The sequence below is a fragment of the Notamacropus eugenii genome, chromosome 1 (genome assembly GCF_028372415.1).
Source record: "Notamacropus eugenii isolate mMacEug1 chromosome 1, mMacEug1.pri_v2, whole genome shotgun sequence".
Classification (NCBI taxonomy): Eukaryota; Metazoa; Chordata; class Mammalia; order Diprotodontia; family Macropodidae; genus Notamacropus; species Notamacropus eugenii.
Genome location: NC_092872.1, coordinates 393,451,239 through 393,595,417, shown reverse-complemented (window position 1 = coordinate 393,595,417; position 144,179 = coordinate 393,451,239). Strand labels below are relative to the sequence as shown.

Sequence of the window (144,179 nt, the reverse complement as noted above, 5' to 3'; positions counted from 1 at the left end):
CTTTGATCTCAGTTTTCTGTGTCTAGCTGTCTCTCTGTTTTTGTGTCTGTCTCTGTGTGTCTCTCTCTCCTCTCTTTGTATTGTTTCTGTGTCTATCTCTCTGCCCAATTCTCTTTCAAGGTAATGTATTCTTCATTACTATTGATGCCCCTCATTTTGGGGGGTCAGTATGGGCCATGAGTATTTTACTTGGGCCTCCTCTCCTGTCCACAAATAGGACTGTGGGAGTCCCAAGGCAGGTGGGTAGCTCTCACTCTCTTGGTTCCAAAGGTGTTTAAACAGACAGTTCAGTCTTCAGAACATCAAGGCTTCTGTTATCAGAGACAGCAGCATGAGATCCTCTGACTTTTCTAGTAAGAGGCCCAGAGGCAGCACCTATAGATTGGCAGTTTCAGAAAAAAGCCCAGTCTGAGCCTCGGCTTTAACTTGTAAACAGGGGCTTTGAAAGAGCAAAGTTGTGAGTTTGTCTCCACTAAAGCAAACTTACTTTGCTGTTTGCTTTAGGCACTTTGGTGATGTATCTGTGGAGCAGAAATGGATTTCCTGTCGGATTCTGCACACTCTCCGTTAACTGCACAGAGCACAGCTGCCACAAGTCTTTGCAAAACGCACAAGGATGTGTCAGGGTCAGAGCCCCTGGATCAAAAGGGCATGTCCCTTCTTTCTACCCTCCCCTCCTGGCAGATCAGCCAGCCCGTGAAAATGTTAAGATTCTATTTGTATGCAGACAAGGAAATCCTGAGGTGCATCGGACTGAAATCTCCTGTCAAGCGTCAGTCTATTAGGTAATAAAAAAATAAATCTATTTGTTCTTGGGAAAGTAAGTCACAGCCCATCTGTAGAATGGGACAGTTCAGCTTTTTAATTAACTTGGGGAAAAGAGCAGGGTCTCCCCTTTGGGAGGAAAGGACACACAATCCTAGCTTCATAATGCAAGCATCTTGTGAGAAGGAATGGTTTCATTTTTCCATTCCCAGCACCTAGGACAGTGCTTGGCACAGCTTGATTGATATGGTTGATAAAAGCCTGGCTCTCCCTTTCTTTCCATTGAATACACGTGAGCGAAAGAAAAGCAGAGCCTACATGTAATCTAGGATCGTTGAAGTTTTCTGAGGACTGTTTATGCGTCATCTCTGCAACATTTCCAATTAAAAGCAAAAATTCCACCTTGGTGTCACAGCGGCAAGGGCGGGTCGCTCACCTCTGCTTGTTAGCGCTCAAGTCTCTTAAATTGGCAAATGAAAAGAATCAACTGCCTTTGCTACCTCCACCAGTATAAACAAAGAAATAAAATACAATATAAAATTTTAACTATCTTCCCCGTCCTACCTGCAAATGTGAAATTCCCCCGTGCTTCAATAAAGGAAAAATATATCCAACGAAGTCTAACAAATGCACCATCTGTTCCAACCTGGAGACCAAAAGAGGCCAACTTTTCAGTGAGGCAACACTGCCCTCTTGTGGCAGAAGTCAAACAGTGCTATAGCTCCCGAAAAAAAATACATGAGAAGGTGATTGCTTGGAAAACAAAGGCAGTTTTCATAAATATGAATCAGTTGTACAAATGGGGCTACGAAGAAAGCTTAAGTTTAAAAAAAAGAAGCATAAAAATGACAATAAAGTCATCCATCAAAGCAAAAAACATGTTGCTCCCTAGGTTCTGGGCTACACTCAGAGGCAAAGCTTTCATTTGTTACTGAGAGAAAACCAAAAGAAAAATATAATTAGGTAGATTGGCTAGATGCTGAGGTGGTACAACTTGTGGGTTTAATTATTACATCAGTCATTTCCCTGCCGTGAAGACTTTACCTGACTTCCCAGTTCACTGTTTTCCTTTCCTTTGTGGCTTCGGCTAGATTTCATATTTCCCATCACACGTGCTAAACTGTTTGACATTATCATTTTTTATGGCTATCTCCAGCTGTAATATGAACCATTCAAGCTAACATTAGTTGACCAGTCTTTGAGACTTTCTTTGTCTATGTTTTCCTCTGTCATATTTTGCGTGCAGAACTGCGGGTGGAAAGGCAACGTCCTTCAGTTGCCACCCTGCACAGGGAATCTTCTTTCTCCAGGTATACCTATGAAACATGTCATCCTTCACACAAATATTGGACTTTTGATTTCATTGTTATAAAGATCCTCTGGTGAGGAAACACCTTCTATCAGTTCAGACTAGTTTCTGCTCCACAACTTTTAATCTTGGAGAGTTGGCTGGGGTACGGAGAGGGCAAGTAATATGCCTAGGGTCACAGAGTCAATTTGTGTCAAAGGCACAAATTTAACTCATGTCTCCTGACCATGAAGCCACCTTTCTATCCACTGCTCCACACAGCCAGTCTGCCAAATGAGGCAATAATAGTAGGAGATGAGAACTCTTTGATAACTTTAGAGGGAATTAGTGTAATTATATCTATTTGGCCAGTATGTGCCACTTTGAATTAGGTCACTGAACTCCAACCTGCTGCCATTTGACTCAGAATAAATTCTTCCCTCATCGACCACAAAGAGCCACAATCATTCACCTTCCCCTCTATACAAGTACAGTGCCCCAGCCGATAAGGGTGAATGGTGATGTGATGGCTACTAACTGGAAGGTTTCCTCCTGTTGTACTTCTCGAATTTCTGTGATATTTTCTTCACACCAGGATGACCAGACCTTCCTATATATTCTAAATGTGGTCTCACTAGGGCTGCCAGGAAACATGCCCTGTGACCTTCTTTGCTTCAAGCCTGTCAAACCCTTGGCAGATGGTTTTAACTTTCAGTCCCCAGCCGCCCTTCAGCCTCATTCCCTTTCTCAATTTGAATTCCCATCTTTTTTTTTCAGTCTCAGATTCCCATCAGGATCCTTGGCCCTTGCTTCCTCATTACCTTTTCATGGTTTGTTTCTTAACATGGCAGAAACACATTAGCTTCATTCCCAAATGATTTACGTTGATCTACAATGGTTTCTATCTCCCCATTTTTTTATCAATTCCAAACTTAGCCACTTTGGACTTTGTTCCTCTGGGTCATTTTCTCCTGAAGAAAATAAGAAAAGATCCTGTGGGGTGAAGGCTACATTCTGAAACTACAGTCCTCTGGGGATGCTCAGTCTGTTCCCCACATTCCTTTATGTTTCCCATAGGGTATGTTAGAAGAGACTTGTAACTTCTTGATTCCACTGCCTGGCTGAGCTTTGAATCTATTTTTGCCAGTTCTACCTATTCTCAAATCATTTGTAGAATGAAAAATGTATATTTTGGTAGTAGAAAATCAGGTCATTTACTTCACAGCTCACCCATAATATAGGCATGCCACACTCACAAGTTGACTGGGTTCCAAAGGATGCCTTACTATCTTCCAAGTAAGGTATTATTTTCATGAAAAGATGTGAATTCTCCTTGATCTAGGTTCTCATTCCTAGTAGTGAGGATCCCAAAGTTGCCATGCCTTAATTATAGAGTTCACATACTTGAGTTGACCCTTGAGTTTGACCTCTAAAAAGAAGCAGAGATCCACCAAAATACAGACACACTCTTAAGAAGAGCCCAGCACAAAAACAGCCCCAAAGTCCCTTCAAGGAGGGGCTTAGTCTAGGCTACTATATCCACCTCATTCAGTTGTAGAGCTTAACCAAGCACTAACCCTTTCAACCTAGATACTGAAGGTGAAAATGAAATGAGTAAACCAAGAAGAATTCAGAATACCATGAGGGAATACTTTGAGACGAACCCAGGGAGTAAACTCTGAAGAAGAAAGTGACCTCAAAACAAGTCCAGCAAAGGTCTAAGAGAAAAAATGACATGGCAACATGGACTGCAAGATTACCTAGAAGAACTAGAACAAGAGTACAGAATGGAAAAAGCAATGGGCAAAAAAAAAAAAAAATGGCAAGAAAAATTGACACCTCAGAACAGATGGTAGAAAATCTCATTAAGAATTAAATACCCTGAAAATTATACAGAAAACAATGACTCGAGAAAAAATATTAAAACAAAACTAAGATATAGACACAGAGGAGAAACAAAAGCAGACACACTAATCCTAAAGATAAAGAGAGACTCAGTCACAGAAATATTAGACTGCACAGACACCTAGAGAGAGGACTTTATATCCATGTAGGGAAACCACGTTGGGAGGGGGGAAGGGGGGCGACAAACAAACAAAGCCTCAAAGATAGAGGAAGGAAAGGAATTTGGTGCTTCAATTACAGAAGGGAATGGAGGAAATGGAGACACAATCCTCAACTGAACTTCAAGAGGCCTACAGGTGATGGTATTTGCACAGCCCCAAAGGCAAGTAGGATAATATATTCACATGCACTGACTTCTCTTAGAATTCTCTTAACTAATACCATGACCAACATAGATGTATAGGTCCCAAGGGGAGATTAAGACTGGGGTTCTTTTGACAGCTTTCACTCCAGAGAGTGAAAGACAACTGATTATCAAGAAGCTCAGACATGAGCTGGTTCTTCATCTTTCATAGTGCTAAGTAAAAGTTGTCATGTAGCTCATCAATAGATAGCCTTGAATGCTTATAGGGGAATGAAGGACCCCAAATTTCTGATGTTTCAAGAAGAAATTCTAAGTAGAGGTAAAATGAGTCATAAAGGGTTATTATTATTGCCTAGCATAGCCAGTGGCATATAACAGACACTTAATAAATACTGACTGATTAAAGAGAGCTTTTCAAAGAAATCCCAGTCCATCATGTTAGGGATTGTAATCCAAATGACAAATGGGTTACATGTATGTTTTATTTTGATTCTTCAAGTATCAGAGATTTCATTGATACAAGTACTTCCATCACAGACACTAATGCTGACTCTTCCACACCTAACAGTCCTCTTAAATTTCTGTAACTAGAAAAAAAAAATCATAATCTGCTGACCAACCCTAAAGCAGTAAGCCTCTCCTTGCTTAACTAATCTGGTACCCAAATAAGACATACAGCATATTGCTTGTACCATGCTTGAAATTCTTCAAGCTTAGCTTGTCAAAGCGTAATTCCACTGGCAAGAACAGAGGGTCTTCTCCATGCCAAAAGAAGGTATCAGAATAGAACTTTAGAAGGTTATACATATATGTATGTATATACATATGTGTATATATGTGTGTATACATATGTATATGTGTATATATATACACAGATGCAGTTGTGTCTATACATAGATATATTAAATTTGCATCACAATTTAAATATAATTTTACTTTTAAAAGATTCTTGATTTTATCAACATGGTACTTCCTCCACTAACACAGAAAAAAAAAATCTGTGTTTCATTTAAATTCAATTCAGCAAACACAGAATCAGAGCTAAAAGAATCCTCTGAGGTCATCTCATTGAACCTAACCAAGAAGCTCCCTCTATAAATACTCTCCATCCATTAGTCATCCAGCTTTGTCTAGAAAAGTCCTGAAGGAAGGGGGAAACTATTGCTCCCTGGATAATTCCATTTTTCATTTGAATCACTTTAATTGTTAGTATGTGCTTCATAAATGTCTGTCTCCTAGAAGGAAGGCCTTGTGATAGGATTGGGACACAATAACAAAAGGAGGAGGAGGAGGAAAAGGAGAAGAAAAGGGAAAAAAAAGCCTTACCCTCAACAAGCTTTCATTCTACTGGTAGGATACAACATATGCAAATATTATATACAAGATGCTCTACTCCAAGGCTTCATATTGAGGAAATGACTCAGTTCTCTAAGGTTATTCTAGCAGCTCAAATTCTAGCAATATAACATTCTGGAAAGGTTTGGAGCCCATTGTCACCAATAGACTACTTCTGCTTTCTTAGAACCAGCCCAGTTTAGTATAGCGATGTTCATCATTAGTAGGCTAGCCACTCAGTGATTAATTTATTCATGGCAACAAATGAAGTAGAAAAATGCATACAGACTCTTGCCATTTCTGCAGCAGTGGTGGAAAATTGACAGCAAAGCAGGCAGAGAATCACAGTTTTGAGACCATCTATCAACATTGGCTTAGCCATTGGTACTCTAAATATGAAATCATTGTCCAGTGACCAACCAATCTATTACAAAATCTTAATGATATTAGAATTGGTATTCCTGATAGAAATGAGACCAACATACAAAAGTCGTGGCTCAAAGAACAACTAATATCTTCTCTTTGTAGAGGTAACAAAGTCAATGGCACAGTTGGTTTAATCATTTTTCCAAAGTCATATAGAAATATTCCATTGGAAATTTGGCCATCTCCCACTGTAGCGTTCATGATAAACATTTGCAAGAGGAGTACAATAAAGATAAGCACCAGTATCTATTGCAGATAAAGTAGAGGTAGAGAATACTCTATGAAGTACTTAATATCCTTCCAATTGTATTAACATATTCATTGATATTCAGCAACTTCAGTACAAAAGCGGACTTAGCAAGCATCATGAAAAGCACAGTGGTAAAGATGGTTCAGAAGGAAACAAGGAAGGCCAAACGCTTAAGGCTTAAGCCTTTATGTCATGAATATTTTCTTCAAAAATATAGAAGATACTGAATGAGCACCAAATGCTATCACAAACAAACCAAAGAAAATTTTTGTGAGACACAACTAGTTTTAGATGGCATAATAATTTTGTACTCAGCTGTCTAATTATAATAAAACTATTGAATTATTAAATAAAATGTTAATTAATGCTAAATTAGAAAAATAAAATTGGTAAAATATGGTACCCAACTGAATCAACTCCAAATTGTCTTTAAACAACTTGACTTGAAAAAAGAGTTAATTTTTAAAATAGATGAAATACAGCCTATTGCCATTTTCTTTTGAAAAGAAGTTTAACCAATAGAAATTGATCACCACAATAAGAAGTATCAGAAGGACTTAAAATTTCCTTAATTATTTTGTCAATGAGAGAAATTTGACAGCCAAAGGAAACACTGACTGGAGACTATAAATTCTCTTGTAAAATCTTATGAAGAAAGATATTGACTGAATATAAATATTATCTCTTCATAAAATAGAGAGAAATAAGAGAATGAAAAACATGCAGAACTATAGGTAAAAGTCCATCTAAGCCATATCATCCCAAGGATGAAACTGATGGAGGATAAATAAGCAAACAACCTGGAAAACATTTATAAAGATTCTGTACTAAACTTTTTTCCTCTATCATTTACAATGTAGCTAGTATACTTTGGGGCAGTTAGGTGGTACAGTGTATTAGATCATTGAACTTGCAATCAGGAAGACCGGAGTTCAGATTTGACCTCAAATACTTACTAACTGGACCTGGACAAGTCACTTAACCCTGTTTGCCTCAGTTTTCTCATCTGTAAAATAAGCTAGAGAAGGAAATAGCAGACTACTCTAGTATCTTTGCCAAGAAAATCCCACACAGGGTCAGAAAAAGTCAGATATGACTGAAACCACTAAACAACAACAACCACACTTTGGATTCTAACATCAGTGACCCCAGTGTGCCACTTTAGAAAGAACAAAACAGCATTAAAGAGAATAATAGGTTGACAGAAAAGTTGACTTAACTAGTCCAAATATACAATTAAATAAAGCTCCGTGCTGGAGACAATAATATTGAGACCATTGAGAGATTGAATCTCACAGTATCTCAAAGAAGGAAGGACAGAAAATTCTTTTGTAAAATTATGGGTTTCATTAATATCAAAGTGAGACGAGTAAAAGGACTATTCATAATTACCAACTCATATTCCTACTTTCAGTCTCTTTAAAATATTGAAAATAATTTATACATATATCAAGGAAGCCTAGATAAAGGTATGAAAAAGGAATAAGCAGACATTACCAAATAACATTGAACAGCAGACTATATCCTTACAGTCACACAATTTCCTGAAAGACAGAGAATATAAACTCTCCTTCTCTTAATTGGTTACTGTTGACCATACCTCTTCCTAGGTGTTCTCTCTTCCCTTGGCTTCGTTGTTCTCTTTCCACTTGTCTGACCACTCCATTTCAATGTTCCTTGCTGGATTACCATTCATCTTCATTCCCCTAAGGGTAGATTTCTTCCATAGCTTCCTCTTTTCTCTATGTATTCTTTCCTTCTCATGCTTATCTCCTAAACATCTAACTTACATGTTTAAGAGATCAATGATCTCTTAAAAATGTACTTTATTTAGTAAAGCAAAATGCCAATTTAAAGGCTCTCTTGCAACAAAGTATCTGTCATGCAACTGTCAAAATAATAAAAAGATTCCCTTAAAAAAGCTAGAGAGAATTTTGTTTAACAAATTTCTAATTATTACTATCAAGTGAGGCATAAAAACAGAGAGATAAGCTTGCCAAATATATTTGCTGCTATTGTGGAGAATGTCCAGCACAGAATCAACATCAAAGAAGAATTTTCTAGAGATGGTAGGATCCATGAGCTGTATCAGAACAATGTCATCCATTAACAGGAGCATCAATTCTCAGCATTTTTCACTGTCTCCTAAATGAAATCCTTAATTACTCAAAAGTGATGGGGGCAAGGTTTGGCATGGGATGGGCAAGAGCAGTAAACAAGTGTATGAAGAATGCTTATTATCCAGACTATGACATGCAATTTTCTAGACAAAGATCATTACCGTCATTTTAAACAGATAAGAGGATAGATTATGAACTGGGCCCATAAATAAACAGGAACAGAATAAGTTGTACTACTTTTGAGAAATTGTGCAATGTTTTTAATAATACTTTTCGCCCTGAAACAAAGACCTCTACCTTTGACATTAATATTTTTCCAATAATGCCGTTTGGCTGTGAGTCATTCCACATTCTAAAGAATTAAAGTTTGCAAAATGAAATGTACACTGTAGAAAGTAACAACAATATTGTAAGATGATCAGCTATGAATGACTTAGCTATCCTCAGCAATAATATGATCCAAGACATCTATGAAGAACTTATGATGAAAAATGCTATCCTTCCCCAGAACCAATGGGTTCCAAATACAGATTGAAGCATACTTTTTCTACTTTCTCTATTTTTCTTCAGGGTTTTTTTGTCTTTATTTTCTTTTATAATATGGCTATTATGGAAAAGATTTGCATGTCTATACCTATATCAACCTATATCAAATTGCTTGCCTTCTCAACGAAGAGGGGTGGAGAGAGAGGAAGGGAGAGAATGTGGAACTCAAACTTTTAAAAACAAATGTTAAAAATTGTTTTTATGTGTAATTGGGAGAAAATAAAATACTAAATAAAAACAAAGAAACTAAGACAATTTTTTTTTTAAATTAAAGAACTAAAGTTGTGAGTTACCCAAATAGTTCGTTCATTTGTATCAATCAATAGCAAACATTTATTAAGTATCTAGAATGTTTCAGGCACTGTGTTAAGCACTGAAAATTCACAAAGAGGCAAAAGACAATCCTTGACCTCAAAGAGCTATCCACACAATGTCTAGAGAATTAAAGGAAAATCCTCTATAGGTACAACTCCTGTGGAGAATTTGTAGAAGTATATAGATGAGTCACACATTATAACAAGGCAAAGAGGGCTGTGCTCTGAACTATTGGAGAGAATACACATAGATGAAATTATATAAATTTGAGGAGGAAGATGATGAATGATCAGAAGCTTCATAGTAGATTGGTACCTGAAGTGATGAATACTGGAATATTAAATCAAAGCAGAAGCAGTAGCTATGGGATAAACATTGATTTATTGCCCACATTTCAATTTACCCAATACAAACTCTTAAAAGGATTCTTGTACCCCAGAAGTGTCAGCCACCAAATTAGATTCAAGTTGAATTTGGAAATATTTAACAAAATAAATAAAAATATAGACTATAATGCAACACTCATCTGGTTAACTATGGGGGCAAAACTGTGATGGGAGGGAAGAAAGGCTCAAGCAGAGGCAATATACAAAGTAAAAGAATAAGAAGAAACTATGGGATTGCAGGTCATGGTGAGGACGAACAACTTTAAAAGTAATGAAGAAAAGGTAAAGATTAAACTATAGGAGGTTATAATTACGGAGGAGAATTTCAGAGTTCAAGATTATAGAGGAGGCATAGTCTAAGGTATAAATAGACCTGTGGGTAGCTAAGGTAGATCAACAATAAAGGGCATCAAAGAAAAGTCAGCGTGTTCTAGAAGGTGCTAACAAGAATAATCAAGTCCCCAAACATGAGGAACAAGGTTAGGTTGGAGAAATAGACTGGATACCTTGACAAAGGAGACAGTATGACCTGAAAGCTGATCAGAAGTAAGGATCTCAAGAAACTTTGGCACATGGAGTGCATTTCAAATAAAAAGAGGCTGCTCAGTCACATTGGTATGTGACAGTAGAGAACAGTAAGTATAACAGTCCATCTTCACCCAGGGTGTCAAGGGGAATGAAAGAAGAAAGAATCATAAGTGGAAATTGTAGCCATTCTCTACCAGAGAAAACTTGGCTTCCATGAAAGAATTAAAGAAAGAGAACTAGGACAATGAATAATTTGTTGATATAAAAATGAGTGTTCTAGAGGGCACAAAAGCCTAGGAGGGCAGAGAATAACAACTGGGGAGACAGAAAGATGAGATGGATCAGGATGAGAATGTGGAATTAGGTAGTGGGATTTTCAGAGTTTGTTGGCAGACAAACTCTGAATTGTAGGGGTAGGAGAAGTGATGTCAATATTTACTGGCTAGAAAGGAAATATGAGTTTATAAGCTATTTAGTAAATAAGGACAGGGTCCATAATGATGGCAGCCAAGAGAGTCAAGTGATAAATGGAAGTCTGGAAGTTCATAGCCACATCATGCTTCTCTCTGTGTCTCTCTATACATATATTATATGTATATAAATATATATATGTATGTGTAAATATATATACACATATACACATACATGTATATATACATACATATATTTGTGTGTACATATATATACATATATATATATCCCCTACAATCCCTGTAATAGGGTAGGTCAGTCCATCAATAAATATTCATTCAGGGCCTACTATGTTCCAGAGGCTACACTAAAAACGGGGTGAGCTGTAGCCAAGGAAAGGAAAATATTGTTAGTAATAATAGCAATAATAACAAATGCTCTCTTTCCAATAGTAGCAATCTGTATTTGGACCCTTGAGGGAAGGAAAGGAGAAAAAAATAAGCATTTATGTAACACTTACTAGGTGTCAGGCTACTGTGCTAAGCACTTTTTTACAACTATTACTTCATTTCATCTCCACAACAGCTCTATAAGGTAGGTGTATTATAATCCACATTTTTACAGTTGAGGAAAATGAGGCACAGAAGTTAAGTGACTTGCCCAGAGTCACATAACTAGAAAGTAAGTCCCAATTTGAACTCAGGTCTTTTTGACTCCAGGCCCAGTATCCTCTGGGCCAATAGCTGCCATGGTAGTGAAGGAGTACAAAGCAGGTGTTTATTTCTAGGTGATCATATACATGTGATCATGTAAAGCACATAGTAATAGAGAACTGAGTAGCTAGTGCTTTTTATTGATAGCAGATCAACTAGGCCATCTGAGGATAAAGCTTCTTATACTACTCCCTGAAGAGGGATCAAGCTTAGGTCCCTACTCTTCTGGTTTTACAATTTAGTGAGCTTGCTCTAGAATGGTCCATCACCAGACCCAGGTTTGAAATCTTTTTATCTTTTACTTGACTAACACAGGCTCTCAAGACCCATGGTCATTACTAAACTATGACTAGTCAAGAGAAGGATTTAATGATGAAGTTTCATTGAGTTATAACAATCTAAGACAAAATACTAAACCTTTTTCAAGGGGAAACCACAAAATATTAGAAATATAAAATAAAAATATCAAAATAAATAAAGCAATAAGATGCTGCTCAGAGGTTCTCTTGTCTCTATTGGTCATTCCCCCAAATAATTAAAAAATTCATTTAATTCACAAATTCTACAGGAGTTACAGTCCTTTTGTAACAACTTGCCAATTTGAGTTATCATCTGTAAATGGAAAAATAGGTTCTGCCCAAATTTAAAAATCATTTAAAAGTCATTCAAAACCATTAAGAATCAGATTTCAGATAAGCAAGATTAGCCATCCTCCCTATCTGTCTGTCTGTCTGTCTGTCTCTCTCTCTCTCTCTCTCTCACACACACACACACACACACACACACACATACAATATACATAGACTATAAATTAATATATATATTCATTCATGGTGCTTTTCACAAATTCAGGTAATGTTCTATTTGTATCACTAAGGAATCCCTTATAAAGAATGACCCCAGGACCCTGGAAAAGGCTGAGGGGCCCATCTGAAGATAGACCAGATTCCTCACATGACACATAGCATAGATATTCTTCAACAGTCGTACAAATAGTCAGGCAAGAGGCACACATAATACATTTCAATAGCTCTATGAGCTAACCTGTATAAGTATGCTCTCCAACAGTGCAAGATTCTTTTTATGGGATTATGGATAGATTCCTTTTATGCTCTCAGGTTTGATGCAAGCTATGCAATGTCACCCACAACTAGGAGGGACTAAAGGATATCAACATCTACAGAGAATCTCTCTTCTATTTGAATTGGGCACTGGACAATAATGAACATTATTGCTGAGTATTGTCTCTCTGCTTTATGTTTTGCTTGATGTTAATCAGAGGATCAAAATTATCCCTATTCTTGCATATATCAAGGAATTGAGTATGGTCTACAGATTGGTGTATATGAGAGAAACATTGTTGGAGAAGAGCTTTGAAAAGTTTCATTTTGCTCTAAAATCAAATGCCTTTTTTATAATCAACAAAAAATAGGTATGGTTGGCTCTTATGTTTTTGTATCTTTTAGTATAAAGATGTCATCTACAGTAGAATATCATTTGCTGAAGACTTCTAAATCTATTCTCTGAATTTTATCAAAGAATCCCTTGATATATGTATCAAATATTTACTCTCAAAGATTTTGTAAAGGTTTAAAAGGAGACACCTGGGTTAGTATTTATTGATAACCTCACAGTTACCTTTTAGATAGTAATAACATCCTGAGATTCAACCCCACAGCATCCTCAGACCTAGGTAACCTGAAACACAGAGATTTTCTGTGAATACTTGGCATGGTCCAGTTGCCCTTCTAATCTTTGTTTTCCTTAGTACCATTTATCCTTTCTCATAACCACATCAGGGACAGTAATATTTAAGTCCAAATGTGCTAGCACCATTTTTCATCTGTTTGTTATCTCCTTTGTGGTTCATTCTTAAATACTCTTAGGATGATATGGCTTAACTTGTTGGGCTTGGGATTTCTGTTTAGCTTTAGAGACAATTGGGGTTAAATGATTTACCTAGGATCATATAGCTAATAAGAGCCACATTTGAACTCAGGTCCTCCTGACTTCAGTGCTCTATCCACTACACCACCTAGCTGTCTCTCCTGCAACTGTTTTTTGAGGTAGCTAGGTGACTTATTGGATAGAGCACTGGCCCTGAAGTAAGGAGGATCTTTCAAATCCTGCTTTAGATACTTACTAGCTATGTAACCCAAGCAAGTAATTTAACCTCTGCCTTAATCCACTGAAGATAGAAACAGGAAAACCACTCCAGTATCTTTGCAAGTAAACCCCATAGAAAGTAGGGTCTATGGGGTCATAAGGAGTCGGACACAATTGAATTAAAACAACTTTGTTTTTCTAATGTGGTCAAAAATTATATCAAGACTTTTCTTCCCAAATGCAAATGATCCTTTAAAAAGATAAGTGGTATCTTTACCATTTATATTTATTTAAAAAAAAAAAAAGGTCCTAAGAAACCAGAGATTCTTCTAGGTGAGAGCAAAAATTGGAATGTAATTGTTCCTTTTATGATACCACTGCCAAGAACAAGCCTTTCACTCCCGTTACTAGCTATCTGGAGATACAATTTTTTTTAAAGTTCATATTCAGGATCCTGGTTACTCATAGAAACAGGATTTTTAATCTAGAAACACCCCTGAAATCATGTACTGGTTACATTTAAGAAGGCAGCACTTGCTCTTGAAGCAGAGGACCTGGGTTCAAATTCTGCATCTATTACCTCTGTGACCTTGAGCAACTTACTTAAGCTCCTTGGCTTCAGTTTCTTCATCTGTAAAATAAGGAAGGTTGGGCTAGATGGTTTCTGAGATCTTTTGCGCAGTTCTACTGAATCTATAATCCTTCTCAACTTAAGCCTGGAAAGATTACATGACTGATTCCTGAACAGTACATAGGACAAGGCCTGAGATGATATCTTAACTTGGTATTCTCTCTACTCACCACCATTCTATGGTAAGTATTTAATATATGTTTGTCGAATTTAAATAAACTTCTCATGGTGGGTTAGATATATCCAGAATATGAAGTTTTATCCTCCCTTTTTCTTGGGAATAATATCAGAATAATTTCCTTTGAATGAAATAAATAATTGCAACAGTGATTACTCTGCCTCACCCTGCCATGAGACCAGGTGTGTTATGTTCCTACCCTTTCTCCAGAATTCTCTGATACTGTTAGGGGGTTAGACATGGGAATCTCTTCTCTTTGCCATTGACTAAATGTGTTGAAATTGGGAACCATTTGCATTCCCAGTGTTGGGGACTCCCAGTACCAAGGTTCCATTTAACCATTTAACTGTAAGATTAGAATTTGCAGAGTAATATTTACTTCAGAGCAAACACAACATTTACCCCAACATCTAGGGGAATAATGCCCTTCATGCCCTTCAGTTTAAGAAGTTGGTTAAAACCTCTAGCCTGGAATCCTCAGCTCCACATTCCCTAGGGTTCAAAATTCCTATCCAGAATTCTACTGCCTGCACCTAGAAATGCAAAAGACAAACAAAACAAGACCCAAACTCATTTCTTGTGGTCACAGGGCAAAAGGAAAAGGATAGCCCTTCCCCTCTCAGCTTACTTCATAATGCCTCTGTTCTGGGTGATTGAGACCATCACCCCTAAATACCACTAGAAAAAGAGTGACTATACCTTAGGTGGATAGATTTAAAGATGGAGTCAATTCTACCCAAGTAGCCAATGAGAAAAGGCTACTTTCACTCAAATTTTCTTCTCCCAGAAGTAGGTGTCTGGTTTCTCTCACATAAGTCAGTCTGTCTATCTTAGGTGGTTTGCTCATGTACCAAAGTTTCCATTACACAATAAACCATTGAGGTTCAATTTACTTTCTTAGTGAGTTGCTGGAAGCATTACTTTGAGTTTATGATTAAATACAAAACAAAAATTGGAGATGGAAATGTTTTGTTTTGTTTTGTTTTCATAAATAACTCCCCTAATTCTGGTCCTTTGGATGGGTTAGCTTAGATCTTTGCATATAGGAAATATCTTGCCTTTCCACCTGTAAAATAATGTGGAGTGTCCCACACAAACATCTATCCAAGGAGGAGCTTACTCTATAAATTAGGTCATTTGAAATGGAACCATACCTTGCAGGGCTTTTATGCAGTTTCTACACTAGCTACCCATGTCTCTACCAGCAGAACCAGGCAATTATTTTAGCTCCATGTGTTTGAATTAAAGAAACCTGATGGGAGAACACCCTACTACCCTTAGAGGTCTGCTGCCTCTGAAGCTCAGCAATGCATAAAGGACCATGGAGATTGTATCATTGGCACATAACAGAATAAAATTTCTACTGGAAACCAAAATGCCTTTATGCTTCGGTGACTTCTAAAATGGCCCAGAAATTCACTCTAAATGACTCACTTCTGAAAATGTCAGATTTTTATTGAACTCTAGGGAGCCAAACTTTCTGGGTAATAGGAGCTAGCTATCACTCCATGGATTGGTGTCTACAAGTCCAATAAGGAGGCTGAACAACTTTTTGACAGGTTTTAGTTCATCAGTTGTCAGACAAGGAGGGAGCCTGATGTTATTGGGACCAATCTCTATTTCTTAGAATGTATGAAAAAAAAGAATGCATGGAGTCAACTTTCTCTCCATTCTCCTCAGGAAAAAAAAATGTACACAGTAACTTTCTGAGGGACTAGTTGTACTGTAACCTTGTACTTATTAATGACTAGTGTTCCAGTCAGGTTGCTTTTCATTGTTTCTCCTTCATTTCTTGCAATGCATTCATAGGCTACTTGCCTTGTGGACATTTCTGTATGTGCCAACTGATATCTGCCAGCTTTGGCTAATAGTAACAATAAAGATTTTATCTGACCTGAATCTTAAAACTGGGAACTGCAGGTTTTTCCATGATGGGCTGAAGTTCATATAAGCAGGATCTTCCTAACAATTATCACCATCCAGGAATGTCATGTGATGCCACCAAAAGATAATAAATTTCCACATTACCAAGGACATTTCTTTAAACCCCCTCCTCATTCTCCCAATATGACTCACATACTCTAAATTTACCTGCCTTTATATGAGCCTTCACCCCATTTTCTTCCCCTTTAATCTTTCACTAAGGTAAACTTTCATTACTTTAGAATCCCTTTCCTTTTTCCTGTTACCTACCTTCCTAACATGGCTCCAACCTAGCTTTCAAAGGTTATTATATGTTACTCCCCTTCTTGTACTCTGAAACTGGCATTCTTCTGGGCCCTCGTGTGTCACATTCTATCCCATCTTTGTGCCTTTCTTTACACAAGCTCTTCCTCATGCCTGAAATGTTCTCCCTTCTCACTTCTACCTCTTATAATCCCTAACTTCCTTCAAAGTTCAGCTTAAATACCATCTCCTATATGAAGCCTTTCCCAACTTCCTTAGCTGCTAAGGTTCCCCCTTTCAAATTACTTTCTATAGATTTTGCATATATCTGCATATGTACATGCTGTCCCCCTCATTAATATTAAGGCTCTTTGATGGAAAGGATGGTGTCATATTTGTTGTTTGTATCACTTGAGCCTGCATAGCGCCTGAAACATAGTAAGTACCTAACAAATGCTTATTGAATTGAACCTGATCCATTATAAATGTTTGGTATATAACCTCACTGATCCCAGAGTCAACAATTATTCTACTTCACTCTTTTCTATTCTCTATGTCATGTCTTTCCACAACTGTTTCAAATCTTTTCCTCTCATCAAATCCCCTTCCATGACTCTACCTCCCAATACTTATAACAAACAATTTAACCTTTGATTTCTCTGAAAAGACAGGAGTCATTTTTTAGAGAAGGTAGTCACAGTATCTCACTTAGAGTGGAGGGAACCTTCCAGCATTAAGTCCAGTCTTCTTTTGTACATCCAGGTCACTCCCACTAACTGTGGGTATTGCCCATGACGTAGTCCTGAGGTCTCCTTTTTGTCCCTCAATACTTTCTCCAGTGGGTTAAGCTTTTATTTCTATGAAGATGATTTCTAAATCTATATACTCAACTCTAGTCTTTATTTTAAGCTCTAGTTCTGTTTTACCAAATATCTTTCGAACATTCCAAATTGAATATCTCATAGACATTTCAAACTCAACATTCCCATAAAAGTTCTAATTTCCTTTCCACTAAAACTCTCCCCATTTCCCAACTTTTCTGTTATTACAGAGGACACCATTATCCAGTCACCTAGCCTCTCAACCTAAGTGTCTCTCCCTAGTCCAAAACATCTTTTCTCAACTACCAAAGTGATTTATCTCAAAGCATAGGTTTCACTGTTTTGACATCCCTCTACCCCAATAAATACACTCAGTAAACTCCATAATAATGTTCTAGAACAAATTTTAAAAAGACAACTTTCTATTTAACATTCAAAGCTCTTTATGACCTGAGCCCTTCTTATCTTTACAATTTTCTAACACTTTACTCCCTTCCATGTATACTAGGATCTAACTTCTTTGGGTTACTCACTGCTAAAAAACAGCACTATATAACTCAACTCCATACATTTGCAGTGTTTATAACCCTTCCCTGGGATTCTCTCCTTCCCCAACTCCTAGCTTCCTTCAAAACTCATCTCAAATCCCACCTTCCCTGGTCGTCTCTCCCCAACATGCTCCCAATCCTTTCCCTCTGATATTACCTTCCATTGATATTGTATATATCTTAAATATACATAGTTATTTATATACTGTCTTCCTCATTAGAATGTGAGCTTCTAAAAAGGAACTGTGTTTTTGTCTTTCTTGGTATCCCAAGTGTTTAACACAATGCCTGACAAATGGAAGTCATTGAAAAATGCCTGTTGACAAATTGACTTTTCCAGGGCTTTGCCTTCTTCTCTATTATGCATGTTCAGTCCCTCCTAATTTTTTGAATTCTTGCCATCTACATACAAGGATGGTCATGTCTCTTCAACCTGTTAAAAAAAAGGTCAATCTCTCATTGCTCTTTCTATCTCAAGTAGGTATCATTCCAATTATTTCTTCTTCTTCACTGCTAAAGTTCTTGAAAAAAAGTAGCCTTTACTCCATTCATCCAGGTCTTTACCACCTGCTCTCTTCTCTTTCAATATAACTTTCACTCTCACCATCCTACTAAAAATCTCTGAAAAAGCACCAGTAACTTTCAATTGACAAATCCAATCCCTTTAAAAATAATATTTTGTTCTATCACCGTAATTTCTAAGTATGTTTCTCTCCCAAACCAGAAGCCTATCTCTTGTAGCAAAGAATTTAAAACAAAGGAAAAACAAGTAAACTAACACATTAAAAGCAAGTTTGACAGTATATTCAGTGTTATACTCTCATTATCCCTCATCTTTACAAAGAAAAGATCTTTAGGGTCAAGTTTGAATTTTATAATTAATTAACTACACAACATTTAGTTTAATTTTTCATAATTTTATAGGATACAATGTGATATCCTTATTCTCCTTGATCTCCTTGATATAGCATTTCATACTGTTAACCACCTCCCCTTTCTCTCCTCTCTTAATTTAGGACTTATCATATCCTTGTGATTCCACCTATCTAATATCCCTCTATATCCTTCACTGGCTCTTTATTCTTTTTCCAGTCCCATAGATGTGGTTGTTCCCCAACTTTCTGTCCTTGGCTCTTTTCTTTACACTTACTCCCTAAGCACTCTCAATGATGTTCATGATTTTGGCTGTTATCCAAACCCTAGACTCTTCCTTGAGCTCTGGACCTGCACCAACAACCCCTATGAGACATTTTTACTGGAATAGGCCACCTTCTCTGCAAATTTAATAGTCCAAAACAAAGCTCATCATGTTTCTTCCTGAATCTTCTATTATTCCTGATGATTATTTCTGATTGTAACCCTATCATTTACCCAATATTATCAACTTCATCCCTGTCATATCTCTTGAATCCATTCCTTATTTTCTATTCCTTTGCTACCAATATAGTAAAAGCCCTCATTTACATACATTTGGACTATTGAAATAGTTTCCTGACTGGTCTTCCATTTCCACTTTGTTTTCCCTTTAGTTCATCTTTTATACCACTTTTGAAATATACTTTTATACATAGATCTTTTTTTAAATTAATTTTTCAATTTTAATATTTATTTTAATTCTTTTAAAAATAGTTCCATGATGCTCAGTGAAGTGAGCAGAACCAGAAGAACATTGTACACAGTAGCAGCCACAGTGTTCGATAACTAGCTTTGGTAGATTTACCTCTTTTTAGCAATGCAATGATCGGAGACAACTCCAAAAGACTCATGATGGAAAATGCTGTCCACATCCAGAAAAAGAACTATGGAGTATGAATACAGATCCAAGCATATTATTTGTTCTCTCTCTCTCTCTCTTTCTCTCTCTTTCTCTCTCTCTTTCTGTTTCTTCTTTCTTTGGTTCTAATTCTTCTTTACATATTACATGTTATCTTGAGGTGGAGGAGGGGAGAGATAGGAAAAAAATTTGGAACTCATAATGTTATGGAAGTGAATGTTGAAAAAATTAAAATAAATAAATATTTCCAAATTATCTCCCTCCTTCCAATTCCTCTGCCCTTGTAACAGCAAGCACCCTGGAATACACAGGAGGGCCTGCTGCACAGGTTCCTGGATCTGCTTTTCTAAAAGGAAAGTAACTTTTGAGCAGTCAACAATCTTCTTTAATCACAAATACTAACACAGAAAATACAAACAGAGGAAATAAAGACCAACAGACAGGGCTTCAAACTGTCTGACCATAAGCAATACATACATCGCAAATCAACAGGCAGATCCAACTGTCTAACCATTACATACATACATACATAGTTACCAGAGAGAGAAGCACCAACATCTGAGTTTTCAAAGTGGGGGCTCCTTAAGAGCTATCCAAAGTCTCATCTGGCACATGAACTTTCTTCCAAACTCCCAAAATAAAACCTCACTTCAGAGTATATATACACTTTTCAGAGCCAGAGGGCATCCTCATTAATTAACAAAAGGTGTGGGCCTTTCTACAAAACAAGCTTCCCCTAATCAAGCTTCCCTTAATGGGCTTTGTCTGAGGTCTATGGACAGGGGAAGATCTTTAACTGGAATTACACACACCGATTAGGAAGGCAAGTATTATAATATCAATTATACATGTGAAATCACTTTCTCCACAAACCTAATAGCACCTCTTTTCTATTAAAAAAAAAAAATCTTCAGTGGATTTTTATTACTTATGAAGTAAACTTTAAACTTTCTAGCCTGGAATTCAGTTCCACAATCTGACATCAAAATCAGCTACGTTGTCTCCTGAAAGTCCCTTGCCTTTTCCCACTTCTATGGCTTTGGTCATATTCTGCCCTATGCCTGTGAAATCCTTTAAAGAGACCTCCTTTAAAAATGTACTTCATTTCAATCTCCTTCCTAAAATCTTCCCTGACCCTCTGTCAACAACCTTCAGGCCTCACATATCACTTTGTTTTCTGCTACTCTACTATTGTTGTGATATACTTACTCCAATATATTAGGGATCTTCTATTTTTTGGTATTATTACTACTTTGGACTTATATCAAAATCTTTTCTAGTCTTAGTAGACAATCTCTGAAAATTATTATGGCTTGAAAGAAAAAGAATTACCCAGTGATGGACTTAAAATGCAGAATAAAAACATATAATTTTATTTGCTATAAAATGTATATGTATTATGAGGGTTTTCTTTTTTTTTCTTTTAAAAATTGTTCAATTGGAGGGGAGTAATTTGAGGGAGAGATAATAAGTGCTTATAAAAATAAATATTTTTAAAGAGGGAAAAAGTCATCCAATAGCCAAACTTCTCATGATAAACCTTTATCAATTTCACTAGGTAGGTCCTCATATTACACATCAAACCAATTCAAAGTCTTTCTAATATGATAGGAACTTCCATAGCCTAAATCATTCTCACCCTACAGTAAGATAAGAATAATATATGCCCACATGTATCATAATTATCTGTATTTATATTAGCCCACTACTAAACATTAAGCACCATGACAGCAGAGATATCTGACTACCTACCTAGGTGATGTAGTGTAGAGAATGAGGGACTTGGAATCAGAAAGACCTAAGTTCATTTGAATCCTACCCAGACACTTATTACCTATGTGACTTTAAACAAGTCACTTAACCTCTCACAGCTTCAGTTTTAGCATCAATAAAATGAAGATAATTAACATACCTACCCCCACAGGGTAGTTGTAAGATTCAAATAAGATAATATATGTAAAGCATATTGTAAACCTTAAAGCACTGTGTAATTGTTATTATTACTACAAAATATTGTTTCTCCCCGTATTCTTATTGCAGTGATCTGACACAGTAGGCTCTTAATAAACACTAATTGAATAAATGAAGTTGTTAAATAAATAATTTTGCAAAAGGATAATAGGATCATAGATTTAGAATTGGGAGGAAATGTAAAGGTCACATAGTTCAATTCCTTCACTTCACAGCTAGATTCATGCTTCAGGTAGAGAGACTTAGATGACCACTTAGTCCCTTCTAAGTATTCCTTTTAATGGAAAAGATAATTAAATGCTGTTTTTGGGATTAGGGCTAGACTTACACCAATTCAAATTTATTTCAATTCTACAAACAGTCCTTGTCCCTGGAAAGTCCTGGGGAAGTTGACTTATTCATCTTTGGAATGCTTGTCCTGGATCCAGTTGTCTTGATTGGTGACTGCAGATTAAATTATTATCTCTAACCAGCCCCAGGTAAGATCATGTTCCATCTTCACATTATGTGTTCCCTGACTATCATGCAATCTGATTTCCAAAAGTATTTCAAGTGGTCACAGAATCTCAGAGTTAAAAGGCATTAGAAGCAACCCACACATGAACAAGAATGTTTTAAAACATTCCTGACAAGTGGTTCCCCCAACCTTTGCTCAAAGATCTCCACTGAGGGCAAACTTGCTCCCTCCTACCCATTTTACTTTTGAATAGATCAAATTGTTAGAATGTGTTTTGTTTTGTTTTAAGTTATATCAAGGCTAAATTTATTCCCTGAAACTTCTATCCATACCTCTTGTTCTGACCTTAAGGGGCAAGCGGAACAAGTCTGAACCCTATTCTACTAGATAATATTTCATTTCAACAAAATTTATTTATCAAGCTCTTATTATGTGAAACATCTAGAAAGTCTACCCTCACCTCAAGGTCTTCTCTTTACTAAACAGCTTTAGCTCCTTCAAAACGATCCTCATATAGCATAATCTCAAGGACCTTCACTATCCTGGTTGCCCATTCTTCTAAACTCTCCAGCTAATTAACTATTTTCAACTGAATAGGAGTGGAGGGTATGTATTTCAGTCAATTCTACCAGGCAACCACATATACCATGTGATAAGAGAGACCAATGAAGGCATCCTTTCTCAAAATATCTTCAGCACTAGCCTGCCACAGCATCTGAAATTCTACTATGAGAAATTCACTTACTGTACTTGGTTTAAAGCATTATTTAGGGAATATTCCTGTTAAAAATCATACCTCTGGAAAGGATCACCTATTGAGCTATTAGAGCTCATTACCACATTTGTCTTAACTTGATTATAAGAGAAACCCAGTAGGATTACAGAAAGGGGTAGTACATCAGTTTTGATAGAGGAAAAGATAAAGAAAAAAAGACACAGGGCATGCGGCCTCTCTTGGTAGTCCTAGACAAGTCATTTAACCTCTAGGTGCCCGATTTTTATCATTTGATAAAGAATATGTTGAAATCAATTCCCTTTACAATCCTTTCCAATTCTAAATCTATGATTCTATAAAAGTAGAGTAGCAAAACGTAGAGAACAGGTGATGTTGAAAGGGGAAGGTGCAAAAGAAACATAATAGGCAGGGCTTACTGGAATATCTGCAATATGTATACATATATACATACATGTATATATAGATAATTGTTATGTAAATATAGGTTATTATACAAAGTAGCATGGCTAATCTTGGTATACAGTTCATCCCCTTTGTATACTGGTCTACCTACCCCTGCTGATTTCCTCTGTAACAGATCAAAATTTCTTATTAAAAATGTTTTAGTTTTACTTAATTTTTTTCCTAGTATCTATTTACAATCTCCCTCCACCTCTCATCTTGTGAGGGATAAACACCCATGTGAAATGTTGTAATTATGCCTGAAAAATATCTTTGCTCACCTTCCCATATAGTTATACTCTCTAGTATATTTCTTGAGCTATGTTTTCATAGTATTTCTTTCCTTTCTGTGAAATGTTGGGTTATTTGTTTTTTTAACCTAGGAGCACCAGGTTATAAAGAAAGTATAGGATTTTACCTGGCAGATATGCCAGTGGTAGACTGCTCTATAATCTGAAAATAGAACAATTGATGACTGACATGTGCTGTAAAATTAATTTTGGATTTTTTTTCTTTTTTAAAAAAAAGTCTCAGCCTCACAAAAACATAGTTAGTCTTTGACCATTCATTTTATGTGATGTCCTTTGGAATAACTTGCCCAACCAGCATCCTGTCAATGTCCATGATAAAGTATGTGTAATTGTTAGTGATGGAACAAATTGCTTGTCTACATTAAAAAAAAAAAAATTCCCTTGTTCAAGGATATTTTGAACCACTGCCCAATAGATAAAATAATCAAATGACATAAGCAAACAGTTCTCAAAACATGTGCAAACTTTCAACAACCATAAGAAAGATTGCTCCAAATCACTAATGATAAAAATGCAATCAACACAACTGTGAGTTTTCACCTCGCAACTAGAAAGTTAGCAAAGATGACCAAAGAAGTGAACAACAATGTTGGAGGAATTATGGAAAGATACACATACACTGTGGCCCAACCATTTTAAAAAGCTTTTTGGAATTACACTAGGAAAGTGGTTAATATCCTTACCCTTTGACCTAAAGATTCCACTCAGGAATATGCCCCAAGAGAATCAAAGATAGATAGGAAGGAAGGAAGGAAGGAAGGAAGGAAGGAAGGAAGGAAGGAAGGAAGGAAGGAAGGAAGGAAGGAAGGAAGGAAGGAAAGAAGGAAGGAAGGAATATTGTTACTCCAGAGGAAATGACTAATATAAAGACTACAGAGAAGCATGGAAAGACTTATATGAAGGGATGCAAAATATAGTCAGCAGAAGCAGGAAAAAAATATACATGGATTATAACAACATAAATGAAAAGAAAGATGACAATAAAAATTAGAGATAAGATAATTCACCTCCCTCTCTGCTTTGCAAAAGTAGGGACTCTGGGTATGGAATATTAAATATACTTTTGGACTTGTTTGGTTGATTGACTAGTTTTGCTGAACTTCATTTTTTGTTGTTTCTGACTTTTTTTTTCTTTCTATAAAGAGATGGCTCTCCAGTTGAGGGAGGGCGGGCACGTTAGGAAATAATTTAAGAACAAAAGGTATCCACAAAAGTTATTTTAAGAAAGAAGTTCAAAATGGGCGAAGAGATGCATACTTCTCTTTTGCTGGAGATGATGAGGCTAAAAACAACAGAATAGTCTAAAACTGTCTGAATTCCTCCCCAGGGGCTTACCTGATCTGTCCTCGGGAGCTGTCCCTAGACCTGCCTCTTAACTATGCCAGTCTTTAGAGCAGATGTGTCAAAAACGAACCCTGTGGGACCTAAAGCATTCCTGAGAGCAGTGGGAACCTGATTGAACTGTAATTGGGAAGTACTTCACAAAATAAATAAAAACAACAAAACATAGCTAATATTTTATTTTAAAGCTAAGTCAATATGCAGCTTGTCAGGAATTCTTTTGAACAGTTCAGTGGCCCCCGTTCCTATCTGAGTTTAACACTACTGTCCCAGAGAATAACCCTATTACTCATCCAACAGCACTAGTATCTTCAGTGCTTAATAGCATACTGCTGAGTTGCTGTCCTTATCCTCCACCTCACACTTTACCCTCCTTTCTGATCCCCGTTGTCTCGGGTAAACTCTATATTCTTTCTTCCTCTGCCTCCCAAATTTCTGGTGCAAACTTCAATACTTTGGCTTTAACCGCAGAGGGCAAGATAATGTCACTTCCAGAACCATCCAACCACTCAAAAATTATGGCTCTGAGCTTGGAGCTGAGCTCCACCTCTTGCCAGCTGCCAGCTAATTAATACCTTGCTGGTGGAACTGCCTCACTGAGGTAGTAATTGAACAGGCAGATGCACCCGGTCAGGGAGCTCAGAGGGGAGTCCTTTCACTTTGCCTGATAATGGAAGGCAGAAAGTGAGACTAAAGGAAATATTTCAAATGCCCTCTCTGCTCCCTGAAGTTAGAGGTGTTGCCTCTAACTAGCTGGGGGAAAAAAAGAAAGAAAAAAAAACTAAGTTATAAAGGGGATTTTTAAAAAAGGATTTGAATCCTAATTTCTCTTCTAGACAGAGGGAACATGGCAGGAGAGGGGAAAGCACTGAACTTGGAGTCAGGAAGAACCTAAGTAGCCATATGACTTTGGGCAAGATGCTTTAACAACTCCAAGTCTCAGTTTCCTGATATGTAAAATGGAGATAATAATACCTGTATCCAATGTCATGAGACTATAATGAGAAATCAAATGAAATAATGGCTCTGAAGCACTTTCAAACCCTTAAAGCACCATACAGATGTCAATTACTTTTATTAAAAGTCATAATTTATGATAACATTTAATACATATAATTGTAATACACCAATATCATTAATAACAATTCTAGAATGATGCAGTTTCTTTACCTGGCAAAGCTGCACAATGCTATTTTGTGTTTGTTACTGTTGTGTAGTTTTCTTTCTTTTTGCTATATGTACTCTTCTCAGCTAGACTATAAATTCCTGGGGTAAGGAGATAACTGCGCATCACCACTTCCACCATCTCCCCTCTTAAGTGCTGTCCAATGAGAAGTTATTCAATAAACATTTGTTCATTGATTCACTGATTAGCAAGAATTGCTACTAGAGTTTATTTGGAGATAGGGATGGAAGGAGAGTATTTCTTGGGTTTCTGTCACCAATGATAGAGCAATGTTAAAAGGTGTTTTCAGGACCTTATACATTTGGATCTAATTTTCTCCCTTGGAAACAGGGAGCAAGTTTTCAGGGAAGCTTTGATATCATGAATTCCTGGTAAGTAGAACAGAAACATCCAAAATGCCCTTTTGTAGTTTGGTTGTGTTTGCTAATTTTAGAAAACAGAAACAAAATTCAATAGAAGAATGTAAAAGATTTAAGACATGATGTCACCAGCAGCCTGTATCTTCTTACTAGAAAGTGAAAACCATAAAATGTGCCTGGGAAAAATATTTTTAAAATCTTCTACAAACGTATGCCATAAGTGGATCACAGGTTTAGATTTGGAAGAGACCTATAGGTGATTATTCAAACCATATTTCCCCCATTTTATAGGTAAGCTTTCATCATAGACACTTCACACTGGAAACCTCCATAACCAATCAGTTGCCAAATTTTGTCATTCCTACATTTGTAACCTTTGTAACATTTCTCCTATATGCACTATCATCAACCTGGTACAGACCCTTATACATCTCACCTGGGCAATTTCAGTAAGGTTCTTGTGAGTCTCTCTGTACGCTCTCAGTCATAGTGAGAATAAGCTTTGTTATCTCAATTAAACAGTAGGAATGTTTGTCAATTTAGCAAACTGACTCCATTTTGTTTTTAAGCCTCTATCTTGTGATTGAGCTGTTTCAAGTAAGTTGTTTTTCTATAGGTTGTTTTTCAATAATAAGACAAGCACTTTTATGATATGATATGACATGACATGACATGCTATGATATATGTGATATATGATATGATATGATATGATTGATATGGTAAGCAGTATTGTGCATCCTTAAATAACTGATCAACATATGTAGACACCCTGACAGGACAGACCACCAGTAGAAAATATAAATAACTTTATCAGTAACTTATGTAATAAACTACCAATCAAATTATATGGTGAACAAATTTGGAATGCTAACAGTGTTCTTAGAGTTAAAAATTATTTTAAAAAAAACTATCAGAGGCCCCAAGCTTCAGCCTCCTCATGGAACAGGTTCCTACATTGCCAACACTTGAAAAATGAGCATCCTCAAGTTCCCTTGAGGACAGTACAGATAGATGGAGACTTGCCAGATGGCCATCTAAGAGGGACATACATATCTTCTGCCTGGACACAGTCATAATGACAACATCATCATGAACATTAGTTTGAAAGATGGCTCTAGTCTAAGACTCAGGTTGGTGATTTGTTCATAGAGGGGAATATTGTCTTTCTTTCCCTCTCCCTCTCCCTCTCCCTCTCTCTCTCCCTCTTCCTCTCCCTCTCTCTCTTTCTTCCTTTCTTTCCTGCTTTTCCCAAACTTAAACATAATGCACTCTGAAGCCCATACTTTGCACAATAGGTCCCTGCCCAAGCTCCACTTAAGGGCTGTTTTCCAGACCCTCCTGGCTTAAGAGTTATTATCAATAGTAACTGTTGCTCTTTCCCTCCCAGCTTGATTTACTTATTTTTTTCTTTGGCTTATTAAAGGGGCCATTCCCTGACTACTTCTTAAAGAGCCCTATTCAATGAATGGGTGTTACCTCACTCTCAGTGACTACCTGAATAGGCCTTAGCATAAAGAGGCCAAGGTCTCCCATTGCATCCTGGGCTGTCTCCAGTCGTCCTGATAAATATCTAGCCTCTGGATCCAGATGGCTCAGGAGGAGAAGTGAGGCTGGTGACCTTGCACAACCCTCCCTCACTCAAAACAAAATCAAGTGCATGTCATGTCATCCATCATTTCTCTGATGTCATAGTCTTCTTCGAAAACTAGGGACAAACACAACAGCCGCAACATCATGTTGTAGGCACTTAGAAGAACCTAGCTCATAATAGGCACTTAATAAATATTTGTTGATTTGATTAAAACTCAGAAAGTTTGGATGACTTCGACTTGCCCAGGGAGAAATAGGAAGAAAAAAAAAAGCAGGATCTGAATCCAGGTCTTGCCCCAAATCCAACATTCTTTTCACTATATCACTGAAGGCAATAGTCCAAAAACTGTTCTGTGAAGGTACTGTTTATCAGGAGTTGCTCATGATCAGCTTTCAGATCCCATGTTCTTTGACCCTTAAATGTTACCTTTAAGAAATCAGTCTAAAAACTTTAATTCTCCATGCACAAATGAGCAGTTCATGTTTTTAAGTAGATCGTTGCACCTGGCTAATTGGAGTTGTTAGATGGATAAATAGATTAGAAAGCAGCAATTCTAGTGCATGCTATACTAGTCAGACATAATTAACAGAAGAAAGAGCAACTTTTTCCTGGCTTCTACTGAATACCCAAAGGACTGATTTCTTGGAACGTCTTCAATTGCTAAATTATGAGTAGTACTCCCTGCCACATGGGAAGGCATCTGAAGAGGCTAGTGGTTATTAAAAGGTATAGATTCTGCTATTTTGTTAAGATGTTTATAATCTTCAGATTATCTCAAAATGAGCAAAATATTCTGGAAGCACCTAAAAGAAAAATACCCAAGGGAAGGTAACTAGGAATGAGGTCATACTAACTTCTAATGAAGCCTGCTGGTAAGAGGAACCCCAAAGCCTAGCCCTCCCAAGCTCTAGAAAAGCCAGAGATCTAAAGGATCTAAAATCTACTAATACCCAGAAGACCTGAAGATTTAGAATCCAAAGGCTTCAGATAACAACAAAGTTTCAAAAGAAAGCTTTTACTTCTTAATGTTACCTACCTAAGGTCAAGGACAGCTAGGGGACCCAGTGGATAAATTGCAGAGTCTGGAATCTAGAAGACTCCTGAGTTCAAATCTAGCCTCAGAACTTTATTAGCTGTGTGACCCTAGGCAGGTCAGATGCCCCTGTTTGCCTCAGCTTCCGTAAAATGAGCTGGAGAAGGAAATGGTAAACTACTTCAGTATCTTTGCCAACAAAACTCCAAATGGGGTGATGAAGAGTCAGACCTGACTTAAACAACTCAAAAACAAAAAACTTGGGGTCAAGATACTGGTGAACCCACCCATCTTTCTAACTTGCTTGAAAGTTCTATGATACTCTCTAAGAAAAAGAAGTTGTTTTCTCATTCTTTTTTTTAATTACTTCAAACCCATGGAGATAGAAAATTTTTCAGATTTACCTGGTATAGACATGAGTAACCAGCGTGAGACAGCTGCATAATGTCTTAGGTAGAGTGGTGGATAGAGTATTGGGTCTGGAATCATGAAGACCTGAGTTCAAATCCATCATCGGATGTGACTAGCTGTGTGACCTTAGGCCAGTCGTTTAACCTCTACCTCAATTTCCCCAACTGTAAAACAGAAAAAATAATAGTACCTACCTCCCAAGGTTATTGTAAGGACAAAATGAGATCATATCTATAAAGCCCTTGGCACATAGTAGCTACAATATAAATGCTAGTGTTCCTACTCATGATCTGTCTCTATTCCAGATCACATTACTTATATTGTTTGTTACATAAAAGGATAGATGTGGTTTGTGTAAAATACTCAACAATATGGTACTGCTGGAATGTGACAAAGCCTCTAATTCAGATCTGGGAAACCTGGATTCAGATACCCAGCTCTGGTACTTACTACCTGTTTGAACTTCAGCAGGGCATTTTCAAAGTTTCTTTGACTCATTTATTATTTGATAAGCATTTATTAAGCATCTACTATGTGCCAGGTACTGTTTTGGGAGCCAGTGATACAAAGATAAACAAAAATTAAAAATAAGAGAGCCCTTGCCCTCAAGGAATTTATATTCCAGCTCTAAATCTTTTCTGTCTTGTATTATAAAGGCAAAGGTTATGTTAATTTAGAGCTCAATCAATCAATAATAAACATTGATTTAGCACCTTCTACATACCAGACACTGTGCTAAGTGCTGGAGATACCAAAAGAAGCAAGATTGTTCCTAGCCTCAAATAGTTTATGACTAATTAGGGAAACAACATGCAAATAATTATCCACAAAGCAAGCTATCTAAACACAGGATAAATAGTAAATAACACAGGGGAGACGCTGAAATTCAGAAGGATTGGAGAAGACTTCCTGAAGAAGGTAGGATTTTAGTTGAGACTTGTTGGAAGCCAGGGAAATCAATAATCAGAGAGAAGGGAGTGTAACTGGCACAGATCAATTTGCTGATCTCTGAGTAGTGATGTGGAGGAAAGAGTGTCAGGTTAGAAGACAATGAACAAGGGTTCTAATTCCAATTTTAATACAAACTAGCTGTCTCTAGGCCTTGTTTTCTTCATCTGTACAATGCCAGGTTTGGACTAAGATTCCAACTCTAACTTTACCATGTTTGGGGGTCATATAGAGCCAGTAACTAAGGACCTACCTACCTTCCTGTTGCACATAATATTTCCATTAAAGTTGCAAGAGCTTTATGCCTACAAGTGATCCTGAATCTCTGCTTCAGGAATCAGAAGCCTTGGCAACATGTGTATATATTCAGATGTTACATGGTACCTTTGCTTGTACTTTTCACCTTTGCATGTGTAGGATATAAATTATTCAACCTTGATTTTTCATTTCACGAAAATTACTAATTTGGATTATGGTCACATTCAGGATTAGTTTGCCTAGCTGTCAAGGGTTTACTAAGCAGCCCATGTTTGCTGAGATGAGGCATGTATAAATTAGACAGTGAGGCTTTGCTTATAGTTGAAAACTAACAGAATAATTTGTGCAATAAAGAGTCTGAATAGCTAGTAGGTTTATAGTGTTTCTCTGGTGTAATTAGGAGGGGTATTGTTGTGTAATGAAGAAAATTAATTAGAACTAAATGCTTAGGGAGTATGGCTGGGTAACTGAAGGCAAATTTGCAGCCTAATTGTTTTTGGCATCTGTAGTCATTTTATACCATTTTTAGGGAGGTTAGCTAATGGATATTTAACCTGTCTCAGTGTTTCCTTTTTCTTGAATATAAACTACATGGACTCTGGCCCTCCCTCTGTTATCAAATACAGTAAATGATGTTAGATAATGGGCAGCTAGGTGGTGCAGGGAGTTCAAACTCAGACCTGAGTTCAAACTCAGCCTCAAACACTTAATAGCTTTGTGACCCTGGGCAAATCACTTAACTTCTGTTTGCTTCAGTTTCCTCCTCTGTAAAATGGAGCTAACAATGGCATCTGCCTCCCAGGGCTGTTGTGAAAATCAAATGAGATGATAATTGTAAAGAGCTTAGTACAATGCCTGGTACATAAGAAATGCTATGTAAATGTTAGCTTTTATTATTAGTCACTATTTTGCATATTTGATAATGCTACTGATTAAATTGTAGAAGAGAGTCATGTATGAGGCAGGAGACTAGATTAGATGCTCTGAATTTCAACTTCTCTAAATTCCTTTGAAATTTGGAGTCTCTGATTCTTTGAAATTATATTCCACATGCACATTTCTTCACTTATTCAGAGGTATGTTAGCCTTAAACTTCAACCTATAAACACTAGAGTATCTGGAGACTACAAAATACAATTACCCAAAAACATATGAGGAAATGCATAACAAACTCTTGAATAGTCAGAGAATTGCTTATTTATTTGTGAATTGTTTTATTCTTTAAATTAAATTTTTGCTACAATTATATAGCTACGATTTCCAACTTGCTGGTTCTCTCATCTCTGCCTCATCAACACCTTGTGCTACTGAGTAAAGGAGAAGAGTTGAAATTTTAGTGAGTTCCTTCTTTAGTTATTCATAGTGCAGTGATGGTCAAAGCCTTTAAAGGAGAGAAAATGAAATCAAAGGAAGACAATTAGATTGAATTCTCACAGGATGGCTAAAGTATCAGACATTCTGATTTAGGGAATGTTACCATATTTAAACCCATATTTTTCAAAGACATATGCCGTGCAAAAGCACTTTCTTAAGTTATGTCTACTCAATAACTGTAATTCAAATCCAATAAAATACAATTGTATGCTAAATTATTTAGAACATAATGACTTCTATTTATAAATTCAGAAGGTACTTTAAGATCTCAGTCATTGCTATGAGTATCTATTATATGTAATTGTGCCAGTTAATGGAAAATTATACTGAATGAACCATCAGGTAGCAGGACATTTTCTTAAGTTACATGATATCTCTTCCTAAGATGCCTGACCTAGAGAAAAATGGAGAAGGGAAAGAATTTTGCAGTAGTCCCACAGTCAGTCATTTGTTGGGAAATGGGAAAGTGGGAGACAATTCCTAGTACCTCTTGCTTTTGACATTACCTTTATCTGTTCTGAATGTCTTCTACCTGCTTAGTAATTTCATTTTGTCTCCCATATTACAAAGTCTACAATTTGAGAGCAGGATCAACTTCTCTTCCTCTTAGAACAGTGCCTGTCACATGGTAAGTGATTAATCAATGTTGATTGGCTGGTCCATTCTAAATAAGCCCCTTTGACCTATTCTTCTGATCATCTTCTGTCTCTCTTTTGTAAGTGGACTTGATTTCTGAAAAGAGCCAAAAATATGATAAAGCCAAATAAAGTGAATGATTAATTTGGATAAAAGTTTTTCATTAAAATGACATAACTATAAAGTAATAAGATCAGTTTATTATATGCTTTTTAAACTGTTTCTGAAGGAGATTCACAATAACTTCCAAAAATATTTGAACAGAAGCATCATTATTAAAGTAAGCATTTAATTTCCCAAAGTGACTACTTTAAAAGGCTTAACAATTATTTGGATATAAAAACACAGTTCTAATTATTAAAAAAATATTGCTTCATAGCTAAAACTTATCAACCCATAAGCTATACAGTGCACCAAGGATCAGGTATACAATTGGATAAAATGATCACATTAATGTTGACAGTCATGCTAAATTAAACAAAAAAGACAAAAAGAAAGTTATGGATAAATGGAAGGCTGGATTACTAGTATTCTTTGGAGGCAAGTATACAAGAGTCAGTAGGGCTGGCTTTATAATGTATCTAAAGAGTGATTTCATGGTAGTCTTCATCATCTCCCTAGTTAACTTAGGGTTTACTGACTAGATTTCTTCCTCAAAGACCAAGCCTTAAACCCAACTCACTCTGGATCTCATGGATTGGACAATAGGTACCTGCCCAAGCACCACTTAGTGGTTATTTTTTGGGCACTCCTGGCTCAGAGAGAATGTAAATAGTAACTATTTCTCTTTTGACCAACAACCTTGAGGGTCTTCCCCTCCCGGTTTGATTCCTCCCATTAAAAGGATCATTTCTTGCTTCACTTCTTAAAGAGGCCTATTCACTGAACGGGCATTGCCTCACTCAAAGTGAGAACTTAAAAAGACTTTAGCTTAAAAAGGTCAGTGTCTCCCACTGAATCCTGGGCCATCTCCAGTTGTCCTGATCAATATCAGGCCACTGGACCCAGATGGCTCTGCAGGAAAAAATGATGCTGGTGACTTTGCAAAGCCCTCCTTCACTCAAATCAAAGTCAATTACAAGTTTAGCTGAAAGGAATATAGAAAGGCCCAGAAATTCCAATAGTGTAATGGCAAGGTGGACAGCAAGGTGCAGGAATTCTTATGGCATACCAGCAGGTTGTGATATTGCCAAGTGGTCTAGCAAGCATAGCAGCAAGATAAATGATAAAGCCTAGAGGTGTTCATCTCACTGTGGTTGGTAACTCATAGCTCGTGTAAGTGGTATAAATAACCATATCGATCTTCCCACACTTGCCTCTTGGGGTGTGAATTGTCTGGTTGATAAAAGCAAGGAGAAATGAAGTAGGGAAATTACCCCAATGATGGTTCTTCCTATTTAGATGGAATGTAGTCACATTGGGATTGACAAGGGGAGGGATGGAGAGAAGGGGAAGAGTCTTTACTTCAAGAAGTCTTAATTGCCACTTAAAATAAGAAGCAACGGAAAAAATAGCAAGTTTACAGACAGCTTGGTAAGAGACCAACCCAGATCAGTGCAAAGGTATTTAGAGATGAAACTGCAAGGAAGTCAATGAACTGCCTCAAGATGGAAAAGGTCTACAAAGGTTGCCACAAGCTCTTTTGTCATTCAGTAACAACGGAACTGCAATGTGCTAAATGAGGAAGTGGAAACGACACTAAAGAGAACAAAGGTAGATCAAAAACATATAAAGGAATTCCTAGCCAGAGGGAATGCAATTTTCAGGTTAGTAAGTATACAATCTACAATGTATTTAAATAGGGTAGGATACCAAAGTCTTGGGAAAAAAAATCAGACCCTCTTACAAAAACAGGATGATTGAGAAGATGCTGAAAACTATCTGCCTAGTTTCTTATTATATAAGGGTATTCTCATGTATTCTTGATGAAAGCATGAAATAAGAACAGAGTACTGTTTGTATGTAAATATTAACACTCTATAGAACAATACATACAATAATAAAACTTCCAGAAAGGTACAGGTACATAAGATCTCTCAGGGTAACACAGGGAGACATATGCTCACCTGTTTCCCACTGTCATGGAAGAGAGGCAGTGCAGAGTCCAAAAAGAAGGAGAGGTGTGGGGCATTACAGATGGGAGGGACTTCAAGATGATCCTATTTGTAAAAGTCATTTTGCATTGTAGAGCCTCCTAAATGATAAATAAATAATCAAAAAGTTTGATCTAATAATCCACTCAGGAAAAGTCAAGTAGATGAAGAATATTTATTGTCCAAACTATGATATGCAGTAGATAAGTGTGTGTGTGGACATGTATTGTGGACATAAAGAACTACACACACACATACACATTCGCAACACATATTTGTTGTTGTTCTTTTTGAGTTATTCAGTGGTGTCTGATTCTTCATGTCCCTGTGGACCATATCAGATCACTGCTGTTCATGGGGTTTTCTTCACAAAAATACTGAAGTAGTTTGCTATTTCCATATATACACATATATATGTATGTTTATGTGCATCCTTATAAACAGACACACACACTGACAGACCCAAAAGGTCTCAAGTGTCTTACCAGACACAAAGGTCTTTTTTCTTATTCTGGATGATTCTGCAAGTTGTAGTACATAAGAATTTGGAAATATTTAATTTGCAGATCACAACAGAGCAATGGAGAGGCGTGTGGTGGACATAATAGGTTTCAACATATAATTAACAAAGAACTGGGCAGGAGAAGTGGTATAAAAGACATTGTCTAAAAAATAATGCCCAAAGTAAAAAAAGTTAATTTATTTATGTATCAGAAGCAAGGGATAATTGTATTCCATTGGTATACACACAATTTTAAGAGATTTACAGCAGAATTCCTTAACCTGGAGTCTCTGAAGTTTTTCCCCTTCCAAACTATTTCGATAACCACATTTCAGCACAATTGAATTCCTTTGTAATCCTATGCATTTTATTTTGTGCATTTTAAAGCATTATTGTGAGAAGGGGTCCATAAACTTCACTACACTGCAAAAGGGGACCATGACCCAAGAAAGGTTAACAACCTCCAATTGAGTCAAGTTCTCCATGATGCTACACCTTAAAATGTTCAGTGAGATGAGAATACCAATTTATGCAAGTAGTAAAGCAAATTGGAATCTAGCACCTTATGAATCACAGTCAGTTGTGCTATAAACATTTGTTTCATCTGAGTATTAATTTTATTTTTCCAGTTTGTTTTGTCTCCCAGCTATAGCCTAAATTATGTGAAGATAAAGAGTATCATGTGCCTTTGGCTATTTGTGTTTACTACAATTCCTCACAGTCAGTAGGGCTTAGTAAATGTTAATTTATTGTTAATTGACTGACCCCTCATTCACACAAAATTACAGGCTGGGGTGGGTGGATGGGAGATATTTCAGGTTTAAAAATATCAAATGTTTTCATCTAAAGTGGAATATAAATTTAGGCAGAAATTAATTAAGTGAATACACTCATCTCTCCTAAACAAGGTTAACAAGGAGCTGGTTGTTAACATTATTGTTGATGTAGGATAGAAGTTAGATTCTTCATTTTATTCCCTGGCAATTCATAACATTTGTTACAGAATATATTACAGTATACAACTTAAATGCATTTGTATTTGCTATTAAAAAATGAATAGTGCTTTTGGTTTCCAGACTGAATGAAGCATATAATGGGGATTTCCTGTGACATGGTACCATTAAACATCTAGTATCATCATTCAGTTGTATACTTATTTCTGTTGAAAATTTGGAATGGGTCACTGACTTTCCTCAACTACAACACTAACTAATAGGTTTCTCTCATTCAAATAAAAAGCAAATAACAAATTGATTTATTTAATTTCCTGCAGTTTTACCACTTCAAGTATAATAAAAACAGGGATAAGGAGAAGAGCTTTGATTTCATTGGTCTAAGGAACTTCTACCAGTGCTAGTCATCTACTTTCTCTGAAACTTATAGTCGTAGAGAGTTTCCTAAATACGAGAGGTTAAGTTACTTACCCAGGATTGAACAGCAAGTAGATGTGAAAGGCAAGATTTAAACCTAGATATTTTTGGCTTGTTAAGTCAGATCTCTATCCTCTATATAGCACTGTCCCTCTAAAATATTCAAAATCCTATTGATCAAAAAATGTGTGCATCAAGTACAAGTGAAGTGGAATAAAAGGCAAAGCCTACCATACAATTGGATGAAGTCAAGTGAAATAATTTGTGAAACATTCAAAAGTCTCCCTGACCAAAAATGTCTCCCACACTGATACCTGAAATTTCCAGTAACAATCTGAAAATGCTAAAATATGAGAGCCAGCTCCAGTGTATTAAGGGAAATATCTGTCAGAGGCATTTAGGATTAGGGTTAGAGTTGGAGCCTTCCCAATCATTGAAAGTCTTACAAAAATTACAGAATCACAGGATTCCTATGAAGAAGACATCTCAAGGGCTATCTAATCCAAGTTATTCTTGAACAAGTATATTTGCTACACATTTGTCTGATGATCTAGGCTTTAAGGACTCCAGAGAGAACCCATTATTTCTCTCCTATTCCACTTTGGAATAAATCTAGTTATTAGAAAATTTTTCCTAATATCAATCCCAAATTTGCTTATTTGCAGTTTCCACCCATTATTCCCCATAACAGGGTAGGTCTAAACCCTCTTCCAAATGATAACTTTTGTAAATATCTGAAACAGTTATCACTTCCTTCCCCCACTTCCACCTAGATTTTCTCTTCTCCAAATTAAATGTCCTCAATTCCTTCAGCTGATGTTCACATGGAGTTTTTTAATTTTATATCATTCCAAACTTAAATACTTAATAAAATGAGCAATTCTATGTACAAAATAGAATAGAAAAAGGGTATTATATGTGAAGCCATGAATATTATGCACAGCTTGCCTTTTGTTTTGATGATAAATATGATAAATTCAATATGCAATTTTTCAAATATTCCTTCTTATATGTGGTTGTTTGTTTTTTTGGCTTTCTTTCCAATCTCTTCTGTAAAATTTTAAAATATACTAATGAGTCCTTTTAGTCCATTTTCATTTTTATTTTTTGCTGCCCTTTCATTAAACTTTCCTACTATCTCAACTCTCCCCATCCCCTTTTGTAAAAAATAATAATAATAAATCCTCATAATAAATATGCATGATCAAGAAAAGCCAAATTCAGAAATGTATGTCTCTTTCTGAGACATATGATAAGTTGCATCACTTCATTATCAGCAAACTGGAATTGTAGTCATCACTGAACTGAGAGTTTTCCGAAGTTTTTCAAGGTTATTTGTATTTACAATGTTGCTGTTTTTGTATAAGGTGTTCTCCTGGCTGCTATCACTTTACTCTGCATCCATTCATACAAGTCCCATTTTCCTCTGATACCCTTCAACTCATCATTTCTTTTAGTGCAATAATATTCCATCACATTCACGTACCATAATTTTTTTGCCATTCCTCAGGATGGGGAATGCCCCCTACTCCTTGCTTTTCAGTTCTTAGCTATTTTTTTGAAGTTGCTATAAATATTTTTGTACATAGGGATCCTTTGCTTGTTCCTTGATCTTTTTGTAGCGATTAGTAGTAGTAGTAGTGTTATCACTAGGTTAAAGGGTACGTATGTACAATTAGTGACTTTTAGGGCATAATTCCAATTTGCTTTCCAGAAAGACTGTACCAATTCACAGCTATACCAACAGTGCATCAGCTCTGGTCTTTTCATCAGAAATGTTTGGAAATTCTCTCATTAAATGTCCATTTTCCTCCCAAAAAATTTTACTCAGTTTTGCTGGATAGGTGATTCTTGGTTGTAATCTTAGCTCCTTTGCCCTTCAGATTATCAGGATCTTTTTCTGCTGTTTGCTCATTGTACCATTTTCACAGGATTCTTCCTGGTTTACTTGTTCAGTTGTTTTTCAGTCATGTCTGATTCTGTTACTCTTTTGGGCTTTTCTTGGCAAAAATACTCCAGCGGTTTGGCATTTCTTTTTCCAAATCATTTTACAAATGAGGAAACTGAGGCAAACAGGGTAAAGTGTCACATTTGCCTCAGATTCGCAAGCAAGTCACAAAGTCCTGAGTGAACATAACACAGGACAGGTAAGTTTTGATGAGAGGAAGAGAGAAAGAAGGGATCTTAGCTTGGACAAAATGGGGACAACTACAAGATAGATGATGATTCATGCTTCCCCACTCTTGGTAGACAGGTAATGAATGGATCAACAGTGCAAAATGATAGAGATGGTCAATGTACTGATTGTTTTGCTTGATTATACTTTTTTGCTATAATGGAGGTGGAGTTTTGTAGCTGCTGTTACTATTATTTTATTTTGTTCTTTGTCAGGGGAAATGGGTGGGGGAAATTGGATAGATAGTAATAGTGTTATTAAAAACAGTCAATGAAACATATTAAAATACATAGAAGATAGTTGAGAAGGTGACACAGAGAAGTATGGCAGTATTGATACTACATAAAAAAATCTTACATAATAGAGATTTACTAATTCATATACAACCTCTTTTTTCCATTATTTGAATATGGAAATATTCATGTTTGCTGATGTTTGTTAAACCAGGATTTTTTTTTTTTTAATAAAAAGAAAAGTGAAAATTAAAGAAATGAAAGATCAGGACCAACAGGATACCATAATGGGTAGCCTTTTACATCTAGCATGGGAATTATGAGAACTTATATAGGAAAGGAGAGACACCAAAAAAATATTGTAATGTCTAGTGTTATAAAGGATAGCAGAAACCATCTAATCCTACACCAACATATGAGGAAACAAAGTCCTAGAAAGGATTACGAACTTGTCGCTTAAATGACAAAACACACGTAAAATACTTTGCAAACTTTAAACGATGTTGTTGTGATCATTATTATCCCAGTTCACCCAGGCAGTCAATCAACAAGCTATGAAGCTCCTAATATATTTTAAAATGCAACTGTCTCTACTTTGAAAGGACTTTCATTCTGTTGGCAGCTAGGTAGAGCAGTGGATAGAGCACTGTACCTGGAATCAGAAGAGAACTGAATTCAAATACAGCCTGAGAAATTTATTACTAGCGTGACCCTGGGTAATCACTTAACCTCTTTCTGCCTAGTTTTGTCATCTGTAAAATTGGGACAAATAGCACCTATCTCCCAGTGTTGTTTTGAGAATGAGATATTTGTAAAGTGCTTTGCAAACCTTAAACTACCATATAAAACACTCACCACTATTATTTTTTTGGAAGGGAGAAGCATGTGTGCAGGTATAAGTAAGACCAAAGAAATTTTTTTTGGAGGGGGAAGCACTAATAGCTTGGAAAATCAGAAAAGGCCTCTTGTAAAAAGGGGCATATAAAGTAAGTTTTGAAGGAAAATAGAATTTTTCAAGAGGTAGAAGTGAGGAAATAATGCTTTCCAAACATAAAGGACAGCCTGCATGCAAAGGCACAGGGGTTGAAGATGGAATGTTGCATGAGAAGAACAGCAAGACAGCCACTTTTTCTGGGCCATAGAGTATATGGAATATGTTGCACACTAAATATATGAAGGAGCATGATGTATACTAAGTTTGGAAGAGTTAGGCTGAAACCAGATTGTGAAAAATTTTAAATGCCAAATAGAGAAGTTTCTATTTGATTATGAATATAAAAGGGGACTGAAATAAGGTGGTGGTCAGGTGGGTGCAGAGGAGAAAGTTTTGAGATGTTGTGGAGGTTAGTTTGACAAGACTGGGCAATTGATTAATTGGGGTGGAGGGAGTAAAGGAGAATGAGGGTCAAATATCATTTTGAGTTCGTGAATCTGCATGACTGAAAAGATGGTGTTTGCCTTGATACATATCAGGAAGCTAAGAAGAGAGGTGGATTTGAGGGAAAAGATAATGGGTTCATTTTTGAACAAGGTAAATGTGGGATGTCTATGGGACATTCAATTTCAAATGTCCAATTTGTTGGACCAAATGTCCAAGTTGTTGATAAGAGACTATAGCTGAGCAGGCAATGGTTGGCGGTCATATACTTAGAGATGACAACTGAGCCCACAACTCAATTGAGGTCACCATAAGAGCCTACAGAAAGAAGAGAGATAAGAAAGCATTGGGGTACCCAATTAGGAACTGTGACATGGATGATGATCCAGCAAAGAATATTACAAATTGGTCGGTAAGGTAGGATTAACAACAAGAAGGTGGTATCATGAAATAACCCGGCAGAACCAAGCATCAATGAAAGAGACTATTGACCTGTGATTTGTGGACCCTCAGGGATTCTGTGGATCAAGTTCAAGAAATCTACGAGTTTAAAATATGGGGTTTTTTGGTTTGTTTTTACTAATCTCTAACTGAACTTTAGCATTTCTTTCATTCAAAACACTAAGAAAGGACTCATGGACTTCATCAGACTGCCCAAAGAAAACAAAAAGTTAAACAACTCCTGATCTAAGAGGACAGGACAGTTAGCAGTACCTAACAGTATATGTAACTGTTGATGTTAAGAATTTGGATATAATTTTAGGATAAAATTTAAGAAATTACTTTTAGATTTGGTAAACGAGCCTAAGAGCTGGTTTTCTGTCTTCAGTATCCACAGTGCCCCTTCCATTACACCCAAAGGTATGCTGACAAATGTTTAACCACCTGTTCTTTCAAAACACAGGACACATTTCTAATCTGCACAATAAGCATTTTCTCCATCACTTTCTTAAGGTTAGACAATCAACAAAGGAATAAATCAAGCCCTGATTAATACCATTTGCTGATTTTTGAGGTGTAAGTGTACACTCTGAAAACTTAACAATTGACTCTCATGAGCAAGTTCTAGCTCTGACTCCAGAATATCCCTGATCACACTATATTTCTCAGGAAAAGGGACATGCTAAAAACAGGCCAAAGGGGCAGTGATGTCAAATTTCTTCTGCTTCACAACTTTTCCCTGATCAAACTGGCCTTCTGTGCAAGAATATATTTTAATGTGGTCTGTTGCATGTAAAATAAAATAGAGACTTTATCTTGGGACCCATTTCTAATCTGAGTAGGTGAGCATGAAGTTAAAAGGCTTCTGAATTTTCTTCTGCTCTGGGATGCTTAGGATGCTTCTCCTCTGAGAAGGTGAAGTCTTCAGCTCACTTAAACATGGGTTCTTAAATGAGTGTCATCCTTATTTGCTCAGACTGTCTTGAGTGCCAGTGGGCCTGTTGCTCCATGCTGCACTGTTAGGTCCAAAGCCTGAGGCTCCTGTTGACTTTTCAAAGAGTTTCTTGATTGGTTTAGTTCCATGGGATTCTGATAAAGATGAAAAATGAGCCCAAGGTTATTTGGGAACATTTCATATTTAAGAGACCTTCAAGCACTTCACAAATAGAAAGTGTTATATAAATACTGAATAATAACACTGTGATAAGTTTCAATCCCCACCCTGATTTTCATCATGAAAAATTCTATTAGAAATAGATGCATCCATATCTCAAAAGCTGGAAAATGGAGGTTAAGATCTCAGTAGTTTGGAAGTGGTGAAATAATTTTACTTAGTAAAAGAATGGTCCATTTGGGATGCAAAATATATTTTTCCAAGTTTTCAATTTTGTGATGCCAACACTCAACCTAATGCACGGTACTTTTCCATTATTATGAATCCCCCACATTACTAGTCTCCCACTTATTATCAAAGATCTGTGGTCATTTTTTAAAAATTGTTCAGATAAGGGATATCTAAATAAGAAGGGGAATATTTGACGTTTAAGATAATACAAGTGGTCTTTTCTCTACCTTTGTCAAAGAGAGTGAAAACCAAATTACCAAAACCTCACATTTAACAACTAAAAAGTCTTTTCAATTACCATCTGTCATCATCCTTTAATGACTTCTGTGCTAACCCTTACCCTTCATCCTGGTTCAGAATTGCCCTTCAAGATCTATTCTACATTAGTGAGCAAAATAGCCTATATTTCATTGCAGACCTTCCAGCTGAAAAAAAAAATCAACTTTATAAAGCAGTTTGGAATGTAGATAAAGAAGCCAGACAAAAATGTAATAAACAATGTTTTGGATTACATTTTGGACATTTAGAAACACTCTGAGCTCAATTTTATAAGGCATTTGCATTTATAATGAAAAAAAGTATCTCTGAGCTTCCTGTCCTCAGGTTAACAGACCCCTTTTATGTTGTAAATTCTTTGGAGGAGCAATTACTAATGATATACAGATTCATTATTTCTCTAGTACAGTATCATGATATTTCTCCATATACCTAATTTTTTCTTGTCTGAAATGTAGCATTTCAGGGGATTTTCTTAATTGCTTTTGAAGCTCTTTCAAGATAATCAGCTACTTTCTGAAGCATGATAAAAGACATTTGACAATATTATCAGACTGACTTTGAATCAAACACTAATTTTGTTCCTAATAAAGGATACCTGAGGACAATATATACCCCTTAAGATAGTATTTTCTTTCTAACTAGATTTTAGTCTTTATTTATTTGCCAGTACCTATCGCAGTCAACAAGAGAATTACCAGTTACCAAATGGATCACTTTTTTTTTTTTCCAATTTCCCACCAGTTTCGTGACTCTTTGGAAGATTAATATGTACAAAGGCAATTTCTCTAGCATTCAAAGAAATCCTTAACACCCAATAAAACGAACCTAGGGAGAAAAACCAAAATGTTGATAACTTCATAATATTTCTATTCCACTTAAGATCTATGTTTACTTTAACACTTACATGAAGAGAGCTTGTTCTATTTTGTCAATTTAAAGAGACTACTTGGGTTTTGAGATTTTAGCTGCTATTTTACTTTGGTGAATTACCTTTTAGCTCAACTGTAAACTTTCCTTAAATTTGGTTAATACCTGTTTTGATGCCTTGATTATCCTTACATTTTCTTTTATACATATTTCTTCCATATATGTGAGACAGAATTTTGCTTTAATTTTAGTGTCATTTAGCATTAACTAAGCACCCTAATGAACTATCAAATATAAATTTATGATTATGCTAAAATTTAGATTTTACCTCACAAAGTGGAAACCACATAAAGAACCTAGCTTTTGTCTTATTGTGCTTTCACATTAGCAGGGGAACACTGATAGCTATTGGCAAAAGAATGACAAATTAATATCTACTTTATTAGGTCAATGTCAGTGTGACCTCTGTCTATCTAGAATTGCTCTTGGCATCTGTATTACTTTTGAATACTTGAACTTGAAGAACTAGGGATAAGAAGACTAGAGAGGATTGACTGAAGCTTTAATAACTTTCACAAATATAGTGCTCAAAAATTATAGGAACCTAAAACCACATAAAAAATATAGTTATTTGTTTCCTCATCCATCAGTTGAATGGAGTCTAAAATAAGCTTAAAAAATATTAGGCTTCCTCAATCTGTAAATACATTCCAGGGAAGATATGCTCAATACCTCTAAAATCATGAAGGGTACATATATACTTGTTTGTCAAATTCTATAATACTAAAACTAGGGGAAAACTCAGGACCTTAAAGAGGTGGTTTTACAACAAATAAAATGAGATGCTATCTCAAATTGTATTATAAAGCAGCAATTATCAAAACCACTTGGTACAGGCTAAGAAATAGAGGAGTAGATCAGTGGAATAGGTTAGGTACACAAGACACAGTAGCCAATGAATATAGCAGTCTACGTTTGATAAGCTCAAGGATCCCAGCTTCTGGGATAAGAATTCATTGTGACAAAAACTGCTGGGAAACCTGGGCATAGATGAATGCCTGACACAGTACACAAGAATAAAGTCCAAATGCATACATGATCTAAGTATAGAGATTGATACTATAAACAAATTAGGGGAGCAAGGGATAGGGTATTTGTCAGATTTATGGATAATGAAGAAATTTTTGACCATACAATAGAGAATATTATGAATTGCAAAATGGATAATTTTAATTACATTAAATTGAAAAGTTTTTGCACAAACATAATGCAACCAAGATTAGGAGGGAAGCAGAAAACTGGGAAAGAATTTTTGCAACTAGTGTCTGTGATAAAGGCCTCATTTCTAAAATATATAGAGAACTGAGTCAAATGTACAAGAATACAAGTCATTCCTCAACTGATAAATGGTCGAAGGATATAAACAGGCAGTTTTCAGAGGAAGAAATTGAAGCTATCTATAGCCATATAAAACATGCTCTAAATCACTATTGATTAGAGATACAAATCAAAACAACTATGAGGTACCAGCCTATCAGACTGGCTAACATGACAAAACAGGAAGATGATAAATGTCGGAGAAAATGTGGGAGAGTTGGAACACTAATTCATTGTTGGTAGAGCTCTGAGCTGATCTACCCATTCTGGAGAGCAATTTGGAACTACGCCCATAGAGCTAAAAATGTGCAAATCCTTTGACCGAGCAAGATCGCTTCTAGGACTATATCCCAAAGAGATCATAAAAATGGGAAAGGGTCCCCTGTGTACAAAAATATTTATGGCAGCTCTCTTTGTGGTGACCAAGAACTGGAAATTGAGTGACTGAACAAGTTGAGGTATATGAATGTAATGGAATACTATTGTGCTATAAGAAATGAACAGGAAGACTTCAGAGAGGCCTGGAAGAACTCATATGAACTGATGCTGAGTGAAAGGGGCAGAACTAGGAGAACTTTGTACACAGTAACAACCATAGTGTGTGAGGAATTTTTCTGATAGACTTAGCCCTTCATAGCAATGCAAGGACCTAAAAAATTCCCAATGGACTCTTGAGGCAAAATGCCTTCCACATCCAGAGAAAGAATTATGGAATTGGATCACCGAATGAACCAAACTATTTTCTCTTGTGTTATGTTTTGTTTTTTTCATGGTTTCTCCCATTCATTTTAATTCTTCTACGCAACATGACTAACGTGAATATGTATTTAGTAAGAATGTATATGTAGAACCCATATAAGATTGCATATGGTCTTGGGAAGGGAGGGGAGGAGGGGGAGAAAATCTAAGATTTATGGAAGTGATTGTAGAAAACTGAAAACAAATAAAAAATAATAAATAAAGGAGATGCTACTTTTACACAATAGCTTATAAACTTAACATAGTACAAGCAACATAACACATAAATTGGAAGTTCTTTGACAAAGTCCTGGATAACAGATCTGTAAAAGGATCCCTGATTTGGAGCTGGAAGAAAACTGAGATGCCATGTAATCCAACACCTTCATTTTACATATAAGAAAACTGAGACCCAGGTGGGCTGTTGCCTAGGATCACAGAGTTAGTAAGTCAATGAAATGATATCTGAACCCAGGTCTTCCTTTCTCAAAGTCCAGCATTTTATGCACTACAGTATACTGCATCTAGTTTATTAAAAGAAATTCAGACGCAAATAAAAACAACCTTGAGAGTTTACTTCATACCCAGCAAAATTGGCAAAAATCTGTGAGTGCTGCAGGAAGACTACGTTCTTAAGAAAACTAGGAATTCGTCCAACCACTCTGAAAAACAATTTGTAATTATACTTAAAAAAAAAGATTAACTACAATGTTTATATCCCTTGACCCAGAGATCTCACTTCTAGGCATATACACCGAGGAAGTCAAAGGTAGAAAGGTTCCATATACACCAAATTATTCATAGCAACCACTTCTTCCCCACCCCCTACTTTTCTTTTTTTTTTTTTTTTTTTGGTGTTGTGGCAAGGAATTGTAAACACAGAAGATGCTTATAAATTAGGGAACTGCTAAACAAATCATGGTACATGAATGAAATGTAATATTACTGTGCCATAAAAAATGATGAATATGAAGAATTCCTCCTAAGCCTGGGAAGAGTTATATGAACTAATGGAGACTGGAGTAATCTTAACAAGAAAAACAATATGCTGTATAGAGTGACAGTGAATGGAAAAAACAAAAACTGAATGCTGTATAATTATAATGACTGAAACAGTTCCCAGAGAAAACATATCCCTTCCCTTCTTTGCACAGATAGCAGCAGTCTATAGATATGGCAACATTATTATGTCACAATCAATGTGTTGCTCAGTTTCGCTAAATGTCGCCTCTAGCACCTTCATCCCTTTTTTTAAGTTTACTTTCCTTTCTTTGTTAAAAGGAATGGGTTGGTGGATAGAGGAGATTCAGAAAGGATGATAATATAAAAGCAAAAGTTAGCAATATTTTTAAAGGAAATTAGGAAAATTTGGAGGATTCTTAACATTTTGAGGTTGTCATTTTGGGGAGCAACCATGGACTCCCCAATAAAACATTTTTTGAGATATCAAACATAGAATCCTGGGTTAAATGCAACATGTTTTCATTTCTTGTGACCAGAGGTTTTCATAAAATTCTCTACCTTGTCTAGCCTTGCCTTCTGTATTAAGACATGACATTTATGATGGGAAATGATTTGAGTATGAATGTATCTAAAGATAAAAATCACCATTTTCCATAGAAAATACATGTAAAGACGTATAGAACTATTGTTAGAATGCAAAATGATCCCAGCAAAGTTTTAGTAGCCCATATTCAAGTATTATGGATTACAATAAACTAATATCATCTGAAGGGAATTTTTTTCAATTTGATGCCCTCTTATATTACCTAAGGGTATAAGTTATTGTTATATATTATACATGTATTATCTTTATATATCATGTTATATATTATATACTATATCATATATTATCTTTATAACCTAAGGGAAAAAATAGTACTAATAAATTGTATATATTAAGGAGGATTCAACTGTGGGAAACAAGACAAGGCTATAAACAGAATGAGCACTCAAGTGACTGATTTTCTAGCTAGCTCTTCTGAAGATGCTAATCCAGTTTTAAATGCAGTCATTCACACATTTTTATGAATGTAAAACTGAATTTGTCTAACTCCTCTAACTGCATGCTTTCTACTTGCTGCTGAGTTTGTCACCTGATGCAAGGCTGCTGGAGGACTGGGGTGTGACTTCCATCTTTGCCAGAAGTCAACTTCTATCTCTTCCTGCAAGCCTGACCACTGAAGGTGATGTAGAGTCTCCAGTTCAAAGAGGAACAGCTATCCCTTTGATCTGAAGCCTTCCATTTCCTGCTGCATTTGTCCCTTGGGAGAAGAGAATAAGGAAAAGTCAGAGGGGAGCTAGACTTTCATCTCCTGCTTCATGATCTCTTGCCTAATATCCAGTCTTCAAAAGTAAGAGCAGTGGTGAAATGGGTCCTCCCATTTGACCATGAGCCTTCCATCTTGTGATGCACTTGCTTCTTGTCTTTTCTCCAATCACCTATGGGAAGAGCAGTAGTGCCTTCCATTTGATGATGAACATTCCCACACCTACATATCCCAGTGATTCTGAAGTCCTGCAGATCATTCAAACCCCATTCACCATCCCCCACTACATTATTCCTTATTCCTACGTGCAAACTCTCCTACCCTAAAGTCTTAAACAAACCACCACTACCCTCTTCTGTTGTCCCCTCTGGAATGCTTCTTCCTTCATCCTAATCTTTTCCACTCCCACTCCTATCTTCTAGCAATCACCAAAATCTGGCTCCCCTAATGATACTACATCCCTGGCCAACCTTTCCAGGACTGATATACCATCACTCATTCTCCTAGGTTCATTGCTTGAGGCAGGGCAGTTAGAATACTGTTTAATTTTAAAAATTTGAATGAAATGTTAAAAAAAAAAAAACCTTTCATATATGCATGTGTACATATGTACTTAAACTGTGAGGTGGTGAGTAGGTCAACCTTGGAATCAGGAAGACCTGGGTTCAAATCCTGCCTATGTTGCATTATGACTTTGTGGTCATTTGTAAGTCTCTTCTCCCCAGGTAACTCTCTAAAACTTAAGTTAGACAAAGTTGCCTATACCAATGAAATCATTTAATCTATTGCCAAATCCTGTCAATTCTACCTTTGCAGCATCTCTTACACACCTTCTTCTCTCCTCTGATACTGCCACCATCCTGATTTAGGTTATCACCTCATACTTCGAATATTGCAATAGCTTTCTAGTTGGTCTCCCAGATTCATCTTTCTTCACTGTAGTCCATCCTCCACTCATGGATCAAATTGATCTTCCTAAAAAATAACTTTGACCATGTCACCCATGTACTAAATATTATCTCCAGGATAAAAATCTCATTTGGCTTTTAAAGGAAGACCTTTATAATCTTGCCTCCTCCCATTTCCAGTCCTCTTACACCTTACTTCTCTCCACTTAGCAATCCAGTAACAATGGCCTCCTTTGCTGTTGCTCACACAAGATATCCCATCCTAACTACAGTAAATTTTTGATGACTGTGCCCCATGCCTGGGACTCTCTCCCATTTGATCTCTACCTCCTAGCCAGCTTTCCCTGGCTTCCCTGAAGTCTCACTTTCTGATAAAGCCTTTCCTTGTCTTCAATTTTAATGCCTTGTGTCATAAATTATCTCTAATTAATCTTGTATCATGTTTGTATAGAGCATGGTGGAGGGATGCTCTAGGATAAGAAGGCAGCCAAGCCTCCACAGTGGCAAACTTGATATGAAGGTAGAACCTATATATGGAATACAAAGTATGTATCTTGTTATCTGCAGTAAAAAGGACATTAGACACAAATTAGTACAACATCCTCATTTACTGATGAGGAAACTTAAGCCCAGGGAATTGAAGTGACCAACCCAAGGTTAAACAGGTAATAAGAGAATCTGTATTCAAATCCAGTTCTTCTGACTCCAGATCCAGGACTAATTTCACTACACCCCACAGTCCTATTCAAGAATACATGGAACCACAGAAGAATGAAAAATCATTAAGCACAAAGAAATTAAGAACTCTCATGCCAGCAATATAGATTTATTCTTCATGACTAGTCAAAAAGCTTACAAGGTTTCATTATCAGACTAAAACAATGTTAAAGTACAGCCACAGATTCAAAACATCATTTAGAGACATGGAGTGAAAAAAGACAGTTACAAAAACACACAAAGGAACCCATTAATGTGGGTGCTCACTGTATTTTGCTACAAATGTAGGAAGCATCGAGCTACAGAGGTTTCAAGATACATAACATTCTGAAAATATATCTTAAGCATAAAAACTGCACTGAAGTTGCAAAAATAAGGTTTTACTTTTTTTTTAAACATTTGATCTGAGCTCAAAGCAATGAAAATAATGAACGCCAATGATTTTCACATCAGTTTAACTCACATTAGAACAATAACTGTAAAAATGATTTTTTTTTCCTTTTTTGGTGATGAGGAACTGATTAAACTCAGCTGCACAAACTCAGAAGTTGCAGAGGTCAACAGCATGGACAATGCATTGCATCCAAAAGAAAGTCTGCAGTGGACCTGCTTTATCCTGGCCACAAATATTTTAAGAATCATAATTTACCATTCTCCAACAAGAAGTTAAGCCAGTAGAAACAAAATGATAAAAGGAAAGATTATTATTTCAATCAGGGCTCTTTTGCCACTTAGTTCCTTTAGGTAACAGTTTCACTAGTGCAAGAGCAATATCATTTACCTGAAAGATCATTAAGTGTCACAATTGAAGAACACTCATACAAAACTATTTCCTTTTTTCTTTAAAAAGTGCCACATACTGTACTTTTTGTACTAAAAAAAATATAAACTAATGAAAAACCGTTTGTCTCCATCTCTTGTCAATGAGAAAAGGCCAAAGTGATTCTTTTATACCAACTCGAAATGGCGTTCGTTGGCCAATGCCCAGGGTCTCTAATTTGGAACAGTCAAGTTGAGCATTTCTTGGACGTGGAGCTCCTAAGACTGGGCTGTCAGTAATCTTTTTGGAAAAAAAGAAAAAAAAATTAATAGGCAAAACCAGAGACTCTTCTCTTTTTCTATCATTTTCTTTTACAACACATGTGCTTGTCTACAAAAGAATATCCTGCAATTTATGGTATTTTTAATAATCTCTATCACCTGGAGGTTCTAACAAGAAGAAATGTAGGAGTTTATTAATAAAAAAAAAAAAAAAAAGGTAAACCTCATCCCTAGATGTATAAACTACTAGCATAGAATCATAAATTTAGAACTGGAAGGGGTCAGATAATGGGTTCAAATCCCTGATGGTTATTAGCTGTTATTATGGGCAAGGCATTTAGCAAGCCATCCCTGCCCCCTCCCTCAACTGTAAATAAGTTTAGAACAGGCAACCTCTGAGATCCCTTCCAGCTCTCAATCTATGAGATTCTATAATCCTATTTAACCCAACTAAAAGTTTACATCTGGTCACTGCTAGACAAGTGGAAGGCTTCTTTGAGGAATTCTAGGAACAAGGGAACAAACATTAGAACCAATTTCTTTTGAGTTGTGTGGTATTTCCTTAGACAACATAAAATAGCTCAGAATAAAAATTCAACTTCTCCTTTTCCAAATATTACCCTTTTGAGACCCATTTTCCTATAAACAACCCAAGTGTTTCTCTTCCCCAAAATTATCTTCTCTATTTTGTACATATCTATATGTATATATGTTGTCTATCCTAGATAAATTCTAAGCTCCTCAAGTGCAGAGACTCTTGTCTTGGTCTCCCCAGTACTTAGTATAGTTCCCTTAAATATTTGTTAACTGATTAAAAGGTTAAAAGAAATAAATTTACAGGGGAGAAAGCTTAGGCCCAGAAAGGTCACTGAGGTACTAACTATAAGTTTTGGGATCTGAACCCAGATCCTCTGCCTTCAAACCCACTGCCCTATCCACCCTACCAACACTAGGAAATAAAGCTTTGCATACACACATTGCACTTGGCTTATTCATCCAAGTTAAATTATACTTTGCAATCACAGACCTGGCCTTTAAAGAACGGATATTTTTTTTCTTCTCAATGCTATATACTTACAGGTCTTAAGTGACTATTAGGAAGGTTAAAGGCATCCGCAATAGCACATGCCATTTCATATTTGGTCATCTGTTCATTGCCAGACCAATGGAAGGTTCCTTTGATTGTAGGATCCTAGGAACAAAGGAAGGGAACATAAAATAAGAACTAAGATTTTCTGAATCCTTCTGATATTTACTTGAATTACAGAAAAATAGTCCATGTATCAAAGTTCAGCCTCTTTTTTTTTCAAGATTGTTTATTTCCAGAACGATTTTTCTACAAACAAGACACCTTAAGAAATCAAAACATCTTATACACAGGCTACTGGTTTGTTTTTTTTCTGACACTTTTTATAAAACATAAAACATATAAAACAACATAAATGACTCTCCTTGTAAGCTGCCTAAATTCATTCACTTAACTAGGAATCCTAACAGGCAATGTCAAAATTTTATGGGAATGCAACTCAATTTAAATAATTCCAAATTCCATGAGATTTATGGTCCACCTATAGATACTGTGGTAGGCACAGAGAATACAAACACAAGGATGAAAATAATCCCTATCGTCAAGGTACTTTCATTTTACTAAAATGAACTCAAATTTATAACATAGGTCCAGTGGAGGACTATAAAACTGCAATCCCAAGGTCAGCCTAGTCTAAGTTCAGAAGTTCACCATGAGGTAGTCATAGATAATGAATTATTTTCACATAATGACTTTCATATCTGCATGTCCAGTCCTCACCTCTTTTCTGAGAGCCAGTACTGTTTCCCTATATGACTATGGGACAGATTTATCTGGATATTCCACAAATATTTCAAACTCAAGATTTCTAAAACACCTATTATCTCTTTCCCTACACTTAACCTTCCCTCCTCCTAACATCTGTTTCTGTTAAGGGTGCTACCCTTCTTTTAATCATCCACATTCACAAAGTATGAGTCTTCCTTCAGTCATCAGCCTACATCCAATCAGTTGTTTTTCAATGAGATATTTTACATTTTTTCCATTTTTTTTCAGTCTTTTGATTTTGCTTCTTGATGTCTCATGGAATCATTAGCTTCCACTTGCCCAATTCTAATTTTTAATGAATTATTTTCTTTAGTAAGCTTTTGTGCCTCCTTTTCCATTTGGCCAATTCTACTTTTTAAGGGGCTCTTCAGTGATTTTTTTTTTAATATCTTGTTCCATTAGGCCAATCCTGCTTTTTAAGGAGTTCTCTTCAGTGAATTTTTGTTACTCTTTCAACCATTTGGTTTATTTTGTTTTTTTTTTAAAGTGTTATTTTTTTGAGTATTTTTTTATGCCTCATATCAAGATGTTGACTCTTTTCTCATTATTTTCACATATCACTCTCATTTCTATTCCCAATTTTTCCTCTAACTTTATTTTTAAAATCTTTTTCAAGCTTTTTTATGGTTTGAGACATTCATTATTTTCTCAAGAGGCTTTGGATATAGCAGTTTTGACTGTTGTCTTCTTCTGAGTTTCTGTTTTGATCTTCCCTGTCACCATATTAACTTTCTATAGTCAGGATCTTTTTCTACTGTTTTCTCATTTTTCCAGCCTATTTCTTGACTTTTAATTCTATGCTAAAGTAGGTCTCTGCTCCAGAGGCAGAGGAGGCACTGTCCAAAACTTTAGTTTTCATGCTGCTATTTTCACAGCTAGCTCTTGGAGGGGAAGGAGGGTCTGTAAATTTTCAGTTCTTTCAACACAGAAAGAGGTGTGGTCACTGCTCTTCCGGCCTGTGTTCTAGGTCAAACACTTCTTAAATTGTGAGTCTCGACCCCACATGGGGTCAAGAAAAATTTGGCAACAGTAAAAGGTTTCTCAACATGCAATAACCAAAAATTAATTAAAAATCAAGTGCATAATGTATCTGAGGTTTTTCTGGTAGCATTGTAGCCTTGGTTCTGAACACACAGCATGCGCACTGTGGGCTGCACTTGTCATTATACCACCCAATGCCAATGAACCCTGCTGAAACGTGAAAAGGGGTCACAAATGGAAAGAGTTTAAGAAGCTACTCTAGTCTATAAGCTTGAGCACAAGCACTATTTTTCACCCTCAAACTTTGACCAGAGTCCCTGCTCCAGTTAGTACTTCTTCTTGTCCTGGGACTATAACCTGAAACCACATATGGATAATGCAGAGTCCTGTTCTCAGTGTCACCATAATCTTCTATCCAGCTGTCTGACCCTTCCCCCAACACCCTTACAATCTGTGGGCTGAGGACTCCAGAGGTCACCATGGCCAATTCAGTTGCCCTAAAGCCTGCTGCTAGTTTGCAAGGGTGAGACTTGCAAAGGACATGCTCTCCATTCTCACCCCACTAAAACACACCTTTCCTTCCAAACTTCTAAGTTGTCCTAGGCTGGAAAATTGTTTCACCTTGTCCTTTTGCTGGCTTTTGTTTTGAGGCATTATTTTAACATTGTTTGGAATACAATTTGGGAGCACTTCCATCTTGACTCCTCCCCTCCCCGCAAAAAGTGATTTTTCTAAAACACAGGTTAGACTATGTTATTCTCCTACTCAAGAAATGTCTGTGGATAGTCTAGGATAAAATACAAACTTTTTTCTGAGTATTTGGCATCTAATCTCCTTCACAAGTCTTTCTAAGCTGATTATACATCATTCATCTCATGTACTCTATGCTACAGTCAAATAAATATAGTTTCTATTCCCCATATACTATGTTCCATTTTTTTTTATCTCCAGGGTCCATCCTTCATCTCCACACTTTTTTGCACAGACCACCCTTCCCCTTGACCCCCTCCCCATTTTCCTACCACTCACATGGCTGGAATGTAATTTCTCATTTCCACTTCCTAGAAACCATAGCTTCCTTCAAGGTCCAATTCAAATACAACCTCCTTAAAGAGGTACTCTAGGATTTCTCCAGATTTTGGCATCTTGTTTCCCTCCTTAATCACTTTGTATTTATTTGTATATAGTCTGTATTTACTTGATTGTTAATCCACTATGATAAAAACCTATCACATTCCCAGAACAAAATATAAACTGTAAAAGGAGGATAATGTCTGCATTTTGTCCTTATACTACCAGTGCCTAGCACAGTGCCTGACACATAGTAGGCACTTAATAAATGCTTGTTTATTTGTAAACTAAAGAGGAACTGTGATTTGTGTTAGCGGAGGAAGAACTCACACCAATAACTATAGATCCTCAAAACTTCTTACACAAATGACTTAGAATTATGTAAAATGGATTTAAATCAACTCAAAAAAGGAACTGGGCTACTGCTTCTTTAGCCTTTAGAACACATCTAAATCCTTTCCTTTATATATAGAGGAACGAATTCCCTTGACATCTAGGTCCATATGTTGATTCAGATGGCTCCAGAGAAGTGAGGTTGATGATCTTGCACAGCCCTCCCTCCCTCAAAACAAAATCAAGTGCAAGTCATGTCATCATTTCTCTGATGTCATGGTCTTCTTCAGCAACAAAGAACAAACACAACAACAACAGGCCCATATCTTAAGACACTATTTTAAAGCTCAAAATGACCCTGAAAGCCATCAATTCCAACCCTATCATTTTACAGATGAGGAACCTGAAGCACAGAGAGGTGAAGTGATTTGCTCAGGTCACACAGTGAGGAAGTATACGAGGCAGATCTGAAAGCCAGATCTTCCTGACTCTAAGTCAGGTGCCTAAGCCATTACCTCCATATTGCTTCTCACGTAACTTTAACTGTCCAATACCAAATTAAGTTTTAGGACTAACAACTTAACTGTTGCTATCCATAGAAAGGCAACTATCAATAGTATTAATGTTAATTTTTATCTCTACAATAAGAAAAATACAAACAATGGGTCTTAAGTTTATAGGCAGAGAAACATTATGAGAAGAAATGTAAAACTCAAATGCTTAAGATTAAGTATCTGTGTGCAATTAATGTTTAACCTGTAAAGAAAACTCTACTCTATCCATAATTTTCTAGTTCTTAAATAAGCTGACCTACATAAGTTCATTAATATGTGAATCCCAGGTATGTATAACTACACTACGCTGTCACGAGTACACCCCCAAGGAGTCCCCTTTCCCAACTCTCACCAGCATCCTCTTCTCTGCCAGCTGCCGGCAAACACTGGCAACATCTTTAACATTTGTGGGAAACCTCTGCTGCCAGTGGTCCATGTTAGCAGATTTGTTGCTGAATTGGACTTTATCAAACATAATAGTGACAGCACTTTCTTCCAGTTTTTCAACTTCTCCATACAGAACAGGGATTCGCAGAACTGCTGCACCTTTGGGGAAACAATGTTTCAAACTAGCCTTGCTTTTCATTTCTGTGTAACTTTGTAACACAGCAGTCACAAAACTTTAACATCCTTCTATCTATGAAAACAACTGTTAAAAAACAAGTGTTATTCTGAAGTTTTTCTCCCTCATCTAATTCTTATAGGGACATTCTGAAGGTTCCAAAAATGCCTTTCAAAATTGATGATCAGTGAAATCATTCTTTTTTAAGTATTTATTTTCAATGTATTTTTCCATATGACAAACATTGCATTTCTCCAATGTAAAAGATACCCCACAACATGAAGTGAAGAGATACAAAACTATGTAAGAAAAAGTTCAAGTTCCTAATGAGGCTTACAGTCTAATGGGATAAGATAAAAATATCTCTAATGCAAGAGAGAATGGAAAAGAACAATGAAAGTGGTATGAAGTACTATATGAGTTCAAAAGAGAGTAGGTGTTGATAGAGAGAAAATGAAGGTTTCATAGAGGAAGTGACATTTGAGCTAGACATTGAAGGATCATTAAGAATTAGACAGGTAGAGATGAGGGGCAAGAAAGCTTGGGCTATGTTCAAAGATTAGGAATTCAGCATGGCTGTAGCATACAGTGTGTGTAAGAGAAGAATTATTGGTGATGAGGCAAAAAAGGTAGGAACAAATCATGAATGCTAATTAATATGTCTGGACCTTCTCAAGTTTTATTTCTGAATTTTATATATTTCTGAAATTTATTTATTCTCATTTATTCCAAGTATTATAACAAAATGGCCTTTCAGAAACCGCTTCAGTTGCATTTCTATAAAGAATATTATTCTTGGACTGCATCCAATAACCCTATCTAAATTATTATTTTTTCTGGATATTTGACATTTTAACAGCTGTGTAGTCTTTTCTGTATAAACTATTCATAAAGTTAATAATTCATTAAAAATAAACCATATAAATATGTTTTACATGACTGCATATGTATAACCTTTATTAAATTGCTTGCCTCTGAATAACGTGCTCACTCAATTTGGTATGAAAATCTATCTTACACTAGAGGAAATTAGGGGAGAAGGAGATAAGCAGGGTGTGGGGGGGATATAGAAGGGAGTGCAAGTGGGAGGAGGGAGTAATTAGAAGTAAACACTTGGGGAGGAACAAGGTCAAAAGAGTGAATAGAATAAATGGGAGGCAGGATAGGATGGAGGAAAATATCATCTTTCACAACAAGACTATTATGGAAGTCTTTTGCAGGTACACACATGTATATAGCCTACACTGAATTGCTTTCCTTCTCACTGGGGATGTGTGGGGAGGAAGGGAGAGAATTTGGAACTCAAAGTTTTAGGAACGAATGTTGAGAATTGTTTTTGCATACAACTGGGAAATAAGAAATACAGGTAATGGGGTATAGAAATCTAACTGCCCTGACTGTTAATCTACTATGATAAAAACTTATCACATTCCCAAAACAAAATATAAACTGTAAAAGGAAGATAATGTCTGGATTTTGTCATTATACTACCAATGCCTAACACAGTGCCTGACATATAGTAGGGAGAAGAGAAAGGAGGGGTGTGATAGAAGGGAGGGAAGATTGGGTGAAGGGGTAATCAGAATGCATAGTGTCTTGGGGTGGAGGGAGAAGAGAGATGGGGAGAAAAATTGGAACTCAAAATCTCGTGGAAATGAATGTTGAAAAATAAAAAATAAATAAAACAAAAACAAACAAAAAAAATTAATTGCTTGCCAGCTCAATAAGGGGAAAGGGAAGGGAAGGTGGAAGAGACTTTTAAACTCAAAATTATACAAAAAGAAGGTAAAAAATGGTTTGTGCAGGTAATTGGGAGAAAAATTTCAAATTAAAAAAAAAAACCCTATAAAATCTGAGAATATTTCCCGCTACTATTAGATGACCAATAATGCTCTTTCTTACCAACATTGTTTTCCAAGACAGCCCTTTCTCCTTCTAGTTTGGTTTTACCATACAAATTTAGGGGATTTGGAGTGTCCTCTTCAGTATAAGGTGGATTTGTTCCATCAAACACATAATCTGAGCTAATGTAGATCAGAAACGCTCCAATTCCCGCTAGGGGGAAAAAAATAACACAAATATTAACTGACTACAGAGATAAAAGTCTTTTACCAAATTATAAGAGAAAATTTTTTTTTGTTTTTCAGGTAAAGTAACATGAAAACAAGTTCCTTAAATATATTTTAAAAATATTCAATCTCAGTAATTAATATTTTATGAAGGTTCTAAAATGTCAAATTACCTGCTTCCTTTGCTAAATTCCCTGAAGCATCCACATTAAGCTGAGAAGCAGCATCTGGTTGACTCTCTACAACATCTGGCCTTCTTTCTGCTGCACAATGTACTATGACATGGGGCTGCAAGTTAAGCATTCATGCATTTTCAACGACAAAAAAAAATGCAGAATAACCACATCTTTTATACAGTAAATGTGGAGAAAATGTTCATTAAAGCAAAACCTTATCATTACTGAACAGTAACGCAGTAATACTATTATTCCTTCTTCAAATGAATGGAATTAAGGAAATTGTTTAACAACTTCCCAGAAAAGAACAAGTGGCTCAATAGTAATGAAAACACTTTTACAATACTAACTAATTACATCCACTGAAATATCAATATCTATAGTCCTAAACCAGAAAACTTAATTTCACTTGAATAAGAATGGAGACAAATGTACACGACATGCAACATAATGTGACCTGAAAAGATAATAATACATAGTAACAGGGATTAAACCTGTGATTTTACTACCATAGGGAATTCCCAAGCAAGGACACCTCCTATACTAATGTAAGTCAGCACCTGCTCCACACGATACAGACTTAGTGAGTTATCTAGAGAACCAAGATCCTACGTGACCTGTCCAGGGTCCTACAATCAGTTTTTGTGAGGAGGGACACGATCCCAGGTTATTCTGAATATGTTTACTATGCCATAATGCTTCATAACTTAGGAAAAATGGGTAAAAACATCAGATTTCCAGTACATTTACTTATAAATTCAAATATTCCCCAAAATTCTTTCTATGAAGAAACCTTTAAGCAAGTTGTTGCAAGTATACAGTCAGCAGCACCATGGCCAGCAGTTATGGTGAAGCCTAGCATAGTTGTCTGGTTTGGCATCACCGGAGCAGAAAGCAGTGCCCCAGAACTGGAGAGGAGGATAAAGAAGGAAGGAAAATTGTTAAGAAGGCAGGACTTTTTGTTACCAATGTCAATGGAATTAACTAGTTTTAAAGATTTCTATGCCTTTATGTGATCAGAATTGCTCACAGAGCAAGAATAAGACCCTGGTGAACCACTCACATAGAAGATGTACCAATATATTCTTAAAAAAACAAAGAAAAACCCCTCCTTTACAATATGTATTATTGTCTTTTTAGGTCACATTATGTTGCATATAGTGTACATTTTCCCCCATTCTTACTCAAGTGAAACTAAGTGTTCTGGTTTAAGACTACAGACACTGACATAGCATATTTTTGTCTCTTTTCAGCTACCCTAAGCAACAGAAGATAGCTGGAGAAATGGGGGGAGAAATGTCTATGCATACAACCTCTGGTGTCTTATAGAATCACTAATTCCTGTCCCTTATGATAAAAGATCAACATTCCAGCAAGTGCTGTATCCATAACAAAATGGCCTTTCAAAAACAGCGTCAGTTGCATTTCTACAATGACTATTATTCTTAGAATGTAACCCATAAACTTAAGATTGTATTAGAGTAGATGTAATAGAAACACAGTGTGTATAGGCAATAGCATATTATCAGTGAAGACTAGAATACAAAAGTAGAAACAAAATAACATGAAACACACAAAGGTAGAAAAGGAGGCCATCTGGTCATGTCATGAAAAGTATGGTAACAGATGGAATACTATCAGGATATCCAAGAGAAGTCCCCAGCATACTGGGCAGATCCTTTATATGGTAATTATGGAAAGATATAGACATGAATTGCACAGAATCAGAAAGATTAAATGGTTTAATGCCTACATTGGTGAAGCAAATAGTTTTATCCATTTGTTAATCCATCAAATTAATAAAGATGGAAGGAACCTTCATATTTCTCCTCAAAGTGTGCATTTCCTAAAAACTCCAAATACTACTAGTGATGGGCCCTGTGCTACATTACAATACTGACTGATCTCTGTAATTTCTTTGTTCCTTAGGTAGACATTTCTCAATTGTCCTTTTGCCTTACATTCTTCTTAAATGGAAACTTCTTACGCTAAGATCTTGTCTTTGTCAAGACTTTTTAATACCCCAGTTTCTTTAGCCAAATCCTTGACAATAAGTAGTTTCCCTATCTTCTGGGAAATTTCTAACACTGAAAGTCCTTAGGTGCTTAAAAAAAAAACCAAAAACTACTACGCCATACCTGAAAATCCTGAATGATATCATGAACTGCATGAGTATCCAAAAGATTGACTTGTTCAAATCTAGGTCGAGCTCTACTGTATCCACAGCCAACTGCATGCCAGTTGTTCTGATCAAACTCTTTGTACACAGCTCTACCAAGTAGGCCAGTGGCACCAGTAATCAAAGCACGCCTACTAGGGATATTAACATGCTCCTAAAATATAAAGGCAAAAAATGATTTGAATATCACTTTATCATAAAAAATAGCCCTGCTATCAAATCAAATTTATTGAACAACTCAAGGACAGAGCAATTTGATGTTTCAGACCTATAAAGTAATTAGTAATTTACAGAAGAAGCAAAGACCAGTGGAACTTACGACTAATGCCATTAGATTAAAAAAATTTCAAAAAATCTAATGCACCCCCACCCCCCAAAAAACCCCAACACTACAAAAGCAATTTAAATTGCATACCTCTTAGTTTTACCTCAAAGACTTGACAAATCAAATTAATTCTGGATAATCTTATTCATATCCACTTGATAACATCTGAATGAGGCAGCTCATGCACACCACTTTTAGTTGGCATACTTTATTTAGGCGAATTTTTTTGTGGTCTGATCATGCAGTTGAACTTTATTTGGTTAAAATGCTCATAGTATTTTTGATACTGGATTGTTTCTAATGACCTATTTTTACTCTTAAATTTCTCTTGACCAGTGTTTCCTTTATCAGCATAACACTTTAGGACCAGATAGAAATACTTCAGGACCACAATGTCATTCTCCATTGCTGCTCAGCTGAAGGGCGGGCGATAAGTACATCCTAGCCCTTACAGAATGGAGAAAAATGTCAAAATTAAATTTAACCAGAATAATTAAAACTACTAATCTGTTAAAGAGTATACTGTGATATATCTGTAAGTTTTACTTTAATAACTTCTTCAAAATCTTACATTTTTAAGTACCATACATCTGGTTAAAAAAAGAAAACAAAAAAACCCAGAGTTACCTCAAATTTGACAACACACACTCAAGAGCGTCAAGATTTTCATTTTTTCTGGCTTCATAAGTACACAGCGAGAGGAGAAATGAATATAGAAAGAGCAGGGAAATGGGAGTCAAGAGACCTAGATCTTGTTACTACTCAAGTCAAAATTTATCTCAATTTTTTTTCATTCATAAAATGAGGAAGTTTGACTAGATACTCTCTGAAGGGCCTTACAACTAAATTTCTGTGATCTTCATGTTATGAAATTTCCAGGGTCCTCACCAGAATTGGGCAAAAGACTAAGAATAAGACTTGAGTGCCAGAATTGTACAATATTTATTCTCATATCTCCCTCCTAGCATCATGTAACAAATGCTTACTAAATAAATGTGATGGAATGAGACATAAATAGTACAGGCTTTATTCTAATTCCAAATCTCTTTTCCAGGCTTCTACCAGGTTAAGTGACTTGTGAAGCTAAAATTTTTGTCCTTGTTTCTCTTTAATAAAAAATTATAATTTCTATATATTGCAATCTGATAAACCAGATTTGGATAAAAGATGAATACTGTTTTAAGTGTAACAACCTATTTCAGTCTAGTAAGGCAAATATAATTGTTTTTTTACTGGTTGGTATTCAACACTTCCCACTTATATAAACCAAAATTTTGATCACAATTTTAGAGATGCCTAAAGTTAATACATTCATCTATAAATATGCATTTTCATAAATAAAGACAAATAAACTTTCTTCTCAAGCTGATGTTTAAAATGAAATAAAATTCAGAGAAAACATTTTAAAATGCACTAAAATTTGCTGTTCAACAATTTTACCTATTACATTCTAAGTGTGTCAACTACAATTTTGTGAAATTAAAAATTTTTTTTGGAAAATGTTAACAATCTTCCAAGTCTGACTTTCCACATAAAAATCCAGTTTACTGCTAATTTTAAAATTATCTCATTGAAAAATCTTTAGCCAATCACTCTATAAATTGTTCTGAAAGTGAATATACAAAAGCCAACTACCATATAGCACCACCAAAACGTAGAATAAATGCTGCAAACTTACATATATATCTGCAAAAGAGGAAATATTTCTTTTGGCTTACATGCAAAGTGCTCACAAGAGAATCTCCAGTATTTTAGTGAAGGAATCTGTGTGTGTGCGTGCATGTATGCAAGCTCGTGCGTGTGTGCATGTATGGATTTGTTTTATCCTTAAAAAATAAAGTCTTTGTAAGTTTAAAGTAACACAGCGCCATGTCTCTTAAATGTTAATTTGGGAAGTAAGTAAATAGCTCAGAAAAGTTAAAATAAACAACATTATGAACTACTTAATAAATCTGCAGTTGTGTATTAGTGCCTACTTTCATTTTGAACTTAATTTTTATCAGAAAAGTTTAATACTTCTAAAGTAATTATAGACTTTTTTTCTATTTTAATGGGAAAAAAAGTACATACTATAATCATATTTTTAAATTTTTGTGGATTTTTAAATGTCAAAGATAACTACACAGGATGGAAGAGCATATAGGGCTCCAATTTTCACCTTGGAATCACAAATTCATGAATGACATGTTTTAGATTCATTACCTCATTTAAGTCCTAGGAAGGCACATTTCATTGCCTACATTTTACCCATCAGAGAACTAAGGCTGGCTGAGGTGAAATGACTTGACCAAAGTCACAAAGCTAAAAAATGTGAGTGAACTATTGAATCTTAACATATTTTTTCTGCTTCATATTATTTACCACGAGGGGATAACAATTTTTTCTTGTTTGTCTGTACCCGTTAATTTCATTAGCAGAAGAGAACTCTCGGCTCACCAATTGGTCTGCAACTTGTACTCTTAGGAGACTAAGAAGTTAAATTACTCGCCTAAAGTCACAGTACATGTCAGCACCAGGACTGGAACCCAGATCTTCATGACTCCAGTTCTCTATCCACTACACCCTTTCTAAGAAGAATATATCATCAACAGCAAGTACTCACAATTCGTGATACAAGAGATTATTTTAATTCAATAATTATGTATTGCTCCCTTACCATGATTCTACCACTAAAAGCTACCATAAAAACCACTATCCACCCATTTTTAGAAATTTATGGTTCGCTCGTGAAAAGATCCCCATAGGAAAACAATTCACATTTAAAAATATGTATATAAACCCACAAACATGCACGTATATGTTCGTATACACACACATATGCGCATACATATATAAAGAATTCGATTCCAAAAGTATTTATGAAGGACTCTAAGAGGGAAGGGAGGGAAAGGAGAAGGAAGATGGGTCAGAACATGGGTTGTACGTTCCTAGATCGGACAATGGAGAAAGCTCCTCAGCCCCAAACTCAAAAATGGAGGTCTTTAACCACCACAAACTTTACGAAAGCAGATCGGCAGGGTGCTCCTAGAGAGAACATCCACCTCCCCTGAGCCTGGGGGGGGGGCATAAGATCCCTAACCAGAAAGAAGCCCGGCCGGACGAGCACCGCCCATCGCGTTCTGTTTACCAGAAAAAGCTGCTTTTTCTGAGCCACAGACCAGGAAGTTCCAGGAAAAACAGGAAAAAAAAAAAAAGACAGAGAAAGGAAGTGAAATCACAGCCGAGGCAAGGCTGGAGCCTCCAACAGAAAACACAAACTCTCTTCCAGAGACCAGTGAAGCAAAAGGGAGGCCTCCGAGACGGAAAGCGCCTTCTGGCAAGAAAAGTCAGGCGCTTCCCAGGCTGGGCCGGCCCCAGGGCCTCCTCGGCCTCGCCGCCCCCTCCCCCCGGGGGGGGGGGGGTGCTCGGAAGCTCCCGAGCTGGGAAAGACACAGGCTGCTCGGCTCCCCGAGGGGAGAAGAGGGGCAGGCGTTAGGAGGCCGACCCCGCTCACCTCCACCAGCTGGCAGCTCCCAGGAACAAAGTGGATGGTCAGCTCCTTCTCCCGCCCCACCATCCCCGCAGCCGTGGCGGCGCCGCCCGCCTCCAATCTGAGTCCAAGCCCTGGTTTCAGGTCCGCAGCTACCAGCGTCAGGAACACCTCCCACTAGGTTCAGGCTCAGGCCCACCCCCTTGGAAAGGTCCCTTCCGGCTTCCGCCGCCACAAACACGCACGGCGATTGGCCACAGCTCCCTCCCCAGTGAGGCTCGCTGATTGGTCAGCTTCCTCTGTAGTCAGAGTTGCTCATTGGCTCTGCTCACGCTCTCTCTTGAAGTCTCTTAAAGGGACACACGTATTGTAGGACTGAGTTCTAAACAAGTTGAGGCTGTTAGAGAAACTGGATGAGGATTTATCTACTGTTGCAAACGATCAGGGACAAGAAGGCTTAGGAGGTTCTGGCATGTGTTACCCCCAACAGGATAGAAATTTAGCACTACAACCGGAGAAGAGTGACAAGGAACAATAGATTCAAAAACCCTCAGAATGTGCACCGCCACTACTTAGTTACTTAGTTACTACATCACTTCCCAGGGAGATGGAAGATTTAGAGCTGGGAGAGGCCGGAGGTCACGCAAAGCAGCCGCCTCTTCTTACAAAGGAAGAGACTCAGGGTCAGAGAAGCTGCGTACTTAGCTGAAGTCACTTGAGTCAATTGCAATAGAATTCAAGATCAGGTCCTGTGACTCTCAGCACTCTTAACATTGTATCCAGCAAGAAAGGTCAGATTCTAAAGTCTTTTTCAGCTTTAAATCAGGTGTCTGACTTTTTCACTTAGGCTATCAGGATCCTTTAGTACATAAAGTCACTGCCCTTTTTTTCTGCACTTAGTAAACACTCTGCTTCTTCACAACAACCCCAAAAAACTAGGTCGAGATTCTCTTAAGTCGGGGAATGACCTTCTTTACTGTCTTGCCTTCTATGAGTCCTGAAAATCTTAGGTTCCAGGTAGGTGGGAAAAACTAAGGGACTAGTAGTGGAAAGTCCCTTCCATAGCCATCTCTAGTACTAGTGGACAATGGTCATTGTGTACTCTGTGTGACAGGGAGAGTGAAACAGATTTGACTTGTTAAACCCTGTCCTAGACATGTAACAGCATCTAATGTTCTTCCAGGTACAGTAAATAACATTACCTTAACAGGAGGGAGCCATGTTCTTGAGAACAGTAGAAAACTGAAGGGAGAAAAGACTATGGTTTCCTAATCATCATTTGCCATCATATAAATCAACTCATGATTCAAAATGCTTTAAAAAGACTTTTTTTTTTCTGAGCCCAGGTACTTTTCCATTCATCCCCAACCTTTCTTCCCCCACCCCTCAAAAGTGACATGAATCCCTTCTTTAATAGGGACAGAGTTTGGTGCAGAAGACCAACCAAAACAACTGTAGATTTTTCTGGTGTAAATTGAGTATATTGAAGTTTCAGACCATACTAAGTGCTCTTAAAATTACGCACACAATCTACAGTTAATCAGAAAACAAACAAACCTGAATACTACTCTTATGTGGTTTTGATGGGGTTCAGACTCTGGGAGCCTCCTAGAGCTCCCCTAGAATCTTCCCACTTAATCTGGTCTTTCTTACTCAAATCTAATCTTCCCATTTGTTCAGGCAGTCTCTGGAAGCTCATCAAGATCTGTATTCATTCCCATACCGCCCCTAACAAGATCTCTGGATTGCCCCACCTGCTTCCCACCCAAACCCTCCATTGTCTGATATCTCCTGATAGCCTCCAGGTGTTTCCAGACTTTGACCCCACCCCCCACCCCACCCCACCCCCGCCCTTGGATTCCCTCCTAGGACTTCTCCTCAAGACCCTTTCTAAACCCCTCCTCCCATCACCCTGGACTACCAGACCCCCCCCCCCCCCCCCAGATCCCTCCTATACTCTTTTCCGTATTTAAGTTCCATCTTGCCGCCATGCAGGCGCTCAGACGCAATCCAGCTCAGACTCTTGTCTAGCTGGGATTCTATTTGGCCCGCTTGTGAATACGAGCGTCACAAATGCTTAGGTTCCTTAAGAGGCAATCTAATTTGGCGAATCTTTAATAAACTTTGTTTTCTTTGGCTTTAAGAGGCCTGAGAGCACGACCCAGACTGTCGGTGTTTTGAGGTCCCATTACCTCTCAACCTCATCAGTTTTGTTTAAAGTTAAAATAGATTCCAATATAACAACTCACAAACTATTTAATAAAACACCAAAAAACATTCTAGCCTGTTCAGTGAAAGGACTCCAGACAAGATGTAGCATGGCAATTTCCCTGTCTTATATAAAGGAGGCATGGGGGTGTAGTGGTGGTGGAAGAATCTTATCAGGGTAATAGTAACTCACCTGACGTATATTTGAGCATCAATGTTGGGTTACCTGTAACAATGGCTTTTATTATTAAGCTATTATGAGTAGAAAACACATCTTTGGTGATAGTAGGAGGATAAATGTAAATCCAAAAAGTAGGTAAGATGCACAGTGCAACTGAGTCTATAAATTTAAATTAAGTAGGGTGGGGAATACACACACACACAATATTGACAAAATCTCTTCATATTACAAAACAAAGAAAAACAGGAGCAGGGCAATCTAGAACAAGGTGGTGGGGGAGAACATTTTAAGTGCTAGCAAATGAAAATCTTACATTTGGCACTGTGTTCATGTCAGTTCCTTAAAATGTATTTTCACTGTAATGCTGTGATCCCGAATCAAAACCTTCTCCCCACCCCTACTTTCAATGTTGAACAAACTTCTACATCTAAATGGTACACAGAAGCTAACTTTGTAGGTTTGTTACAAACTAGTTCTATTTTTTTCATTGATTCAGTTTTAAATAACACCTCAAATATCAAAACTAAAGCATTTTAATTCTTCAATGTCCAACCCTTACCTGTTCCATTTCCAACAGCATTTCAGGCATGATTCTTATTTCAGGAAATAGATTTAGAGATTGCCCTAACCCCCCAGGCAAAGTCCAGTGCTAGCCGTTTCTTTGTCTGCTTCAGCCAGCAAACAACACATGCACTAGGAGAGGGAGGCTTTTTCACTTGACCTTTTTTCAATTAGCATTTTGATTCCAGTCTCTGGGTCACGTGCTGTTTTCCACACTCTAGTAAGCTGGCAGCTGATTCCTTCTGGCAGCCTTGAAAATGCCCAATGAGAAGTTACAGGCTTAATTTTGACTTGAATCAAAGTGCAATAGAGAGCCATTACATATGTCTAAGTGATTTAAGGTAAAAACTTCCTCATAACTTGTAGCAATTGTTCTTTTGTAAGAAATATCAAGTAGGCAGTTAGGGAACAGCCAACCATGCAATTGATTAGCCTGCTTTATCTTGGTCTGGAGGGTAAATGGAGCAATGGGTGAAAGTTGCAAAGTGGCAAATTTTGTAATTTTGTAAAGAAAACTTTCTAAAAGTTTAAGCTATCCCAAAGTAGAACCGACTGGCTAAGGAAGTAGTGGATGTCCCACCAGAGGCCTTCAAAGAAAATTTGTTAACACTTTTCAGGCATGTTTTTCTAGTTGGGCTCTGAAGTCCCAAGTCAGACTACTTTAATGTATTTATACTCTATCAGTGGCAAGGACACAGTGAAATAGAACTGTTATTGTTGGCATTTCCTGACCTCTTAAGTGTTTGAGAAAACAAAAGTTGTTTTGAAGTGTAGGTAAGCATTGTGTTGTAAACCTGGAATTTGTAGTACTGAGTAAAAGTAAAGAGACACATTCACATATATGTGTATGTATACACATACTCGGTACCAAACTGGGACATTGTTTAAGGGTAAGGGTGTGTGTGTGTGTGTGTGTGTGTGTTCTTTAAGGGTGTGTGTGTGTGTGTGTGTTCTTTAAGGGTGTGTGTGTGTGTCTCTCTTGAATAATATTACACATCTCAGTTTTCCTGAAATACTTCTACATGTTCAGAAAGCTGCTATTCCTGTTCAGTTGCTTTTTCTGAACTACCTAGAAATGACAATATTAGTATAAAAATAACACAGAAGACACATCAACCCCAGAAAAATGAATAAGACAGCAGGCTGGATTACACTTGGAAAATTCACAGCATTTTCAGTGACTTTAAGCATCTCCCAGAAACAAAACCCCATCGTTTTGTTTTGTTTTCCTTTCAAACACCAATGCTCTTCTGATGATGCTATATGGCAATGAATCTTGGATTAACCATAGTGCTATGGAATCAAAAGTGTAGGTTTCTCAAATGATTGGCATCAATTGCAGCACATTACAAATAATTTCATGCATGGAGTAACAAAATATATCAGATATATAATCAGAAAAGGGAATGAGCTGCTCACAAAGAAAAGATTAAAAAAAAAAAAGCCAGGATGCTGCATTGACACCAATGTACTATTACAAGAAAGTCCTCAGGAAATTGGCTCTGGACTCTGTGAAGAAGTGACAGAAGGGCATGGGCGAAAGTTATGCAGGATGAGAAGGCACAGATGGATTGTGATGGGTATCTCCAGAGGGAGAGCCACATCAGTGGGATAACGTATATAGCAATGCAGCCCTTCTGTCTTTACCTTTTATACTGGTGAAGTTCCAAAGCAGTAACTACTTTCTAAAGGAACAGCTTTAAAAGAAATTTAATTAAGAAAAAAATTTCCAGTGAGATCATCACAAGTAGAACTAGTGGCAGAGATTTTTGTCCCTGTCTGCTTTTTGGAGACAAAGACTATGGAGTTAAATGGCTCACATTTACCTAGTAATGGCTTCAGCAGTCTAGGAGGCAATGCAAATATCATCTCTACTTTACAGATGGGAAAACAGGAGGAGAAGTTAAGTGAATTATGTATACAGGGACACACATCTTAGTGTCAGAATCAAATTGGAACATGTTTTCTTTTCACTGATCTTTGTATGATACCTGGTTGAAACTCACTGGATATATCTTTACTCCAAGTTTAAGAAGATATGATAAAGGAATATTGAGGATGATGTCATATTTCTTGATATTCTCACTGCTAGAATTAAAATGTTCTTTAATATATTTAATGAGAAAGGTTTCTCTAATTTTTTTTAATACTCTGAATTCCCCAATTTCCAAAAGGTATTTTTATTTACAAACTATTTCCCAATTTACTGTAGGCAGACTTCAGATTTATAAAGAGCTTTGAATATCTAATATTTACACTAACATTTTTCTCATGAGCCTACCACTATATTTAGGACTGTCTTTATTTTTGTTTTTAAGTCAAAGAATGAAATATTAACTCATACAAGTTTTGGCACATTTCCCCAAAATTTTTAATCTAAAGAAATATTTACCTCCTCTTAATTTAGAAAGAATTCATTGTAATTTAAATGCCACTGAAGTCACCTACACACACAATATCAACTCAAAATACAAAGTGTCAGTCTCAAAACTGAAGATGGAAGGGAACTAAAGGGGGGGAAAAGTCACGGAATCCTTGTGAATTTTGATTTTATTCATAAACCTAAGTTAAATACATCAGGGATAGCCATGACTAAGCATTGTGCAGAGGCAATTTTTCATAGGAGAGAAACACAAGACATACAAAAGAGATGAATTCTGTTAATCATATTTGCTATCCCTCCTTTTCCAGTAACTTTCATAAAAACATATTTATTTGACAGAAGTTTAGATTAAAATGCACAAAAAGGGAGAAGGAAAACAGTTATAGAGTGAGAAACATTAAATAATTTTGAATCAATAATTTAACATTCTGTAACAATCCAATTAATCCAATTAAATGGTCTTATTTGTAGTTTCCATGACATTTGTTATATAGATGTATATAAAGTTATATATAGAATTTTTAAAAGTACTCCAATGCCATCCTTCCTAAGGGAAGTGCAAATGAATTGATATTTCTTGCTGGAAAAAAATATATACATGCCTTTATACATAGCTAAATAAATAAAGACTTCCTCCTCTCCTGGTATGACCCTCCCCCTTCCCCCCATCCCCCCAAATTAGAATCCTATTGTATTAAAGTTTGTTCTATTTCTTTTAGAACATGAGTTAATAGACATATGTAGAATCCAAAGGGGGAAAAAGCATCTTAGGTCTCAGATTCTTATTGGAGACCCAAGGCCATACTTCTGGCACTGGTTAAACAATCAGGGCAGAACTCCCTTGGAAAAGATATACATATATTAAGTGACTAATACCTAGAACATCTAAGCAGTTTTAATTGTTTCTCACTTTCTTTGGTTTTAAAACTTGAAACTAGCCCTAGACATTTTTTTAATTACAACTTCATAGAAAAGCATCCATCTGGGCCAAAATGGCCCTAAAGTTACTGGAACATTTGATAAAATTGTCCCCATCTTGTTAGCCAACCTTGAGGAAATGAGGAAACAAACCAAGCCTTGCGTACTCATGCTTCTTAATTACTGCACCCAAAGATCCCAAAGCATAGATCTGGAAGGTAATAGAAAACACTTTGCTCCCAATCAATTCTGGTTCTGGAAGACCTTCCCCTGCTTTCTACTCTCCCCCAAAGATGTTAACTCTGATGTTGATAAACATCAGAGACAGGACTTTTCCCATACAAAAGGGAAAACTGTGGCACTTTATATGAGAACTGCCATGCTATCATTCCAATTTGAACACAGAACTGGATGACCATAGCAGCTATCACCAGCCTCTAGATAGCTAGAAAGAAATCCTCTACTAAGTCACGTTTGGATGGGTAAATCTTTTGAATGGACATTCTTTTTCATTCTCTTCTCTGGAAAGGATATTAGATTATCAAATAATTACTCATTTGGAGATGCATTTGGTGCAAATGTAGGAAGTGAAAGGGATAGTAGGTGAAAATGACTAAGTCTCCTTAGTTTAAACTTCTTCAAACTCATACAGAACATTCATTCAAAATGCTGCAATGAGAAGTCCTAATTTAGCACTTCAATCTAAATGCAATCACACTAGACAATAAGTTGAGTATATAATTTTTTCTTCTTTTTTTTCTTTTTGGCTGCTAATAAAAGTGTAATAACAATGAAGTAGATTTTGCTGGGAGAATACATAATACCAATAATTTTTTTTTAAAGGAAGACTAATCTGATAGAATTATAAAGAAAAAATTTAAAGAGGCAAAAGAGAACTGAAGCATGGAAATCAGCTATACAGGTTACTATAGTACAGTACTGATAGTATGAATAGAAAGGGAAATGGAAAGGTTTAAGAAAACTAAAATGGGACATTATCTCTGGATATGAGGAGTCAAGACTGATAGAATATTGTATACTTTTTTATAAAGTTAAAGACAGATGAATTATTAAATTATTAGCATTATTAATATCTCAGAAATTTGAGTGTTCCAAAATCCAAAAAATTATAAACGGTCCTTATAGATTATCTGTGATGTCTTCTCTCATGATTCTACAAACTCCATAGGATCTCAATAGCATTTTCTGTTACCTAGAAAAATCATTAGCAAATATGTTAGCATACAAAAAATATGGGTTTATATTATAAATATTATAATTAGTTTCTCAGTCTTTATAACTAATTAACAAAGTATATTATTTCTAGGGCTTAGTAGAATTTTGTTTATTTTCTAAATCAATGAAACTGTAAAGCATTCTCAATATGGCTCCTTTTTTCTCTATGTCAACTGGAACGCAATGTGTTTCCTACAGAATAAAAATGGATTAACAACACAGAAAAGCCTCACCTTTACTCAGAATAAAATGGAACTTTTTGAATCTCTATAGATAAGGAATGTGACAATATATAACGAAGTGACTCCCCTCCCTTCTCTGCCTCCCTCTTTTAAGTTTCAGTTTAGAAAATAACATTAGGACAATACTTTATAGTGAAGTCATTGTTCTCATCTAAGAAACAATCATTAGTCATTGTTTATGATCTATTCCAAAACAACGCTCTTTTCCTCTTCGCCAAAAACCTAAACTTTGAGAAAAATGACTAGAAGTTCATGGAAGAACTCTGTCCTCTCTGATAACCAAATTAGGGAGATGGCCAGACTAGGGCAAAGAGACTTTTGATACACTTGGGATCAGTTTCTTCTTTCTCAATGCCTGAGTGGGGAATAATCAAATTAAGTCTTTGACTACTTCATTTAATAAAAATATCAAGTTCTCCTTGGATGAAGTGGGAAGGAGAATGCTTTGGACTAGCTGAAGAAGATTTAAAAAGATTTTGTAATAATGATTCTACAGGGTGCAAGGACATTTTAAGTTACTATCGTTCTGAGACTGTTACCCAAACTCTGAACCCTTTCTTAATCTTGACTGTGGCATTTTATTTATTGTTTGAGAATATCATAAATGATAACTCCCCAAAAGTTTACGTTAGAGAGTCTTTCAAAGGTTAGGGGAAGTTCTGCCCATTTTCAGACCTTTCTCTCTAACCAACAATAGCTAGAATGACAATTCATAAAATTCTTTCTGGCAGGCTTATGCCCACAACAAAGAGCGTCCTTTTTATTTAGGAGGCACTACTTGAGAGTGAAGTCAAGCAAAACTGCCCTTTTCTTACCTTCTTTCAAAGGCACTTTGGGAGTAAAGTTTTCTTTACTTTCGTGCTGAAAAGCTTTAGAAGGGTCAAATCGCTTGAAACCTTTTGCTTCATTCAATTGTTCCTGAAGCTTTTTCCCAGCTTGTTTTTCCTTAGTCAGCTGAGAACGGAGTTTAGAAATCTCCTAAAAAAGGAAAGTAACCAATAATTTTTATTTTGCAATAGATGTGCTATAAATGTCACTTGCCAATAATGTACAAAGTTTCCAAAGCATAGGCTCTTAACTTGAGACAGAAAGATTCCAAGACATCTACGAACTTTGACAGGGAAAAAGTAACCTCTTTATTTTCACTAAAATAAGTTTTAATGAAAATACAAATTTTCACTCTAGCTGAAATTAACATTCCTTCCTTTAATTATTTAAAGACATTTTGAGAAGCGGTCCAAAAGTTTCACTAGGCTACCAAAGGGGTTCACAATACACACAAAAAAGTTAAGAACCCCAGTTCTAAATGATGCATTAAAAACATTTCAAATTATCATTTTAGTCAAAATATTTAAGAATGATAATAAATTATGAACTAATCTGGGGTCATCTTTTTTTTCTTGTGACACAGCTGTAACTAAATTGAGATAGATTATTTTCAAGATGGTCACTTAAATATTTGGGTTTGAGCCTTGGCTCTGCTGACTTACTAGTAAGACCATGAGTAAGTCATTTACCCTCACTTTAGTTTCCTCAACTATAAAATGAAAAGGAGGAAGAGTGGTATGGGCAAGATGATCTCAAAGACCCCTTGCAAGTCTAAATCCTATGATCCTAAAAGAAGTTAATGTCAGAATAGAAATATTTTCCTCACTCCATTTGCCAGTTATCATATAATTCACATTAAAGACTTTCATATGCAAACAGAAATATATATGACATTTTGCCTGGTGTTTCCTCATATAAAGTTCTTCTATCCTAAAAATATCATGGTAACTTGAAACACTGAACATTTGAGAGTAAGATTCCCTGCATTTGTTTATTTTGCTAATCAGAATGTTTTCCAACAGAACAAAACAGTTAAAAAGTAAATTGAAATCCAAGTCAAGTGAACAGAACTTCTTCACTGTGTTCTCAGTGGGGTCAGTTCAAAGATGTGGCTGGATAACTTATGTCACTGGGCACTTAAAAACTCTGCTGGTATGATAGCTATACCATTGCAAATGATTTCCAAGGACTGAGATGAGAGAATAGAAATGGAAAATTATTGCAACTTACAAAATGGAGAAAGCAAATACTTCCAACTACATGGTGGCAAGTTTGAATTCAATTGCTAATACCAAAACAGATTATTTAAAATGAATGTGAGTACTCAGAAGGAGGTAAGCATTAAGAGTCATTCAGACTAATTTCATTTCCTTTGAACAAGAAGGCCAAAAGGGGAAAACTATGAACACACACACACAAACACACATACACATATATTTCATAAAATTTAGAGCTGGAAGGGTCCTTAATGATACAAAACAATGCCCCCATTTTAATGATGAGGAAACTAAGATTCTAAGGCTTTAGTGACTTAATAGCATATGCATAGGTAAAAAGCATCAAAGTTGAGATTTAAACCTAGGTCTTCCAAATCTATGTCCAGTGTTCTTTCTATTATCAAATTATCCCTTTTTCAAGTATGGATAATAAATACCTTTCTGAAATCCAATGTCTCATGATGTACTTGTGGACAAACTAGAAAGATGTAGGCTGAATGATAATACGTTCAGGTGGCTATAAGATTGTCTAACTAGATGGATCTATCTACTAATGGATTAATCTGAAATAAAATGCTACATGGTTGTTTTGGACCCTGTTCAGTTCTAAATTTTCGACAGTGACTTGGATAAAAGCATGGATGGTATTCTTATCAAATTTGAAAATGACACAAACTATAGGAAGGATAGTTAATAAACCAGAAGACAGAATTGGAACACAAAAAGGTTAATGGGCAATAATGGTAAGTAGAAGCCAAAAAGATGAAGGTCATAGAGATGGATGTAAAATATCTGTATTTGCGTTTAAAAAAATAGGCCTGCACAAGTACAGGCTGCTGTGTAATATTAACAAATAAGTCTCCATGAAAACGAGGTTCTGTTGGACATGGCATTTAATATGTCAATAGCTTGATGATGACAAACCTACAAATCCAATGAAATCTTCGGCTGCATTAACAGAGCCAATGTATGATGTGAAAGAGATTATATTCTTTCTACACTGTGATCTGGTCAGACAGGCTATACTTGAAGTACTTTTTCAGTTTGTGAAATCATGTTTTAGAAAGGACAATGAGAAGGTAGAGTGCAGTAAGAAGAGGGCAACCAAGAAGGGGAAGAAAAAGGAAATGATGCTAAAGAAAAGTTCAAGCAATGAACTAAGGATATTTAACCTGGAGAAGAAAAATATCTGAAAGACGTAAGGAACAGAGGTAATAAAAGGGGAACACTAGCTACCTTCAAACGTTTAAAGAATTACCATGTGGAAGAAATATTAGAAGTTATTTGTTTGAACCCAGAGAACAAAACTCAAAGCAGTGAGTGAGTTACTTTGAAGCAAATTTCCTAGCAAGTGGAACTGTCAAAAAATGGAATGATTTTCAAGCGTATTTACATATTAGCTGCATGACCATGATGGAATATTGTGAGGCTGAGATTTATGATAAGGGTAAAGGACATGGCTGATGAATTTACTTCCAATTCTAGTACTCTATGATTCACTTAAATTTTTGTAATTGTTTTTAAAAACTGCAGAATGAATTTGTTAATCCAACTATGTGGGAGGGTCTTGCTAATTTTGTGAATGAAAACGAGAATGAAATCTTAAATTTACAAACCAATTTGAACTGGTTATTTTCTTCCTTTAATTTCATGACATGTCTAATTTTTTGCTTTTGATTCTGATGCCCCAATAACTTAGCATATGATTCACTTAGTTTATTCAGTTCTTCCTGTGTTGTGCCATGTTCAGTCAATAAAGCTCTCTTTTCTGCTTCAAATGCATCCAATTGTTCCTAAAAAAAGATTTACACAGGAAAATTTAAAGGTAAGAATTTTCAAGTTCACACACGTATAAATCAGTTCTTAGAAATTAAATTTTAACATATTATTCTAGCACTTCTTAGATCATAATAGTGCTAAAAATATAAGCATACAGCTATTGAATTTTTATATGTTGAATTTTCTCTATCCTCAGGCAAACAAAACAACTAATTTAAAAGATTTAAGTATCACAGTATCATGTACACTTCTTTTATAAGTCACACTAGAGAAAAGACTTTACATTATGAGAGGTATAGAATCTTCTTTTGGAGCTCAGATCACAGGTAAAAGTAACTGGCATTAAATATTTCAAAGAATCAAAAGTAACTGTTTAAATTTATAGTGGACAAACCTGAAAAGGCTTTGTTTTGCTATAAAGTTCTTCATAAAGAAGATGCCATTTTTTCACTTCTTGTGTTAACTCCATATTCTTTTCTACAGTTTTGCTAAATAAGGAGGAAAAAAAGACTAAATAACAATAAATAACATAATTCTAATTTGAGAAATACAAGTGATGCAAGATATTACCTTGTTTCTTCCATCTCAAGTTGTTTCTTAAAGTCTTCACTTTGTTGCTTGAGTTTATTCTGTAAATTTGATATTTGTTCTAGAGAAGAAGCTGCTGTTTCTTTTATTTCTTCTTCTTTAAGTGCCAATTTATTCTGCATGTCTAGAAACATCCTTAGATTTGAGGCAGATATAAAATCAAGTAATTATTCTAGTCCTTCACATGAAAATGAAAGTTGCATACCCATGATTTTAACTTTCCTTTTAATTACTATAAAATTGAATGTTAAAATTCTTAAAAGCAAAATAAAATTTTATAAACCTACCAAATAGCATGTACAGCAATTTACTGCTAGAGCTAAATGATTTATAACAAAAGTCCCTAATTAAATCTTTCTGAATGCCTCTCTTACGGAGAGAGAAATGTGGATTCTACTATTCTAGTAGAGTTCTAGGTTCATCATGCAAATTACTGAAACCATCTAATAGATCTGAAGGAATTACAATCCAACTAGGTGAAGGAAGCACCGCACTGATGATATTATAGCTGTTTTGACATACTAATGAAATATAATAAGGCTTATGTATATGTACATGTATATACATATATATGTATATATATGTATGTATATATACACACATATATATACATACATATATGTCTATATATACACACATATATATACACATATGTATATATATATATATACACACTTATGTAAGTATAATATTTATCATTTCCTCCTTATGGTAATGAAATGTGTAGGTGGCCCTACCTTGCATATTCTTCTTCCTTTTTATTTTCAGCATGCTGAACCTCCAACATTTGCTGTTGAACAAGCTCAACTGTTTTTTCTGCCTCAGAAGCCTTTTTCTGTAATGATGAATTTTCATACCTAAGAACTGCCATTTCTTCAGTCACTGACATTTTATGGCTTTACCCCCAAAAGAAAAAAAAAATCAAGGTAATCATTTTAACCATTGTATAATGACAAGCTATTATCCCACCAACTCACATAATTCAAAACCCATTTAATGCACATATGATGGCGAAGGGGAAGGACTGTAATACAGTTGTACACCAAGACAACTAAAAATTCAAATATCCTAATATCCTAAAACAGGATCCTAATATAAAAATAGCATCCTAATAGGGATGCTATTCCTTCTGTGTTCATCTTCTACCACTATGTTTCCAGTGCAGGGTTTACTCAAGGTGCATCAAAATGTCAGGAACTGGGTGGTGGACAAGATACCTTTCATATTCAGCAATGACTTCTTTAAGACTTTGCAATGTATCATTGTACTTTTCCTGCCAGTGCAGAGAAGCCTGATTATGTGCTTCATTGCTTTTCTCAATTTCATCCTGTTTCCTTGGGGAAGAGGGGAAACAAAAATTATCTCAGATTTTTGCCAAAGAGAGACTCTCAAGAACAATTGCTAGGGTTAAATTATGCAGAAGACTGAGAGTGACAAAAAAAGAAACACTTGGCTTAAAGATGTCTCACTGAAAAACTTTCTCTGAAACTATTACAAGGTTATTTGGTAACAGTAACTTTCCTAGAGATTGTTATTACTCAAGGACTTAAGAAAGAAGATAGGTATAAAAGTATGATAGGAAAAACTTTAAAAATTTGCCTTTTGAAAAAAGTTTCACATGTTTCTTAAAATACTAAGAATGGACAATAGCATCAAAAATGAAAAGTTTTTAGGTTTGAAAATATACTTGCTATTTAACCAAAAATCATTTGGGAAACTAGAAAGAGCTAAAATAAAATTAGAATAGAAGAAAGTTTAATTACAAAATGTATTTGAAATATGTAAGAAAACAAAGATATTAACAACAGAATTGAGAACCCATCATCTGATCCTTCCATCAATTTAATACTTTTAGAATCAGAAAAGACCTTAGGAATCATTTAGTCCAAGCCTCTTATTTTACAGATGAAGAAACTTCAGCTCAGTTAGGTCAAGTGATTTGAGATGCCTGGGCTGGTTAGGGGCAGAGACAGGACTAAAGCTCAGGGATTCCAGCTCCTAGGCCTGTGTTCTTGCTATACAAATTATTCAAGAAACCAAATAACCTCAGAACTTGTCTCTTTCTCAAGAGAATCACAATTAAAACTTGTAAAGTAAAATAATCAAGACATAGACTTAATATTTTGATTTCAACTTCAAAATTAAACTAAAGAGTTTACAAACCCTTTAAGCTTTTCTTCTAAGAGTTGGAGCTCTCTAGCTCTGGATGTATTCTCTTTCTCCAGCTGTTTCACCAGCCTTTTAGCCTGTTCATCCTTTTGTTGCAATTTATCTAGCTCACTCAATGCTTCTTTTAATTCTTCTTGAAAAAGATTTTTCTCATTAATTAACTCTTCTTGAAATAGACAAAGCTTCTGGTTAAGACTAGAAGATAATTCCTATGACCAAACAACATCATCTCAAATTATTCTGACATATTAGTAAACCAAAACTGAGAGATACATATCAAGGTAGAATCAAGCAACATAAACACTAAGCTTAAGAAGTAATAGAGCAATACTTCCTCATCTTGGAGAACAAACAAGTGTTTACCTGCTCTCGTTGCAGACGTAAATCAGTTTCTGTCTGCTTTTGTTCCAGCTTTTCATTTTCTTGCTTTTCTAGAGTTAATCTTTCTTTCAAGCCTAGTATCTCTGCATTCAGATTTTGTTCCAATTCTTTGTCTTGCCTGGCAAGATCCCCTAAAAAAAGACATTTCTAAAACATTATAACTAGATGAAGCATTATCTTTGAAGGAATATAGTCTCACATTAATAGTCCACTGATCTCTCTTTACTGTTTAAATATATTTAAATGTTTATTTTTAAAAATCCAACTGCTTAAAAAAAAATCCAACTGCTTTAAATATTCTGAATTATCGGAACTTCATGAACCACAATATGCTTTCATTTAAGTCTTCAAAAACAATTATCTTAGTAAATTTTTACTGGTTCAGACTAAATGACAGAGAAGTAAAAAAGTCTAATAATTCAATAATTGAAAAGAAATGCAACTATAGTACTAATTCGATTGACAAAATGTTCTGGAAAAAATCACTTAATATTAAATATGATATTATTCTTAATATTAAGTAATAATTAAGACAATTATCATATTATACATTGAAATTCTTAATGAGTTTTTTTTAAACCTCTTTAAAATACTGAAAGGTGTCCCCTTACAGATATCAATGCCAAGAATAAATTACCAAAGTCAGAAAAAGCTAAACATGACTATATTATAGTAATATACTCACAAAGAAATTTTTGCCTCTTATAACTTTTCCTGCCTTTGAAAAAAATGCTGTAATTAACAGATTAAAAATATAGTTTTTTATTTATCACCCTATCAGAAAGTCAAGAATTATGTTTTTAAGGTCTTAATGAATTGCATTCAAGCCATTTATGTCATCATTACCACCAGAGAATTAACATTATTAGAGGCTTAAAGGTTTTGAAAAAGAGCCTGTAAGATATATTTATTTTACTTCATTGACCATTCACCTTTATTTAGCACTATTTTTTCTTTTGTTTATTTCTCTTTTTTTGGATAATTTAAAGTTATTATTTCTGTGAATAAGTAATTGTACCTTTTTCCTTTTCAAGAATCTGACATCTAGTGTTCAGGTCTTTAATTTTTTTAGATAATACATCCACATTTTCATCCAGAGACTGTTTAAGGATCAAAATCTCTTGATTCTTCTGATTCAAAGTCTCTTTCAATTGGACAATATCCAACTTATATTTCTCCACTTGATCTGATGTAGAGCTTCATTAAAAACAAATGTAGAATACGTTTTATTAGTTATCATGTTTCATATTTTCCCAAATAAAAAACACTTGAGAAGGCATTTATATTACCTGACTTCTGTAATATATTCCAAGAGATTATCAATTTCTAGTTTTTCTTCAATCATTTCTTTTTCGGTAGTAACACTACAAGAAATAGTGATACATGTTATTTTAATATAGTTTGAATAAAAATTATGGCCAAAGTAGAGTTCTGCTTTAAATTGAAGATTTTCTAAAGTTACAGAGACTGTCATCTAAGACCAATGAATAACCTTCTGAACTGTTTAAACAGTTTAAACTGTTCAAATTCAGAACCGATGGAGAAAGTTACGTATCTATAAGAGTCAGAACTGCTATTAAGGCCATCAAATATGGCTCACAGCTAAATCTGAACTCTCTAGATGGATGTTAACATTAGTGGAACCATTCCATCTGTAAGTTTACAAATCGATGGGGTGAAAAAAAGTATTCCAGTGGCAAGTAGTAAGTCTGGGAAATACTGCCAATAGTCTCATCAATATGTAGAGAAATAGTGAAAAACAGTCCAATGGAGGTTTTTATTTAAATTAGTTTTGCCCACTGGTAGACAGGCACATTATCCAACAGTAAAAAACAAGGCTTTTAGATTCTATTTTACCAACTTACAGTTTTTCCTCAAGTTGTGCCAAATTTCCTTGAGAATCATGAAGATTCTTTTGGGCCGTTTGTAGCTTGATTTCCATCCCTTCTTGTTTCGGAACATTCTAAACAATAAAATGAGAACTACTGATAAGAAAAAGCTCTTATGGTCTTAACAGAAGAAACCTGAAGACAATACTCACCCTCTTCTTTGCTTCAATCTTATTTTTCAGTTTCATTAACTCTAAGCTTAAATGACTCATTTTCTTCTCGTAACCATCTTCAGAAAACTAAAAATAATTTAAAATTCAGAAGCATTTTAGGTACAAATAATTATTAAATATTACATGGCCGTTTCTTATCCACATAACTATGGTCAGGATTGACATTTCTCCAATATACTGCAATAGGGACAGTCAGTTGATGTTACAAATGTCAGAGCAGTTGACAATACTCCATAACTGACCATACAGACTATCTCACCTTTTCTTTACTTTGCCACATGTACCACTGGACATCCTGATATGTTGTTTAGAGGCTTTTTAGACAATAGCTAACCCTAAATAAACTTATGTGCCTCCTTAAAACACCACCAATTCAAAATACCCACTTCAGCTCTAAATATGTATGTAACAAGCAAAGACAACCTGAACCAAGCTTTGGTGAAGTTGTATTTAGATCATTCAATAAAAAATGATTTTTGGAAATTCTTAGAATTCTTCTTTATAGGTACAATAACCCTTCTAGGGTACCTAAAATCCATTGTCCAATTTGCAAATCCTAATATAAAAAATACAGATTCTAAGACATCTTTATAAACTAAAGTGATTTTCTTGTAGATGGCTTTTGCTTGGTTCCAACTGATCAGAGATTATATTGTACAAACCTGGGGTATAAATATTGTTAGTTATAAATTCAAACACAAGAGAGCTCTAGCCCAAATCTTTACCTTCTTCTATCTATAAGCACTTTCATAGGAAAGGATCTATTAACTGTTAACAGTTTTCAAAATTATTAAAACATGAATAGAGCTTTTCAGAAATCAGTTAAGTAAACTCCTTAAATTGCTTTTTGGTATCATACATATTCAAGTGATTGCATACGATCCCTGTAACTATAATTGTCTTTTGAAATCATGAATAGGTAATTCTCCTTATTTTGGTACAGTGGCCCATGTGGAATTAGTAGCAGAAAGGGGAAAAAAATCAATCACTAACTTTTTAAAAAGGGAAATATTTTTAAAATTTCACAGTAAGAAGAGGGAATAAAAAAATTAGCAACACACTCATAAGGAGAAAAGGAAAGGGAAGAAATGTAGTTTTTCATCAAAGCTAGCCTGGTAGAGTAGAAAGGCACTAAAGATGGAGACCTGGGTTCACCATCCAGCTGTCTCTAACCAGTCTGATGAAGTTGGACCATTCATTTAGGCACTTTGGGCCTTAGTTTCCTCATCTGTAAAATAAGGAGGCTGTACTTATCAGGGTCTTTCTGCTACCAGAGGTACTGTTTTTAAATTTCCTTTAAGTTTAAAAATGGTATGCATACATTAAACAAGGAACTATTATGTTAATGAGATAGTTAGGTAACACAATGGATAGAATATAAGACCTGAAGTCCAGAAGACCTCAGTTCACATCCTGCTTCAGACACTTACTAATAACTATGTAACCCTGGGTCAATCACTTAACGCTGATGTGTCTCAGTTTCCTCATCTACAAAATGAAGATAATAATAGCACTTTACTGACAGAGTTGTTGTGAGAACTTTTATACTTGACTAATTTTAGTAACTAAGATTTTGCAACTAGAATTGCTGACATAGACAAAAATAATTTGAACTTAAATGTAAGGCCTACATACCTTTATTTTTAGTAGTTCATTAGCTCTAGTTAATTCAATAAGCTGCTTTTCCAAAGATGCAATATTTGCTGAGAGAGATGTTTTCTCTCTGACTGCTATGTTTAGCTTTGCTTCCATCTTCTCAAACTCTGCTTCCAAATCTTGAATACGTTTATCCTGTATTCCACGTTCTTGCACTAGGGCACGTATCTGGAATCAAATGAATGAAAAATAAGTTCCATATGTACAAATGTATGTGCAAATATAAACTGAATTTCATATACTAATAAAATATAAACTCTACCTATTCCAACCAACTAGTACTAATTTCTCATACATACATTCTTTTTAGATGTATCTCTCCTATTGCAAAGGTATTTTCAGCAATTTGAACAAATCAGAATCAATATTCTCCCTCAACAGACTTAACAATTAAAACCAATCTTATGCGACAATTTATCAGAATTCAAAATCTCACTTCTGGATGTAATTAAGCACTTTCAAGACCTATGTATTTTTGTATATAGGCTGTTATGATTGGAAGGGAGCTTAAGAGATAATTTTAAGTAAATACTACCAGGGCAGAAATAACTTCAAGGTCACACAGCTAGTTAGTAGTTCAAATGAAATTGGAACTCAGGTGTTCCAGTGTAGAATTCGGGGTTTTATTTTTTATTATATGATACTACCTTCTCCAATTTTCTTAAAAAATATATTTATACATGAGATCGTTCAAAAAGCTCTCAAACTAATAATTGCTATGCTATTATTCTTATAGTTTAACCATAAGATTTCAAACATCTAATAGCTCACAAAAATACTTCTGAATCAATACATCTCATGAGAGTTATTCTTTTCTTTTAACTTTAGGACTGTCATTGACATCAACTTCTTAAATATATATGGTATTTTGTCAGTAGTCACTGAAACAATAGCTACATTATAAACATTTATTGAATAGTTATTATGGAAAAGATACCGTGTTAATAGCTAGAAACACAAAGAAACAAACAGTCCCTATAACTTATATAAGACCCTTTACAATTCTAAACCCCGTCTCATGTGATGCAGACCTTCTTAAGGCGAACACCTCTACATGATTCTCCATCCCATAGTCTCCAGTAGATTGCCCCTCTCTCATCTCCACTCTCTCACTAATTTTTAATCTCTTCCTGTTTACTAGCTGCTTCCCTACTACCTATAAACATGCTCCTGTCTCCCCTATCCTCAAAAAATCCTCACTTGATCTAGTCATCCCCACTATTATCTCATATCTCTCCTCCCTTTTGTGGCTACATTCCCTGCAAAAACTGTATGCAATAGGTACCTCTACCACCTTCCCTCTCATTCTCTCCTTAATTCTATATGCAGTTTGGCTTCTGAGCTCATAATTCAATTGAAACTGTTCTCTCCAAAGTTACCAATGATCTCTTAACTGCCAAATCTAATTGTCTTTTCTTCTTGATTTCTCTGCAGTTTTTTACATTGTCAATTACTCTCTTCCCCTGGATATTTTCTTGTAGGTGTTTGTGACACTCTTTCCTGGTTTTCTTCCTACCTATGTGACCACTCTTCAGTTTCCTTTGTTAGATTTTTATCCAAGTAACACCCGCTAACCTTGAGTGATCCAAAGGGTTCCATCATGGGCTTTCTTCTCTTTTTCTCCTACTTTATTTGGTGATCTCACCAGCTCCCTTGGATTCAATTATCATCTCTCTGCTGATGATTCACAAGTCTAATTATCTAGCCCTAACCTCTTGTGCTGACATCTGGTCTCACACCTCTAACTGCCTACTGGACATCTCAAACTGGATATCTCAGATGCCCACAGACACTCAACATGTAGAAAACTGAAGTCATTATCTTTCCCCCTCAAGTCCTTGCCCTTCCTGGGAGAAGAAGTGAGGCTGGTGACCTGCACAGCCCTCCCTCACTCAAAACAAAGTCAAGTGCAAGTCATGTCATCATTTCTCTGACGCTATGGTTTTCTTTGGCAACGAAGGACGAACACAATCCTCCCCCTTCCTAATTTCCCTATGACTGCTGAGGATACTATCATCCACCCAATCACCCAGACTCACAACCTAAGAGTCATTCTCTATTCCTCATTCTCTCTCACCTGCCTCATCCAAACTACTGTCAAAGTCTGCTGATTTTACCTCTGAAACATCTTTCAAAAGCACCCCCTTCTTTCCCCTGACACTACTACCACCCTGGTAGAGGTCCTTATCACCTCATGCCTGGACTATTGCAATAGCCTGCTGTTGTCTCCCCAACACAAGTCTCTCCCTACCCAGGTCTATCCTTTACTCAGATGTCAAAGTGATCTTCCTAAAGTGTATTTCTGACCCTCTCTCTCCTCTCCTCTCTCCCTCCTCACCCAACAGATTTCAATGGCTCCTCCAAGATTAAACATAAAATCCTTTGTTTGGTATTTAAAGCTCTTCATAACCTGTTTCTACCCTGTCTCTTCTCCCCTCCCTGCCCCCCACCCCTTTCCAGTCTTCTGAAATGGGAAGGGAAAGAATACAGCAGGAAATCTAGGTAACGTAAAAAGCAAAAGATATCAAAAAAATCTATTTCTCAATAAGCTTTGTTTTACATTTAAAGAACTGAAAATATATTTTTCTTACCTCTTTCTCCTGCATCTTTAGCTTTTTCAGCTCTTTATTATCCCTCTGAGATTCTGTCTATTAAAATATAAAAAAAAATGCAATAAATAGTAAGCATAATTTGTGAAGCTAAAAATCTTTGAGAAATTGACTTTACACACTTATTTTGTACCTAAAGAACTCATCATGCTCCACCTTGACAAAGGTAAACCTGGCTTATTCAAAGTTGTACCAGCAGGGCTATGGAGTACAAGTTTTCACAAGACTTTGCCAAGGATGCCAATAACACCCTGTGCCTGCATTCTGAGAAGAAGCACAACAGCTCATCACCAGGTGTGATACCACCAGCAAATACCACCATCATTACTGGCCAGGTAATGAATTCTTTGGTCACTAGGACCCAAGGGGAAAAAAAACAAACTTCAAAATGACCTTTAGTTCTGTGCTGCCCCTTCTTGCCAATCACCCCTCCCCCAAAAAACAATCCAAAAAACTTCAAAGTGACCTTTAGTCCTGTGCTGCCCCTTCTCATTTCACCAGTGCTGGGGCAGAATAGAAGACAATGGGGACTGAGAAGTGAAGAATTACACTGTTTGGAGACTTGTTATAACTTCAGTTTAGCTACTGTTATTCTAAATGTTAAGATCTATGTTCAATAATCAGTGAGTAGATACATTATTGAAGAAATGGAATTTTCTCAATCTTGACATTCTTGTCATAAGTGAAACGAGAAGACACAATTGCAGGTAAGTAGAGGGATGGTCCACAGATTCACCTTGGAGTGACAAGTAAAGAAGCTGGTAAAGTCATCATCAAATGTCCAAACATAATTTCATATGCATTTGGTTATCTTGCATTTAAGTGATCATGACAAATATTTACAAGAAGACTACTATGAAAACATTTGCAGTTTATGTGGCTACATATTTTACAAATTATAAAGAGGTAGAGGAATTAAACAAATAACTAGATAAGATGCTCCAAACTCAATCAACATATATGTGATAATGGGTGTCTTCAATGTAAAGGTCTATGGCCAAAAAAAAAAAAAAATACACTGGGAAATATGGTTCAGGAATAAAGAACGAATGTAGTCCAAGACCTTTAGACTACATGGAAGCCTCAAGCCTATATATTATGAATAACTTTTTCAGGTGAAAAATAACAAAATAAAACAGATTGCACCAGACAGCGTGAATAACAAATAACACAAAGCAATGACATTAATTTTAACATATAGGAAAAGACTCATTATTATTTTGAATCATTCCTGAATCCACTTGAAAATCAAAAATCTACATAACATTAATATTTCAGTAAAAATATAAATTTGAAAGAAGTTGAAAAAATTATTCATTGTAAAATCAGAAGGGAGAACATTATGGGCACTATCACTTCATAAAACAGTGAGAAGCAACAGTGCAACCCAGTGAGAATCCCAACTGAGCAAAGTATTTCCAAGGACATTTGAGGATGAAACTGGAAGAAAGACAATAAATGAAAGACAGAAAAGTATTCACAGAACAAGTTTGTGCTGGAGGTGACAATTTTCCTATACCTAGAGAGCCTACAAGTAGAGTTCCTTAAGAAAATTTAGGGTTTTAAACTTTTGGTGCAGAGGGATTGCAACCCCTTTTCTAAAATTAAGACACATAAAATAGAAGGAACCAAGTAGGATCCTATGAATTAAGGATGTTTCTGATTAGAAAACTCAGGGTGGTAACGCATTTTAAGAATATGCTAGAATCTGCCATTAAAGAAAAAAAAATCTTATATCAAGCAACACTTAATTTGAATTTTAGCATCCACAGAGATTAAATTAAGGCCAATCTACTAAAGGACATGAATGGAATTTAACAGAACTCAACCATGAACCAAAGTCCTTTATTCTACTCTAAATTAAAGTAAAAGACATTGATTCCTAACATCTTACTTAATTACAACTGTTCCTTGGTTACCTGTCCAGAAATGGAAGAAAAAGTCTCAAGACTTGCTTTCTCTGTTACCAGTAACCTTTTAATTTCTCAAAAGATACTCCTTGGAACCTTAACCTAGTAGAGCTCTTAGTAATACTTGCATAAATATAGCAAATACCAGAGTCTTTAGTCAAGCAGTAGGTTCAGTTTGGAATGTGGATCAATATTTTCTTTGCTTTTACAAAATATATCCCAGGAACTAGAGATTCTTTAAATCGATTTTTATACACTGTAGCTTTTTCTATCAATACCCCCTTAATCCAGGGGAGCAACCTCCATAGAAAGGGGGCCTACAATTCCTGCTACCACCAAACACACACAGGCACTAATAATTACAGTTTTAGAATACAAATATTGTTCCTACCACCCCATAATTTTTAAAGAAATAGCAAGAATTGTGAAATCTCATTTCAAAAAAAAAAAAACTGAAGAGTGAGACCATTTTAACAAGATATATATGACCTTGGCTAGAACAGAATAGTACTGATGGTCTTAGGATAGAAAATCATTTTATGAACTTACAAAAAGGCTTTACTACCAAAAAAAAAAAAAAAGATACTGGAATAGATTTCTCACTGCTTTCTTTATTCTGATCATGCATTCACAGGCTACTTCAGTCAGCCAATGATAATATATTTCATTATGTATTTGGTTTGTATCTATCATATAAAGTTTCTTACCTTTAATCTCAAAGGTTTCAGATTTTTCACAGTTGTGGATGTAGGCTTATCTTTGTCATTATTAAGACCATGCTGATTTTCCATATAAGCTGCCATAAAAATTAAAGTTTAAATATAAATAAAGGTAACAAAGATTTCTCAACAGTGGGGGATTGTAAATATTTTAAATATAAGGTATTTATACTAGATTTAAAATATAAATAGAAAGTAGTGGCCTAATTTAATCTTTTTGATCCACAATAAAAATTCAAAATCATTAGTTAAAATTTTATTTTTTCTTCTTATTTACAGTTCCTAGTTATATCCTGACTAAACCTTTTAGAAATGAAAAAGTCAGAGAAAAGTGTGACTATGAGAAGATAAAATCAATTCATTTGCATTCATATGTTTTAATGTGCTGGTTATACAACATAAAAGTTTTAGTACTTAATTACATTCATAAAATGTCAAGTACAAAGCAATCTAAGCCTTCATAATTTACTCAATTTTGTACTTAAGAACTACCTGCAGCTTTAAAGTCTAGCTCTCAGAAAACCCAGACATCTCTATAAAATATAAATAGTTTCCAAATTTTAAAACTTTAGTTTATTATTCAATTACTCAAATATTTATTAAGTGGCTCCACTATGTACAAGTCACTATCCCAGATGCTAGAGATGCAAAAGCGAAAAAGGAAACATCCCCTGTCCTCAAAGAGTTTAAATTCTACTGAAAGCAAAACAACTTGTACACAGAAAAGTATGTAACTTGTCCTTTCATTTTGGAAGGCACTATTACCCTGACGCCGTCTAAAACGTGATTTCTCAAATGATACAGCTCCTTTTGGTATTTCTGAAGTTTTGACATCATAAGCTCCCGGAGAGGGTGCACAGCCTGGAAATAACAAAATCAAACATCCATGTTTTATTTATTCATCATATTTATAGGTTAAGATATAAGAAATGAATAATTAATAGCAAAAATGGCATTTGTAAAATGAAGCTGCTTATTTGTTTCTCTTTATGTAAAAAAAAAAAAATGCCTACTATTTGTTGGTACTGAGAAACACACAGAACTATTTTATTCAAGATTGAAGAACACAAGTCCTCCTTGAAATACAAGAAATATAAGGACATTAGAGAATACTTGCTGTGGGACTTTGGATTGGTAAAATCTTTTCGTTGCAAAAGACCTATAGATGTAGATTATAGTTTGTGACAAATATGCTTACAAGTGAGGAAGTTGGGAGATGGAGAATTAAACCAAAAGAAATGTGACACCAGACAGTTAATATAGTCCTTTTGGCCCCAGGCATCTATGACATAAGAATCAAAAGTAAAAGAAAAATAGCACTTCCTCAGACAGATCTGTTAAGGAAAATTCATTAAATATAAACTAAATAAATGTGGATTTTATATTAAGTAATTTTTTTTTTTGAAAACACTGAGGTGATCTTCATTTATCTAGATGACTAACAAAGGAAAAACTATAATACTCTCCGAGAGTGGAAAAAAGGCAGGTTGTGAGAACATCAGAGAGGTTCTCATCTCAGAGATCTCAAGAATTGGGAGGAACTTCAAAGGTCATCCACTGCACTGTAAATCTGAAAAGGAATCATATTTATAGTGCCTCTGACAAATGGTCTTCCAGCCTTTGCTTAAAGACCTTCAGTGAGGGAGTGTCCATTTATAACAATGGTGCCTAAATTCACATAGCAGTTTAGGGTTTGCAAAACTCATTAGATTATCTACTTCAATCTTTATAACAACCCTCCTAGGTTGGTGCTATTATTATGCCCACTTTATAGATGAAGAAACTTAGAAAGAGGCTGAGTGATTTGCCTAGTAAGGGGCTGGGTAATTATTTGAAGGACTTCCTGACTCCAAGCTAATACCAATTCTAGACACTGCCACCTAGTTTCAAGGCCTTCTTCTTGCTTTGGGCCAGCTCTGGCTTTTTTTTCTCTTTCCTTACAACTGAAATTTACCTCTCAAAATTCCACAGTTGAACAAATCAAATCCTTCTCTGGAATAACTTTTCAGACTCCTACAGCAATGTATCACTGGATTTACAAGTTTAAAGTGATCTTTAAAGATAGACTAAGCCAGTTCTTAACCTGAGATCCAGTGCTTTAATTTTTTTTTCTAAACTTTGCATACCCTTTAAACCAGCAATACCACTGCTAGGTCTATGTCCCAAAGGCATCCAAATAAAAGGGAAAAGGACCTATTTCTACAAAAATATTTATAGCAGCTCTTTTTGTGGTGGCAAAGAATTGGAAATCAAAGGGATTCCCCATCAATTGGGGAACGATTAAACAAGATGTGGTATATAATTGTAATGGAGTATTATTATGTTATGAAAAATGACAAGCAAGATGATTTCAGAAAAACTTGGATTTATATGAACTGACGCATAGTGAAGTGAACATAACCAGAAGGATGTGCACAGTAACAGCAATATTATTTGATGAACTGTGAATGAATTATTCTTAGCAATACAATGATCCAAGACAACCCCAAAGGGCTAATGATAAAGCATGCTATTCATCTCCAGAGAAAGAAGTGATATTGAATACAAACTGAAGCATGCTATTTTTCACTTTCTTTCATTTTTTTTTTCTTTTACTGGAGTCTTCTTGTACGACATAACTAATGGAAATGATTTACATAACTGCACATGTGTAGCCTCTGATTATTTACAGTCAGAGAGGGAGGTGGGGAGGGATAGAATTTGGAACTCAAAATTTTAAATTAAAATGTTTAAAAATTGGGGGGGATTGATACCTTTATTTCAATTTGTTTCCCTTGTAATACTACGTATTTTAATTTGTGTATTTAAAAACATCATTTGGGGAAGAGGTTTCATCAGCCTGTTCATCATACGCATGCATACATACACATACATACATACACACACATACAGTTAAGAATCACTGGCTACACATGAGTAAACTGAAACTCAGAAGTGGAAAAAGGCTTTGAGCGACACAAGAAAAAAGGGAGAATTAGCTTTAAAATCCAAGCCTCACAACCTCACAGTTCACTGACAGCTAAGAATTCTCTCTTAATAAACTCCTACCAAACGGAATAAACCTAGGACAAAGTAAAGCCCCAGGGTCCCATTCTACCACCCATTTCCCTGCGCTCCCTCCCCAGCCTTAGATTCTGATGAAACAAGGCGTCTGATCTGCGTCAGGAAGGGGAAACACTCCTGCCGCGGACTCCGAATAAGTCTCTGGAAGCTTCCCCACTAGAAGACCTCCTCCATACGCACCCGAAGGGTCGTTGAAGCGTTTAAGCGGGGCCTTAGGGAAGGACATGTCAACGACCAGACGTAGCCTTCAGGCACACAGAGAGCCCAGCAACCGCAACCCTTTCGATCGAATTCGAAAAGCTCCGCATGGTCCCCGCCCTTCTTAAGAAGAGCCAATCAGAACATCAGGTCCTTCTACGGCACCAATCCTCGCAGGGAGTATGTAGGAGCATGCGCACATACCTCTCCGGCCAACCAATTAAGTGGGCAAGCAATCAAGGTTCGCTATTGGAGGAACTCAACCTATAGCAGAGCGCGGGTAATCGCCATTTCCGGAATGAATTCCGGCGCTTGGTGCGCGGATGGAATATGCGCAAGCGCATATCAATCAATGACTGAGCGATGTTAATTTCGACTGAATATCTGAAAACGTAATGACTGCCGCCTGACTTAGCCATCTCTCAGTCTTTTCTTTTCACAGTATTTCCTTATCTGTTCTTTTTGTGCAAATTTCCCTCCTAGATCTCTTCAAAATATTATTTCTTTCACTTCCAGCTCTGCCAGTTACCAAAATGGTCACCGCAGTGAAAAACCTCCAGTTTCCGCCCTAACTTCACAGAGCTGTGCGCGTGCGCTATGACCTATGGGCAGGGGGAGGACAGAGACGCTTCTGCGCCTGCGCCCAAGAACCTTGGTTGGCACTAAGAGGGTCCCTGGAATCTGAGAGAAGAATGTCTGCCCCGTTTGAGGAGCGAAGCGGGGTGGTGCCTTGTGGGACGCCCTGGGGCCAGTGGTACCAGACTCTAGAGGAGGTGTTTATCGAGGTCCAGGTGCCACCGGGCACGCGTGCTCAAGAGATCCAGTGCGTCCTGCAGAGTCGGCATGTGGAGCTAGCCGTGCGAGGCCGGGAGATCCTGAAGGTAGGGGCGGCCCTTCGTCCACATCGTGGGCCTCAGCCTCAAAGGACCCACCCCTGCGTCGGAGCCGAACCCTGTCTTGGGTCCCCGTTCCTTTCCCCGAGACCACGCCGTAGGACTTCATTGGCTTAAAGGCAGAGATTTCTTAATCGTTTCCAAAGGAAACTTTCCTCGAACCCTTTGTTATTTATTATTATTATTATTCCGCACGATAGTGGGTGACTTAATTTATCTGAGAGGGGTTTTAGGCCTAGGAAAGAGGAAGCTCTTTTTCCGGTAGACCTCGTCGTACTCCCTGAAACAAAGCTGTCAGATGCCCAGAGTTACCATGGGAACGTGTAGACTATGACTTGGAGGAATCTTGTGAATTCCTCACCTCTTTGTTCTCGAAAACTTCAAAGTCGACTGCAGTCCGCACTATATATGGGTAGAAGTTGAGAAAATCGGTTCTGGAGAAAACTTGTCACACTTAGAACAAGTATCATAGTCTCTAGAGCAGGAAGGAATCTCAGAAATCATCTAGTGCAACCCCTCCTTTTTACAGATGAGAAAATTGAGACCAAGGAAATCCACTTACTTGCCCCAAGTCATACAGGTATTGCAATAGGATCATAGACTTAGAACTGGAAAGGACTTTTTGGAAGTCATTTAATCTAATTCCCTTATTTTATGGCTAAGGACACTAAGATCAAGTGATTTTGCCCAAAGTAACAAGCAATATATGAGACAACCAGGATTTAAACCTAGGTCCTCTGAAACCAACCAAATCCAGTGCTCTTTCTGCTGTACTATGCTAAATCCTTTAAATAATAAACTGGAGTAAATTGAAAATACTCAGTTTTCAAAATTATTTCCCCCCACCTTTTCAGAAATATCTCTATATGTATCAAACACTCATGTACAGTGACTGGTGTCTTTTATTTTTATCATCACCTCTCTTCACATAACTAAGGACATCTTCCTGGGCCCTTCAGATCAAAAGTGGCAAATAGCAAGGATTCAGATTACAATATAATGAGGAAATATATAACAAAATAAACAAAAATGCAATAAAACATAGATAACATATGTGGTTTTCTTAATATGTAGCCAGAAGGGCTCTTTATGTAGCATTTGTTATGAGTTGGACACCATTTCATTGATCTAATCAGCTCTCTTGGGTTCAACTATCATCCAGATTGAAGTGACTCATATCTTTGGACAGCTCTATCTGGTTATGTCCCAAACATAATTTAATCTTCCATCCCCAACCACCTCCTCTAAACTTACTTTTTCTGTGAAGGGGTGTTATTTGAACTTGACTTAGACTCTAACATCTATACAGTACATTATATTTCTGTTCCTTTTCTTTTATTAATGAGAAAGGTACTTCATACAACACAAGACAGAGGACTCTTTTTCCCTGAAAAATAGTATTGTAATTCAATACATATGATGAAGTTAAATTTCTTCCTATTCCTGGATGTGTAAGACAGATCAACTATAATATCTTATCAGAACTTACTCTTTTGTTCAGCATCGAGCCATAGATTTTGTACACACTGGTTATTTAATGTTTATTGAATTGAATTTCACAAGGTATCTTTTTTTTTCACAAGGTATCTTTTTTTTTTAAATGCAAAAGGACCTTGAGCACTGCAACATAAAGGGAAATTTATACAAAATACACTGGATTATAACAACAATTTTGCAATTTCAGCCCTTTATGGATTCACATGGCTTCTAGAAAAGTTTCCTTATTTTAAAACCTTAGAAACTTACACTATTCTGGCTTCTTCATAAATGTCTTCTCACGTAAGAAGGCTCCTATTTTACATTTCTTAAAATATTATGTTTTTTGATGTAGCAAGTTAAAAAGGGATGAGGGATTGGTTGCTGTTCTTTTAGAAACATTTTTCATTTTATATAACAAAACTCTTTACAAATCTCATAACTAGACATATCTCTTTAATATCATTCTAATTATAGCTTTCCAAACAGACAACTGTTTATTAGTAAAGTTATTTTAGGAAAGGGAAAAGGGAAGCTTGGAGCATCCATTCACTTGTGTCTCAGTTAGAGAAGTTCTTTGAATTCAAGTCCCCATATTCTTCTCTTAAGGGATATTCAGACACTAGTTTCATAATTTTTAAGATAATTATACCTTTATAAAGAGTCTTTATATAGACTCTTTATAAACTCTCTGACGTGTTATAAGGCTTTACAGAGTCTTTATAGAGTCTTACTAGTTTTATGGCGTTGCCCAACATGTGACCTAAAAGTGTCTACCCATCTGTTGAAAAACAGAATGCTTTAGTTTTATAATTAGGATGATTCTTTATTGGTATGGTTTTACTTGGTTCCATCTATCTTATGTTAGGCATGGTTTTAAAAAACAGAGTTCAATCCCTCTGCAACAAGAGTTGTTAAAACCATAAATTTTCTTAAGAAAAGTTTTCTTATGTATAGGAATTAAGTAAATTGCTAAAAATTTGATGGCTTTTTAAAAAATAAGCACTTATGCTCCAATTGATCAGTGGATATTTTCTTCAGTGATGCAAATCCCAGTCCATCCACACTTGTCCCAAAATACTTGAGGCCCTTCTTAAATGTCCATCCAGTTTACTGTGAGTTTAATACTGTATTATGGTAGTACAGTTAGTCTGTCCCAATGGTATATAACTATCAATATGATGAGTCAACATCAGAAAATAAAGCAGTGTTTGGGGTTTGGTTTGGTTTGTTTTTATTTTGGTCCAGACTTGTCATTTCCTTGGTGCAGGAATCACCTAATAAAGAAATTCCCTCTACCATTGCAAATCTGCAATTGTTCTGAGACTTTACTCTTAGAGTTTACAAGAGATTAAGTGACTTACCCAGATTTACACAGCCAGGATATGAAAGATTTTGAACCCAGGTCTCCCTCACTTCAAAGCTGTCTCACTATCCATTATGCTATTCTGCCTCTCTGTGACAATACAGAAGTGTTGAAAAATTATGATATATATATATTAAATTACTAAAAAAAAAAATTTTCATTGATTTTTATATTCAGTGAATTGCAACGTTTTAGGGCAATCTTGCAAATTTCTCTTTTCAGGGCAAACTCTTTGATTCTACAATAGCTGATGAGGGAACGTGGACATTAGGTAAGGATATCTGCTACATTTGAAAACTCCATTTAGCATACTTTTGGCATATATTGTTTTTGGATCAGATACCCCCTTGACCCCTCTAAACTATATTACTTTGTCCTTATATCTTTAAAAACATAGCAGCTAAAGTTGGTTGAAAAATATTTCCCATGACAACCTGAAGGATTTTGAAAAGTTAAATACAATGATAAATTATAATTTCATAATTTGTAATTTTTCTTATAGAGGACAGAAAAATGGTCCGCATAGTTCTTACCAAGACAAAGAGAGATGCAGCAAATTGTTGGACCTCTCTCTTAGAAACCGAATATGCAGCTGACCCATGGGTACAGGACCAAATGCAAAGGAAACTTACCCTGGAGAGATTCCAAAAAGAAGTAAGTCACATGAATTTATGAATTCCTGTATTCAGCATGTGTTAAATCCACATAATAGCTGTACACATTGAGCCTTTATAGAAAGTCTTTGTTTTATTCATTTTAAATTTGTTCATTCATATACTACATCGCTCAGTAACCTCTCTTATAAAGTTCACTTATTCCAGATATGTCACTCAAGCAGATTTTGGTAGCAATCACTGACCTCAGATTATTCATTCTCTTTCTCCTGGAGTTCAGTACTAGGCTTGTAATATTACTCTTTCTTTCCATCCCAGTTCCTGTACTAATACTTGAAGACTTCAGCTTACATATTGATCTCTCAATAACTGTTGCTTCCTATCAGCCTCCTCAACTCCTATGATCTGCACCTTTGTTTCACCTCAGCCACACATAGACAAATTATCTCATCACCTCCTAAATCCATAATTTTTTCCCTTTTATCACCTCTTGTCTTTATAGTTTCTCTGTACCTCATTTTCCCTAAATATATTTTGAGAATTCACTGAAACACCCCCTCTCTCTGTTACTCCAGGTTATCCTCCTGTTTTGGTCTTAACTTTCCTCCCATGAAAATATTTTGACCTGTTTAACTTTACACTATGCTCAACCCTTGGTTCCCTTCTTCAACTGTTGTCTAGTCAATGTTCTTTCCTTTCCAAACTCCAGTCTTGAATTAGTCTCATCATCCACTACCTCTGCTTTTGCTTGCCTGGTTGCTGAATTCTGTTAGAGAAAGTCTTAAAACTGGGCCAGCTGGGTCCACTGCAAATCCGTTATCCAGTCTAAGTAGTTTTCTACAAATCCTTTTTCTTCTCTGATCAGATTTCTCTTACATTGCCCACATCAACTGTTCTAAATCTTCTGTTTTCTTTCAAACCCTTCATCATCGTCTTTCCTCCTCTTCTCAACATGAGTCTTTGACTCTTTTTGTGGAAAAAATTTAGGCCATTCTTAACAAATGTCTTCTCCAATTACAAAATCTCATATAACCTCAGCGTCATCTTCCATCCTTGCAGTTGCTATAGTCTCAGAGAATGAGGTAGTCCTTCTCCTTTCCAGTGTAAACATGTACTCTATCTCTTCCATTCTCTTCTGGTACTTTGTCCCTTTCTTACCCTGTTCTGTTTCTTAATTTTCAACTTCTCATACACTGGCTCCTCAGCTGTCCTGCCTTCTAAGGCTTAGTACTAGGCCCTGTTCTCTTCTCTTTATAATCTCTCTTGATGATCTCATTAGTTGTCATAGGTTCTAATATCATTTCTGTGCGGGTTACTCCTAAATCTACATCTCTAGGCTGCTACACTAGCAGCCTGATGCACTTCTGCACTTCCTTGTCCTATGGGCAAATCAAATTTGGCATTTCCCAACCAATTTCATTTCCTTTCCCTTTAAACTGATACCTTACAACTTCCCTGTTTTTGTCTGAGGTACCTTTATCATCCTGTAAGGTCATACAGTTTACCTCAGTTATCTTCTACTCTTTACTTTCCTGTCTATTCTGTTACCAAGTCTTGTCACCTCCCCATCTTTCATGTGTCCCCTTTATTCTGTTCTAAACCAGAGCCACACTTTCACATCCGTATTGCTTTTCACCTGGACTGTTGCAGAGACTTCCTAATTGGTCTTTCTTCCTCTAGTCTTATATTCCATACAGCTGACTTAAAGCACATTTCTGACCATGTCATTCCCCTGCTCAAGAAGCTCCAAGTGGCTCCCTGTTCCCTCTGGGTTCAAATGGACTCCATTGTTTGGCATTTAAAGGGCTTTACCATTATTCCTGTTCACAGACTCTATGGTCTTGCCAAACTGGTCTATATGCTTTACCATAACCAAAATTCTATTTTCCCTTCCTCTCCCTTTCAGAAATCCTTCCCCTTTCAAAGCTCAATTCAAGTGCTGCCTCCTAGATGGTGACTTTCTGTATCCCCTCCACCTTATGTCCCTTCCCCCAATTACTTTGTGTTAGTTTTGCATATATTTTGTATCTATTCTACATGTATATGTGTCTGGTATATAAATGCATAACAAATGCTTGTTGATCACTTTCATACCTGGTCCGATTCTTCCCTGTCCTTTAAAAACCTTCAGTTGATATTACCATCCTTTAAGGCTGACCTTTATCACTATTCTTTCACAAACTCTCAGAAATATTTACACTCACTGTTTTCAGAACTGGATAACATGGCTTCCATCTCTGCATACCCAATCAAAATGTCTAAGATTATCAGTGAGCCCTTTATTGCTAAATCCGGTGGCTTTTTCTCAGTCTACCTGGTGGAGATTCTCTTTCTGTGTGTTCATGACATTCGTTCTTGTTGGTTGTTATTTATCAGACCAATCTTTTTCAGTCTTCTTTCCAGGATCATCATCCATGGCCCTAACCCTTGTCTCCCCATTTTCTTGGTAATCTCCTTAAGTCCCTTGGGTTCAACTCATCTCTATCCAGGTGACCACCCAAATCTATGACCCAACCTTCCTCTCTCTCTAACTCAAAAATACTTCAGTGACTTCCCATTGCCTCTAATGAAATAAAAATTGTTTTTGGCATTTAAAGTTCATGTTTTGTTCCAGGCAATCTTTAGGCTAATTACATGTTACTTTCTCCTATATCCTACCTTCCAACCAAACTTACTTATCTGCTATTTGTTACTTGTCTGCATCACTTGCATCTCCTTGCCTCCATGCCATTTCCATTTGCTTGAAATAGTCTCCCTTTACTTCCTCCTTCGAATCATAAAGGGTTCCCTTCAAATTTCAGGTAAAGTACTACTTCTTCTAACACTCCTTTTCTGCCACCCCCCAATGAAGTCACACTTTATTCGTATTTTGTATTTAATATGAACATGTTAATCCAGGTAGTAAAATGTAAGTGCCTTGAGAATAAATACTGATGCACTTTTGCTTAGCAGTTTCTGGCTCATTCTTCACTTAAATGTACATATTGTTGTACGTAAACTTTATATAAGAGATGTAAATTTAGTAATCTCTTTCCTCCTTTCAGAACCCTGGTTTTGACTTCAGTGGAGCAGAAATCTCAGGAAACTACAGTAAAGGTGGACCAGATTTTTCTAGTCTTGAAAAATAAGAACTGCCATTTTAACTATGTTCCATGGACCCTAGAAGATGTTGCCAATGTAAAAGGATTGGATTATGTGATTGAAGAAAATTTGCCTACACAACTGAATGAGAATTGTAAAAACAAAAACACATTTAAATATGACTTCAAAGAATGCATTCAAAATGTAGTTTACATAGAAAACATTCTTAATTTCAATGGAAAACTTTTCTGGAGAAATGGTCTTTTTTTGGACTTACTTTGCTCAACAGGACATTTTAAACAGATCTTGAACTCATTAATTTGTTAAGCAGTGGGCCATAATCATGCAAAGCTCGTGTGCCTTCAGAGGAAATTGTTTTTCTTTGGAAAACTGTAATTCAGAATAACTGTAATTCAGAATAACTGTCAATAAAGCTTTCTAATTCCAAAAATGGGATAGGTGTTACCCACCGATTTTAGAGTACCAAAGTGAAACGATTCACCTTGGTGAATGAAAGTCCAATAATGATGAAAAAATAAAATCTGATTCTTAAACTGGTATAATCCTATGAAACACAGTTCTGTTTCAGTTTCAGACTAGTTAAATGCCTTTTTCTTTTCTGGGCATTAGGGAAGAGGGAGATAAAAAAGTGAAATTAGCAAAAAATGTAGTTTAAAGACTTCATGTTAAAGAAAGTATTTTTCTTATGAACCTAAATGTAACCCAATAAACAATTTTAACAATCATTAGTTGCCTATGGTTCATCATAGCAATCTATGACAGGATCATTAGGGGTAAAAGTTACTTTGTGTAAGCCAAGAACAGTGTCATTTTGTTGTACCAAGTCACTATTTTATGAAAATCAAGAGTGCTGATATTTCTTTCTAGTTTTATATAAAACCAAGTATTTGGATGTAACTGTGATTGTTTGGGAAACAAATTAAAAGATGAATGGAAGGCAAGGACAATTTCTAGTCCTTCAAACCTCCAATCTCTAGATTGCTGAGCAAGTAGAAGGACTGAGGCCTAATACTTTTATTATCCACTACAGATTACTAAATGATCTACAACCCAAGAAGACAAATTTTCTTGGCAGTGAAGACGTTAGAAGTGGCCAGTACGGAAAGCCAAATTCCAGGTTGTCTGGGTCTCTATATTTCACCTAAAGCAAGTTCTTAACCTGGGGATATTTTTCATATAGTTATAGTTATATTGATTTCCTTTGTAATTTTAAAGATTTTATACATTTGAAATTTTTCTTTTCCAAGGGTTCATAGGCTTCATTGGATTGCTAAAGCACTACTCGTGATATGAAAAAAGATTAAGAGCCCCTGACTTCCATTGTTGAGCTAGGTTACATGATTTTAAACGAACTCCAGAGTTTAACTACACTTTTCTTGTCAACAAGCGTTTGAAGAGTTGTCACAGACTTTTACTTCTTCAAAGGTCAGAAGTAGGAACGCTAAGGTACAAATAGCAGAATGGTATATTTTATCTTGTAAAAAAAAAAACAAAAAACAAAAAAACTTCATACCAGAGCTCTCCAAAAGTTAAAAGGGTACTTCATTTTGGGTCACCTTCTCTGGAGGTCTTTTTAAAAGCAGGGGATGTAAAAGAGATTCTTCAAATATAAATTGGACTTAATTACTTCTGAGGTCCTTTCTATTCTAAAACTCATTGTGTTAGTACCTGTAGTGACAGTCTCATAGAGCTTGAAATAGCAGTCAAGACTCCAAATTCCCAGGTCAACGCTCTTTCATCTATACCAGGTACCAGAACCTAGTAGAAATTGTTTGCTTTATCTTCTTGTTGTTAGGATATACCCAATTGTGAGTTTTGAGATAATTTTAGTCATGTACAAACACATTCCAGACAATACATTTCAATAATTTTATTGAAAGGTCACTTTCTTAGTACCCCAACATAGTGGTACTTTGTTTAGGTTACTTCAGCCAACTTAAGTTTGCATTGATGAATTCGAAAGGAAATTCTTCAATGAATCAGGTGTTTAGGAGTAATTGAAGAGTGCATCTGCAAAATGCTTTACAAAATGAAGCATAAGACATACGAGACATACTGTGGTTCTTTGGCTTATTTATCTTTAAAAGGGAAGTTTTCTCCCCACAACATGATGTCATCAAAGGGAAATTTGAACTGGTTATAGCTATTGTGGAAGTTAAGCTATATACTGCACTGATTAACTACATGCTTTCCCAACCCTAATATGTCAATTTAGATTCATTAACCTACAACCAGCCTCAAGTGCTCCTCCTACTACATAACTGAAATTCAATTAAACTGCTGCATACTTGAATCTGGATAGACAAGTCACCGTAATCTAAACTGACTTGTTACAGGAGCATTGTGACAACAGCATACCCTATATGTATTGCTTTAAATACAAAGCTCAATACTAAGGGTCCAACCATAATCCTTATTTAAAAGCTCTAGAGTGTTAGCATTAGCATATATTATGTTAGAAGGGCACAGCTAAGGTTTCGGATTGATAGACTATAAGTTGCTTGAATAAGAGAAATTAATTTTCTTCTAAGGGGCTAGATATTGAGATAAAAATCATTCTGTATAAAACTTTGCATAACGTATCACTTGTTCCCTAGGATAATGTTGAAGATCACTTAAATTTAACATCTGTCTACAACTTAAATAGAATTTTATAATCAAATTTAAATGAAAAAAATATGCCAAACAAAAATAAATCTTTAGAATTATTGGATTATCTAGTTGTATAAGGCTTCAACAAGGTTGTTTATACTGCCTCAAAGACTAGTAACCCTGACTATACTAAAGTGCATCATACCATTTTTCCTAAGTTGATCTGTTTTGATATGAACTTGCATCACAATTCAAATAATATCAATTAAAATCAATCACACCTTGCCATCAATACTACTTATAATCAGTATATTGATCCAGATACTACTAGATTGGATCAATATTAACTGTCAATTCACAGTATAAGTCTCCCATCCTTATTCTACATTAGGGTTTCACATTTGAGTTTTAGTTTTTATAAACATGCTTCAAAAGATCATAATTTAGTCCTGAACACATTTCCAACTGCAGCACACATAATCAATTTCCAACTATAGCCTGTTTTCCCCTCAAGTCTGAAAACATCAATGCTAAACCTAATTGCTATGTTTCAGGCTTCACAGCTTAAATCCATTCTGATATTGGAGTTCACAATTCTGATGTGAAATAAGTCTTCAAAATACTTGAATTTCTTCACCATAACAATCCTATTGAGACAAAGGAAATAAGCTATTAGAAGCCTACAAAAGTACATGGCATGTGATAAATTTTAAAATGACTCATTCACATCTAAAGTTTTAGAATCACAAATCATTTCAAGAACTTTAATGATGGAATGATTTTTTTTTAATTTGAAAAAAAAAAACTTTTCTACACCTGTTATAAATATAAAATTTAAGGAAGTGGGGAAAAAAAGATGACTTTTTAATGAAAAATGTTTAAAATTTTAGGTAGGCAGTATACGTAAAGTTTGTATTCTTTGCGTATAGCATATTATATCAGGATTATGTATTATAGTTTGTTTTTTTTTTGTTGGTGACACCTCCCAATTTTCTAGGGGTTTAATGAAACTCACAAAACACTGTAAAAACAGATTCACTTTGATTTTTTTTTTTTTTTAACACAGGTTAAAAAGAATTTGATGGGGAGGGTGAAAGGGGAAGAGGTATTGTAGGAGGTAAAATCCCCAAATCTCCTATTCTTATAATGGATCTTTTTTCTCCTGAGTATCAAATTAAGATTAGTATAAAGCAAATAAGATCTGTAGAGTGAACAGATTATGAACCGCACCCCCGCAAGGATACAGACTTTTTGAAAAGCTTTCAGAGGGAAGACCCTTCAATGCAGAGCTTTGAATTACATTGGAGTTAAATGCATGTATATATAGAGAAAGAAACAATTAAAAGTATGCTACTCAGACATGTTTCACAAGTGAATATTGTAAATAATTTCCATCTTAAAATGAGTAATTATTTTGATGGTAATTTTAATTCACTATGGTTTTGTTCACGCTTAGGATTCAAGATTTTTTGAAGAATTGTTTTCTTAAATTTGTCTTTTGTATAAAATCTGAGGAAGGCTAATCCCACTGATCCCATGTCTAAATGCAAAGCCTTAGGTACATCAATAATATTGAAAAAAAACCCCAAATTCCTGTATAGCAGTGCCTTGCACATAGCAGACATGATAGCTTTAAAAGGTCAATGTCCCCTTAGCTTTCTCAGTCTAATGTCATTTATAAGGTTTCTACAATGATATATGAATATTTAATACAATGAAAATTAGTATTTAACCCCTAAGGGGAAAAGTTATGGCACTAATAGATTCTAATTGCAAAAATAATTTAGAGGCAAATTACCTATTAAGACCCAGTTTCAGGGATTGTTGGAAGATGAGCGATTTTGTAATAACTATGCTTCAACTGACGTGCAGTACGCCCAGACACAATCCACTTCAACTTCTGAACATTTGGTTTGGAACACTTGTTTGATGAGTATTCGGTTAGGCACTTTGCTACAAGTTCCTGCCAGAAGGTCAGATCTCTGCAATTTATCTGCATGAAAACATTTCAAATATTGCTGAAATTAATAATATCATGTATCTTCCTTATCTGAAAAAAAGGATCTACTTAAATATACAACATTTCGTTTTTGCTTTAGGAGATATATTTACAAATGGTCAGCTATTATAGGATTTGAGCAAATGACAAATACATACCTTGGAATGTTTCTGAAGACATTCTACTCCTTCCGTCAATTCTATAAATTTCTGTGCTTGAATCTCCAGTGCAATTATAGACAATGCCAATACAGAAGGCTAAATGAGATAAAATTTGTAATAAGTATTACATGTAAAAATAGGGTTATATATCAGTAGATTTAGTCTTTAAGTATTTACCTTTGCTTTAGAAAACATAATCCTACAGTGGCATGCCTTAAGCTGAGCTTCCAGTCTTTCAAAACTCAAGTTCTTTCTCCTTCAAGAGAAGAAATAAAAGTAAAATTATCTGCATAAAATCCACTGTCAAATCAAAAGACAAAACCTTCAGAAAATTATCATAAACTTTTAGTCACAGCAAGAAAATGAAGTTTAAAACTGAATTTGCTTCCTTTAAAATAATGCTATTCAATCAAAGCTATCAATAACCGTATGAAAAAATTCTCTATTAATTGGAGAAATGCAAATTAAAACAATTCTGCAGTACAATCTCATTATTGTTAGATTAGCTAACAGGACAAAAAAGGTAAGTGAAAAATGTTGGTGCAACTGTAAACTGATTCAACCATTCTGTAGAGCAATTTGGAATTATGTCCAAAGGGATATAAAACCATATGTACCTTTTTACCTAGCAATACCACTACTAGGTCTGTATCCCCAAACAGATTTAAAAAAAAAGGTACAGGACCTATATGCACAAAAATATTTATAGCAGCTCTTTTCTGGGGGCAAAGAATTAGAAACTGAGGGGATGCCCATCACCTGGGGGAATGGCTGAACAAGTTGTGGTATATGATTATGATGGAATACTATTGTACTATAAGAAATGATGAGCAGGATGCTCTCAGAAAAACCTGAAAAGACTTGCATGGGCAGATGCAAAGTGAAATGTACTATGTACAAAGTAACAAGCAATATCGTAAGATGACTAGGTGTAAATGATTTAGCTATTTTCAGCAATACAATGATCCAAGACAACTGAAAAACTTATGATGAAAAACTCTGTCCCCATCCCCAGAGAAAGAACTGATGATGTCTGTATATAGATTGAAGCACTTTTTTTTTTTACTTTATCTTTCTTGAGGCTTTTTTTTTTGTTAACATGACTATTATGAATTAAAAAAAAAAATAATGCTATTCAGTTCTAGTGACATTTCTGAATATGTCCAAAAACAAAGAAACCTTGACTACTAATGCCTAACATTAGTCAAATGAAGCATCATCGTGCCACAAAAACCAAAATTATCTTTTTTAACTCTTTAAAAATGCTATGGGTGACAATTAGGTGACAATTGAAGTTCTTTTTCTCTGATTTGTGAAAGATTGTAAACTGGTAGTTTAGTCTGGGGCTGGAAAATTTGATGATGCACAAGCTCTTTGGTCAAAGGACCCAAAGATTATCCACCAATGTCTTACAGGGAGGCATTAACTACATATCTAAACATTTGATTTTTTTAAATGGATGCTACTGAGGCAGAAGGCTGAAATAGTTTTTCATTAATTGTCTTTTCAGTATTAAAATATCTAAATGATTAAAATTATTCCATAATATTAATGACCAGCATGTGGAAACTGTACCACTGTATTTTGTAAAACTACTTTAAAAATACAAATTACATACCTTTCAAATGATAAGTTTTCATGAATAAGTGAATAATAGAGCTGTAGAAACTGAAAGGCAGTAGTAGCTTTGACTTTCCAACACACCTTCTCTAACACAATCTTTTCCATTCTCATCAGATCAGAAACTGTGAATTTGTATTGACTTATTCGTATCAAATCAGTGGCTAATGGGACATTTCTCTCTTCCTCTGTCGATTTCACAGCCAGATAGAAGCAACTTAATCCCACACATCCAAGATGTTTGGGCTGTACCTACAAAACAAACAACCCAAAATATTGACGTTCCATATTTAAATGAAGAATCAACTTAAAATGTTGAGTCTCCATGATTTTTAAATCAAACACATATCAACATTTCTAAGCAACTTTCTTCATTTTTATTATGATCCTTCTTTATAGACAAATTGGATTCAGCCTCCATATGGCAAATACTTAGGCTATTTTTTATAACTGTAAATGATAAATTTGAACAGTTTCATTCATACTCATCTGCCTGCATTCTCATCTCTCACCTGGATTTTTAGATTATTTATTTTCTAGGAGAAAGGGTATAATCTATGACTATGGAACACAAATGACTTGCCCATTAAGGACTATAAACAAAATTAATAAGGGAAGGAAGCATTCTGTGCACAGTAAGCTTCTAATCACAGAAATATGCTTTCCCTACATAAAGCATTATTAATGAAAATGTTTTCTGGTCAACCCTTAAATAATAATTTAATATTATAATAATATTAATAAGTAATAATAGTTGGACCACAATTATTAAGCTTTGTCTTTCCTAAAGAACATTATTTTTACACCTGGAAGAAAGGTACTATCCCATTCTAAGCACTTGATTCTCAAATCAATCCAGCTAGGTTTAAATTTTCTAGAAAGTATTTTTTAGTAATTTAGATTACTGAAGTATATTCTTCAATTTACACAACTATGAAGTTTGTGATACCACAAATACAATATAGTAATACTTATGAACAAGAGCAATCACACGTTATTCCCAGTCTATGTCAGGTGAAATCCTACCTATCTTTCAAAGTTTAAGTGATCCCCCAGACTCAATTTGACGGCTCCCTCTTCTGAATATCAATTATTTCATACCTATGGCATTTTACCCCCAGCCTTATTATTTGTGAGGCTCACATTAAACTCTTGGTCAGCTTTGTATCTTTTGTAACTTACAGCAAATAATAATTTGTTGAGTAACATGCCAATCTTTAAAAAATGCATTCTGGGCTACGTGTTGAAAAGCTAGCAGATTAGTTATTTTCATTTTTCTGGGGTAGGCAGAAATTACACAAATGAGGACTCTTAATAAACAAGTCTTTTTACTTAATTGCATACAGATGGAAGGAGGCAATGTGGTACACTAAAGAGTCTAGAGTCAAAAGACCTGGGTTCAAAACCTATCTGTGATTCTACTTGTGTGATACCGATTTTTGCATCTGTAAAATAAGAGGATTTAACTAGATGGTTTTTGAGGCCTTTTCTAGAACTATGATCCTGTGAATCTGCCCAGTCATCAAGAATAGGACTATCATCCCTCATGGCTAAAATGGTTCATAAAGACAGGAAATCTTTAAGGAGGCTGAAGTGGAACCACCTAGAATATTGAATATTCATGGGTCACCCCAAATTCTTATTTTCAATCTTGTAATCTGTCCCCCAAAATGTTTATATTTTAACAATAACATAAAGTGAAGTCAAATACCCAGTAGTCTTGCCTTATCCAACAGTAGTTCTGTTAAAATGTAGAAATGTGTTATTCAGAAAATTCTAAAGTTAATATTAAAGTTCTAAATTTTTGTGCAAATTTATATTAATAATTATGGGTCACCTCTTTCTTTTGTAAATAATACTAGTGAACAGTATAACAGTGTTTTAAAAGGATGATGAAAAAAGGTCAAGTTTATACAGTTTAGTTTGTATATATTTTATATCATTACACATACACACACACACACACACATATATATATATAAATGGAGGAGACTAACATGTCCATTCTCCCACTGGAATGTAAACTACTTAAATGCAGGGGCTAAAGTTTTGTCTTTGTCTCTGTCTCCCCAGTCTAGTTTAGCACCTAAGAGATACTTTAAAAAATGCTAGTCGAATGGATCCTGGTCATGAATCAACTCAACGTTTCATCTCAGATACCCCGAATCAAGTAGCATTCAGTATGAGATACTTTAAAAACATACCTTCATTTTGGATAGAAATCTGTCCAGTAAATTCACAGCTAGAGAAAAAGTCTCTGTGTCAAAGCCAAAGAACTGAGTTAGGCTAAGAAGGTCTTTCACTTCGAAGTCCCTCAGTCTTGCTGTCATCCGAAGGCCATTATCATGAGCAGATTCAATTAGTCTCAAGCCACAGACCTTTGGCTGACATCTGGACTCCTGTTCCAACAGAACATTCAGCTGGTGCAGCAGTTTCTGAGCTTCAGTCGTTACCAGTGCCTCTATCATCTATATATAGTGCAAGACCGAGCAAGAAGCGGTAAGACAAGAGGTCAGAAAAGGGAGTGGGGGCGGGGTAGCCCTTTCCTTGGTAAGGCTATGGCTCCGGACTTCTCCCCAGAGACGTTTACTTGGGATGAGAATGGTTGATATCCTCGAGGGAGCAACGCAGAAAATCGAGAAACCCTGAAAGCCTTTCAAATCCGCTTCCTTTTATTCCCACCCACCCCATTAACAGCCGCGGGGGGCGGAGCGAGACACGTGTGCGGGGTGGGGAACGCCTCCACTTCCACCTGGCGCAGACATGTCTAGGCTAGTGCTTCCCCCGAGGCTCCTCCGGGGGAGGGGGTGACGGGGGAGGCGGGGGCCGGAGGGGGAAGAGAAAGGGAAGGGGGGTAAACGGGAGGAAACTAGAGGAGTGGGGCTGGATTGGGGATAGGGACTGCGGGGAAGGTGGAATAGAGACAGAGGACGGAAATCTGGGGAGAAAACAGGGAACTTTGGGGGAAGAGACAGGGCTGCGGGGCAAGAAACAAGGTCGGGGGTAACAACAAAGGCCTAGGGGCGGAGACGGAAAGAAATCCTGACTTGCAGGTGGTGAAAAAGGGAACTTGGGGTGACAAAGCCAGAGACTCAGGGAAGAGAACTGGAACTGGGGTATCGGGGGAGGGAATGGGCGTCGCTGTATCTGGTGAACATCCCACATTCAGAGCCTCCTCACTCCCCGCCTCAGCCCCGACAATCCCCCGCCCCAAGGTGCCAAAGGCCCCCCAGCCCAACCCACTCCGCCCCACCAAAGCCAAAAACCTTCCAACTGCTCCAACCGCCCGCTGCCAACGACCCGGGCCGCCCGACCCTCACCTTGAGCTCCTCGCGGCAGCTCTTCCTCGGTAGCAGGCCTCCCCCCCGGGGCCTGTCCTCTCCTCACCCTGAAAAATTAGTCCAAACGTCCCGGACGACGCGGGAACTATATAAGGGAGAGGAGAGGGGCCCGGGGGGGAGATAATGGAGGGGGCTCACGGGGCAGCGGCTCCAGCGAGCTGAGAAGGATACCAGCCCCAGTCCGCGGAGCGCTGAGGCAGCGGGGCAGGGCCGGCCCAGCTATATATAGGAAGGAGGGGCTTTCCTCTGGGTCCTCTGAATCTTAGCGCTGATTGGCGCTCCTCGTCCCGCGGGACGGTAAAGGTTGGGTCTGGACTAGCCTAGAGTGGAAATTAGGGAGAGGGGGCGGGAAGAAGAAAAAATCAACCAATCACAGCGCCGATTCCTTCAGCTTTAGATCAAGTTTCCTACTGGCTGAAACTGAGCTCCCTCCCACCGAAAGCCACACGTCCCTAGGGACTAAATATGGAGAGGGGTGGAGCTAAGAACCGCACCCACAAGCCCCTCCCCTCGATGTGGTCCCAGAATTCGGCCTTGATTGGTTGAATCTAGTTCCAGAATTTACTGGAAGTTTCCTTTAAGGGAAAAATTTTAGCCCTGAGCTATTCTAATTCACTAATTCAATAGTTGGTGCTAGAAGTGGTTATTTTGGGTTTTTATTTTTCACCCCCAAAAATTCAGTAACTTTACCCTTGATTTTAATACTGTAGTGAAGGAATGTAAGGAAAGTCTGTAATTAACGAATGGGGCAGCTAGGTGCCATAGTGGATAGAGTTCTGGGCTTGGAATCAGGAAGACTCATTTTCCTAAGTTCAAATCTGGCTTCAGAGACTTACTAGCTGTATGACCCTGGACAAGTCACTTACTCTGTTTGCTTCATTTGTAAAATGAACTGGAGAAAAATGGCAAATCACTCCAGAATCTTTGCCAAGAAAACCCCAAATGGAGTCACTCTGAGTAAGATAAGACTGAACTGAATGAGTGGATGAATGAATGAATGCTTAAAGCATTTATTAAGTCCTTACTATGTAGCAAGCACTGTGCTAAGGCCTGGGGATATAAATAGAAAAGCTAAACAGCCTCTGCTCTCAAAATAATTCAGATGAGGAAATACTATATTTGTAAAAGGAGTCAATTGTGGGTAGGATAGAAAGTCCTGGTAGTCTTTAGGATACACCAGGTGGATGACATAGCCCTCAAATTCTTAATGTTCAGCTGAAGGTAAGATGGCAATGCCTGCAGCCTGGACCTTTCAAAACCAGGGCTTATGGTTAAAGCCCACTGGTCTGCTTTCTTACTTGAAGTAGTAGTAACTGGTGACTCTCTGCTCTTCAAAGCTATGTAAGAAATAAATCAAAACCATGAGTTGAAGAATAAATTGTCTTTAATTGAGATAACAGGGTAGCAAGCTTGCCACCCATGAAAAAGAGTAGGAATGTAAGGATATTACTGAAATTCTGGTATTACAAGGATCATTTAAGGGAGTGGCAATCCATATTACATTTGGTATTAAAAATTTCTGTCATTGTATTAACAATTATATAAAAAGTCCTCAGTGCTGGATCAGCTTGTGTAATTATCCATGTCCTTTTGAAAGTTTACCCCAGGGGGTCCACCCAATGTTATGGGGGCTATCCTCTTTTTCTCCCCACATTGACAAGTATCAGTAAAGCATTTTGGCCATCTACTTGTCCTCCCTCATTCTTACCTTGTTATTACTATATGACTAAGATTTCATATAATTTTTTGGTGACATCCTTTGTCTTTAAAGTTCCTTATTGATGATATGTTACTTTCACAAGATCAACCTTTCAATTTCTCTTTAGATGCCCATATTTAGTTTCTAGGCAATGGTGTTCTAGGTTTCACTGACATACAGCAAGACTGATGAAAGGTTATACTGAAAAGATGAGCCTTTACTGTCATGAGAAGCTTAGGTTCAGTAAAAGTACTTTTCAATTCCCTAAATGTAATCCAGACCACTTTCTTCTTCCTTTTCAACTCTGGGGCTCATTGTCCATCATCTTGTCTGTCCCCTGCATATATAATATTGAACAAGCTCAATTTCAGTGGACAAGTGTCTATATAGGTGTATACTGAAACCTGGGCAATAGATAGTCTTCATTCCTTTGGTGTTTCTTTTATAAATAAACATGCCAATCTACATTAAGTGATCACAGATCTCTTCTGAGAGGCTCTTCAGTGTTTTAGGGCTTAATGTAATTCATACAATGTCCTTCATAAACAGAGTATCTGTTAGTCCTCACTATTAATTGTCTGTGTTGCCTTCCACAACTTTTACTTGTATCCTAAGGTTTGGTCTTCAGGGGATGCAAATGATGCTTCCAGTTCTTGAAGTAGTACTATGGGTGGTTACTCTTATATTTACTCTCTTTCCCTTAAAACTTTCCTGTCATTGTCAAGGGCAATACTATCCTCCCAATCCCTTAGGCTCATCACCTAGGTGTAATCCTTTACTCCTACCTATCTCTCAACTCCCATATCCAATCCGTTACAGGGCCTATCAATTTTTACCTTTGCATCATGCCCCCTTCTTTCCTCTTACACTTACTGCTTTGGTGAAGGTCTTCATTACCTCACACTTACACTGTTGCAATAGAATGTTGATGGATCTGCCTGCCTTGAGTCTCTTCCCACTCCAATTCATCCTCCATTTGGTCACCAAAATTGTTTTCCTAAAACTCAGGTCTGACCATGTCATCCATTCACTAAAGAAATTCCAGTGCTTCCCTATCACCTCCAGGAGCAAATACAAAATCTCTGGTGTTCAAAGTCCTTCATACCCTAGCCCCTTCTACTTTTTCTTTCTTTTTATACCTTACTCTCTCCCTTCAATCCAATGACCCCAGCTTTCTTGCTATTCTAAGAAGAAGACACTCAATCTCTCAAGTGAGCAAGACTTTCTATCTCTTGGGTCTGGGCATTTTTTCCAGCTGTTCCTCATGCCTGGAATGCTCTCCCTCCTCATCTGCACCTTCTAGGTTCCCTGTTCCTTTAAGTCTCAATTAAAATCTTATTTTCTTCTGGAAGCCTTTCCTAACTTTCTTAATTCTAGTAGCTTCCCTTTCTGAATTAATAAATACAACTATGACTATTACTTTGTTATTTAGTCTAATTGGACATGAGTTGTGACCCCATTTGGGGTTTTCTTGGCAAAGATACTGGAGTGGTTTTGATGGAGTCCTAATAGAGTTGCCTTGAGCCCCAATATTCTAATTTCATTACAGGCCTACTGTACCTACTTAGTACCCCTCACTAATGTCCCAACTTCATGTATGCCTCACTGCTCACTAGCACAAGTGTGTCCCTGAACTCCTAGTTCCCACAGAAACAGCAGATGTGTCCATGTGATGGGAAACCAGCCACTGCCTCTACCTAGCTACTGCCCCCAGACCCATTCCCATATATTTGAACAGGTGTGTTCTTGTAGTCAATTATAATCACATCCTGCATCTAGCCCAAGACAGGAGCACAATACCTAACTATCTATCTTGACCAGATAGGACCACAATAGCTAGCCAACTGGGGGCTACCATGACCAGAAAGTTTAATCACCAAACCATAGGTGGGGCTCCTCCTCCATTACCTAATCCCTTAACAAACTCCTGACTTTTTAATATTATCCATAGTCCTATATTCTATGTAAATTTCTGTTATGCAATTGCATCTTTACCCTAATAAAATCCATCTTGCTTTCTCTAAAGTTGCTGATTCCTCTTGGAAGTTAGCCTACTCTGTGAGAGGCATCGGTCTCAATAAATGCCTGTACTTGGATTAGAGGTGTTCTGACTCTGAATTCTTTGAGATTGTTCTACCACAATACATCATTAAACCACAACAGTTTTTGGTGTCCTTGGGTTTAAACTTCAACAGTTTTTTGTTGCCATTTCCTTCTACAGCTCATTTTATAGATGAAGAGATTGAGGTAAACAGGGTTAAGGGACTTGCTGAGGGTCAAATAGCTAGTAAGTGTCTGAGGTCAGATTTGAAGTCAGAAAGATGAGGTTTCCTCACTATCCATTTGTGCTTACTAACTGCCCCAAATTACTAAATACTACTAGTACTGTTAACAACTAACATATGATGCTAGGTACTATGCTAAGCACTTTACAATCATTATCTCATTTGATCCTCAAGACTGTTTTGGGAGGGGTAGCTTGCTATCATTATCTCCATTTTATAAATGAGGAAACTGAGGCAAATTGAAGTTAAGTGACTTTCTCAGGGTCTCACAGCTGGGAAATGTATGAGATTGGATTTGAACTCAGAACTCTCTGATTCCAGGCACAGTGCTCTGTCTACTGTGCCACCAAGCTGCCAAATATTTCCTATTTATCCTATATATAGTTTATTTGTACATAATTGCTTCCTTCTTGTGTCTCTCATTAGGTTGTAAGCTCCTTGAGGGAAGGGACTAATTTTTGCCTCTTTTTTATCCCCAACATCCATGTTATATGTGTCTGGCACATATTGGTGCTTAATAAATGTTTATTGACTGATTGGTGGACTATCAAGGAGAGTGAGATGGTCAGATTGTATTTTAAGAAAATGACAGGCATCAGAGAAAATCATGTAAAATAAGTCCAAATAGGTTAGAATCAAATCATGAAGGACTTTAAATGCTAAAGTGAGGAGCTTTCATTTTATCCTAAAGTCAACATATAAACCACTTACACATTTTCCTCCCAGGGGAGTGACCTGGTCAACCTATATTTTAGGAATATCAATTTGGCAGATGAATGAAGGATAGAATGAAGAGGGGAGAGACAAAGCAGTGAGACTAATTTAGGAAGCTGTATTGCAAGAGTCCAGGAGAGAGATTAAGTGGGCCTAACCAAGTGTAGTGGCTCTATGAGTAAAACAGAGATAGATATGAGAGAGGTGGAGATAGAACCACTAAGATCTGGCAATCATTTGATATATAGGGAAAAGTGAGGAGTCAAAGATGTTGTCCAACTTGTAAAACCTAAGTGACTGGAAGGAAGATGGTATCCTTGGTACTAATAAGGAAGTTTGAAAGAAGGGTGTATTTGGAGGAAAAGATAATGTGATAACAAAAATCCAGATTGCAATCCAGCCTTGCCTATGTACTCTGCGTGACTCATTCTGTTTCTCCTGATATGAAAAAGAGGACTGTTACTCACTAGTCACTGCCACCAAATGCAGAACTCCCTCTCAAAAGAACCCTTAACATAGCCACAAAGTGATAGGAGGGACACTAGGGTAAATTTTTCCAGTAGCATTTGGATAGAACTTCCATCAAACTGGACAACTACTATGAGGAGTGGTTAAATTATAGCTACCCTAAATTCAGACACCCAGAAGTATGAAAGTTGGGAACTTGAACAGCAGAAGGAAGCAGCACAAGGATAGAGTATTGGGGGAAGAGCTGCACTTGTGTTGGAGACAAGCTTTACAATTAGGCTAGCATAACACCAATGCAATATTCACAGCACCAAGGGCGACTATGAATATGCCAGCATAGTTCCGAATCGCAAAGTATAACAGACTCTCCATATAGAAGGCAGAAGAAAAACATTTATTCAGACACTAGAAAGACAAATCCCAACACCAGAAAGCCAAATCCATCATAGTAACCAAGAAGTCAATACACATTATCACTTCAGGCAACAAAGCCATTCCCAAGTTTTCCCGCCCCCTCCTGGGGCCTTCCCACAAACACTCACAACACTAACTGTGCCTGGCTGTGTCTGCTTTCTCCTCCCCACTAACTACTCTCACCAACTTCCTCTCAGCTCTGCTTTACCCTTCCTGTTTCACTCATTTAGCAAGCTTTTCCTATCACATGTGACTTCCATAGGCTTCCATATGATTTAAGCAGGTCACATGAACCTATTAATATGTGGGAAAGATCTTCAAATACATTAACAATACAGCTAGTACACTAAGAGTGGGGTGTTATGTATCTTCCCATCCTCCAATTGGTTGCTTACATACCCTTTGTGGTTGGGTTACAAATCCCTGGAGTTTCTATCATGGCTACCACTTTGGAGATTTTTGATTTAGAGTACCAATGAAGTACAGTCCTCATCTATCCACTTTCCCTTATCTTCAGAATAATCAGTTGGCATATGTTCTTGATTCTACTTCTACATTGCTTATTGAATCCTATCTCCTCTCCATTCATACCACAAGCACCCTGATTTGGGCCTTGTTGGGCCTCAGCTGTTGCCCATCTGTTTACCTGCATTTAGTCCCTCCTCTTCTCCATTCTGTCTCCTTCATAGCTACTAAATTCGTATTTCTAAAGCAGGTCTGATCATATTTCTCACCCTATAAAGAAGCTTAAATGGCCTTTTCTTGTCTCTAGGATAAAACACAAACTCTTCTGTTTGGCATTTAAAGTACTTCATGTTCTTTTCGAGCCTCTCTCTCCATACTTATTTCACATTATCTTTTCTCATGCACTTCAAGGCCTAGCCATTCTGGTCTACTTGTTTTACCCATGTAAGATAGTCCATCTTTTACCTCTGTGCCTTTTTATATGCTGTTTCCAGTACAGAATTCACTCCTTTTTCACTTCTACCTCTTTGAAATTCCTAGATCCCTTCAAGGTTTAGTTTAAATGCCAAAGAACAAGAACATTTTTCCAATTTCACACTTGTTGATGCTCACTGACTCTCATCTAGAATTATGTTGTATTAACTCATCTACATAAGTTTTACCTTAAAGAATATAAACTCCTTGAGATCAGAATCTGTTGGTTTTTTGTCTTTATATCCTAATACCTAGCACCTGCCATATATGGGCTTAAAATGTTTGTTGAAGATTATAGAATTAAATAAACAGAACATAAAATGTCTTGAAATGAGAAGATAATCAAGAGGTGTAGAACTTGAACTGACTTCTTACACTCCATTAAGATAATTTATTTCTAGATTTTATTTATACTTGATGCTTACATATCTAGCATCGAAATTTTACTGCTGGGTCTACAAAGGCTGTGTCACTCCCTGTCCTATACCCAATGACACATGTAGTTTGGACCTGGTTCAGGCTTGGGTTAGTGAGCCTCTAATTAGGAAGGATTAGACTCTGCTTTCTCATGTTCTTTAACCCTTAAAATTCCCCAACCTGATATCTCAGCAAATTTAGTAAGTTAGATGATGACTTACAAGTCAAGGGAGTTCTCACAAAGGGAAGAAGTAAAATAAGTATTCATTGCACAAGACAAATCAGGTATGGGACAAGTAATTAATTCTGATTCACACATACACACAAGAAAAGGCTAAGCATAAAGAACTTGTAACTATACGTTAACAGGACTCAGTAAATTAATGAGATTCAACAACTGTAACAACATATAAAATTATTATTACAATGTTTAGAGAAACAGATATTTAAACCTCATCAGAACACCTCTTAATCTGACTTTTTATATTTTAACTCTGTATTATCTAAACACCCCACTGATGACATAGTCAACTTCTTGTTTGTGGTCATATCCTTTGATGTAAAAGCATCCTCTGCTGCTAGCCAGCAACTTTAGCTGTTGCAGCTTTTAGGGTTAGGGGATTTTATCAGATTCTTCATACCCTTTGAACTCACAAGGTCACCCCTGGACATATCTGTCTCAGAGTTCCTTAGTATCTGCTCAAAAAAGGAAACACAAAAGAAGCAACCCAAAACTAGGACTAGGGTTTAGGCAGGATATATCCTAAGACTCAGGTTCACTGGAACCAGGAATGGCCATAGAACATGTTTTATAGAAAGGAAAGAAAGGCCCTACTAACTGGTTCTCATTCAGATGCTTTTAGTAACTTATAACTGTGATAGTGACCTCTTCTTACATAGTAGGCTAAAATGTGAGCTTTTCATTTTGGTAGAAAGACCTACTTAGGAAAAACAATAGCAACATTCTTTCATGCTTAGAAATATGATTTAAACATAAATTAAGTTAACTGCAATTCTTCCCCTTCCCTCTCCTCTCCCTACATCATTAGAATACTTGAAAAGAATTGTATGGGCTACTTAGTACATTTGCAAATACAGTAAAATCTCATTTAAGAGGAATGGGGCCTCAAATAGAATTTTGCCTTGGATGACAGAGCCACATAAAAGCAAAGATATTTCAAATGACCTGCTTCTGTGGTATACCCCAAGGTTAGTATGGAATCAGCCAATTTTTTTTTTTTTTTACTTTCTACGCCTCCACCTGGAGTTCTATACAATGAAACTCATATCCAAAATCATGCCCTCAAGGCACTGTGGTCAGATCCTCCTTCCACAAAGAAAAGCTTAATCATCTTCATTATATATGACTGATGTGACATTTTACAAAAACTTTCTGCAAGAGTTGAGAACAAAAAAGGCTTTCTGGTTATCCTTCCATTATCCATAAAATTAAATTATGCATTCTCTGTGTCTGACAGTTAATTGGGGACTGAGAATTGTTTTGCCTTGAAAAGAGGTAAACTAAGTAGCTTGGAATCCTGGATAAACAATCCTTTAAGACTGTAAATTTCAGAAAAGGGTGCATGTGAGAGATAGACTCAGACAGACTGACAAAGACTGAGAGATGGAGACAGATAGAGACACATAAAGAGACAGAAACAGTCATGGACACACAAAGAGAAACAGAAAGGGAGAGAGGAAGAGGCAGAGAGAAGAAAAGAGAAAGAGAGAGGGAGAAAAAGTGAGGCGGAATCTCAGAGGGAGAAGGTAGATTTAGAGCTGTAAGAGACCATAGAGATCACACGGTATAGCACCCTCATGTTACAGATGAAGAAACTAAAATCCAGAGAGAAAATACTGTGCTTAAAGTTACTATCTTCCCTCTCCTGCCACCTCATCTCCACCCCCAGCTTTTCAGCTCTCTTTGTTAGTCTTCTACCTCGAGGAGATTATAAACTCCTTGAGGGCAGGGACTTTTCTTTTTTTGTATTTGTATCTCTGGTGCTTAACACTCACTGAGCTGGGCATAGCATAGGTGCTTAATAAATGTTTATTGACTATGTGGAAGAGATGGGATATGAGCCCAGATACCAAATAAATGAATGAATAAAACATTTATTAAGCACTTACTTTGTACAAAGTACTGTGCTGAGTGCTGGGGATATGAATAAAAACAAGACTGTATGCTCTCAAGGAGCTCACAATCTAATGAAGGAGACAGCATATGAGAGGTTTCAGTTGCAAATCCGATGGTCCCATGGTGTGGTAACCAAGTAGAAGTAAATTCTTCTTCTTTTATGTCATTTCCACTTTAAAAATAATATTTGTTTCTGATATTGAACCAGTGTCAAGGACTTTGTAAGCAAGAATTGTCTTTGCTGGGTTTTCATTAGCTTTGACTGTAGAACCTGTAGCACAGTTGAGTTGTTTCTTTTTCTTTTTTAAAAGATATTTTTATTTATTTTGTTAAATATTTCTAAATTACAAGCATTAACTTATTGACTTTTTATTTTTTAATATTTTACTTTCCTCCAATTACATGTAAAAACAATTTTTAACATTCATTGTTTATTTTTTTTAGGTTTTGAACTCCAAATTCTATCTCTTCCTCCCTCCCTCCCAGATGATAAGCCATCTGATAAGGGTTATACATGTGCAAGCATGTCAAACGCTTCCTATAGTAATCATTTTTGGAAGAAAACTAAAGATGGAAGGGAGAGAGAGAGAGAAAGATAGATAGATAGATAGATAGATAGATAGATAGATAGATAGATAGATAGATAGATAGACAGAGAGAGAGAGAGAGAGAGAGAGAGAGAGAGAGAGAGAGAGAGAGAGAGAGAAGTAGTATGCTTTGATCTGTATTCAGTCACCATCAGTTCTTTCTATGGAGATGGATAACACTCTTCCTGATTCCTTTGGGATTGTCTTGGATCATTGTATAACTGAAAATAACTAAGTCATTCACAGTTGTCCATCATACAATATTACTATTACTGTGTACAATGTTGTCCTGGTTCTACTCACTTCACTCTGTATCATTTCATGTAAATCTTTCTAGGTTTTTTCTGAAATTATTCTCTTGTCATTTCTTATAGCATAATAATATCCCATTAAAATAATATACTACAACTTGCTCAGTTATTCCCCAGTTGATGGTCATTTTCTCCATTTCCAATTCATACTGGATTTTTAAAAAAGTATTTAAAAAAAAATTCATTTTTTTAAAATTTTGAATTCTGAATTCTCTCCCTCCTTCCTGCCCCTCCCCTACCCCTTGAGAAAGCAAGCAATATGCTATCCATTACACGTGTGAAGTCATATAAGATGTATTTCCATAGTGGCCATGTTGTAAACACACACACACACACACACACACATACAAACAAGAAAAAGAACGTTTTTGAAAAGTATGCTTCAGTCTGCACTTAGAATGTATCAGTTCTCTCTCTGAAGGTGGCTAGCATTTTTCATCATGAATCCTTTGGAATTGTCTTAGATCATTGTCTTGATCAGAGTAGCTAAGTCTTTATAGCTGATCATTTTTGCAATATTGTTGTTGTTGTGTACAATACTCTCCTGGATCTGCTCACTTCACTTGGCGTCACTTCATACAAAGTCTCCCAAGTTTTTCTGAGACCATGCTGCAGCTGAACTGTCTCCAGTCCATATCACTATAGAGAATGTTTCCTAGGATGATGGCTGAGGACACTAGACTGGAAGTAATATTACTCTTGGGTTCAGGATTCTGGGCATTCTCCTTCAAACTCTTAAGGAAGATGGTGGTCAAAGTGGCTGTGGTTTGACTTACTTGGCACATTCTGCCTCCTGTCTCTTTAGCAGTGTGATTTATTGCTTCAGAAGGCTAGTTTGTTTGAACTATAAGTGGCAATTGATTAAGAATTGGTGAGTATGGCTGGTCCTTTCTCCAAAAGAGTTGCTTTCTCAGATGATGGCCACAAGGGCTCTTGAAGCTGATCTGGTGAGGTGGGGGAGGTGTTGCTACTGAGCCTATCTTCCTGTTCGTGGCAGTTGATCAGAAGTTATTGCTAGTGGTGATGACAAAAATGGGCCCCCTCTCCATAATAATTTCTCCTGTCATTGATGAGACTGAGCTGGTGATTTGGGGGGGGGGGGTGCTATTCAAGGCTTTTCTGCTCAGGATTCTGGGCTGTCTTCCTCAGGATCTGAGTAGAGATGATGGGTAAGGTGATGGTGGTGGCTTGCCTTAACTAGCCCTTGCTGCATCCTGTCTCTCCTTCAGCGTGCCTTGTTGCTTCAGATACAGGATTTATTTCACTATACCATATCACCTCTCCCATAGTAGAAAGATGAGGTAAGACTGGGAATAAAGGATAGGAGATAGACAGACAACAAGCCAGAGTCAGAGAAGTTGTTAGTCAAGTTAGAGTTGGAGGCCTAGAATTAATGTTTATTCAGAGCATGGATAAGCATCAAAGATCAGAGCAGTGTAATGTCTCAAAATCGGGGAGGAAACCAAAGCTAGAACCCACGTAAATCTCTCATCAGGGCAAACAATAAAGCAGGAGCCAAAGAGAAAAGATATAAGCAAGCAAAAATGATGAATATTGGTTACAAGTTTAGGTAGACAGAACTGAGATCCATAAGAACAAAAACATAATGGAAGGGTTATCTTTATGTATTCTACATGTAATGGACTGGACAATAAGGCACAGGCCTTATATCATGCACAAGGTGCTGTCCTTAGGAAAAAATATACTGTGCCTGGTATTAACTCGTGAAAAATTGGGGATTGTGTTTCCAAAATGCATGATATGTTGTGATGGAGTATGTGAAGACATTCTTTTGATGATTTCTTGTCTGCTTTCTGCATGGTAATAGAAAGCCTTTAAACTGACTGTTGAACTGGAACTGTGTATAAATACAAAAGTCAGGAATAGATGAATATTTTTCTTCGGCACCTTTTGAGAAAGAAGAAATTTTGTAAATCTTCAGATGGGGAAAGAGCTAGCAAGCGGTGCTTCTGGCTGCCTTATCCCCCCCACTCAGAAGGCCATGTGACTGCAAACCTCTAGCCCCTCTGTTTCTTCTTACTGTTATATCGATAATTTCCGATTTTAGATGAATAAACATTAGAAATGAAATGGATGATGATATTGTGAGCTTTGAAAGGTTGGGGGAGGCACGAGAAGTCCTTCTGGAGTCAAGAGAGTGTTATAGCTGAAGCAGCTGAGCCTGGTGAGACTTTGGACCTGAGAAAACATGCATCTACTTTATCTGACCCAGCAATGAATTGAACTTGCAATTAAGACATCATGTCTTGGAAGCAAGAAAACAACTTCTCGATAGACTACATCACAATCAGAAGTGAATTTGCAGGGTGAGGAGGAGTAATTTTAGCAACTTTGATCCTGCTTTTCTAGGGAACCAATGGGTTTCTATAGGGAGTGAGTATTGGGAGGTATTTTTTACTTCTGATCTTGCTATATCATCTCAATAAATAACTCATCTTTGAAAGCTAATTAAGTCTGACTAATTGATTTCAACTGATAATCAATGGAAGAAGCATTTTTGCTCTGAGGATTTAGCTCCTAGTCTGAGTATGGATGGAGAAAGTGACCCTGTGTGCAACATATATACCACATTTTTTTTTTGTACCACAAACAATTTAATTCTACAAAAAAAGATGCACAAGGGAATAGTGTAGATGATTATTAGGTCAGAGGAGAAAGGGAATGTGTGTGTCTATGTGTGTGTTTATATAAGCAAGCATATGTTTCTTCAGGAACTGGAGGGGAGGAGGAGTGGCATATTTCAAGTCTGGCTAATAGATTATAGACAAAGTGGGTCTGTTTACTGAAAATTCTACAACCTGGAATCAGAATCATATATCCCAGACTTCACATGAATATTCAAACAGCACCTCCTCAATCACTGCTAGCTGGTAGAGCTTGGTAAAGAATGATCAAAACTCCACATTGAGACTCTAACTTTGCCCCAGAAGGGCAATGAGTCATTACAAGGACTGATAGCAAGTCATGTTTCAGGCAAACTAAAACCTGATAGGAGTGTCATCTCCAAATATGAAAGAATATGAATGTATGCATGCTGCGTTCATCATTATTTACTTAAAAGATACTTCAGTAGTGTCTTTTATCATGTTTTTAAGGGAGCAAGTTGTGACACCTACAGGGAACCCCAAGCCATTTAGTTACTAAAGCAGTTGTACGTTCCAAGTGAATTTACAGTCACTTTAACATTAACTAGGCTAACTATGTTGTTATGGAAACTTCAAGTTAATAACTCACAGATTAAAGTGGATGCTTAATTTGGGCTGGGGTAGGGAGAAAAAAGAGAATTTTCATAGTTAAAATGTACAGATTTGAGGTTGATCTTTAAGAACATCACTAAATATTTTTAAAATGTCAATGTTTCGTGTCATTATTGCCAATTTATGACGAATGCAATCTTTGGGCCAGAAGCTCTTAGTATGTGAATTACACTGAGGGCATTTTTCATTTCTTTGGGTCATAACTCCCACCTGGAAAATCAGAGAAAATCAATAACCACCACTAATGTGGATATAAAGGTGCCCTATGGGTTAATATTAAGGCTTGATTTTTCAGTGCCTTATGAGAACCCTCCTGAGCTTGAGGGTGTCCTGGAGTCTCTTCCCCTTATCTTGAAATACCATAAAACTTCCCCTTTATCCTGTACCATAAAATTCCTTGTCTCTCCAAATCCTGGATAATAAGATTCCCTTGTCTCTCTTGTCATTCATCTTCCTCATCCTGTGTTCTTATCTTGCAAGACTTATCCTATCCCTAAATCTCCAATCCCCATAAGAAACGCTAAAATCATCCTACCGGCTGCATAGCTTTTTTTCTATATAAGTCTGGTTCTTCTCCTATGTTGGAGCCTTTGTTTAGCTCCTTGCTAAATCTCAGGTCCTCTGCTTTTGCCTCCATCAAACTCCCAATGGCTACAGAGAAGGTCTAAGTGAATTCTTTCAAATCTGAACCAGCTCTCCCAACTCTGACCTCAACACCACTACTCAGTCTTCTCACTCTATAGATTCCTTGTTACCCACTCCAGGTTCATATGTGATGACTGCAACTCTGGAAGGTCTTTTTTTCCCCTGTGACACCTGAGATGGGTGTTCCCTCGTATGAGCAACACTCTCAACTCATATAGTACCCAGTAAAGACCCCTGATTTACTCAAATTGCCTTATAGGGCAGGGAAACTATTCGTTCTACCCCCTTTCTTTCCTGGGTACACACTATTCTTTTTTTGGAGTGTGTGTGTGTGTGTGTGTGTGTGTGTGTGCGTGCGTGCGTGCGTGCGTGTGTGTGACAGAAATGAAGAGAGGAAGAAAAGTTCCAGCAGCTGGAGCACTTTATTTCTAAGATGATTTTGAAAGTCTTTCCTTGAGTTAAAACTCTTTGACTTGTCAAATTTTGTGGCTTTGAATCAGTGTTAAAAAAAAAACCCAAGTAACCAAATAAAACCAAGCAATGAATATATTTATCATGTCCATATCTAATTCAGAAATGATAGACCAAGGCATGAATTTTCTTAAACTTTCCTAAAATTTGGGAAGCCACCAATAAGGAAATTTAACTCAAAATAATAAAGTTTTAGGAACATGATGTCTCTATATTTTGAATGGAAACAGACAACTTTATGTATATTATGTAATATATCTCTATACATCTCTCTATATATCTCTAAATAAGATGTATATCAACATAAAAATCCTTAGCAATGGCAAAAAATGTGAATAAACATTTGATTCCTAAGAAACCTCATTAAAAAAAATTGAGGCATTACAAGAAAAAAACAAAACAAAACAAAACAACCTTCAATAACTCAGTAACATTGCTTCTGCTTAGACAGATTTTCTGTTTTTTTAAAGGCTTTCCTTCAATAAATGGTCTCTCATGCATATGAGATTCTTTAATAAGTCCAATCTAGAGCTATCTCCATAGACTTTCTGATTATGAATATCAACTAAAGCATAAAACAGGGAGATACAGCTCTATTGGTCAAAGGTTTTGCTCTCACTTGATAATGTTTAATATAAAATTTTGGAATAATCTCTTTGTTCTTTCTGAAGTAAACTCAGAGAGTGCCTCTTCCTATGTCAGCAAAAGCCAGCCAAGGCTGACTCTACATTCCTTAGGAGACCTTTAACCTAAGACATTATATCTTGAATAATGGGACTTTCCTTTGTATCTTATTATCTATGGCATATTAATGGTAAAGAAAATATAGACATCTTAGGTCATAATTTCTATTGAACTTTGTTTACCCTTTCCTATGTCAGTTATCTGTTTAGGGCAGGAAGCCTGCCACTCACTAGTGGTGGGATTTCCTTCTTTATCACCAAGACATATGTTTACCCAGCTGGAATCGCAAGGCCTGACCAACATTACTTTGTTAATTGTCTTGTCTTACTAAATTTATGATTTGTTCAACTAGGAGAGTTCCTTTCTCACGGCAAAATGTATATAAGCCAGAAGATTTCTGCACTGGGTAGCCAGAACATTTCTGGCTCCATAATGCATTATGTTACCGTTGTCTTTAATGGAGAATTGATCAATTAATTAATTAAATCATAAAATGTATGCATTTAGCCTGTTGCCTTTTCTCTAATTAAGTTTTCAGGTCAACACACTTTAAGACACTTTAAAATTTCAGTGTTTCACTGGGATTGGTGATGTCACTGATTTGGGCAACTCTTCCAAAGGACCAGATACTATCTAAACTTTCTTATCCTTTGTGACTCTTACCCATGTCCACCTATAAATTTTTCATAGGGTTCAACTTAACGTGGTAGTGGAACTTCCTCCAGATCTCTTGTATCTCCAGGATTTAGCATGATGCCTGGCCCATAATAAGCATTAATATATGCTTATTGAGTGATGGATTGATATTATATGGATACCAGTGGGGCACATCTTTCATTGTTTGGTTTATTGTTTTCTTTCACTTTATGCTCAGTACATGTATCTTCTTAATACTTGAAACCTACTCACACCCTCCATACTCTGTTCTGTTCCTATCAGAGTGACTGGAGGCTTTAATTCTTTGGAGACTGGCATTCCATGACTTTTATCACTATGAAATATCACCAGAATACAGTTGTTTAAAAAAACAAAGTGGTCGTGAGGATTAATGAAGAGATGCCTGAGAGCCATTCAAACATATTCCCCATCTTCACCCACCTCAAAAGAGCAACCAATAATGCTAATAAAAGAATAAAAAATAGTAGAAAAAAATGAAAGGGAATGTTTCAAAGAGAAAAACAATAATAGCAAAAGGCTGATTATCAGTCAATTCTCCTAGATATGCCCAGAGCGCACTGTTTCAGGCTAGCAGCAGGGGGTCTATAGTTTGAATTCAGGGGGGTTGTGGTAGTACTTATTGTTTTCCATCATGCTTTCCCTTAGGCAGTGACCCAGTTGGATAACCACACCCTTTTTTAGATCAACAGTCTTTGAATCCCACTAATCCCAGTTGTGTAGCTGTGAATATAACAAGTTCCTATTCTCCTGACCCCTCCCCCCCTTTTCTGTTTTTGGGATAGGGGGTGGGGAAGTTGACCTAATAGAAATTTGAACCTGCTTGTGACTATGTGTGAGTGATCATTACATTTTGTTTCCCCTCTCCCCTTTTAATTGCTGAACCAAAAAAGTTGATGATGCAGGATGCCACCCCTGTTAGAAGGAGCGGCTTCTGGCTGTGGAATGGGAGGCTTTTGAAGGTTGACAACAAGAGCAATGTCTATTGGAGTGACTTTAGATGCAGCCGTAGTAACGGAGAGAGCTTCCAACAAGGAAGGCATAGGAGAAGGACATCTCAGGAAGGAAGATCCCTCTGGTTGTCTGATCATACCATGCTTAGTGGAGGCAAAATGCTGTCTCATTAACAGTCTTCCAAATACAGTTTATGCCCCCACCAGACCTCTCAACTGATTGGACTAGAAGCAATGAGTCACTGGACTCTCCTCTAATGATTCTGTGATTCTTTATTTCTTACTGTTCCATTTCTCGTTAGGCAAAAATGAACTTTCTGTTCTGTACCTAAATCATGTTGCTACACTGAGTACTTTTTTTCTTGAATTGTTATCACTGTTCAAGGCACCTTGTGAATTCACTCAGAGAGCAAGACATGTCTGTGATGCCAAAAAATTGCAAAGCATTATGGTAGATTAAGCTCAGAGTAGGTCATAAGACCTCTTCTGAATGACCAATACAGGTTTTAGGCCTTTCTCAGCTGTTGGGGATTCAAAATGGTTTGGGGAGGGGTCTACACAGGTAAAGGACAGAGATGGGCATAGGTTGCAGCTCTTATGGCATCAACTGAATGGTGCTTAGGTAGCTGCTGTGTTAGAGAAGAAATCTAGAGGCTGTCAAGGTATATATGGGCAGGGTTGCAGGGCAGAGGTGGGGTGGGGGAAGAATGTTTAAAGTTTAGGGCTTTATCTGGAATTTTCAAGAACCAAAATGAAGGGACTTCTGGAAAGAAAACTTCCTAAGAGGTCAAAGCAGATGTTTATCTGTGACAGTGTTGATGTTACCCTCTTAGTCCCTATCCCCTTCCCCCACTGGCTTAGGCTGATTAATTGTGGAAGGTCATTGAATCTGGATGAATCTGGACAGACTTTGAGAGACAGTGGAGGACAGAAGGGCTTGGCATGCTGTGATCCATGAGGTCCTGAAGAGTGGGACACAAATGAAAGACTGAAAAACAGCAACATTGAACTTATCAGTTGCAGAAATCTTTATGGGAGAAATCAAAAGCGTGTGGATGGGAGGTTTACATAAGAGTATAAGATCTGATACAACACTATCATAATAAGAGGGAATGGGCTCGGCATATGGCTAAGTTCCATTCAGTATTCCCAAATGACAAAATAAAAGCACCAGAATAAACCAAAAGAAAAGAAAAAAAAACAACTATACTATGAAAGAAACTGCAGCAAGATAGCCTGAGAGAGTCTCTGAGATGAACCCTTCTCCATTACCCCCGCAAAAGGAAATAAATAGTATGTCACATAGAAATAATGAATAATGAGAAACAAAAAAGAGATTAAAAAAATATACATCACAAATTCACAGCAAGATTGGTAAACAAACAAACAAAAACAAACTGAGGCAATCTAGAAAAGGTTATAATATGATGAATAAACAGTGGACAATAAAAATTACTCAAAAATCCCTGATGGAAAGGAAAGCAAGACATACCCTATAGGTACCTCAGAAATGATGATAGAACAATGACAAGAAATTCAAGGATCATACCGGATGGAATAAAATAACTACTTAAAAAAAAGAAATAAGGATGGAAATTAATGGTAGTCAGAAGACTCAGAGAAGAAATTTAAAATGCAAATAGAAGCTAATTTAGAACATACAAGCAGAAATCCCTTCAAAAAGGGAATCCTTTCCAAAAAATGGATGGTAGTTATGGAACCCTTAAACACAGGAGTGGAGGACAATTTGACAAAGCAATAAAATGTCAACAAAAATGAAAGGAAATGAATGCTATACAGGTCAACGTGATTGATTGTGAAGATAGACTGCGCAAAGCAAATCCAAGAATCATAAGTCTTCTGCTCCTATTCTTCTACTTTATTAGCTGAAATAACCCCTTTATTCTTGGGTTCTATGAGTTCATTTGTCTTTTCTTTAAAAGAAATATCATCTGTATAGCTAACAAATTTAATTATACCTCGAAATGTCCTATTTTCTATCCATGATTTGATAAACCCCAATCTGATATCACCCCTTCACCATTTTCTGTTTCCACTCATACATACATTCTGGGAAACACTGATGGAAGGTCATGAAATGAGGTCAACTAGGAACACTATTGATTTATGACATCTTAACCCTTTTATTTTTCCTTTATACATCTATTGCAAACTGCATCTTCTCAACTGAGCTTTCTTTCTGCCTCTTGACCTTGACTTATATTTTGTTCTTCTCTTTCACAGCCTAGAAAAAGCTATCTATTCTTATCACCTCCCTTTCTGTTGCTTTAGCCAATAGTTGTTGGTTTTTTTCCTTTAGCCCTCATCTTTCTTAACTTCTTTGCAATAGTTGACACAGCTGATTATCTTCACCTAGGCACACTTTCACCCTTGGGTTTTTGTGACTCTTCTGTGTCATGGTTATTTTTTCTATTTGTCTCACTAATCCTTTTCATTCTCCTTTTCAGAGTTACAATTATAAATTCTGTCCGCCATGTGTGGGTGTGCCTCACCTCTTTCAAGAAACTTTTCTTGATTTGTTCAGTTGTTACTGCCTTCTGCCCTGAAATCTTTGTATATATTTGCATATACCATGTACTTTTCTGTGAAAACATTATTTCCACCCAGTTAATTTTTGTCCAGCATAGCACCAAAGCATAGTAGCACTTAATAAATGCTGGCTGATTGATTGGTTTACTGAGGAAATAGAAATTATCTTTTATAAACTCTTCATTCCTCCCCCATTCTGTACCTGAATACCCCTCAATATCATCCTTCATATTCTTTCCTATTTTTCTTCAGCCTTGACAAAGAAGTGGCACCTCCTCTGTGCTTTTAATATCTTCTATGCCTTTTGGGTATTATTACTCCTCCTTTTAAAATCTTCAATTTATTCTTATCTACTAGATTCTAACCTGCTGCCACTCTCTTAGTCTGAGTAATATTTATTTATGACATCCTCTTCTAAATACTGTTTTTTGCTTTATTCCCTTCCTTAATTTTCCCTCTTTTTCTGTGGCTACTGTGATCATGTTCCTTTCATGCACTTCGTACCATAAATGTCAAACAAAGGAAACACTATTTAGAAAACCAAGATAGTAGGTAGAAAAGAGACTAACTAGGAAATCAGTGCTTTCATTCTAGGGTTGTTTAAGACTATCACATAAAAACCAGAACAAATCTGATATTCCAGGGCAAAGGAAAGTAAAGGGTAAAAGAACTATGGAAGTTTAAAAGGTTTAGGTTAAAAGATTTAGGAGAATGGAAGGAGGAAAAATTAAATTACTTTTTTCTTTAATTTAAGCCTATGTTCTCTTCTTAGAGATACAACATTTTTGGTTGTGGGAAAGTATAGAGCAAAATAAGTTGGAGTGGCAAAGGGGGAGGAGGGATCTGGAAATGTATGTGTGACTGACAGTTTCTAGAGGATATGATATCTTATTCTTTTTAATCTTTCACCCTACCTAGAGGGCTTTAGGAAGGGAGGGAAAGAAAGGTCATTGTTGGTGTGTAACCTAAAGGGGAATGGGAATTGGGCATCACATGGAGCAGTAATGTTCCGGGATCATTTTGACACATTTCCCCAGAGAAGAAAAGGAAAGAAGGGAAGAAGTCCAGAAAAATGGAAAAGGAGGAAAAGGTCATGGGAGGGGAAAGAAAGGAATTTTTCCCTAATTGAATCTTTATTGTACTGTAATATCCATACTGTCTATTTCCAAACTGTTTCTCCTCAATGGGCCTTCCTAACAGGCTGCTAAGTGGTGCAGTAGATAAAGGACCTGGCTTAGAATCAGGAAAACTCATATTTTTGAGTTCAAATCTGACCTCAGACACAAATAGTTATACCTTGGGCAAATCACTTAATACTTTTTGGAGAGGAAAATGGCAAATCACTCTAAGAAAATCCCAAATGGAGTCCCAAAGAGCTGGGCACATCTGAAAAGTGACTAATCTGAACTATATCCCAATCTTCCTCTCTTTCTCAGTGGAAGAGAGGGTAAGGGAAAGAAACAGAGAGCAGAAAGAAAGATGGGAAGAAAGAAAAGAAGATCCAGGAATTTGGACTAGGAAAGAGTAATGTAAGGGGTGGAGACTGTAGGACAACAAATACTTATCAAATCAGTATTTGGAAAACAAAATAACAAGGACTAATTGGTGACTTAAAATGTTCAAATGACTTTGTGATCTCAAAGACATGGTTACTCTCTCCAGTGATGTAAATCACAACTCAGCCTGTGAAACTCTAATCCATGATCTCTCACAAGTTTGCCGGATGGTATCTGGCATGATATGGGCCATCTTTAATTACTTTTGACATCATGAGGATGCCAGTGGAAAGACATTCTCCCTCTACCCTGCTCCCCCCCCACGCCTTTGGTATTTTTTTTATTCAGATACCTTGAAATGTACCTTCTTTTCCTATGGTTAAAAATTTCAACATTATTTCCAGTTCCTCATTCATTACATCTGTGATGTAATGTTAGAGTACAAATATGGCAGCAGTACTGTCCTTGAAAATGAAAAGTATCTGTCATAAAATATTTATTGGCCTTTTATATTTTTCAGTTGGTGCCTTCTTTTTAGTGACATTATTAAATATCATCAGGATTACTTCATTTACTTGGGTTTCTTACCAAATTTTATTTAAACTGATTTTTACTCAATTGATTCTTGCTTTAGTATGAGGAAATACTGATTATAACTTGCCACTATTCATTTCTATACCATAATAAGAATTTATGTTTAATTCTGAATTTAACAAACATAAAAAATCATAACTCTATGTGCGAAGTAATATAGAAAAGAATTATATGCAAAAACATGAAAGAATATTTGTTACCGAATGCTTGCTTTTAAAAGTAATAAATTCAACATGTAACTTTCAAAACTATCTTATGTCTCTATTTTTAGTTCTGAACTTCAGTTAACCCTTTCTTCTTTGATCACCAACACTATTCTTTTCCCTATACCAATCCCCTCAACCCAAACAGAACCAAAGTACTATAAGAATTATAAAATTAAGAATTATATATTGCTGTACATTACAAGTTAATATACATTATATTTGATTGAATTATAAAGATTTATGCAAGAAACTCTTTACTCTGTTGTTCCTGGAGGCTACTCTATGCTTAAGGTAGTCTGTAGGCCCATATTCACTCTGGATCATAATTCGTGAGCCCACACTAAGGTACCTTTATAAATCAGTTAGGATATAGTTACTTCAAAGTGAGAAAGTCTATTTAGGGAGCAATAATGTACCATGATAGATGACTTTATGACTATAGGGGTGCCCATGAAATGAAACATACCTAGAGGAAGGTCTGTAGAACTTTTATGAGGGGATATAGACAAGAAGTATTCTAGATCTGCATCAGTGGAGGGAATATTCATTTTGATGAAATCATGAATCCACAGGACTTTTGAAATACATACATATACATGTATGCAGATAAGTAAATATTTTATATGTAGCAGAGATTGAATGGTCCTATAGCATCCATACCAGGGAATTTGCACCTGATGTTTCCCTGAAAACTACTGGGGACTGAATCCAGAAACATGTTAATTCAATATTTAGACATATTGTAGATAATAGACTCCCCTGATGTTTCTGGTCATGTGGTAGCTCAGTGTTTAAAGGACACAGACTCTTTGAAATGATGAAGTGATGCCCTCATTGGCTGCTGAGCTGGAAAACTCTATGTCTTAGTGGACCTTTTAAAAGGAAACAGCTTCTGATTCACCTTCTTGCTTCCAGTCTCCCATGGGTCAAGCAATGCATTACGTGTCTAGATACCCTATGAGGAAGACTGAAAGATGGATGGGCTGTGATCTTTCCCTTACTCACCTTCAAACTGTCACTCCCATACAGAATATGGACCCAACTAGATAAGTCTGTGTCTGGGCCCCTTCTGCCTTTTCCATTTTGTGTCCAGGCTTGAAGGTGACCTTGTGAGTTTGAGAAGTTCAGAAGGATGTTATAGGGTCTAATGAGTGGAGCTAGATGATATAAAGGTAAGCTTTTGATCAGAGAAGAAAACTATCTGCAAGAGGATTGACCTAGCTTGACCTGTCTTATCAGATGTGTAGAGGAATTCTTTGAAAGTACAGAACTGAGGCAAAATGTTAAATACCTAATTAGCAATCCCACCAAATGCTTTATCTTCTGATGGACTTTAAGTATCAACTTCATGAGAAATTAAAATGTGGTAAAATCTGAGTGACTGAATACTGTTTTAAGTCATATCAGTATTGTGGAGTCTTTTGTGTTTTATTATTTCTTTTGTGTGTCGGAAATGAACACCCATTGATACCTGATATACTTTATATATTGAGTATCTTTATATTCCCCTCTTTGGGGAGACTTGGACATGAGTCGAAACTTAGGAGTTAAACAATTTTCCTCAAGGGTGTGTGTGTGTGTGTGTGTGTGTGTGTGTGTGTGTGTGTGTGTGCATGTGCGTGTGTGTGTGTATGCACGCGTGCACATATGCTTTACTTAGCTAAAGAGTATGAGAAAAGAGTGTCATTTATTAGAAGTCAGGGTCCCCCAGAACTGAACCAATTCTGACCCTGCACCTGGATCCAGAGTAGATCAGCCTTCAGGAGGAAAGGAAATGCACACAGTGTCCCAGATTCCTGGACCTAGTAATGGTTTCTTAATATTATATCTGTCATTCTGTCTGTCTGTAGGGATAATATAGGAACTAGATCTTATTTGATTGATATAGCAAACTCTTGAGATGGAGAAATTCCTTCTACCAATGTGAGTTGATACCTTCTCTGCAACTTATATAGTCTTAGAGTTTAGGGATCTCACCATCCTATAAGATTATATTATCCCTGAAACCATCACTTCCTCAATATCCCCTGCCCCAGAGGCCTCTCTCTCCTGATTGGAGAGGTCAGAGGATGGACAGTAGAGAGCACCTCCCAGATCCTTCATTTAAGGAGGACACTCAAGGCAGCCATCTTTTTCTTACCCTATCTGGCTTCACTCCTCTGGGTTTCAGCATGCTGTCATACCAGTTATCCTTCCTTCCCCCATCTTTTCATGTGTTGTCTTCCCTAATTAATTGTAAGCTCCTTGAAGGCATGGAATGTCTTTCATCAAGTGCCCACCACTTAGCACAATGCCTGGCAGAAAGTAGGTGCTTAATAAAAATTTATTGGCTTACTGATTGACACAGAGTTTCCTATAGAAGCAAGAGTTTTAGTGACTTGTCCAGGATAACATAGCCAGCACTTAAATCCAAGTCAGTTCAGCGTTCACTACATTATGCTGCTTCTCACACAGACAGACAGACAGACACACATATGAAATGGCATGCAAATTACTTAGTATAAGTAACAAGTATAAAGTGGTTTCATTTTGAGACTGCAGTGGTCATATGTATGTGTGTGTGAAACTGAACTTACGAAACTGAGTTGATTCAGAATATCTGAGTTTGATCACATGATACTGGATTGAGCTGATGTCCAGACAATATTCACCCCAAGTACCAACTTAGTCTCTGTGGAGAGAGAATGGAAGGAGCATTATGTTCACAACTTAGCTAGTTCCTATATAGCACCAGTCCCTCCAAGTTCTAAGTCCAAAGGCCCCTCAGGCTCATGTCTGTGCACCTTGACTTCTCAGAACTTCCTTGCTGAATTGCAGTAACATCTGGCCTCTGGAATACTACTGGCTTCAAGTTCATCATGTCTTAAGCTCCTGGCTTGGAGAATCTACTTGTGCTTAGAACTGGAAAGGACAAATCAGACCAAAGCCCTAAGGTACAAGGGGCCCAAAGGGAGAGTGGGAAGGTCACCTTTCCTCATACCAAGCTTAATACATGAAGTGGATGATTTGGGTGAGCAAGACCTTCACTCTGGATGCCACCAGAATGACAGAAGTAGCTGTCAGATTAATTTAAAGAGACAACCAGTTCTGGCTACACAACCAATGAGTGGAAAGAGACTGTTGGCAACCAGGTAGAATGCAGAATGTCTTCTTCCTGAAGCAGGCTCCTAACATTTCCCACATGGGTGAGGGCCTCCATCTTAATTGATCTGGGCACACACAAAGCTCCATTGCACTGTTTTGTTGTGTTTTTAATTCTATGATTTTTAAGAATGGATATCACACCAAGGAAACTTGCAAAAGGTATAGTTGTTGAAGAGTACATTTCAGAGACTTAGGGAAATTATTGTAACTATTGTATTTGTGACTCATAGACTTCTTCAAGTTGGAAGAGCAATAAGAAAAGAAGTAGGAAAACAGCTACTAACAGTTGCTACAATTTTATTTAATAACAAGATGTTCTTCATTCTGATACCTTCACTGGTCAAGAATGCCCCAATACGAGCTCTGCAGATTCCTGACCTGGGTTTGGATTTTATGTGAGAGTAGACTATGACTGGATTCAGCCTCTATCAGCCATCTGGAAAGCACTGTTGGTTCCCAGTGACAGAACTGTAGGATTTGCTTTGGTTTGGGATTCCTAACTTATTCCTCTGCAAGTTGAGATGCATGTTAGAAGTGACACCCTGCTCTGTTCCTGGGATCTGAGCCGCACCAGTGCTGCTGCTGCCTTCTGAACTTGCTCCTTTCTTAATATACCACCCAGGACTTCCCTGTCTAGGAACACCACTCCCCTGCACAGGCCCCTTACTCAGTCTACTCTAGACCTAGTTCTGTGACTTGGAATCAGGTAGTGGGTGACACAGCAGTCAGTTTGCACCAACACCCATTGCAGTGACACGGTATGGATCTGGTGGTGTTGTGTATGAGTCTGTGACTTTCTCTTGCCCTGTGGCACAGCTGCTCCCTGGCTGTCCAAATGCTCTGCTTCCAGCATATTCCTGGTCAGACTTCGTCCCCAGTGACCACAGACCTCCCTGTCTTCCTATGTTGAATTGGACTGGACAAATGATTTATTGTAGTTATTCCCCCCTTGGATTTTCCCATCAGGATTTGGTCTGCTTCATTTTTTAGGTCCGTTTAGGGAAGTTTATGGAGTTTACTGTACTGTTTCCTATTACTCTATCATCTTGGCTCTGCCCCATATCTCAGACTTTTGAAGGAGTATTTTTGGGCCAATACTCTTACCATATATATATACCAATAAATATCTGATTCTAAAAGCTAATTAAATAGCTGGCTAATTGAAAGCAACTTTATAATCAATGGAAAAGTATGAGCTATAGTACTAGAAAAACTTCTAGATTCTCAGTTTCCTCCTAGAGCCTTGAAGGGAGAAGTAATCAACTGCTTTCTGGGGACCCAAACTTATAGTCTGTTGGGGTTTGTAGAAGTATGCTAGAGTAATATCCTTTGGGGAAAATAAAACAAAATGAAATTTTCTCATGTCCAAGACAATACAAAGACTGGAGGGCTGAACAATGGAAAAAAGGTAATTTATACTTGTGAAACTCACCTTTTCATTCTAGGCTCTACCAAAGCCATTGGTTAAAGTTCAAGTGAACTCATAAGATGTGGTCATCTCCATCATGAAGTAAAACATTTACCCCTCCCTCCAAAAAAAAATTTGGTGATGTTTTTTACTTCTATTGATCTTGGAAGTCTTGTTCTCATTGAGCAAAATGGTGAACTCTGATATATATATATATATATGTATATATATATATATATATATATACATATACATATGTATATATATATATATATATATATATACACACACACATATATATTAATATATTGAGAAACAGAATTGTTCTGGAATTATAGGAATTACTGTGTGAAGACAACCCTGTACTATACCATATGTCACAACTGGTTAAAACATTTATCCAAAAGATGGAAATAATCATGTTTCAGTGGCCTGGGAGCTTCATGATTTAAATCCTATTGAAAATTTGAGGACTATAATCAAGGCTAGACTTGGAAAAGTTCATTCTTCATCAAAGGTAAATTTATTAGCAAAAGTCTTAAAAGTGGGGTTCCATGATGACGAATTAAAGAATATGTGCCAAATCTTGTAAATGCGATGCCAACTATTGTAAAAGAAGTAATTATAGCAAAAAGAGGATATATCGAATATTGAGCTTTTTAAGAATGCAAAAAATTATGTTTACTTTATGTCAATAATTTAATTATTTTCCTCCAGTTATTTTAATAAAACTGTAGATCCAGAGCAAATATATGTGTACTTATAGGAAAATATAATGTATATTTACAATTGTTTTCTGTATTTTAGAATAAAAGTGCTTATGCCGTATCTGATATCTGGCATCCCAGATTATTAAATGGACTGGAAAAATTCCCATCATGCTCAGTCATTAGCTAAATTTCCAAATGGTGATAGGCTACTGCATTTTGCATCAGAAAATATTAGTGACCTCACAATTTACTGAGTGTATGCATGACCTATAGAGGCAGCTAGGTTGAATAATGGCTAGAGTACTGTGTCTGGAATCAGGAAGAATTGAGTTCAAGTTCAACCTCAGACACTTACTAGATATGTGAATCTGGTCAAGTCACTTAACTGTTCTCTACATGAATTTCTTCAACCTTAAAAGGGAGATAATAGCACCTGCTTCCCAGGATTGTTGTGAGGATTAGATGAGGCAGTATTTGGAAGATGCTTAGCACAAAACCTGGCTCAGATTGCTTGATAAATGTTTGTTTCCTTCTTTTCTTTTCATCGTTCAAAGTGCAGCTTACTGATCCCAACTTCATGACCATATAGCCATAGTAAGGAGGATCTGTCATCATGCATCTATTGACAATAAATATTGTTAATGAAAAATTAAAATCCACCTATTGACTTTCTCTTATAATACACACACACACATATCTATCTTTCATTTTAGACTATTTACCTTTATGAAGTAGAGTAGTATAGATAATTCAACACTACAGGCAATTAAAAAACAAACATGCATATATAATTTTGATACAAAGTTATCTTTGTGATTTTAAAGCCATTGTATGCTTAGTTTTGTTTGGTTGTTAAGCCATTAAGATATAGTTTATATTTTTTTGCTAGCGAAAAAGTAGGTAGGGGCTTCTATTAATTAATTTATTTTTAGTTTTCAAAATTCACTTCCACAAAATTTTGAGTTCTAAATTTTCTTCCCATCTTTCCTCTCCCCCACCCCAAGATGACATGCTTGGGGTGGAGGCTTCTCAGTAATAAATTGTGTAATTATAGGAAATTAATTGGGAATTAAATATTTATTGTAGGTAATTATGTGCAAATATTAGAAAGTTCGCTATGTTTGTGTCTGTGAACATATATAATAACTTCATATATGGCAGGTAGGAATATGTGTAGATAAATATACTCATATACACATATGCACATGCAAATCATCCATTAATAAAATGATTTGATTAATGTTTAACTAGGTTTTCTAGCATATAAGGTGCTACTAGGATAGTATTTACTTTAAAAATATAGGATAACTTACTATTAAAAATATTGAAGCCCAATTTCCCAGTCAAATTTAGCATATTAAGTAAAATATCACTACAATATCTGGAATTATATCAATTACTTGAGTTAGTTCTACTTTCAGATCCTAATGTTTATTACACACTTACAATGTATATAAAATATAATTGTTTACTCATGTAGTATATATCAGTTAGTAATCAGTTAATAAGCATTTATTAAGTACTTACCATGTCAGGTGCTATGCTAAACACTGAAAGTTAACAGTTTATATGATATGTATATACACATATATAACAGTATTTATACATATCAGTTACTGTAAGAAAACTTACTATATTATGTAATGAATAGTATTTACACATATCAGTTATTGTAATGAAACAGTTACAATTTATATACATACATATTCATATTGTTTACATATATATACATGTATATATATAAATAAACTGTTAGTAACTATTTTATATTCTATATAAAATAATGTATCACATACCATATATATTATATATTAATATACATATTATATTACATATCAATGAAATATATTATGACTTTGCATATGGCATGTGGTTATATATGCAGATATACATTATACCCACACTCCTCCTCCTTTCCTCAATGTTATCCAACAGAAATATACAATAAATCTTCTGAATCAGTTAGTTTAGTGATTAGAAAAAGGTATGGATGAGGGCTGTGTATTTAAAACCTTCTGTATGAGCCAGTTAGCTTCCCCTCTTACCATGACCATAACATCTGACCAAAGGAGTGAGTGTTTATAGAAATAATATATATGCACATATACATGTACAAATACATACATGTATATACATAGATATAATATACATACACAGCACATATGTAGATACAAATACACATATATATGCATATACATGCACACACATATAAACATATTCTTCAGTGTTCTTTGTGCCTTAAACCTGGGTAACCCACAATGTGGCCTGCCAAACAAATCTTCCTAAGGTACCATATAACTCAAGGGAGTTCATTTAGAAACCTTCCATCTCTACCACCCCTCCCATACAGCCTATCAGACTTGTACTGCTCTACCACCAGGTTGTTTTGTTGTTTGTATTTGTCCTTCATTCTCGAAGAGGACCATGACATCAAGATGATGACATGACTTGCAGTTGATTTTGATTTGAGTGAGGGAGGGCTGTGCAAGGTCACCAACCTCACTTTCTTCTCCTGAGTCATCTATGGTCTGATCCAGTGGTCTGATATTCATCAGCACAGTTCAGATGGCCCAGGATACAATGTGAGACCCTGACCCTTTCAGTCTAAGGTCTTATAGCATTCTCACTTTGAGTGGGATGCACCCATTCAATGAATAGGCTTTTTTAAGTAGTTGCTCAAGGGATGGCCCCTTTAATAAAAAAAAAAAAAAAAAATTAAACTGGGAGGAGATGACCGTCAGGGTTGCTGGGTAAAAGAGAAACAAGTATTATTTAATATTTAAATATTATTTAATATTTAATTTACTATTTAATAGTATTTAATATTTAAATATTTAATATTAATAGTATTTAGTATTTAACCACCAAAAGGATTTTTATGAATTACCAACTCTTTTCCTCCTACTACAAGAGACAGTCTAACAAGCCTTAGTCAGAAGTTCTAGCCCTCTCTGATTTTTTTGTATGAAACCAGCAGACTGCCTAAGACTGGGAGATGCTGATGGGAGCGTTTGGCCTCCGAATGTTACTTGCAGATCCCACAGCTCAGAAGGTGTGGCTTCCTTAGAGTGGTAACAATGACTGTCTCAGCTGCAAGTTTGAAGCTACTATTTATCCTGACCTACCTGTATTTGCAGTCTTTAGCTTTGATGTATGTCAGTTTAGATTTTGTCTCTGTAGTCACCTAGGAAAACTTCTAACTCAGGTAAAATTAATTTGGAAAAGTGTATCTGGCAATTTCCACTATCCCTTTTCCCACTCAGTACTATCTACCATATGAAAAGCAACTTTGGCTCTGGACATTTCCATTATTTTCTTCCCCCTTATTAAAACTTATCTTTTTCTGTTCCTAATTCCTTTAGGATCTTCTTGGTGATAGGGAAAAACAAATAACTAATCCATGCTAATATGTTAGTAGAGACTAATGGGTCAATTTGTTTTCCACTCTCATTTAATTAACATTTGTGAATTTTAACAGATGCCTTTTTGGAGACTGTGCATTAATCTAAATGAGTGACTCTTGTATTTGCTAAAAATTGCAGGCATTACCAGGTCAGTGGGGGAGATATTCATTCGGGTTTTTCAATGCCCTTCAATCATGCCCCTCAATTAAGACTATGTACTCCACTTATGCATAAGACTGATTTTGTGAAAGTTGGGGAAGTGAAATTAACTTTTGTAAAGATTTAGTTAATTTGACTTTTCATAGCCTTCCAAAATAAAAGGGCTTTTTATTTGTTTTGATTTGTTTTTGCAGCAACTGTAATTCTAAAATGAATTGAGCTTATGGTGATAATGGCATAATTTTTTCATCATTCCCACCTTAAAAAAAAAAAGACTACTGAAGTTTGTATTGAAACATTTTCTATAATCCAAACTTTCAGGGTGTTATTCTGAACTCAATGCAAAGCCTCTAAAGCACTTTCTAATTATAAAGTCATTCAGAGGGGACCATTGGAAAGATTAATGATGAAAGAAATATTTTATCAAGAAAAGTTAGTAGCGGGGCGGAGCCAAGATGGCGGAGTGAAAGCAACGACTCACCTAAGCTCCTGGAAAAACTCCTCTGGATATCTCCGGGGGGAGAGTCTGACCAGACTTTGGAGGTGTAGAATCCAGTGGGTGAAGGACTTTGACGGATTTGGAGCCCAGGCTGGACCGGAGGGTCCACGGGAGGGATCTGTTCCGCGGGGGTAAGACCCCGGAGCACAGCGCAGCGCGGTTGGCGTGGCAGGGCGAAGGGGACCAGAGGAGCCCGAGAGTGGCGGGCGAGACCAGCGGAGCAGGAGATAAGCCAGGCCGAGCCAGTGAGAGCCGCTGAGTGCCAGACATCAGCGCAGCAGCCCTTGAAATCTTCAGCCTGAAGACAGACTTCGGTGGGTCACTACCTGAACTTCCAGGAACTGGGATGGCAGAGGGATCAGTAAGTGCTCTCTCCTCCCCCCTGATGACCGTGAGAGAACCATAAAATTCTTCCCCAGAGTAATCCTGGATCAGCGGGAACAGCAGAAGGGGGCGGGTGGTCTCATAACACCAGAGGCTGGAAAAGTGGCAAAGGGGGATTCTTCCTACGGTAGCGGAGACGGCTGGAGGGACAGACGACCCAGGGCAGAGAAAATTCGCACTGACACCCAGGCAAGCCTCAGAGCCGGGAGACGAGCCCAAGGAGGAGTGGGAACATGCATTAGCTTCTAGGCGTGCCCCAGCCCTCCAGGGGAAAAGGGAAGACAATAGGGAAGCTGGGATCACCATCCCCTGACCTTGCCTTTGCCTCAAGTCAGCTGAGGAGATATCCTGAGGACAGACCACCCCTCCCACATACCTAACAAGCTAACCCCAGGGTTGATCGGGGAAACAAAAAACAAAAGCCTGCTTTTAGCCTAGATACACATCAGCTCAACTTAAAGATCTGTACCTTCTGACTGAAAGAACCAAAAGCTACAACACTCAGCCAACATCATGAATCGGAAAAAGCAGACGAAAAGTGAAAAAACCATAGAATCTTTCTATGGGGATAAGGATCAAAACACAAACACCAAAGAGGTTAGAGCTGAGACTGTACTTCCATCTGAAACCTCAGATGGGACTATGAATTTCTCGCAAGCACAACTAGATTACCTGGAACGTCTGAAGAAGGATATAAAAGAAAAACTGGCCAATGATTTTAAAACTATAAAAAAAGAATTCACTGATGAGAACATCACCCTGAAAAAGAAAATTGAAGAAATGGAAAAGGAAGTTCAAAAATTAACTGGAGAGAATAATTCCCTAAAAGGAAGAGCTAATCAAATGGAAAAGGAAACCCAAAACCTAATTGGGAAAATTGATCAGATGGAAAAGGAAACCCAAAACTTAACTGGGAAAATTGGTCGAATGGAAAAAGAAGTACAAAAATTAAATGGAGAAAATAGCTCCTTAAAGGGAAAAATTGGTGAGATGGAAAAGGAGATGGAAAAGCTAACTGAAGAAAACACTACGATGAAGATTAGAATTGGGCAAGTAGAAACTAATGACTCAATGAGGCAACAAGAATCAGTCAAACAAAATCTAAAGAATGAAAAGATAGAAGAAAATGTAAAATATTTAATTGGAAAAGCAACTGACCTGGAAAATAGATCCAGGAGAGAAAATCTAAGAATTATTGGCCTGCCAGAAACCCATGATGAAGAAAAGAGTCTAGACAATATCTTTCAGGAAATCATCAAGGAAAACTGTCCAGAAGTACTAGACTCAGAGGGCAAAATAGTCATTGAAAGAATCCACCGTTCCCCTCCCGAAAGGGATCCCAAACTCAAAACCCCAAGAAATATAGTTGCCAAATTCCAGAGCTATCAAGTGAAGGAGAAAATACTACAAGCAGCCAGAAAGAAACAATTCAAATATCAAGGACACACAGTCAGGATCACACAGGACCTTGCAGCTTCTACATTAAAAGATCGAAAGAATTGGAACCCAATATTCCGTAAGGCAAAGGAGTTGGGACTTCAACCAAGGATCAACTACCCAGCAAAGTTCAGCATAACATTTCAGGCAAGGAGAAAGTCATTCAACGAAATAAGGGATTTCCAGAGCTTCCTGACCAAAACACCAGAACTCAATAGACAATTTGATCTTCAAATGCAGGTCTCCAGAGAATCATAAAAAGGTAAACAGAGGGGAAAAAACAAAAACAAAAACTTGCTACTCAATTAGGGCAAACTGTTTACCTCCCTATAAGGGAAGATGATACCTGTTAATCTTGAGAACTGTGCAGCTATTATGATAAAAGGGATATATGTAGAGGGAACGGGCATAAAGTAAATGATGTCATGTCAAAAATATGATTTAAGTATGAGAAGGGAATGTAATAGGAGGTGTGGAAAGGGGGAAGCAGAAAATGGCAAATTATATCACAGGAAGAAGTACAAAACTATAGTAGAGGGAAGGAGGGGAGGGAGATGAGCATTGTTTGAGAGGTACTCTCATCTGATTTGTTCAAAGGAGGGAACAATAATCTTAAGTAGATAAGCCTAACTAGCTCTATAGGTAGTAGGAGGGGAAGGGGGAAGAAAGGGGAGGGTGGCTAAAAGGGAGGAAAGAAGCAATAAGAGTAAAGGGGACTAAAAGGGAGGGGGGTCAAAAGAAGGAGGGGAAGGCTGCAAGAGGAGGGGGAGAAAAGTGAATACTATTGAGGAGGGGAAGGGAGACGGGAGAGCTAAAAGCACAAATGGTGGGAAAGAGGTTGGAGGGAAATACACAGATTGTAATCATAACTGTGAATGTGAATGGAATGAACTCTCCCATAAAACGGAGATGGATAGCAGAATGGATTAAAAGCCATAATCCAACAATATGCTGCTTACAAGAAACACATTTGAAATGGGGGGATACACATAGGATAAAGGTCAAAGGATGGAGCAGAATATATTGTGCTTCAGCTCATGTAAGAAAGGCAGGAGTAGCAATCCTAATCTCAGACAAAGCAAAAGCAGAAATAGATCTAATCAAAAGGGATAGGGATGGAAACTATATCCTGCTAAAAGGCACCATAGACAATGAAGCAATACCATTACTAAACATGTATGCTCCAAGTGGTATAGCATCCAGATTCTTAGAGGAGAGGTTGGGGGAGTTGAAGGAAGAAATTGATAGCAAAACTATACTAGTGGGGGACCTCAACCTCCCCCTCTCTGAACTCGATAAATCCAACCTCAAAATAAACAAGAAAGAGGTTAAGGAGGTAAATAAAACTCTGGATAAGGTAGATATGATAGATCTTTGGAGAAAATTAAATGGGAATAGAAAGGAATATACTTTTTTCTCAGCGGTACATGGAACATTTACAAAAATTGACCATGTACTAGGACATAAAAATCTCACAATCCAGTGCAGAAAGGTAGAGATAATCAATGCATCCTTTTCAGATCATAATGCATTAAAAATTACATGTAATAAAAGGCCATGGAAAGAGAAACCAAAAATCAATTGGAAACTAAATAATCTAATTCTAAAGAAGGGTTGGGTTAAAGAAGAAATCATAGAAACCATCAACAATTTCATTCAAGAGAATGACAATAGTGAGACAACATACCAAAACTTATGGGATACTGCAAAAGCAGTTATTAGGGGAAGTTTTATATCTTTGAATGCTTACATAAATGAAATAGAGAAAGAGGAGATCAATGACTTAGGCTTGCAGTTGAAAAAGCTAGAAAAAGAACAAATTGAAAATCCCCAAGTAAATACCAAATTAGAAATACTGAAAACCAAAGGAGAGATTAATAAAATTGAAATTAAGAAAACTATTGAATTAATAAATAAAACCAATAGTTGGTTTTATGAAAAAACTAATAAAATTGATAAACCTTTGGTCAATCTGATTAAAAAAAAGAAAGAAGAAAACCAAATTACTAATATTAAAAATGAAAGGGGTGAACTCACCTCCAATGAGGAGGAAATTAAAACAATAATTAGAAACTACTTTGCCCAACTTTATGCCCACAAATTCGATAATCTAAATGAGATGGATGAATATTTTAAAAAATACAAATTGCCCAGATTAACAGAAGAGGAAGTTGAATACTTAAACAACCCCATCTCAGAAAAAGAAATTGAACAAGCCATCAATGAACTCCCTAGGAAAAAATCTCCAGGGCCAGATGGATTCACAAGTGAATTCTATCAAACATTTAAAGAACAGTTAATTCCAATACTACATACACTATTCTTGAAAATTGGGGAAGAAGGAGTCCTCCCAAATTCTTTCTATGATACAAATATGGTTTTGATACCCAAACCAGGAAGAGACAAAACAGAGAAAGAAAATTATAGACCAATTTCCCTAATGAATATAGATGCAAAAATTTTAAATAAGATTCTAGCAAAACAAATACAGCATCTTATCACGAGATTAATACATTATGATCAGGTAGGATTCATACCAGGACTACAGGGCTGGTTCAATATTAGGAAAACTATTAGCATTATCGATCACATCAACAACAAAGCTAACAAAAACCACATGATTATCTCAATAGATGCAGAAAAAGCTTTTGACAAAATACAACATCCATTCCTACTAAAAACATTGGAGAATGTAGGAATAAAGGGAACTTTCCATAAAATAATAAGCAGTATCTATCTAAAACCTTCAGCAAGCATTATATGCAATGGGGATAAGCTAGATGCATTCCCAATAAGATCAGGGGTGAAACAAGGTTGTCCATTATCACCACTATTATTTAATATGGTACTAGAAATGTTAGCTGTAGCAATTAGACAAGATAAAGATATTCAAGGAATTAGAATAGCCAAAGAAGAAACTAAGTTATCACTCTTTGCAGATGATATGATGATTTACCTAGAGAATCCCAGAGATTCAAGTAAAAAATTACTAGAATTAATAAACAACTTTGGCAAAGTTGCAGGGTACAAAATAAACCCACACAAATCTTCTGCATTCTTATATATTAGCAACAAAGTCCAACAGCAAGAGATAGAAAGAGAAATCCCATTTAAAGTTAGGGTAGACAGTATAAAATACTTAGGAGTCTACCTGCCAAAACAAACCCAGGGATTATATGAACACAATTACAAGACACTTTTTGCACAAATAAAGTCAGATTTAAGTAAGTGGAAAAACATTAGTTGCTCATGGATAGGCCGTGCTAATATAATAAAAATGACAATTCTACCCAAATTAATACACTTATTTAGTGCCATACCAATTAAACTATCAGACAATTACTTTCTAGAGCTGGACAAAATAATATCAAAATTCATTTGGAAAAACAAAAGGTCCAGAATATCAAAGGGACTAATGAAAAGAAATGCTTGGGAAGGTGGCCTAGCGCTACCAGACCTCAAACTGTACTATAAAGCAGCAATTATCAAAACCACTTGGTATTGGCTAAGAAACAGAGAGGTAGACAAGTGGAATAGACTTGGCACCCAAGATGCAGTAG

General features: G+C 36.5%; 4 protein-coding genes across 5 annotated transcripts; 1 reads left to right on the top strand and 3 right to left on the bottom strand.

The window, feature by feature from the left end:
• Positions 1-49,357: 49,357 nt before the first annotated feature.
• Positions 49,358-67,067, bottom strand: MAT2B (methionine adenosyltransferase 2 non-catalytic beta subunit). Of its 2 annotated transcripts, none has more exons than XM_072630903.1 (7): positions 66,828-67,067; positions 60,045-60,239; positions 57,904-58,018; positions 57,564-57,716; positions 55,452-55,645; positions 51,384-51,497; positions 49,358-50,324 (listed from the first exon to the last, which is right to left on the bottom strand). In XM_072630903.1, the coding sequence occupies exons 1-7, from the start codon at positions 66,855-66,857 to the stop codon at positions 50,154-50,156; spliced, it is 972 nt and encodes a 323-aa protein (XP_072487004.1). In that variant the 5' UTR covers positions 66,858-67,067; the 3' UTR covers positions 49,358-50,153. The 2 variants fall into 2 exon arrangements, with proteins under 2 accessions (XP_072487004.1, XP_072487003.1); XM_072630902.1 differs by lacking the exon at positions 66,828-67,067 and adding an exon at positions 63,904-64,204.
• Positions 67,068-70,859: 3,792 nt separating this feature from the next.
• HMMR (hyaluronan mediated motility receptor) lies at positions 70,860-90,947 on the bottom strand. The gene is made up of 18 exons (XM_072630901.1): positions 90,770-90,947; positions 88,292-88,387; positions 87,515-87,603; positions 84,880-84,936; positions 82,268-82,456; positions 80,612-80,698; positions 80,436-80,533; positions 79,860-79,934; positions 79,589-79,767; positions 78,553-78,701; positions 78,184-78,398; positions 77,238-77,354; positions 76,758-76,916; positions 76,003-76,155; positions 75,827-75,920; positions 75,270-75,446; positions 72,424-72,586; positions 70,860-71,343 (listed from the first exon to the last, which is right to left on the bottom strand). Exons 1-18 carry the CDS (start codon positions 90,813-90,815, stop codon positions 71,324-71,326), a joined length of 2,163 nt encoding a protein of 720 aa, XP_072487002.1. The 5' UTR covers positions 90,816-90,947; the 3' UTR covers positions 70,860-71,323.
• Positions 90,948-91,044: 97 nt separating this feature from the next.
• Positions 91,045-98,963, top strand: NUDCD2 (NudC domain containing 2). Its single transcript, XM_072630905.1, has 4 exons — positions 91,045-91,668; positions 94,745-94,793; positions 95,025-95,176; positions 98,181-98,963. Exons 1-4 carry the CDS (start codon positions 91,480-91,482, stop codon positions 98,262-98,264), a joined length of 474 nt encoding a protein of 157 aa, XP_072487006.1. The 5' UTR covers positions 91,045-91,479; the 3' UTR covers positions 98,265-98,963.
• A 1,130-nt stretch (positions 98,964-100,093) lies between these two features.
• On the bottom strand, positions 100,094-108,176 carry CCNG1 (cyclin G1). Its single transcript, XM_072630904.1, has 7 exons — positions 107,931-108,176; positions 106,815-107,078; positions 104,609-104,862; positions 103,168-103,246; positions 102,988-103,086; positions 102,629-102,823; positions 100,094-101,477 (listed from the first exon to the last, which is right to left on the bottom strand). The coding sequence occupies exons 2-6, from the start codon at positions 107,076-107,078 to the stop codon at positions 102,632-102,634; spliced, it is 888 nt and encodes a 295-aa protein (XP_072487005.1). The 5' UTR covers positions 107,931-108,176; the 3' UTR covers positions 100,094-101,477; positions 102,629-102,631.
• Positions 108,177-144,179: the final 36,003 nt, after the last annotated feature.

Bases quoted from the DNA above. Each gene is read 5' to 3' on its own strand.
- MAT2B (XM_072630902.1), bottom strand. From the start codon at position 63,966: ATGGTGGGGCGGGAGAAGGAGCTGACCATCCACTTTGTTCCTGGGAGC. The intron at 57,717-57,903 runs GTAATTTGACAT...TTTTCCCCCTAG, and splicing joins GAATTTAGCAAAGGAAGCAG to CGGGAATTGGAGCGTTTCTG. The intron at 55,646-57,563 runs GTAAGAAAGAGC...GTTTCCCCAAAG, and splicing joins TGTCTTGGAAAACAATGTTG to GTGCAGCAGTTCTGCGAATC.
- HMMR (XM_072630901.1), bottom strand. From the start codon at position 90,815: ATGTCCTTCCCTAAGGCCCCGCTTAAACGCTTCAACGACCCTTCGG. The intron at 87,604-88,291 runs GTAATAGTGCCT...TTTTTATGGCAG, and splicing joins ACGTTTTAGACGGCGTCAGG to CTTATATGGAAAATCAGCAT. The intron at 75,921-76,002 runs GTAATATCTTGC...CTCCTTATTTAG, and splicing joins CTTGAGATGGAAGAAACAAG to CAAAACTGTAGAAAAGAATA.
- NUDCD2 (XM_072630905.1), top strand. From the start codon at position 91,480: ATGTCTGCCCCGTTTGAGGAGCGAAGCGGGGTGGTGCCTTGTGGGACG. The intron at 94,794-95,024 runs GTAAGGATATCT...TTTTTCTTATAG, and splicing joins TGAGGGAACGTGGACATTAG to AGGACAGAAAAATGGTCCGC. The intron at 95,177-98,180 runs GTAAGTCACATG...TCCTCCTTTCAG, and splicing joins TGGAGAGATTCCAAAAAGAA to AACCCTGGTTTTGACTTCAG.
- CCNG1 (XM_072630904.1), bottom strand. From the start codon at position 107,078: ATGATAGAGGCACTGGTAACGACTGAAGCTCAGAAACTGCTGCACCAG. The intron at 104,863-106,814 runs GTATGTTTTTAA...TTTGTTTTGTAG, and splicing joins GATTTCTATCCAAAATGAAG to GTACAGCCCAAACATCTTGG. The intron at 103,247-104,608 runs GTATGTAATTTG...CTTCTCTTGAAG, and splicing joins GAAAACTTATCATTTGAAAG to GAGAAAGAACTTGAGTTTTG.